This window comes from Pseudorca crassidens (assembly GCF_039906515.1).
Source record: "Pseudorca crassidens isolate mPseCra1 chromosome 1 unlocalized genomic scaffold, mPseCra1.hap1 SUPER_1_unloc_3, whole genome shotgun sequence".
Lineage (NCBI taxonomy): Eukaryota > Metazoa > Chordata > Mammalia > Artiodactyla > Delphinidae > Pseudorca > Pseudorca crassidens.
Window position 1 is genome coordinate 2,600,943 of NW_027135940.1, and position 144,179 is coordinate 2,745,121.

The following is a 144,179-nucleotide window of genomic DNA, read 5'->3' on the forward strand; positions in this document are numbered from 1 at the left end:
TGGGTTCCACATGCATGTTTTAGCTGAAGGAAGAATCCCTTAAACCTGGAGAGTTGAGAACCATGGAATGGGTACCATGCAATATGACTTCAAAGGGTCTGCATTTGCTCACCGAACCTCACCAATCCTATCACTGCTGCGTTTATGCCGCTGTACACACGCTGGATTCTCTTTCGGAGACATATAAATCCATAGGTTTTAAGATTCTTACTAGTCAGGTATATTCTTAGGCGTTTAATATGGGGTGTTGAGTCCTCTTCGTTGAGCAAGCAGTAGCTCTTGTCTATTACATATTTGGCTTATGGAAAGGTATCTGTGTTAATTTCAATCTCTGGTTTTATGCAGCACCCCAACTCACCTTTCCCCTTAAGCAAGCATAAGTTGGTTTTCTACATTTGAGACCCTATTCTGTTTTGTAATTCAGTTCCTGTGTAGCCAAGTTTACATTCCGTGTATTAGTGATACCTTATGATGTTTCTTTTTCTGTGTGACTTATTTTACTTAGAATCATCGTACCTGAATCCACTCATTATGCTGCTACTGGCCTGATGACATAGATTTCATTGCTGAGTGATATTTCATTGTACGTAAGTACCACAACTTCTTTATCCATTTTTCGCTTTCTGCGATATTGAACTTGTATCGTAAATGAGGTTCTTGTAAACAGAGCTGTCCCAAACTTTGGGGTGGCTGTGTCTTTTTGATTTTAATTTCCCTAATCTATAGGACCAAAAATGGAAGTGCCCTAGGCTCTGTTGCTTTGTTTTTTAGATGTTTCAGGAAACACCATACACTTCTCCAGAGTGGCTGTTGGCAATTTACATCCCGCCCATCAGCATAAGAAGGCTCCCAGTTCTCCATGGCCTGTCCTGCCTTTCTGGATTTTACACTTTTTTCAGATGGCCCTTTTGACCGGGGGGCAGTGAGACTTCATTGTAGTGCAGATTTCCTTTGCAAGCTTGCTTGGTTGGCCAAAAAGGGCGTATGCGTTTTTTCCTGAATATATTCAGGAAAAAAACGCATACGCCCTTTTTGGCCAAGTGCATCATTGTGGACATTCTGCCTCTTTTCCTATGCTTTTCATGCAATTCCAGTCTACCTCCTGAAATCGGTTTCCTGCAATTCTGCCCCGCTTTCAAGTCCTCTTGGCAGCCTTACTTCAATATATTTTTGGATGATAGCTGTCATTTATAACTCTGCAGGCTTGTGAATTACAGTGCCCCTGAGCTTCTTTCTTCAACTCGCTTTCTTGTGAGCTGGCCGCAACACCGCAGGATTGCTTCAGGCCCTAGTGTGGTTTCGGCATGGCTCGCTGAGCCTTTGGTTAATTCCTCTTCCTGGTGGGAAATGAGAGTTAAATTTGCCCGTCCAGACACCTCCAGCTAGTCTCTCATTGGTTCTCCCTATTCCTGTTCATTTTCCACAGAAATTGCAAACTGGGCCAAACAGGAGGTTAAAGGCACTGACTCTCCAAGTGGGGAGAGTGTTAGTAAAGCGTCTGGAATGTTGCACCCGAGTACCAGGGGACGAAAACTGAGACACATTTGAACACGTTTCCCGATCACACGGTGGATCATACTCTGGGTTCCACATGCATGTTTTAGCTGAAGGAAGAATCCCTTACCTGGAGAGTTGAGACAAATGGAATGGGTACCATGCAATATGACTTCAAAGGGTCTGCATTTGCTCACCGAACCTCACCAATCCTATCACTGCTGCGTTTATGCCGCTGTACACACGCTTGATTCTCTTTCGGAGACATATAAATCCATAGGCTTTAAGATTCTTACTAGTCAGGTATATTCTTAGGCGTTTAATATGTGGTGTTGAGTCCACTTCGTTGAGCAAGCAGTAGCTCTTGTCTATTACATATTTGACTTATGGAAATGTATCTGTGCTAATTTCAATCTCTGGTTTTATGCAGCACCCCAACTCACCTTTCCCCTTAAGCAAGCATAAGTTGGTTTTCTACATTTGAGACCCTATTCTGTTTTGTAATTCAGTTCCTGTGTAGCCAAGTTTACATTCTGTGTATTAGTGATACCTCATGATGTTTCTTTTTCTGTGTGACTTATTTTACTTAGAATCATCGTACCTGAATTCACTCATTATGCTGCTACTGGCCTGATGACATAGATTTCATTGCTGAGTGATATTGCATTGTACGTAAGTACCACAACTTCTTTATCCATTTTTCGCTTTCTGCGATATTGAACTTGTACCGTAAATGAGGTTCTTGTAAACAGAGCCGTCCCAAACTTTGGGGTGGCTGTGTCTTTTTGATTTTAATTTCCCTAATCTATAGGACCATAAGTGGAAGTGCCCTAGGCTCTGTTGCTTTGTTTCTTAGATGTTTCAGGAAACACCATACACTTCTCCAGAGTGGCTGTTGGCAATGTACATCCCTCCCATCAGCATAAAAAGGCTCCCAGTTCTCCATGGCCTGTCCTGCCTTACTGGATTTTACACTTTTTTCAGATGGCCCTTTTGACCGGGGGGCAGTGAGACTTCATTGTAGTGCAGATTTCCTTTGCAAGCTTGCTTGGTTGGCCAAAAAGGGCGTATGCGTTTTTTCCTGAATATATTCAGGAATATATTCAGGAAAAAATGCATACGCCCTTTTTGGCCAAGTGCATCATTGTGGAAGGTCTGCCTCTTTTCCTATGCTTTACATGCAATTCCAGTCTACCTCCTGAAATCGGTTTACTGCAATTCTGCCCTGCTTTCAAGTCCTCTTGGCAGCCTTACTTCAATATATTTTTGGACGATAGCTGTCATTTATAACTCTGAAGGTTTGTGAATTACAGTGCCCCTGAGCTCCTTTTTTCAACTGGCTTTCTTGTGAGCTGGCCGCAACACCGCAGGATTGCTTCAGGCCCTAGTGTGGTTCCGGCATGGCTCGCTGAGCCTTTGGTTAATTCCTCTTCCTGGTGGGAAATGAGAGTTAAATTTGCCCGTCCAGACACCTCCAGCTAGTCTCTCATTGGTTCTCCCTATTCCTGTTCATTTTCCACAGAAATTGCAAACTGGGCCAAACAGGAGGTTAAAGGCACTGACTCTCCAAGTGGGGAGAGTGTTAGTAAAGCATCTGGAATGTTGCACCCGAGTACCAGGGGACGAAAACTGAGACACATTTGAACACGTTTCCCGATCACATGGTGGATCATACTCTGGGTTCCACATGCATGTTTTAGCTGAAGGAAGAATCCCTTAAACCTGGAGAGTTGAGACCCATGGAATGGGTACCATGCAATATGACTTCAAAGGGTCTGCATTTGCTCACCGAACCTCACCAATCCTATCACTGCTGCGTTTATGCCGCTGTACACACGCTGGATTCTCTTTCGGAGACATATAAATCCATAGGTTTTAAGATTCTTACTAGTCAGGTATATTCTTAGGCGTTTAATATGTGGTGTTGAGTCCACTTCGTTGAGCAAGCAGTAGCTCTTGTCTATTACATATTTGGCTTATGGAAAGGTATCTGTGCTAATTTCAATCTCTGGTTTTATGCAGCACCCCAAGTCACCTTTCCCCTTAAGCAAGCATAAGTTGGTTTTCTACATTTGAGACCCTATTCTGTTTTGTAATTCAGTTCCTGTGTAGCCAAGTTTACATTCCGTGTATTAGTGATATCTTATGATGCTTCTTTTTATGTGTGACTTATTTCACTTAGAATCATCGTACCTGAATCCACTCATTATGCTGCTACTGGCCTGATGACATAGATTTCATTGCTGAGTGATATTGCATTGTACGTAAGTACCACAACTTCTTTATCCATTTTTCGCTTTCTGCAATATTGAACTTGTACTGTAAACGAGGTTCTTGTAAACACAGCCGTCCCAAATTTTGGGGTGGCTGTGTCTTTTTGATTTTAATTTCCCTAATCTATAGGACCATAAGTGGAAGTGCCCTAGGCTCTGTTGCTTTGTTTTTTAGATGTTTCAGGAAACACCATACACTTCTCCAGAGTGGCTGTTGGCAATTTACATCCCGCCCATCAGCATAAGAAGGCTCCCAGTTCTCCATGGCCTGTCCTGCCTTTCTGGATTTTACACTTTTTTCAGATGGCCCTTTTGACCGGGGGGCAGTGAGACTTCATTGTAGTGCAGATTTCCTTTGCAAGCTTGCTTGGTTGGCCAAAAAGGGCGTATGCGTTTTTTCCTGAATATATTCAGGAAAAAACGCATACGCCCTTTTTGGCCAAGTGCATCATTGTGGACGGTCTGCCTCTTTTCTTATGCTTTACATGCAATTCCAGTCTACCTCCTGAAAACGGTTTCCTGCAATTCTGCCCCGCTTTCAAGTCCTCTTGGCAGCCTTACTTCAATATATTTTTGGACGTTAGCTGTCATTTAGAACTCTGAAGTTTTGTGAATTACAGTGCCCCTGAGCTACTTTCTTCAACTCGCTTTCTTGTGAGCTGGCCGCAACACCGCAGGATTGATTCAGGCCCTAGTGTGGTTCCGGCACGGCTCGCTGAGCCTTTGGTTAATTCCTCTTCCTGGTGGGAAATGAGAGTAAAATTTGCCCGTACAGACACCTCCAGCTAGTCTCTCATTGGTTCTCCCTATTCCTGTTCATTTTCCGCAGAAATTGCAAACTGGGCCAAACAGGAGTTTAAAGGCACTGACTCTCCAAGTGGGGAGAGTGTTAGTAAAGCATCTGGAATGTTGCACCCGAGTACCAGGGGACGAAAACTGAGACACATTTGAACACGTTTCCCGATCACACGGTGGATCATACTCTGGGTTCCACATGCATGTTTTAGCTGAAGGAAGAATCCCTTAAACCTGGAGAGTTGAGACCCATGGAATGGGTACCATGCAATATGACTTCAAAGGGTCTGCATTTGCTCACCGAACCTCACCAATCCTATCACTGCTGCGTTTATGCCGCTGTACACACGCTGGATTCTCTTTCGGAGACATATAAATCCATAGGTTTTAAGATTCTTACTAGTCAGGTATATTCTTAGGCGTTTAATATGTGGTGTTGAGTCCACTTCGTTGAGCAAGCAGTAGCTCTTGTCTATTACATATTTGGCTTATGGAAAGGTATCTGTGCTAATTTCAATCTCTGGTTTTATGCAGCACCCCAAGTCACCTTTCCCCTTAAGCAAGCATAAGTTGGTTTTCTACATTTGAGACCCTATTCTGTTTTGTAATTCAGTTCCTGTGTAGGCAAGTTTACATTCCGTGTATTAGTGATATCTTATGATGTTTCTTTTTCTGTGTGACATATTTCACTTAGAATCATCGTACCTTAATCCACTCATTATGCTGCTACTGGCCTGATGACATAAATTTCATTGCTGAGTGGTATTGCATTGTACGTAAGTACCACAACTTCTTTATCCATTTTTCGCTTTCTGCAATATTGAACTTGTACCGTAAATGAGGTTCTTGTAAACAGAGCCGTCCCAAACTCTGGGGTGGCTGTGTCTTTTTGATTTTAATTTCCCTAATCTATAGGACCATAAGTGGAAGTGCCCTAGGCTCTGTTGCTTTGTTTTTTAGATGTTTCAGGAAACACCATACACTTCTCCAGAGTGGCTGTTGGCAATTTACATCCCGCCCATCAGCATAAGAAGGCTCCCAGTTCTCCATGGCCTGTCCTGCCTTTCTGGATTTTACACTTTTTTCAGATGGCCCTTTTGACCGGGGGGCAGTGAGACTTCATTGTAGTGCAGATTTCCTTTGCAAGCTTGCTTGGTTGGCCAAAAAGGGCGTATGCGTTTTTTCCTGAATATATTCAGGAAAAAACGCATACGTCCTTTTTGGCCAAGTGCATCATTGTGGACGTTCTGCCTCTTTTCCTATGCTTTTCATGCAATTCCAGTCTACCTCCTGAAATCGGTTTCCTGCAATTCTGCCCCGCTTTCAAGTCCTCTTGGCAGCCTTACTTCTATATATTTTTGGATGATAGCTGTCATTTATAACTCTGCAGGTTTGTGAATTACAGTGCCCCTGAGCTTCTTTCTTCAACTCGCTTTCTTGTGAGCTGGCCGCAACACCGCAGGATTGCTTCAGGCCCTAGTGTGGTTTCGGCATGGCTCGCTGAGCCTTTGGTTAATTCCTCTTCCTGGTGGGAAATGAGAGTTTAATTTGCCCGTCCAGACACCTCCAGCTAGTCTGTCATTGGTTCTCCCTATTCTTGTTAATTTTCCACAGAAATTGCAAACTTGGCCAAACAGGAGGTTAAAGGCACTGACTCTCCAAGTGGGGAGAGTGTTAGTAAAGCGTCTGGAGTGTTGCACCCGAGTACCAGGGGACGAAAACTGAGACACATATGAACACGTTTCCCGATCACACGGTGGATCATACTCTGGGTTCCACATGCATGTTTTAGCTGAAGGAAGAATCCCTTACCTGGAGAGTTGAGACGCATGGAATGGGTACCATGCAATATGACTTCAAAGGGTCTGCATTTGCTCACCGAACCTCACCAATCCTATCACTGCTGCGTTTATGCCGCTGTACACACGCTTGATTCTCTTTCGGAGACATATAAATCCATAGGTTTTAAGATTCTTACTAGTCAGGTATATTCTTAGGCGTTTAATATGGGGTGTTGAGTCCACTTCGTTGAGCAAGCAGTAGCTCTTGTCTATTACATATTTGACTTATGGAAATGTATCTGTGCTAATTTCAATCTCTGGTTTTATGCAGCACCCCAACTCACCTTTCCCCTTAAGCAAGCATAAGTTGGTTTTCTACATTTGAGAACCTATTCTGTTTTGTAATACAGTTCCTGTGTAGCCAAGTTTACATTCCGTGTATTAGTGATACCTCATGATGTTTCTTTTTCTGTGTGACTTATTTTACTTAGAATCATCGTACCTGAATTCACTCATTATGCTGCTACTGGCCTGATGACATAGATTTCATTGCTGAGTGGTATTGCATTGTACGTAAGTACCACAACTTCTTTATCCATTTTTCGCTTTCTGCAATATTGAACTTGTACCGTAAATGAGGTTCTTGTAAACAGAGCCGTCCCAAACTTTGGGGTGGCTGTGTCTTTTTGATTTTAATTTCCCTAATCTATAGGACCATAAGTGGAAGTGCCCTAGGCTCTGTTGCTTTGTTTTTTAGATGTTTCAGGAAACACCATACACTTCTCCAGAGTGGCTGTTGGCAATTTACATCCCGCCCATCAGCATAAGAAGGCTCCCAGTTCTCCATGGCCTGTCCTGCCTTTCTGGATTTTACACTTTTTTCAGATGGCCCTTTTGACCGGGGGGCAGTGAGACTTCATTGTAGTGCAGATTTCCTTTGCAAGCTTGCTTGGTTGGCCAAAAAGGGCGTATGCGTTTTTTCCTGAATATATTCAGGAAAAAAACGCATACGCCCTTTTTGGCCAAGTGCATCATTGTGGACATTCTGCCTCTTTTCCTATGCTTTTCATGCAATTCCAGTCTACCTCCTGAAATCGGTTTCCTGCAATTCTGCCCCGCTTTCAAGTCCTCTTGGCAGCCTTACTTCAATATATTTTTGGATGATAGCTGTCATTTATAACTCTGCAGGCTTGTGAATTACAGTGCCCCTGAGCTTCTTTCTTCAACTCGCTTTCTTGTGAGCTGGCCGCAACACCGCAGGATTGCTTCAGGCCCTAGTGTGGTTTCGGCATGGCTCGCTGAGCCTTTGGTTAATTCCTCTTCCTGGTGGGAAATGAGAGTTAAATTTGCCCGTCCAGACACCTCCAGCTAGTCTCTCATTGGTTCTCCCTATTCCTGTTCATTTTCCACAGAAATTGCAAACTGGGCCAAACAGGAGGTTAAAGGCACTGACTCTCCAAGTGGGGAGAGTGTTAGTAAAGCGTCTGGAATGTTGCACCCGAGTACCAGGGGACGAAAACTGAGACACATTTGAACACGTTTCCCGATCACACGGTGGATCATACTCTGGGTTCCACATGCATGTTTTAGCTGAAGGAAGAATCCCTTACCTGGAGAGTTGAGACACATGGAATGGGTACCATGCAATATGACTTCAAAGGGTCTGCATTTGCTCACCGAACCTCACCAATCCTATCACTGCTGCGTTTATGCCGCTGTACACACGCTTGATTCTCTTTCGGAGACATATAAATCCATAGGCTTTAAGATTCTTACTAGTCAGGTATATTCTTAGGCGTTTAATATGGGGTGTTGAGTCCACTTCGTTGAGCAAGCAGTAGCTCTTGTCTATTACATATTTGACTTATGGAAATGTATCTGTGCTAATTTCAATCTCTGGTTTTATGCAGCACCCCAACTCACCTTTCCCCTTAAGCAAGCATAAGTTGGTTTTCTACATTTGAGACCCTATTCTGTTTTGTAATTCAGTTCCTGTGTAGCCAAGTTTACATTCTGTGTATTAGTGATACCTCATGATGTTTCTTTTTCTGTGTGACTTATTTTACTTAGAATCATCGTACCTGAATTCACTCATTATGCTGCTACTGGCCTGATGACATAGATTTCATTGCTGAGTGATATTGCATTGTACGTAAGTACCACAACTTCTTTATCCATTTTTCGCTTTCTGCGATATTGAACTTGTACCGTAAATGAGGTTCTTGTAAACAGAGCCGTCCCAAACTTTGGGGTGGCTGTGTCTTTTTGATTTTAATTTCCCTAATCTATAGGACCATAAGTGGAAGTGCCCTAGGCTCTGTTGCTTTGTTTCTTAGATGTTTCAGGAAACACCATACACTTCTCCAGAGTGGCTGTTGGCAATGTACATCCCTCCCATCAGCATAAAAAGGCTCCCAGTTCTCCATGGCCTGTCCTGCCTTACTGGATTTTACACTTTTTTCAGATGGCCCTTTTGACCGGGGGGCAGTGAGACTTCATTGTAGTGCAGATTTCCTTTGCAAGCTTGCTTGGTTGGCCAAAAAGGGCGTATGCGTTTTTTCCTGAATATATTCAGGAATATATTCAGGAAAAAATGCATACGCCCTTTTTGGCCAAGTGCATCATTGTGGAAGGTCTGCCTCTTTTCCTATGCTTTACATGCAATTCCAGTCTACCTCCTGAAATCGGTTTACTGCAATTCTGCCCTGCTTTCAAGTCCTCTTGGCAGCCTTACTTCAATATATTTTTGGACGATAGCTGTCATTTATAACTCTGAAGGTTTGTGAATTACAGTGCCCCTGAGCTCCTTTTTTCAACTGGCTTTCTTGTGAGCTGGCCGCAACACCGCAGGATTGCTTCAGGCCCTAGTGTGGTTCCGGCATGGCTCGCTGAGCCTTTGGTTAATTCCTCTTCCTGGTGGGAAATGAGAGTTAAATTTGCCCGTCCAGACACCTCCAGCTAGTCTCTCATTGGTTCTCCCTATTCCTGTTCATTTTCCACAGAAATTGCAAACTGGGCCAAACAGGAGGTTAAAGGCACTGACTCTCCAAGTGGGGAGAGTGTTAGTAAAGCATCTGGAATGTTGCACCCGAGTACCAGGGGACGAAAACTGAGACACATTTGAACACGTTTCCCGATCACATGGTGGATCATACTCTGGGTTCCACATGCATGTTTTAGCTGAAGGAAGAATCCCTTAAACCTGGAGAGTTGAGACCCATGGAATGGGTACCATGCAATATGACTTCAAAGGGTCTGCATTTGCTCACCGAACCTCACCAATCCTATCACTGCTGCGTTTATGCCGCTGTACACACGCTGGATTCTCTTTCGGAGACATATAAATCCATAGGTTTTAAGATTCTTACTAGTCAGGTATATTCTTAGGCGTTTAATATGTGGTGTTGAGTCCACTTCGTTGAGCAAGCAGTAGCTCTTGTCTATTACATATTTGGCTTATGGAAAGGTATCTGTGCTAATTTCAATCTCTGGTTTTATGCAGCACCCCAAGTCACCTTTCCCCTTAAGCAAGCATAAGTTGGTTTTCTACATTTGAGACCCTATTCTGTTTTGTAATTCAGTTCCTGTGTAGCCAAGTTTACATTCCGTGTATTAGTGATATCTTATGATGCTTCTTTTTATGTGTGACTTATTTCACTTAGAATCATCGTACCTGAATCCACTCATTATGCTGCTACTGGCCTGATGACATAGATTTCATTGCTGAGTGATATTGCATTGTACGTAAGTACCACAACTTCTTTATCCATTTTTCGCTTTCTGCAATATTGAACTTGTACTGTAAACGAGGTTCTTGTAAACACAGCCGTCCCAAATTTTGGGGTGGCTGTGTCTTTTTGATTTTAATTTCCCTAATCTATAGGACCATAAGTGGAAGTGCCCTAGGCTCTGTTGCTTTGTTTTTTAGATGTTTCAGGAAACACCATACACTTCTCCAGAGTGGCTGTTGGCAATTTACATCCCGCCCATCAGCATAAGAAGGCTCCCAGTTCTCCATGGCCTGTCCTGCCTTTCTGGATTTTACACTTTTTTCAGATGGCCCTTTTGACCGGGGGGCAGTGAGACTTCATTGTAGTGCAGATTTCCTTTGCAAGCTTGCTTGGTTGGCCAAAAAGGGCGTATGCGTTTTTTCCTGAATATATTCAGGAAAAAATGCATACGCCCTTTTTGGCCAAGTGCATCATTGTGGACGTTCTGCCTCTTTTCCTATGCTTTACATGCAATTCCAGTCTACCTCCTGAAATCGGTTTCCTGCAATTCCGCCCCGCTTTCAAGTCCTCTTGGCAGCCTTACTTCAATATATTTTTGGACGATAGCTGTCATTTATAACTCTGAAGGTTTGTGAATTACAGTGCCCCTGAGCTCCTTTCTTCAACTCGCTTTCTTGTGAGCTGGCCACAAACCGCAGGATTGCTTCAGGCCCTAGTGTGGTTTCGGCATGGCTCGCTGAGCCTTTGGTTAATTCCTCTTCCTGGTGGGAAATGAGAGTTAAATTTGCCCGTCCAGACACCTCCAGCTAGTCTCTCATTGGTTCTCCCTATTCCTGTTCATTTTCCACAGAAATTGCAAACTGGGCCAAACAGGAGGTTAAAGGCACTGACTCTCCAAGTGGGGAGAGTGTTAGTAAAGCGTCTGGAATGTTGCATCCGAGTACCAGGGGACGAAAACTGAGACACATTTGAACACGTTTCCCGATCACACGGTGGATCATACTCTGGGTTCCACATGCATGTTTTAGCTGAAGGAAGAATCCCTTACCTGGAGAGTTGAGACACATGGAATGGGTACCATGCAATATGACTTCAAAGGGTCTGCATTTGCTCACCGAACCTCACCAATCCTATCACTGCTGCGTTTATGCCGCTGTACACATGCTTGATTCTCTTTCGGAGACATATAAATCCATAGGCTTTAAGATTCTTACTAGTCAGGTATATTCTTAGGCGTTTAATATGGGGTGTTGAGTCCACTTCGTTGAGCAAGCAGTAGCTCTTGTCTATTACATATTTGACTTATGGAAATGTATCTGTGCTAATTTCAATCTCTGGTTTTATGCAGCACCCCAACTCACCTTTCCCCTTAAGCAAGCATAAGTTGGTTTTCTACATTTGAGACCCTATTCTGTTTTGTAATTCAGTTCCTGTGTAGCCAAGTTTACATTCTGTGTATTAGTGATACCTCATGATGTTTCTTTTTCTCTGTGACTTATTTCACTTAGAATCATCGTACGTGACTCCACTCATTATGCTGCTACTGGCCTGATGACATAGATTTCATTGCTGAGTGATATTGCATTGTACGTAAGTACCACAACTTCTTTATCCATTTTTCGCTTTCTGCGATATTGAACTTGTACCGTAAATGAGGTTCTTGTAAACAGAGCCGTCCCAAACTTTGGGGTGGCTGTGTCTTTTTGATTTTAATTTCCCTAATCTATAGGACCATAAGTGGAAGTGCCCTAGGCTCTGTTGCTTTGTTTCTTAGATGTTTCAGGAAACACCATACACTTCTCCAGAGTGGCTGTTTGCAATTTACATCCCTCCCATCAGCATAAAAAGGCTCCCAGTTCTCCATGGCCTGTCCTGCCTTACTGGATTTTACACTTTTTTCAGATGGCCCTTTTGACCGGGGGGCAGTGAGACTTCATTGTAGTGCAGATTTCCTTTGCAAGCTTGCTTGGTTGGCCAAAAAGGGCGTATGCGTTTTTTCCTGAATATATTCAGGAATATATTCAGGAAAAAATGCATACGCCCTTTTTGGCCAAGTGCATCATTGTGGAAGGTCTGCCTCTTTTCCTATGCTTTACATGCAATTCCAGTCTACCTCCTGAAATCGGTTTACTGCAATTCTGCCCTGCTTTCAAGTCCTCTTGGCAGCCTTACTTCAATATATTTTTGGACGATAGCTGTCATTTATAACTCTGAAGGTTTGTGAATTACAGTGCCCCTGAGCTCCTTTTTTCAACTGGCTTTCTTGTGAGCTCGCCGCAACACCGCAGGATTGCTTCAGGCCCTAGTGTGGTTCCGGCATGGCTCGCTGAGCCTTTGGTTAATTCCTCTTCCTGGTGGGAAATGAGAGTTAAATTTGCCCGTCCAGACACCTCCAGCTAGTCTCTCATTGGTTCTCCCTATTCCTGTTCATTTTCCACAGAAATTGCAAACTGGGCCAAACAGGAGGTTAAAGGCACTGACTCTCCAAGTGGGGAGAGTGTTAGTAAAGCATCTGGAATGTTGCACCCGAGTACCAGGGGACGAAAACTGAGACACATTTGAACACGTTTCCCGATCACATGGTGGATCATACTCTGGGTTCCACATGCATGTTTTAGCTGAAGGAAGAATCCCTTAAACCTGGAGAGTTGAGACCCATGGAATGGGTACCATGCAATATGACTTCAAAGGGTCTGCATTTGCTCACCGAACCTCACCAATCCTATCACTGCTGCGTTTATGCCGCTGTACACATGCTGGATTCTCTTTCGGAGACATATAAATCCATAGGTTTTAAGATTCTTACTAGTCAGGTATATTCTTAGGCGTTTAATATGTGGTGTTGAGTCCACTTCGTTGAGCAAGCAGTAGCTCTTGTCTATTACATATTTGGCTTATGGAAAGGTATCTGTGCTAATTTCAATCTCTGGTTTTATGCAGCACCCCAAGTCACCTTTCCCCTTAAGCAAGCATAAGTTGGTTTTCTACATTTGAGACCCTATTCTGTTTTGTAATTCAGTTCCTGTGTAGCCAAGTTTACATTCCGTGTATTAGTGATATCTTATGATGCTTTTTTTTATGTGTGACTTATTTCACTTAGAATCATCGTACCTGAATCCACTCATTATGCTGCTACTGGCCTGATGACATAGATTTCATTGCTGAGTGATATTGCATTGTACGTAAGTACCACAACTTCTTTATCCATTTTTCGCTTTCTGCGATATTGAACTTGTACTGTAAACGAGGTTCTTGTAAACACAGCCGTCCCAAATTTTGGGGTGGCTGTGTCTTTTTGATTTTAATTTCCCTAATCTATAGGACCATAAGTGGAAGTGCCCTAGGCTCTGTTGCTTTGTTTTTTAGATGTTTCAGGAAACACCATACACTTCTCCAGAGTGGCTGTTGGCAATTTACATCCCGCCCATCAGCATAAGAAGGCTCCCAGTTCTCCATGGCCTGTCCTGCCTTTCTGGATTTTACACTTTTTTCAGATGGCCCTTTTGACCGGGGGGCAGTGAGACTTCATTGTAGTGCAGATTTCCTTTGCAAGCTTGCTTGGTTGGCCAAAAAGGGCGTATGCGTTTTTTCCTGAATATATTCAGGAAAAAATGCATACGCCCTTTTTGGCCAAGTGCATCATTGTGGACGTTCTGCCTCTTTTCCTATGCTTTACATGCAATTCCAGTCTACCTCCTGAAATCGGTTTCCTGCAATTCCGCCCCGCTTTCAAGTCCTCTTGGCAGCCTTACTTCAATATATTTTTGGACGATAGCTGTCATTTATAACTCTGAAGGTTTGTGAATTACAGTGCCCCTGAGCTCCTTTCTTCAACTCGCTTTCTTGTGAGCTGGCCACAAACCGCAGGATTGCTTCAGGCCCTAGTGTGGTTTCGGCATGGCTCGCTGAGCCTTTGGTTAATTCCTCTTCCTGGTGGGAAATGAGAGTTAAATTTGCCCGTCCAGACACCTCCAGCTAGTCTCTCATTGGTTCTCCCTATTCCTGTTCATTTTCCGCAGAAATTGCAAACTGGGCCAAACAGGAGGTTAAAGGCACTGACTCTCCAAGTGGGGAGAGTGTTAGTAAAGCGTCTGGAATGTTGCACCCGAGTACCAGGGGACGAAAACTGAGACACATTTGAACACGTTTCCCGATCACACGGTGGATCATACTCTGGGTTCCACATGCATGTTTTAGCTGAAGGAAGAATCCCTTACCTGGAGAGTTGAGACACATGGAATGGGTACCATGCAATATGACTTCAAAGGGTCTGCATTTGCTCACCGAACCTCACCAATCCTATCACTGCTGCGTTTATGCCGCTGTACACACGCTTGATTCTCTTTCGGAGACATATAAATCCATACGCTTTAAGATTCTTACTAGTCAGGTATATTCTTAGGCGTTTAATATGGGGTGTTGAGTCCACTTCGTTGAGCAAGCAGTAGCTCTTGTCTATTACATATTTGACTTATGGAAATGTATCTGTGCTAATTTCAATCTCTGGTTTTATGCAGCACCCCAACTCACCTTTCCCCTTAAGCAAGCATAAGTTGGTTTTCTACATTTGAGACCCTATTCTGTTTTGTAATTCAGTTCCTGTGTAGCCAAGTTTACATTCTGTGTATTAGTGATACCTCATGATGTTTCTTTTTCTGTGTGACTTATTTTACTTAGAATCATCGTACCTGAATTCACTCATTATGCTGCTACTGGCCTGATGACATAGATTTCATTGCTGAGTGATATTGCATTGTACGTAAGTACCACAACTTCTTTATCCATTTTTCGCTTTCTGCGATATTGAACTTGTACCGTAAATGAGGTTCTTGTAAACAGAGCCGTCCCAAACTTTGGGGTGGCTGTGTCTTTTTGATTTTAATTTCCCTAATCTATAGAACCATAAGTGGAAGTGCCCTAGGCTCTGTTGCTTTGTTTCTTAGATGTTTCAGGAAACACCATACACTTCTCCAGAGTGGCTGTTGGCAATTTACATCCCTCCCATCAGCATAAAAAGGCTCCCAGTTCTCCATGGCCTGTCCTGCCTTACTGGATTTTACACTTTTTTCAGATGGCCCTTTTGACCGGGGGGCAGTGAGACTTCATTGTAGTGCAGATTTCCTTCGCAAGCTTGCTTGGTTGGCCAAAAAGGGCGTATGCGTTTTTTCCTGAATATATTCAGGAATATATTCAGGAAAAAATGCATACGCCCTTTTTGGCCAAGTGCATCATTGTGGAAGGTCTGCCTCTTTTCCTATGCTTTACATGCAATTCCAGTCTACCTCCTGAAATCGGTTTACTGCAATTCTGCCCTGCTTTCAAGTCCTCTTGGCAGCCTTACTTCAATATATTTTTGGACGATAGCTGTCATTTATAACTCTGAAGGTTTGTGAATTACAGTGCCCCTGAGCTCCTTTTTTCAACTGGCTTTCTTGTGAGCTGGCCGCAACACCGCAGGATTGCTTCAGGCCCTAGTGTGGTTCCGGCATGGCTCGCTGAGCCTTTGGTTAATTCCTCTTCCTGGTGGGAAATGAGAGTTAAATTTGCCCGTCCAGACACCTCCAGCTAGTCTCTCATTGGTTCTCCCTATTCCTGTTCATTTTCCACAGAAATTGCAAACTGGGCCAAACAGGAGGTTAAAGGCACTGACTCTCCAAGTGGGGAGAGTGTTAGTAAAGCATCTGGAATGTTGCACCCGAGTACCAGGGGACGAAAACTGAGACACATTTGAACACGTTTCCCGATCACATGGTGGATCATACTCTGGGTTCCACATGCATGTTTTAGCTGAAGGAAGAATCCCTTAAACCTGGAGAGTTGAGACCCATGGAATGGGTACCATGCAATATGACTTCAAAGGGTCTGCATTTGCTCACCGAACCTCACCAATCCTATCACTGCTGCGTTTATGCCGCTGTACACACGCTGGATTCTCTTTCGGAGACATATAAATCCATAGGTTTTAAGATTCTTACTAGTCAGGTATATTCTTAGGCGTTTAATATGTGGTGTTGAGTCCACTTCGTTGAGCAAGCAGTAGCTCTTGTCTATTACATATTTGGCTTATGGAAAGGTATCTGTGCTAATTTCAATCTCTGGTTTTATGCAGCACCCCAAGTCACCTTTCCCCTTAAGCAAGCATAAGTTGGTTTTCTACATTTGAGACCCTATTCTGTTTTGTAATTCAGTTCCTGTGTAGCCAAGTTTACATTCCGTGTATTAGTGATATCTTATGATGCTTCTTTTTATGTGTGACTTATTTCACTTAGAATCATCGTACCTGAATCCACTCATTATGCTGCTACTGGCCTGATGACATAGATTTCATTGCTGAGTGATATTGCATTGTACGTAAGTACCACAACTTCTTTATCCATTTTTCGCTTTCTGCGATATTGAACTTGTACCGTAAACGAGGTTCTTGTAAACACAGCCGTCCAAAATTTTGGGGTGGCTGTGTCTTTTTGATTTTAATTTCCCTAATCTATAGGACCATAAGTGGAAGTGCCCTAGGCTCTGTTGCTTTGTTTTTTAGATGTTTCAGGAAACACCATACACTTCTCCAGAGTGGCTGTTGGCAATTTACATCCCGCCCATCAGCATAAGAAGGCTCCCAGTTCTCCATGGCCTGTCCTGCCTTTCTGGATTTTACACTTTTTTCAGATGGCCCTTTTGACTGGGGGGCAGTGAGACTTCATTGTAGTGCAGATTTCCTTTGCAAGCTTGCTTGGTTGGCCAAAAAGGGCGTATGCGTTTTTTCCTGAATATATTCAGGAAAAAATGCATACGCCCTTTTTGGCCAAGTGCATCATTGTGGACGTTCTGCCTCTTTTCCTATGCTTTACATGCAATTCCAGTCTACCTCCTGAAATCGGTTTCCTGCAATTCCGCCCCGCTTTCAAGTCCTCTTGGCAGCCTTACTTCAATATATTTTTGGACGATAGCTGTCATTTATAACTCTGAAGGTTTGTGAATTACAGTGCCCCTGAGCTCCTTTCTTCAACTCGCTTTCTTGTGAGCTGGCCACAAACCGCAGGATTGCTTCAGGCCCTAGTGTGGTTCCGGCATGGCTCGCTGAGCCTTTGGTTAATTCCTCTTCCTGGTGGGAAATGAGAGTTAAATTTGCCCGTCCAGACACCTCCAGCTAGTCTCTCATTGGTTCTCCCTATTCCTGTTCATTTTCCGCAGAAATTGCCAACTGGGCCAAACAGGAGGTTAAAGGCACTGACTCTCCAAGTGGGGAGAGTGTTAGTAAAGCATCTGGAATGTTGCACCCGAGTACCAGGGGACGAAAACTGAGACACATTTCAACACGTTTCCCGATCACACGGTGGATCATACTCTGGGTTCCACATGCATGTTTTAGCTGAAGGAAGAATCCCTTAAACCTGGAGAGTTGAGAACCATGGAATGGGTACCATGCAATATGACTTCAAAGGGTCTGCATTTGCTCACCGAACCTCACCAATCCTATCACTGCTGCGTTTATGCCGCTGTACACATGCTGGATTCTCTTTCGGAGACATATAAATCCATAGGTTTTAAGATTCTTACTAGTCAGGTATATTCTTAGGCGTTTAATATGGGGTGTTGAGTCCACTTCGTTGAGCAAGCAGTAGCTCTAGTCTATTACATATTTTGCTTATGGAAAGGTATCTGTGCTAATTTCAATCTCTGGTTTTATGCAGCACCCCAACTCACCTTTCCCCTTAAGCAAGCATAAGTTGGTTTTCTACATTTGAGACCCTATTCTGTTTTGTAAGTCAGTTCCTGTGTAGCCAAGTTTACATTCCGTGTATTAGTGATACCTTATGATGTTTCTTTTTCTGTGTGACTTATTTCACTTAGAATCATCGTACCTGAATCCACTCATTATGCTGCTACTGGCCTGATGACATAGATTTCATTGCTGAGTGATATTGCATTGTACGTAAGTACCACAACTTCTTTATCCATTTTTCGCTTTCTGCGATATTGAACTTGTACCGTAAACGAGGTTCTTGTAAACAGAGCCTTCCCAAACTTTGGGGTGGCTGTGTCTTTTTGATTTTAATTTCCCTAATCTATAGGACCAAAAATGGAAGTGCCCTAGGCTCTGTTGCTTTGTTTTTCAGATGTTTCAGGAAACACCATACACTTCTCCAGAGTGGCTGTTGGAAATTTACATCCCGCACATCAGTCTAACTAGGCTCCCAGTTCTCCATGGCCTGTCCTGCCTTTCTGGATTTTACACTTTTTTCAGATGGCCCTTTTGACCGGGGGGCAGTGAGACTTCATTGTAGTGCAGATTTCCTTTGCAAGCTTGCTTGTTGGCCAACAAGGGCATATGCGTTTTTTCCTGAATATATTCAGGAAAAAAAGCATACGTCCTTTTTGGCCAAGTGCATCATTGTGGACGTTCTGCCTCTTTTCCTATGCTTTACATGCAATTCCAGTCTACCTCCTGAAATCGGTTTCCTGCAATTCTTCCCCGCTTTCAAGTCCTCTTGGCAGCCTTACTTCAATATATTTTTGGACGATAGCTGTCATTTATAACTCTGAAGGTTTGTGAATTACAGTGCCCCTGAGCTCCTTTCTTCAACTCGCTTTCTTGTGAGCTGGCCACAACACCGCAGGATTGCTTCAGGCCCTAGTGTGGTTCCAGCATGTCTCGCTGAGCCTTTGGTTAATTCCTCTTCCTGGTGGGAAATGAGAGTTAAATTTGCCCGTCCAGACACCTCCAGCTAGTCTCTCATTGGTTCTCCCTATTCCTGTTCATTTTCCACAAAAATTGCAAACTGGGCCAAATAGGAGGTTAAAGGCACTGACTCTCCAAGTGGGGAGAGTGTTAGTAAAGCGTCTGGAATGTTGCATCCGAGTACCAGGGGACGAAAACTGAGACACATTTGAACACGTTTCCCGATCACACGGTGGATCATACTCTGGGTTCCACATGCATGTTTTAGCTGAAGGAAGAATCCCTTAAACCTGGAGAGTTGAGACCCATGGAATGGGTACCATGCAATATGACTTCAAAGGGTCTGCATTTGCTCACCGAACCTCACCAATCCTATCACTGCTGCGTTTATGCCGCTGTACACACGCTGGATTCTCCTTCGGAGACATATAAATCCATAGGTTTTAAGATTCTTACTACTCAGGTATATTCTTAGGCGTTTAATATGGGGTGTTGAGTCCACTTCGTTGAGCAAGCAGTAGCTCTTGTCTATTACATATTTGGCTTATGGAAAGGTATCTGTGCTAATTTCAATCTCTGGTTTTATGCAGCACCCCAACTCACCTTTCCCCTTAAGCAAGCATAAGTTGGTTTTCTACATTTGAGACCCTATTCTGTTTTGTAATTCAGTTCCTGTGTAGCCAAGTTTACTTTCCATGTATTAGTGATACCTTATGATGTTTCTTTTTCTGTGTGACTTATTTCACTTAGAATCATCGTACCTGAATCCACTCATTATGCTGCTACTGGCCTGATGACATAGATTTCATTGCTGAGTGATATTGCATTGTACGTAAGTACCACAACTTCTTTATCCATTTTTCGCTTTCTGCGATATTGAACTTGTACCATAAACGAGGTTCTTGTAAACAGAGCCGACCCAAACTTTGGGGTGGCTGTGTCTTTTTGATTTTAATTTCCCTAAGCTATAGGACCAAAAGTGGAAGTGCCCTAGGCTCTGTTGCTTTGTTTTTTAGATGTTTAAGGAAACACCATACACTTCTCCAGAGTGGCTGTTGGCAATTTACATCCCGCCCATCAGCATAAGAAGGCTTCCAGTTCTCCATGGCCTGTCCTGCCTTTCTGGATTTTACAGGTTTTTCAGATGGCCCTTTTGACCGGGGGGCAGTGAGACTTCATTGTAGTGCAGATTTCCTTTGCAAGCTTGCTTGGTTGGCCATAAAGGGCGTATGCGTTTTTTCCTGAATATATTCAGGAATATATTCAGGAAAAAACGCATACGCCCTTTTTGGCCAAGTGCATCATTGTGGACGTTCTGCCTCTTTTCCTATGCTTTACATGCAATTCCAGTCTACCTCCTGAAATCGTTTTACTGCAATTCTGCCCTGCTTTCAAGTCCTCTTGGCAGCCTTACTTCAATATATTTTTGGACGATAGCTGTCATTTATAACTCTGCAGGTTTGTGAATTACAGAGCCCCTGAGCTCCTTTCTTCAACTCGCTTTCTTGTGAGCTGGCCGCAACAGCGCAGGATTGCTTCAGGCCCTAGTGTGGTTCCAGCATGGCACGCTGAGCCTTTGGTTAATTCCTCTTCCTGGTGGGAAATGAGAGTTAAATTTGCCCGTCCAGACACCTCCAGCTAGTCTCTCATTGGTTCTCCCTATTCCTGTTCATTTTCCGCAGAAATTGCAAACTGGGCCAAACAGGAGGTTAAAGGCACTGACTCTCCAAGTGGGGAGAGTGTTAGTAAAGCGTCTGGAATGTTGCACCCGAGTACCAGGGAACGAAAACTGAAACACATTTGAACACGTTTCCCGATCACACGGTGGATCATACTCTGGGTTCCACATGCATGTTTTAGCTGAAGGAAGAATCCCTTAAACCTGGAGAGTTGAGAACCATGGAATGGGTACCATGCAATATGACTTCAAAGGGTCTGCATTTGCTCACCGAACCTCACCAATCCTATCACTGCTGCGTTTATGCCGCTGTACACATGCTTGATTCTCTTTCGGAGACATATAAATCCATAGGTTTTAAGATTCTTACTAGTCAGGTATATTCTTAGGCGTTTAATATGGGGTGTTGAGTCCACTTCGTTGAGCAAGCAGTAGCTCTTGTCTATTACATATTTGGCTTATGGAAAGGTATCTGTGCTAATTTCAATCTCTGGTTTTATGCAGCACCCCAACTCACCTTTCCCCTTAAGCAAGCATAAGTTGGTTTTCTACATTTGAGACCCTATTCTGTTTTGTAATTCAGTTCCTGTGTAGCCAAGTTTACATTCCGTGTATTAGTGATATCTTATGATGTTTCTTTTTCTGTGTGATTTATTTCACTTAGAATCATCGTACCTGAATCCACTGATTATGCTGCTACGGGCCTGATGACATAGATTTCATTGCTGAGTGATATTGCATTGTACGTAAGTACCGCAACTTCTTTATCCATTTTTCGCTTTCTGCGATATTGAACTTGTACCGTAAACGAGGTTCTTGTAAACAGAGCCGTCCCAAACTTTGGGGTGGCTGTGTCTTTTTGATTTTAATTTCCCTAATCTATAGGACCATAAGTGGAAGTGCCCTAGGCTCTGTTGCTTTGTTTTTTAGATGTTTCAGGAAACACCATACACTTCTCCAGAGTGGCTGTTGGCAATTTACATCCCGCCCATCAGCATAACAAGGCTCCCAGTTCTCCTTGGCCTGTCCTGCTTTTCTGGATTTTACACTTTTTTCAGATGGCCCTTTTGACCGGGGGGCAGTGAGACTTCATTGTAGTGCAGATTTCCTTTGCAAGCTTGCTTGGTTGGCCAAAAAGGGCGTATGCGTTTTTTCCTGAATATATTCAGGAAAAAACGCATACGCCCTTTTTGGCCAAGTGCATCATTGTGGACGTTCTGCCTCTTTTCCTATGCTTTACATGCAATTCCAGTCTACCTCCTGAAATCGGTTTCCTGCAATTCTGCCCCTCTTTCAAGTCCTCTTGCGAGCCTTACTTCAATATATTTTTGGATGATAGCTGTCATTTATAACTCTGCAGGTTTGTGAATGACAGTGCCCCTGAGCTCCTTTCTTCAACTCGCTTTCTTGTGAGCTGGCCGCAACAGCGCAGGATTGCTTCAGGCCCTAGTGTGGTTCCGGCATGGCTCGCTGAGCTTTTGGTTAATTCCTCTTCCTGGTGGGAAATGAGAGTTAAATTTGCCCGTCCAGACACCTCCAGCTAGTCTCTCATTGGTTCTCCCCATTCCTGTTCATTTTCCGCAGAAATTGCAAACTGGGCCAAACAGGAGGTTAAAGGCACTGACTCTCCAAGTGGGGAGAGTGTTAGTAAAGCGTCTGGAATGTTGCACCCGAGTACCAGGGGATGAAAACTGAGACACATTTGAACACGTTTCCCAATCACACGGTGGATCATACTCTGGGTTCCACATGCATGTTTTAGCTGAAGGAAGAATCCCTTAAACCTGGAGAGTTGAGAACCATGGAATGGGTACCATGCAATATGACTTCAAAGGGTCTGCATTTGCTCACCGAACCTCACCAATCCTATCACTGCTGCGTTTATGCCGCTGTACACACGCTGGATTCTCTTTTGGAGACATATAAATCCATAGGTTTTAAGATTCTTACTAGTCAGGTATATTCTTAGGCGTTTAATATGGGGTGTTGAGTCCACTTCGTTGAGGAAGCAGTAGCTCTTGTCTATTACATATTTGACTTATGGAAAGGTATCTGTGCTAATTTCAATCTCTGGTTTTATGCAGCACCCCAACTCACCTTTCCCCTTAAGCAAGCATAAGTTGGTTTTCTACATTTGAGACCCTATTCTGTTTTGTAATTCAGTTCCTGTGTAGGCAAGTTTACATTTCGTGTATTAGTGATACCTTATGATGTTCCCTTTTCTGTGTGACTTATTTCACTTAGAATCATCGTACCTGAATCCACTCATTATGCTGCTACTGGCCTGATGACATAGATTACATTGCTGAGTGATATTGCATTGTACGTAAGTACCACAGCTTCTTTATCCATTTTTCGCTTTCTGCAATTTTGAACTTCTACCATAAATGAGGTTCTTGTAAACAGAGCCGTCCCAAACTTTGGGGTGGCTGTGTCTTTTTGATTTTAATTTCCCTAATCTATAGGACCATAAGTGGAAGTGCCCTAGGCTCTGTTGCTTTGTTTATTAGATGTTTCAGGAAACACCATACACTTCTCCAGAGTGGCTGTTGGAAATTTACATCCCGCACATCAGTCTAACTAGGCTCCCAGTTCTCCATGGCCTGTCCTGCCTTTCTGGATTTTACACTTTTTTCAGATGGCCCTTTTGACCGGGGGGCAGTGAGACTTCATTGTAGTGCAGATTTCCTTTGCAAGCTTGCTTGTTGGCCAAAAAGGGCATATGCGTTTTTTCCTGAATATATTCAGGAAAAAAAGCATACGTCCTTTTTGGCCAAGTGCATCATTGTGGACGTTCTGCCTCTTTTCCTATGCTTTACATGCAATTCCACTCTACCTCCTGAAATCGGTTTCCTGCAATTCTTCCCCGCTTTCAAGTCCTCTTGGCAGCCTTACTTCAATATATTTTTGGACGATAGCTGTCATTTATAACTCTGAAGGTTTGTGAATTACAGTGCCCCTGAGCTCCTTTCTTCAACTCGCTTTCTTGTGAGCTGGCCACAACACCGCAGGATTGCTTCAGGCCCTAGTGTGGTTCCAGCATGTCTCGCTGAGCCTTTGGTTAATTCCTCTTCCTGGTGGGAAATGAGAGTTAAATTTGCCCGTCCAGACACCTCCAGCTAGTCTCTCATTGGTTCTCCCTATTCCTGTTCATTTTCCGCAGAAATTGCAAACTGGGCCAAACAGGAGGTTAAAGGCACTGACTCTCCAAGTGGGGAGAGTGTTAGTAAAGCGTCTGGAATGTTGCACCCGAGTACCAGGGGATGAAAACTGAGACACATTTGAACACGTTTCCCGATCACATGGTGGATCATACTCTGGGTTCCACATGCATGTTTTAGCTGAAGGAAGAATCCCTTAAACCTGGAGAGTTGAGAACCATGGAATGGGTACCATGCAATATGACTTCAAAGGGTCTGCATTTGCTCACCGAACCTCACCAATCCTATCACTGCTGCGTTTATGCCGCTGTACACACGCTGGATTCTCTTTCGGAGACATATAAATCCATAGGTTTTAAGATTCTTACTAGTCAGGTATATTCTTAGGCGTTTAATATGGGGTGTTGAGTCCACTTCGTTGAGGAAGCAGTAGCTCTTGTCTATTACATATTTGACTTATGGAAAGGTATCTGTGCTAATTTCAATCTCTGGTTTTATGCAGCACCCCAACTCACCTTTCCCCTTAAGCAAGCATAAGTTGGTTTTCTACATTTGAGACCCTATTCTGTTTTGTAATTCAGTTCCTGTGTAGCCAACTTTACATTCCGTGTATTAGTGATACCTTATGATGTTTCTTTTTCTGTGTGACTTATTTCACTTAGAATCATCGTACCTGAATCCACTCATTATGCTGCTACTGGCCTGATGACATAGATTTCATTGCTGAGTGATATTGCATTGTACGTAAGTACCACAACTTCTTTATCCATTTTTCGCTTTCTGCGATATTGAACTTGTACCGTAAACGAGGTTCTTGTAAACAGAGCCTTCCCAAACTTTGGGGAGGCTGTGTCTTTTTCATTTTAATTTCCCTAATCTATAGGACCAAAAATGGAAGTGCCCTAGGCTCTGTTGCTTTGTTTTTCAGATGTTTCAGGAAACACCATACACTTCTCCAGAGTGGCTGTTGGCAATTTACATCCCGCCCATCAGCCTAAGTAGGCTCCCATTTCTCCATGGTCTGTCCTGCGTTTCTGGATTTTACACTTTTTTCAGATGGCCCTTTTGACCGGGGGGCAGTGAGACTTCATTGTAGTGCAGATTTCCTTTGCAAGCTTGCTTGGTTGGCCAAAAAGGGCGTATGCGTTTTTTCCTGAATATATTCAGGAAAAAACGCATACGCCCTTTTTGGCCAAGTGCATCATTGTGGACGTTCTGCCTCTTTTCCTATGCTTTACATGCAATTCCAGTCTACCTCCTGAAAACGGTTTCCTGCAATTCTGCCCAGCTTTCAAGTCCTCTTGGCAGCCTTACTTCAATATATTTTTGGACGATAGCTGTCATTTTTAACTCTGCAGGTTTGTGAATTACAGTGCCCCTGAGCTCCTTTCTTCAACTCGCTTTCTTGTGAGCTGGCCGCAACACCGCAGGATTGCTTCAGGCCCTAGTGTGGTTTCGGCATGGCTCCCTGAGCCTTTGGTTAATTCCTCTTCCTGGTGGGAAATGAGAGTTAAATTTGCCCGTCCAGACACCTCCAGCTAGTCTCTCATTGGTTCTCCCTATTCCTCTTCATTTTCCACAGAAATTGCAAACTGGGCCAAACAGGAGGTTAAAGGCACTGACTCTCCAAGTGGGGAGAGTGTTAGTAAAGCGTCTGGAATGTTGCACCCGAATACCAGGGGACGAAAACTGATACACATTTGAACACGTTTCCCGATCACACGGTGGATCATACTCTGGGTTCCACATGCATGTTTTAGCTGAAGGAAGAATCCCTTAAACCTGGAGAGTTGAGAATCATGGAATGGGTACCATGCAATATGACTTCAAAGGGTCTGCATTTGCTCACCGAACCTCACCAATCCTATCACTGCTGCATTTATGCCGCTGTAAACACGCTTGATTCTCTTTCGGAGACATATAAATCCAGAGGTTTTAAGATTCTTACTAGTCAGGTATATTCTTAGGCGTTTAATATGTGGTGTTGAGTCCACTTTGTTGAGCAAGCAGTAGCTCTTGTCTATTACATATTTGGCTTATGGAAAGGTATCTGTGTTAATTTCAATCTCTGGTTTTATGCAGCACCCCAACTAACCTTTCCTCTTAAGCAAGCGTAAGTTGGTTTTCTTCATTTGAGACCCTATTCTGTTTTGTAATTCAGTTCCTGTGTAGGCAAGTTTACATTCCGTGTATTAGTGATACCTTATGATGTTTCTTTTTCTGTGTGACTTATTTTACTTAGAATCATTGTACCTGAATCCACTTATTATGCTGCTACTGGCCTGATGACATAGATTTCATTGCTGAGTGATATTTCATTGTACGTAAGTACCACAACTTCTTTATCCATTTTTCGCTTTCTGCGATATTGAACTTGTACCGTAAATGAGGTTCTTGTAAACAGAGCCGTCCCAAACTTTGGGGTGGCTGTGTCTTTTTGATTTTAATTTCCCTAATCTATAGGACCATAAGTGGAAGTGCCCTAGGCTCTGTTGCTTTGGTTTTTAGATGTTTCAGGAAACACCATACACTTCTCCAGAGTGGCTGTTTGCAATTTACATCCCACCCATCAGCATAAGAAGGCTCCCAGTTCTCCATGGCCTGTCCTGCCTTTCTGGATTTTACACTATTTCAGATGGCCCTTTTGACCGGGGGGCAGTGAGACTTCATTGTAGTGCAGATTTCCTTTGCAAGCTTGCTTCGTTGGCCAAAAAGGGACGTATGCGTTTTTTCCTGAATATATTCAGGAAAAAACGCATACGCCCTTTTTGGCCAAGTGCATCATTGTGGACGTTCTGCCTCTTTTCCTATGCTTTTCATGCAATTCCAGTCTACCTCCTGAAATCGGTTTCCTGCAATTCTGCCCCGCTTTCAAGTCCTCTTGGCAGCCTTACTTCAATATATTTTTGGATGATAGCTGTCATTTATAACTCTGCAGGTTTGTGAATTACAGTGCCCCTGAGCTTCTTTCTTCAACTCACTTTCTTGTGAGCTGGCCGCAACACCGCAGGATTGCTTCAGGCCCTAGTGTAGTTTCGGCATGGCTCGCTGAGCCTTTGGTTAATTCCTCTTCCTGGTGGGAAATGAGAGTTAAATTTGCCCGTCCAGACACCTCCAGCTAGTCTGTCATTGGTTCTCCCTATTCCTGTTCATTTTCCACAGAAATTGCAAACTGGGCCAAACAGGAGGTTAAAGGCACTGACTCTCCAAGTGGGGAGAGTGTTAGTAAAGCGTCTGGAATGTTGCACCCGAGTACCAGGGGACGAAAACTGAGACACATATGAACACGTTTCCCGATCACATGGTGGATCATACTCTGGGTTCCACATGCATGTTTTAGCTGAAGGAAGAATCCCTTACCTGGAGAGTTGAGAACCATGGAATGGGTACCATGCAATATGACTTCAAAGGGTCTGCATTTGCTCACCGAACCTCACCAATCCTATCACTGCTGCGTTTATACCGCTGTACACACGCTTGATTCTCTTTTGGAGACATATAAATTCATAGGCTTTAAGATTCTTACTAGTCAGGTATATTCTTAGGCGTTTAATATGGGGTGTTGAGTCCACTTCGTTGAGCAAGCAGTAGCTCTTGTCTATTACATATTTGACTTATGGAAAGGTATCTATGCCAATTTCAATCTCTGGTTTTATGCAGCACCCCAACTCACCTTTCCCCTTAAGCAAGCATAAGTTGGTTTTCTACATTTGAGACCCTATTCTGTTTTGTAATTCAGTTCCTGTGTAGCCAAGGTTACATTCCGTGTATTAGTGATACCTTATGATGTTTCTTTTTCTGTGTGACTTATTTTACTTAGAATCATTGTACCTGAATCCACTTATTATGCTGCTACTGGCCTGATGACATAGATTTCATTGCTGAGTGATATTTCATTGTACGTAAGTACCACAACTTCTTTATCCATTTTTCGCTTTCTGCGATATTGAACTTGTACCGTAAATGAGGTTCTTGTAAACAGAGCCGTCCCAAACTTTGGGGTGGCTGTGTCTTTTTGATTTTAATTTCCCTAATCTATAGGACCATAAGTGGAAGTGCCCTAGGCTCTGTTGCTTTGGTTTTTAGATGTTTCAGGAAACACCATACACTTCTCCAGAGTGGCTGTTTGCAATTTACATCCCACCCATCAGCATAAGAAGGCTCCCAGTTCTCCATGGCCTGTCCTGCCTTTCTGGATTTTACACTATTTCAGATGGCCCTTTTGACCGGGGGGCAGTGAGACTTCATTGTAGTGCAGATTTCCTTTGCAAGCTTGCTTCGTTGGCCAAAAAGGGACGTATGCGTTTTTTCCTGAATATATTCAGGAAAAAACGCATACGCCCTTTTTGGCCAAGTGCATCATTGTGGACGTTCTGCCTCTTTTCCTATGCTTTTCATGCAATTCCAGTCTACCTCCTGAAATCGGTTTCCTGCAATTCTGCCCCGCTTTCAAGTCCTCTTGGCAGCCTTACTTCAATATATTTTTGGATGATAGCTGTCATTTATAACTCTGCAGGTTTGTGAATTACAGTGCCCCTGAGCTTCTTTCTTCAACTCACTTTCTTGTGAGCTGGCCGCAACACCGCAGGATTGCTTCAGGCCCTAGTGTAGTTTCGGCATGGCTCGCTGAGCCTTTGGTTAATTCCTCTTCCTGGTGGGAAATGAGAGTTAAATTTGCCCGTCCAGACACCTCCAGCTAGTCTCTCATTGGTTCTCCCTATTCCTGTTCATTTTCCACAGAAATTGCAAACTGGGCCAAACAGGAGGTTAAAGGCACTGACTCTCCAAGTGGGGAGAGTGTTAGTAAAGCGTCTGGAATGTTGCACCCGAGTACCAGGGGACGAAAACTGAGACACATATGAACACGTTTCCCGATCACATGGTGGATCATACTCTGGGTTCCACATGCATGTTTTAGCTGAAGGAAGAATCCCTTACCTGGAGAGTTGAGAACCATGGAATGGGTACCATGCAATATGACTTCAAAGGGTCTGCATTTGCTCACCGAACCTCACCAATCCTATCACTGCTGCGTTTATACCGCTGTACACACGCTTGATTCTCTTTTGGAGACATATAAATTCATAGGCTTTAAGATTCTTACTAGTCAGGTATATTCTTAGGCGTTTAATATGGGGTGTTGAGTCCACTTCGTTGAGCAAGCAGTAGCTCTTGTCTATTACATATTTGACTTATGGAAAGGTATCTATGCCAATTTCAATCTCTGGTTTTATGCAGCACCCCAACTCACCTTTCCCCTTAAGCAAGCATAAGTTGGTTTTCTACATTTGAGACCCTATTCTGTTTTGTAATTCAGTTCCTGTGTAGCCAAGGTTACATTCCGTGTATTAGTGATACCTTATGATGTTTCTTTTTCTGTGTGACTTATTTTACTTAGAATCATTGTACCTGAATCCACTTATTATGCTGCTACTGGCCTGATGACATAGATTTCATTGCTGAGTGATATTTCATTGTACGTAAGTACCACAACTTCTTTATCCATTTTTCGCTTTCTGCGATATTGAACTTGTACCGTAAATGAGGTTCTTGTAAACAGAGCCGTCCCAAACTTTGGGGTGGCTGTGTCTTTTTGATTTTAATTTCCCTAATCTATAGGACCATAAGTGGAAGTGCCCTAGGCTCTGTTGCTTTGGTTTTTAGATGTTTCAGGAAACACCATACACTTCTCCAGAGTGGCTGTTTGCAATTTACATCCCACCCATCAGCATAAGAAGGCTCCCAGTTCTCCATGGCCTGTCCTGCCTTTCTGGATTTTACACTATTTCAGATGGCCCTTTTGACCGGGGGGCAGTGAGACTTCATTGTAGTGCAGATTTCCTTTGCAAGCTTGCTTCGTTGGCCAAAAAGGGACGTATGCGTTTTTTCCTGAATATATTCAGGAAAAAACGCATACGCCCTTTTTGGCCAAGTGCATCATTGTGGACGTTCTGCCTCTTTTCCTATGCTTTTCATGCAATTCCAGTCTACCTCCTGAAATCGGTTTCCTGCAATTCTGCCCCGCTTTCAAGTCCTCTTGGCAGCCTTACTTCAATATATTTTTGGATGATAGCTGTCATTTATAACTCTGCAGGTTTGTGAATTACAGTGCCCCTGAGCTTCTTTCTTCAACTCACTTTCTTGTGAGCTGGCCGCAACACCGCAGGATTGCTTCAGGCCCTAGTGTAGTTTCGGCATGGCTCGCTGAGCCTTTGGTTAATTCCTCTTCCTGGTGGGAAATGAGAGTTAAATTTGCCCGTCCAGACACCTCCAGCTAGTCTGTCATTGGTTCTCCCTATTCCTGTTCATTTTCCACAGAAATTGCAAACTGGGCCAAACAGGAGGTTAAAGGCACTGACTCTCCAAGTGGGGAGAGTGTTAGTAAAGCGTCTGGAATGTTGCACCCGAGTACCAGGGGACGAAAACTGAGACACATATGAACACGTTTCCCGATCACATGGTGGATCATACTCTGGGTTCCACATGCATGTTTTAGCTGAAGGAAGAATCCCTTACCTGGAGAGTTGAGAACCATGGAATGGGTACCATGCAATATGACTTCAAAGGGTCTGCATTTGCTCACCGAACCTCACCAATCCTATCACTGCTGCGTTTATACCGCTGTACACACGCTTGATTCTCTTTTGGAGACATATAAATTCATAGGCTTTAAGATTCTTACTAGTCAGGTATATTCTTAGGCGTTTAATATGGGGTGTTGAGTCCACTTCGTTGAGCAAGCAGTAGCTCTTGTCTATTACATATTTGACTTATGGAAAGGTATCTATGCCAATTTCAATCTCTGGTTTTATGCAGCACCCCAACTCACCTTTCCCCTTAAGCAAGCATAAGTTGGTTTTCTACATTTGAGACCCTATTCTGTTTTGTAATTCAGTTCCTGTGTAGCCAAGGTTACATTCCGTGTATTAGTGATACCTTATGATGTTTCTTTTTCTGTGTGACTTATTTTACTTAGAATCATTGTACCTGAATCCACTTATTATGCTGCTACTGGCCTGATGACATAGATTTCATTGCTGAGTGATATTTCATTGTACGTAAGTACCACAACTTCTTTATCCATTTTTCGCTTTCTGCGATATTGAACTTGTACCGTAAATGAGGTTCTTGTAAACAGAGCCGTCCCAAACTTTGGGGTGGCTGTGTCTTTTTGATTTTAATTTCCCTAATCTATAGGACCATAAGTGGAAGTGCCCTAGGCTCTGTTGCTTTGGTTTTTAGATGTTTCAGGAAACACCATACACTTCTCCAGAGTGGCTGTTTGCAATTTACATCCCACCCATCAGCATAAGAAGGCTCCCAGTTCTCCATGGCCTGTCCTGCCTTTCTGGATTTTACACTATTTCAGATGGCCCTTTTGACCGGGGGGCAGTGAGACTTCATTGTAGTGCAGATTTCCTTTGCAAGCTTGCTTCGTTGGCCAAAAAGGGACGTATGCGTTTTTTCCTGAATATATTCAGGAAAAAACGCATACGCCCTTTTTGGCCAAGTGCATCATTGTGGACGTTCTGCCTCTTTTCCTATGCTTTTCATGCAATTCCAGTCTACCTCCTGAAATCGGTTTCCTGCAATTCTGCCCCGCTTTCAAGTCCTCTTGGCAGCCTTACTTCAATATATTTTTGGATGATAGCTGTCATTTATAACTCTGCAGGTTTGTGAATTACAGTGCCCCTGAGCTTCTTTCTTCAACTCACTTTCTTGTGAGCTGGCCGCAACACCGCAGGATTGCTTCAGGCCCTAGTGTAGTTTCGGCATGGCTCGCTGAGCCTTTGGTTAATTCCTCTTCCTGGTGGGAAATGAGAGTTAAATTTGCCCGTCCAGACACCTCCAGCTAGTCTGTCATTGGTTCTCCCTATTCCTGTTCATTTTCCACAGAAATTGCAAACTGGGCCAAACAGGAGGTTAAAGGCACTGACTCTCCAAGTGGGGAGAGTGTTAGTAAAGCGTCTGGAATGTTGCACCCGAGTACCAGGGGACGAAAACTGAGACACATATGAACACGTTTCCCGATCACATGGTGGATCATACTCTGGGTTCCACATGCATGTTTTAGCTGAAGGAAGAATCCCTTACCTGGAGAGTTGAGAACCATGGAATGGGTACCATGCAATATGACTTCAAAGGGTCTGCATTTGCTCACCGAACCTCACCAATCCTATCACTGCTGCGTTTATACCGCTGTACACACGCTTGATTCTCTTTTGGAGACATATAAATTCATAGGCTTTAAGATTCTTACTAGTCAGGTATATTCTTAGGCGTTTAATATGGGGTGTTGAGTCCACTTCGTTGAGCAAGCAGTAGCTCTTGTCTATTACATATTTGACTTATGGAAATGTATCTGTGCTAATTTCAATCTCTGGTTTTATGCAGCACCCCAACTCACCTTTCCCCTTAAGCAAGCATAAGTTGGTTTTCTACATTTGAGACCCTATTCTGTTTTGTAATTCAGTTCCTGTGTAGCCAAGTTTACATTCCGTGTATTAGTGATACCTTATGATGTTTCTTTTTCTCTGTGACTTATTTTACTTAGAAACATCGTACCTGAATTCACTCATTATGCTGCTACTGGCCTGATGACATAGATTTCATTGCTGAGTGATATTGCATTGTACGTAAGTACCACAACTTCTTTATCCATTTTTCGCTTTCTGCGATATTGAACTTGTACCGTAAATGAGGTTCTTGTAAACATAGCCGTCCCAAACTTTGGGGTGGCTGTTTCTTTTTGATTTTAATTTCCCTAATCTATAGGACCATAAGTGGAAGTGTCCTAGGCTCTGTTGCTTTGTTTTTTAGATGTTTCAGGAAACACCATACACTTCTCCAGAGTGGCTGTTGGCAATTTACATCCCGCCCATCAGCATAACAAGGCTCCCAGTTCTCCATGGCCTGTCCTGCCTTTCTGGATTTTACACTTTTTTCAGATGGCCCTTTTGACCGGGGGGCAGTGAGACTTCATTGTAGTGCAGATTTCCTTTGCAAGCTTGCTTGGTTGGCCAAAAAGAGCGTATGCGTTTTTTCCTGAATATATTCAGGAAAAAACGCATACGCCCTTTTTGGCCAAGTGCATCATTGTGGACGTTCTGCCTCTTTTCCTATGCTTTTCATGCAATTCCAGTCTACCTCCTCAAATCGGTTTCCTGCAATTCTGCCCCGCTTTCAAGTCCTCTTGGCAGCCTTACTTCAATATATTTTTGGATGATAGCTGTCATTTATAACTCTGCAGGTTTGTGAATTACAGTGCCCCTGAGCTTCTTTCTTCAACTCGCCTTCTTGTGAGCTGGCCGCAACACCGCAGGATTGCTTCAAACCCTAGTGTAGTTTCGGCATGGCTCGCTGAGCCTTTGGTTAATTCCTCTTCCTGGTGGGAAATGAGAGTTAAATTTGCCCGTCCAGACACCTCCAGCTAGTCTGTCATTGGTTCTCCCTATTCCTGTTAATTTTCCACAGAAATTGCAAACTGGGCCAAACAGGAGGTTAAAGGCACTGACTCTCCAAGTGGGGAGAGTGTTAGTAAAGCGTCTGGAATGTTGCACCCGAGTACCAGGGGACGAAAACTGAGACACATATGAACACGTTTCCCGATCACACGGTGGATCATACTCTGGGTTCCACATGCATGTTTTAGCTGAAGGAAGAATCCCTTACCTGGAGAGTTGAGACGCATGGAATGGGTACCATGCAATATGACTTCAAAGGGTCTGCATTTGCTCACCGAACCTCACCAATCCTATCACTGCTGCGTTTATGCCGCTGTACACACGCTTGATTCTCTTTCGGAGACATATAAATCCATACGCTTTAAGATTCTTACTAGTCAGGTATATTCTTAGGCGTTTAATATGGGGTGTTGAGTCCACTTCGTTGAGCAAGCAGTAGCTCTTGTCTATTACATATTTGGCTTATGGAAAGGTATCTGTGCTAATTTCAATCTCTGGTTTTATGCAGCACCCCAACTCATCTTTCCCCTTAAGCAAGCATAAGTTGGTTTTCTACATTTGAGACCCTATTCTGTTTTGTAATTCAGTTCCTGTGTAGGCAAGTTTACATTCCGTGTATTAGTGATATCTTATGATGTTTCTTTTTCTGTGTGACTTATTTCACTTAGAATCATCGTACCTGAATCCACTCATTATGCTGCTACTGGCCTGATGACATAGATTTCATTGCTGAGTGGTATTGCATTGTACGTAAGTACCACAACTTCTTTATCCATTTTTCGCTTTCTGCAATATTGAACTTGTACCGTAAATGAGGTTCTTGTAAACAGAGCCGTCCCAAATTTTGGGGTGGCTGTGTCTTTTTGATTTTAATTTCCCTAATCTATAGGACCATAAGTGGAAGGGCCCTAGGCTCTGTTGCTTTGTTTTTTAGATGTTTCAGGAAACACCATACACTTCTGCAGAGTGGCTGTTGGCAATTTACATCCCACCCATCAGCATAAGAAGGCTCCCAGTTCTCCATGGCCTGTCCTGCCTTTCTGGATTTTACAATTTTTTCAGATGGCCCTTTTGACCGGGGGGCAGTGAGACTTCATTGTAGTGCAGATTTCCTTTGCAAGCTTGCTTCGTTGGCCAAAAAGGGCGTATGCGTTTTTTCCTGAATATATTCAGGAATATATTTAGGAAAAAACGCATACGCCCTTTTTGGCCAAGTGCATCATTGTGGACGTTCTGCCTCTTTTCCTATGCTTTACATGCAATTCCAGTCTACCTCCTGAAATCGGTTTCCTGCAATTCTGCCCCGCTTTCAAGTCCTTTTGGCAGCCTTACTTCAATATATTTTTGGACGATAGCTGTCATTTATAACTCTGAAGGTTTGTGAATTACAGTGCCCCTGAGCTCCTTTTTTCAACTGGCTTTCTTGTGAGCTGGCCGCAACACCGCAGGATTGCTTCAGGCCCTAGTGTGGTTCCGGCATGGCTCGCTGAGCCTTTGGTTAATTCCTCTTCCTGGTGGGAAATGAGAGTTAAATTTGCCCGTTCAGACACCTCCAGCTAGTCTCTCATTGGTTCTCCCTATTCCCGTTCATTTTCCGCAGAAATTGCACACTGGGCCAAACAGGAGGTTAAAGGCGCTGACTCTCCAAGTGGGGAGAGTGTTAGTAAAGCGTCTGGAATGTTGCACCTGAGTACCAGGGGACGAAAACTGAGACACATTTGAACACGTTTCCCGATCACATGGTGGATCATACTCTGGGTTCCACATGCATGTTTTAGCTGAAGGAAGAATCCCTTAAACCTGGAGAGTTGAGAACCATGGAATGGGTACCATGCAATATGACTTCAAAGGGTCTGCATTTGCTCACCGAACCTCACCAATCCTATCACTGCTGCATTTATGCCGCTGTACACACACTGGATTCTCTTTCGGAGACATATAAATCCATAGGTTTTAAGATTCTTACTAGTCAGGTATATTCTTAGGCGTTTAATATGGGGTGTTGAGTCCACTTCGTTGAGCAAGCAGTAGCTCTTGTCTATTACATATTTGACTTATGGAAAGGTATCTATGCTAATTTCAATCTCTGGTTTTATGCAGCACCCCAACTCACCTTTCCCCTTAAGCAAGCATAAGTTGGTTTTCTACATTTGAGACCCTATTCTGTTTTGTAATTCAGTTCCTGTGTAGCCAAGTTTACATTCTGTGTATTAGTGATACCTTATGATGTTTCTTTTTCTGTGTGACTTATTTTACTTAGAATCATCGTACCTGAATCCATTCATTATGCTGCTACTGGCCTGATGACATAGATTTCATTGCTGTGTGATATTGCATTGTACGTAAGTACCACAACTTCTTTATCCATTTTTCGCTTTCTGCGATATTGAACTTGTACCGTAAATGAGGTTCTTGTAAACATAGCCATCCCAAACTTTGGGGTGGCTGTGTCTTTTTGATTTTAATTTCCCTAATCTATAGGATCATAAGTGGAAGTGCCCTAGGCTCTGTTGCTTTGGTTTTTTAGATGTTTCGGGAAACACCATACACTTCTCCAGAGTGGCTGTTGGCAATTTACATGCCGCCCATCAGCATAACAAGGCTCCCAGTTCTCCATGGCCTGTCCTGCCTTTCTGGATTTTACACATTTTTCAGATGGCCCTTTTGACAGGGGGACAGTGAGACTTCATTGTAGTGCAAATTTCCTTTGCAAGCTTGCTTGGTTGGCCAAAAAGGGCGTATGCGTTTTTTCCTGAATATATTCAGGAAAAAACGCATACGCCCTTTTTGGCCAAGTGCATCATTGTGGACGTTCTGCCTCTTTTCCTATGCTTTACATGCAATTCCAGTCTACCTCCTGAAATCAGTTTCCTGCAATTCTGCCCCGCTTTCAAGTCCTCTTGGCAGCCTTACTTCAATATATTTTTGGACGATAGCTGTCATGTATAACTCTGCAGGTTTGTGAATTACAGGGCCCCTGAGCTCCTTTCTTCAACTCGATTTCTTGTGAGCTGGCCGCAACACCGCAGGATTGCTTCAGGCCCTAGTGTGGTTCCGGCATGGCTCGCTGAGCCTTTGGTTAATTCCTCTTCCTGGTGGGAAATGAGAGTTAAATTTGCCCTTCCAGACACCTCCAGCTAGTCTCTCATTGGTTCTCCCTATTCCTGTTCATTTTCCGCAGAAATTGCACACTGGGCCAAACAAGAGGATAAAGGCGCTGACTCTCCAAGTGGGGAGAGTGTTAGTAAAGCGTCTGGAATGTTGCACCCGAGTACCAGGGGACGAAAACTGAGACACATTTGAAAACGTTTCCCGATCACATGGTGGATCATACTCTGGGTTCCACATGCATGTTTTAGCTGAAGGAAGAATCCCATAAACCTGGGGAGTTGAGACGCATGGAATGGGTACCATGCAATATGACTTCAAAGGTTCTGCATTTGCTCACCGAACCTCACCAATCCTATCACTGCTGCGTTTATGCCGCTGTACACACGCTGGATTCTCTTTCAGAGACATATAAATCCATAGGTTTTAAGATTCTTACTAGTCAGGTATATTCTTAGGCGTTTAATATGGGGTGTTGAGTCCACTTCGTTGAGCAAGCAGTAGCTCTTGTCTATTACATATTTGACTTATGGAAAGGTATCTATGCCAATTTCAATCTCTGGTTTTATGCAGCACCCCAACTCACCTTTCCCCTTAAGCAAGCATAAGTTGGTTTTCTACATTTGAGACCCTATTCTGTTTTGTAATTCAGTTCCTGTGTAGCCAAGGTTACATTCCGTGTATTAGTGATACCTTATGATGTTTCTTTTTCTGTGTGACTTATTTTACTTAGAATCATTGTACCTGAATCCACTTATTATGCTGCTACTGGCCTGATGACATAGATTTCATTGCTGAGTGATATTTCATTGTACGTAAGTACGACAACTTCTTTATCCATTTTTCGCTTTCTGCGATATTGAACTTGTACCGTAAATGAGGTTCTTGTAAACAGAGCCGTCCCAAACTTTGGGGTGGCTGTGTCTTTTTGATTTTAATTTCCCTAATCTATAGGACCATAAGTGGAAGTGCCCTAGGCTCTGTTGCTTTGGTTTTTAGATGTTTCAGGAAACACCATACACTTCTCCAGAGTGGCTGTTTGCAATTTACATCCCACCCATCAGCATAAGAAGGCTCCCAGTTCTCCATGGCCTGTCCTGCCTTTCTGGATTTTACACTATTTCAGATGGCCCTTTTGACCGGGGGGCAGTGAGACTTCATTGTAGTGCAGATTTCCTTTGCAAGCTTGCTTCGTTGGCCAAAAAGGGCGTATGCGTTTTTTCCTGAATATATTCAGGAAAAAACGCATACGCCCTTTTTGGCCAAGTGCATCATTGTGGACGTTCTGCCTCTTTTCCTATGCTTTACATGCAATTCCAGTCTACCTCCTGAAATCGGTTTCCTGCAATTCTGCCCCGCTTTCAAGTCCTCTTGGCAGCCTTACTTCAATATATTTTTGGATGATAGCTGTCATTTATAACTCTGCAGGTTTGTGAATTACAGTGCCCCTGAGCTTCTTTCTTCAACTCACTTTCTTGTGAGCTGGCCGCAACACCGCAGGATTGCTTCAGGCCCTAGTGTAGTTTCGGCATGGCTCGCTGAGCCTTTGGTTAATTCCTCTTCCTGGTGGGAAATGAGAGTTAAATTTGCCCGTCCAGACACCTCCAGCTAGTCTGTCATTGGTTCTCCCTATTCCTGTTAATTTTCCACAGAAATTGCAAACTGGGCCAAACAGGAGGTTAAAGGCACTGACTCTCCAAGTGAGGAGAGTGTTAGTAAAGCGTCTGGAATGTTGCACCCGAGTACCAGGGGACGAAAACTGAGACACATATGAACACGTTTCCCGATCACATGGTGGATCATACTCTGGGTTCCACATGCATGTTTTAGCTGAAGGAAGAATCCCTTACCTGGAGAGTTGAGAACCATGGAATGGGTACCATGCAATATGACTTCAAAGGGTCTGCATTTGCTCACCGAACCTCACCAATCCTATCACTGCTGCGTTTATACCGCTGTACACACGCTTGATTCTCTTTTGGAGACATATAAATTCATAGGCTTTAAGATTCTTACTAGTCAGGTATATTCTTAGGCGTTTAATATGGGGTGTTGAGTCCACTTCGTTGAGCAAGCAGTAGCTCTTGTCTATTACATATTTGACTTCTGGAAATGTATCTGTGCTAATTTCAATCTCTGGTTTTATGCAGCACCCCAACTCACCTTTCCCCTTAAGCAAGCATAAGTTGGTTTTCTACATTTGAGACCCTATTCTGTTTTGTAATTCAGTTCCTGTGTAGCCAAGTTTACATTCCGTGTATTAGTGATACCTTATGATGTTTCTTTTTCTCTGTGACTTATTTTACTTAGAAACATCGTACCTGAATTCACTCATTATGCTGCTACTGGCCTGATGACATAGATTTCATTGCTGAGTGATATTGCATTGTACGTAACTACCACAACTTCTTTATCCATTTTTCGCTTTCTGCGATATTGAACTTGTACCGTAAATGAGGTTCTTGTAAACATACCGTCCGAAACTTTGGGGTGGCTGTTTCTTTTTGATTTTAATTTCCCTAATCTATAGGACCATAAGTGGAAGTGTCCTAGGCTCTGTTGCTTTGTTTTTTAGATGTTTCAGGAAACACCATACACTTCTCCAGAGTGGCTGTTGGCAATTTACATCCCGCCCATCAGCATAACAAGGCTCCCAGTTCTCCATGGCCTGTCCTGCCTTTCTGGATTTTACACTTTTTTCAGATGGCCCTTTTGACCGGGGGGCAGTGAGACTTCATTGTAGTGCAGATTTCCTTTGCAAGCTTGCTTGGTTGGCCAAAAAGGGCGTATGCGTTTTTTCCTGAATATATTCAGGAAAAAACGCATACGCCCTTTTTGGCCAAGTGCATCATTGTGGACGTTCTGCCTCTTTTCCTATGCTTTACATCCAATTCCAGTCTACCTCCTGAAATCGGTTTCCTGCAATTCTGCCCCGCTTTCAAGTCCTCTTGGCAGCCTTACTTCAATATATTTTTGGACGATAGCTGTCATTTATAACTCTGCAGGTTTGTGAATTACAGTGCCCCTGAGCTCCTTTCTTCAACTCGCTTTCTTGTGAGCTGGCCACAACACCGCAGGATTGCTTCAGGCCCTAGTGTGGTTCCGGCATGGCTCGCTGAGCCTTTGGTTAATTCCTCTTCCTGGTGGGAAATGAGAGTTAAATTTGCCCGTCCAGACACCTCCAGCTAGTCTCTCATTGGTTCTCCGTATTCCTGTTCATTTTCCGCAGAAATTGCAAACTGGGCCAAATAGGAGGTTAAAGGCACTGACTCTCCAAGTGGGGAGAGTGTTAGTAAAGCGTCTGGAATGTTGCACCCGAGTACCAGGGGACGAAAACTGAGACACATTTGAACACGTTTCCCGATCACACGGTGGATCATACTCTGGGTTCCACATGCATGTTTTAGCTGAAGGAAGAATCCCTTAAACCTGGAGAGTTGAGACCCATGGAATGGGTACCATGCAATATGACTTCAAAGGGTCTGCATTTGCTCACCGAACCTCACCAATCCTATCACTGCTGCGTTTATGCCGCTGTACACATGCTGGATTCTCTTTCGGAGACATATAAATCCATAGGTTTTAAGATTCTTACTAGTCAGGTATATTCTTAGGCGTTTAATATGGGGTGTTGAGTCCACTTCATTGAGCAAGCAGTAGCTCTTGTCTATTACATATTTGACTTATGGAAAGGTATCTATGCTAATTTCAATCTCTGGTTTTATGCAGCACCCCAACTCACCTTTCCCCTTAAGCAAGCATAAGTTGGTTTTCTACATTTGAGACCCTATTCTGTTTTGTAATTCAGTTCCTGTGTAGCCAAGTTTACATTCCGTGTATTAGTGATACCTTATGATGTTTCTTTTTCTGTGTGACTTATTTTACTTAGAATCATCGTACCTGAATCCATTCATTATGCTGCTACTGGCCTGATGACATAGATTTCATTGCTGAGTGATATTGAATTGTACGTAAGTACCACAACTTCTTTATCCATTTTTCCCTTTCTGCGATATTGAACTTGTACCGTAAATGAGGTTCTTGTAAACAGAGCCGTCCCAAACTTTGAGGTGGCTGTGTCTTTTTGATTTTAATTTCCCTAATCTATAGGACCATAAGTGGAAGTGCCCTAGGCTCTGTTGTTTTGTTTTTTAGATGTTTCAGGAAACACCATACACTTCTCCAGAGTGGCTGTTGGCAATTTACATCCCGCCCATCAGCATAACAAGGCTCCCAGTTCTCCATGGCCTGTCCTGCTTTTCTGGATTTTACACTTTTTTCAGATGGCCCTTTTGACCGGGGGGCAGTGAGACTTCATTGTAGTGCAGATTTCCTTTGCAAGCTTGCTTGGTTGGCCAAAAAGGGCGTATGCGATTTTTCCTGAATATATTCAGGAAAAAACGCATACGCCCTTTTTGGCCAAGTGCATCATTGTGGACGTTCTGCCTCTTTTCCTATGCTTTACATGCAATTCCAGTCTACCTCCTGAAATCGGTTTCCTGCAATTCTGCCCCGCTTTCAAGTCCTCTTGGCAGCCTTACTTCAATATATTTTTGGACGATAGCTGTCATTTATAACTCTGCAGGTTTGTGAATTACAGTGCCCCTGAGCTCCTTTCTTCAACTCGCTTTCTTGTGAGCTGGCCACAACACCGCAGGATTGCTTCAGGCCTAGTGTGGTTCCGGCATGGCTCGCTGAGCCTTTGGTTAATTCCTCTTCCTGGTGGGAAATGAGAGTTAAATTTGCCCGTCCAGACACCTCCAGCTAGTCTCTCATTGGTTCTCCCTATTCCTGTTCATTTTCCGCAGAAATTGCAAACTGGGCCAAATAGGAGGTTAAAGGCACTGACTCTCCAAGTGGGGAGAGTGTTACTAAAGCGTCTGGAATGTTGCACCCGAGTACCAGGGGACGAAAACTGAGACACATTTGAACACGTTTCCCGATCACACGGTGGATCATACTCTGGGTTCCACATGCATGTTTTAGCTGAAGGAAGAATCCCTTAAACCTGGAGAGTTGAGACCCATGGAATGGGTACCATGCAATATGACTTCAAAGGGTCTGCATTTGCTCACCGAACCTCACCAATCCTATCACTGCTGCGTTTATGCCGCTGTACACACGCTGGATTCTCTTTCGGAGACATATAAATCCATAGGTTTTAAGATTCTTACTAGTCAGGTATATTCTTAGGCGTTTAATATGGGGTGTTGAGTCCACTTCGTTGAGCAAGCAGTAGCTCTTGTCTATTACATATTTGGCTTATGGAAAGGTATCTGTGTTAATTTCAATCTCTGGTTTTATGCAGCACCCAACTCACCTTTCCCCTTAAGCAAGCATAAGTTGGTTTTCTACATTTGAGACCCTATTCTGTTTTGTAATTCAGTTCCTGTGTAGCCAAGTTTACATTCCGTGTATTAGTGATACCTTATGATGTTTCTTTTTCTGTGTGACTTATTTCACTTAGAATCATCGTACCTGAATCCACTCATTATGCTGCTACTGGCCTGATGACATAGATTTCATTGCTGAGTGGTATTGCATTGTACGTAAGTACCACAACTTCTTTATCCATTTTTCGCTTTCTGCAATATTGAACTTGTACCGTAAATGAGGTTCTTGTAAACATAGCCATCCCAAACTTTGGGGTGGCTGTGCTTTTAGATTTTAATTTCCCTAATCTATAGGACCATAAGTGGAAGTGCCCTAGGCTCTGTTGCTTTGTTTTTTAGATGTTTCAGGAAACACCATACACTTCTCCAGAGTGGCTGTTGGCAATTTACATCCCGCCCATCAGCATAACAAGGCTCCCAGTTCTCCATGGCCTGTCCTGCCTTTCTGGATTTTACACTTTTTTCAGATGGCCCTTTTGACCGGGGGGCAGTGAGACTTCATTGTAGTGCAGATTTCCTTTGCAAGCTTGCTTGGTTGGCCAAAAAGGGCGTATGCGTTTTTTCCTGAATATATTCAGGAAAAAACGCATACGTCCTTTTTGGCCAAGTGCATCATTGTGGACGTTCTGCCTCTTTTCCTATGCTTTTCATGCAATTCCAGTCTACCTCCTGAAATCGGTTTCCTGCAATTCTGCCCCGCTTTCAAGTCCTCTTGGCAGCCTTACTTCAATATATTTTTGGATGATAGCTGTCATTTATAACTCTGCAGGTTTGTGAATTACAGTGCCCCTGAGCTTCTTTCTTCAACTCGCTTTCTTGTGAGCTGGCCGCAACACCGCAGGATTGCTTCAAGCCCTAGTGTAGTTTCGGCATGGCTCGCTGAGCCTTTGGTTAATTCCTCTTCCTGGTGGGAAATGAGAGTTAAATTTGCCCGTCCAGACACCTCCAGCTAGTCTGTCATTGGTTCTCCCTATTCCTGTTAATTTTCCACAGAAATTGCAAACTGGGCCAAACAGGAGGTTAAAGGCACTGACTCTCCAAGTGGGGAGAGTGTTAGTAAAGCGTCTGGAATGTTGCACCCGAGTACCAGGGGACGAAAACTGAGACACATATGAACACGTTTCCCGATCACACGGTAGGTCATACTCTGGGTTCCACATGCATGTTTTAGATGAAGGAAGAATCCCTTACCTGGAGAGTTGAGACGCATGGAATGGGTACCATGCAATATGACTTCAAAGGGTCTGCATTTGCTCACCGAACCTTACCAATCCTATCACTGCTGCGTTTATGCCGCTGTACACACGCTTGATTCTCTTTCGGAGACATATAAATCCATACACTTTAAGATTCTTACTAGTCAGGTATATTCTTAGGCGTTTAATATGGGGTGTTGAGTCCACTTCGTTGAGCAAGCAGTAGCTCTTGTCTATTACATATTTGGCTTATGGAAAGGTATCTGTGCTAATTTCAATCTCTGGTTTTATGCAGCACCCCAACTCACCTTTCCCCTTAAGCAAGCATAAGTTGGTTTTCTACATTTGAGACCCTATTCTGTTTTGTAATTCAGTTCCTGTGTAGGCAAGTTTACATTCCGTGTATTAGTGATATCTTATGATGTTTCTTTTTCTGTGTGACTTATTTCACTTAGAATCATCGTACCTGAATCCACTCATTATGCTGCTACTGGCCTGATGACATAGATTTCATTGCTGAGTGGTATTGCATTGTACGTAAGTACCACAACTTCTTTATCCATTTTTCGCTTTCTGCAATATTGAACTTGTACCGTAAATGAGGTTCTTGTAAACAGAGCGGTCCCAAATTTTGGGGTGGCTGTGTCTTTTTGATTTTAATTTCCCTAATCTATAGGACCATAAGTGGAAGGGCCCTAGGCTCTGTTGCTTTGTTTTTTAGATGTTTCAGGAAACACCATACACTTCTGCAGAGTGGCTGTTGGCAATTTACATCCCACCCATCAGCATAAGAAGGCTCCCAGTTCTCCATGGCCTGTCCTGCCTTTCTGGATTTTACAATTTTTTCAGATGGCCCTTTTGACCGGGGGGCAGTGAGACTTCATTGTAGTGCAGATTTCCTTTGCAAGCTTGCTTCGTTGGCCAAAAAGGGCGTATGCGTTTTTTCCTGAATATATTCAGGAATATATTTAGGAAAAAACGCATACGCCCTTTTTGGCCAAGTGCATCATTGTGGACGTTCTGCCTCTTTTCCTATGCTTTACATGCAATTCCAGTCTACCTCCTGAAATCGGTTTCCTGCAATTCTGCCCCGCTTTCAAGTCCTCTTGGCAGCCTTACTTCAATATATTTTTGGACGATAGCTGTCATTTATAACTCTGAAGGTTTGTGAATTACAGTGCCCCTGAGCTCCTTTTTTCAACTGGCTTTCTTGTGAGCTGGCCGCAACACCGCAGGATTGCTTCAGGCCCTAGTGTGGTTCCGGCATGGCTCGCTGAGCCTTTGGTTAATTCCTCTTCCTGGTGGGAAATGAGAGTTAAATTTGCCCGTTCAGACACCTCCAGCTAGTCTCTCATTGGTTCTCCCTATTCCCGTTCATTTTCCGCAGAAATTGCACACTGGGCCAAACAGGAGGTTAAAGGCGCTGACTCTCCAAGTGGGGAGAGTGTTAGTAAAGCGTCTGGAATGTTGCACCCGAGTACCAGGGGACGAAAACTGAGACACATTTGAACACGTTTCCCGATCACATGGTGGATCATACTCTGGGTTCCACATGCATGTTTTAGCTGAAGGAAGAATCCCTTAAACCTGGAGAGTTGAGAACCATGGAATGGGTACCATGCAATATGACTTCAAAGGGTCTGCATTTGCTCACCGAACCTCACCAATCCTATCACTGCTGCATTTATGCCGCTGTACACACACTGGATTCTCTTTCGGAGACATATAAATCCATAGGGTTTAAGATTCTTACTAGTCAGGTATATTCTTAGGCGTTTAATATGGGGTGTTGAGTCCACTTCGTTGAGCAAGCAGTAGCTCTTGTCTATTACATATTTGACTTATGGAAAGGTATCTATGCTAATTTCAATCTCTGGTTTTATGCAGCACCCCAACTCACCTTTCCCCTTAAGCAAGCATAAGTTGGTTTTCTACATTTGAGACCCTATTCTGTTTTGTAATTCAGTTCCTGTGTAGCCAAGTTTACATTCCGTGTATTAGTGATACCTTATGATGTTTCTTTTTCTGTGTGACTTATTTTACTTAGAATCATCGTACCTGAATCCATTCATTATGCTGCTACTGGCCTGATGACATAGATTTCATTGCTGAGTGATATTGCATTGTACGTAAGTACCACAACTTCTTTATCCATTTTTCGCTTTCTGCCATATTGAACTTGTACCGTAAATGAGGTTCTTGTAAACATAGCCATCCCAAACTTTGGGGTGGCTGTGTCTTTTTGATTTTAATTTTCCTAATCTATAGGATCATAAGTGGAAGTGCCCTAGGCTCTGTTGCTTTGGTTTTTTAGATGTTTCAGGAAACACCATACACTTCTCCAGAGTGGCTGTTTGCAATTTACATGCCGCCCATCAGCATAACAAGGCTCCCAGTTCTCCATGGCCTGTCCTGCCTTTCTGGATTTTACACTTTTTTCAGATTGCCCTTTTGACAGGGGGACAGTGAGACTTCATTGTAGTGCAAATTTCCTTTGCAAGCTTGCTTGGTTGGCCAAAAAGGGCGTATGCGTTTTTTCCTGAATATATTCAGGAAAAAACGCATACGCCCTTTTTGGCCAAGTGCATCATTGTGGACGTTCTGCCTCTTTTCCTATGCTTTACATGCAATTCCAGTCTACCTCCTGAAATCGGTTTCCTGCAATTCTGCCCCGCTTTCAAGTCCTCTTGGCAGCCTTACTTCAATATATTTTTGGACGATAGCTGTCATGTATAACTCTGCAGGTTTGTGAATTACAGGGTCCCTGAGCTCCTTTCTTCAACTCGATTTCTTGTGAGCTGGCCGCAACACCGCAGGATTGCTTCAGGCCCTAGTGTGGTTCCGGCATGGCTCGCTGAGCCTTTGGTTAATTCCTCTTCCTGGTGGGAAATGAGAGTTAAATTTGCCCGTCCAGACACCTCCAGCTAGTCTCTCATTGGTTCTCCCTATTCCTGTTCATTTTCCGCAGAAATTGCACACTGGGCCAAACAAGAGGATAAAGGCGCTGACTCTCCAAGTGGGGAGAGTGTTAGTAAAGCGTCTGGAATGTTGCACCCGAGTACCAGGGGACGAAAACTGAGACACATTTGAAAACGTTTCCCGATCACATGGTGGATCATACTCTGGGTTCCACATGCATGTTTTAGCTGAAGGAAGAATCCCATAAACCTGGAGAGTTGAGACGCATGGAATGGGTACCATGCAATATGACTTCAAAGGGTCTGCATTTGCTCACCGAACCTCACCAATCCTATCACTGCTGCGTTTATGCCGCTGTACACACGCTGGATTCTCTTTCAGAGACATATAAATCCATAGGTTTTAAGATTCTTACTAGTCAGGTATATTCTTAGGCGTTTAATATGGGGTGTTGAGTCCACTTCGTTGAGCAAGCAGTAGCTCTTGTCTATTACATATTTGACTTATGGAAAGGTATCTATGCTAATTTCAATCTCTGGTTTTATGCAGCACCCCAACTCACCTTTCCCCTTAAGCAAGCATAAGTTGGTTTTCTACATTTGAGACCCTATTCTGTTTTGTAATTCAGTTCCTGTGTAGCCAAGGTTACATTCCGTGTATTAGTGATACCTTATGATGTTTCTTTTTCTGTGTGACTTATTTTACTTAGAATCATCGTACCTGAATCCACTTATTATGCTGCTACTGGCCTGATGACATAGATTTCATTGCTGAGTGATATTGCATTGTACGTAAGTACCACAACTTCTTTATCCATTTTTCGCTTTCTGCGATATTGAACTTGTACCGTAAATGAGGTTCTTGTAAACAGAGCCGTCCCAAACTTTGGGGTGGCTGTGTCTTTTTGATTTTAATTTCCCTAATCTATAGGACCATAAGTGGAAGTGCCCTAGGCTCTGTTGCTTTGTTTTTTAGATGTTTCAGGAAACACCATACACTTCTCCAGAGTGGCTGTTGGCAATTTACATCCCGCCCATCAGCATAACAAGGCTCCCAGTTCTCCATGGCCTGTCCTGGTTTTCTGGATTTTACACTTTTTTCAGATGGCCCTTTTGACCGGAGGGCAGTGAGACTTCATTGTAGTGCAGATTTCCTTTACAAGCTTGCTTGGTTGGCCAAAAAGGGCGTATGCGTTTTTTCCTGAATATATTCAGGAAAAAACGCATACGCCCTTTTTGGCCAAGTGCATCATTGTGGACGTTCTGCCTCTTTTCCTATGCTTTACATCCAATTCCAGTCTACCTCCTGAAATCGGTTTCCTGCAATTCTGCCCCGCTTTCAAGTCCTCTTGGCAGCCTTACTTCAATATATTTTTGGACGATAGCTGTCATTTTTAACTCTGCAGGTTTGTGAATTACAGTGCCCCTGAGTTCCTTTCTTCAACTCGCTTTCTTGTGAGCTGGCCACAACACCGCAGGATTGCTTCAGGCCCTAGTGTGGTTCCGGCATGGCTCGCTGAGCCTTTGGTTAATTCCTCTTCCTGGTGGGAAATGAGAGTTAAATTTGCCCGTCCAGACACCTCCAGCTAGTCTGTCATTGGTTCTCCCTATTCCTGTTCATTTTCCACAGAAATTGCAAACTGGGCCAAACAGGAGTTTAAAGGCACTGGCTCTCCAAGTGGGGAGAGTGTTAGTAAAGCATCTGGAATGTTGCACCCGAGTACCAGGGGACGAAAACTGAGACACATTTGAACACGTTTCCCGATCACACGGTGGATCATACTCTGGGTTCCACATGCATGTTTTAGCTGAAGGAAGAATCCCTTAAACCTGGAGAGTTGAGAACTATGGAATGGGTACCATGCAATATGACTTCAAAGGGTCTGCATTTGCTCACCGAACCTCACCAATCCTATCACTGCTGCGTTTATGCCGCTGTACACACGCTTGATTCTCTTTCGTAGACATATCAATCCATAGGTTTTAAGATTCTTACTAGTCAGGTATATTCTTAGGCGTTTAATATGGGGTGTTGAGTCCACTTCGTTGAGCAAGCAGTAGCTCTTGTCTATTACATATTTGGCTTATGGAAAGGTATCTGTGCTAATTTCAATCTCTGGTTTTATGCAGCACCCCAACTCACCTTTCCCCTTAAGCAAGCATAAGTTGGTTTTCTACATTTGAGACCCTATTCTGTTTTGTAATTCAGTTCCTGTGTAGGCAAGTTTACATTCCGTGTATTAGTGATATCTTATGATGTTTCTTTTTCTGTGTGACTTATTTCACTTAGAATCATCGTACCTGAATCCACTCATTATGCTGCTACTGGCCTGATGACATAGATTTCATTGCTGAGTGGTATTGCATTGTACGTAAGTACCACAACTTCTTTATCCATTTTTCGCTTTCTGCAATATTGAACTTGTACCGTAAATGAGGTTCTTGTAAACAGAGCCGTCCCAAACTTTGGGGTGGCTGTGTCTTTTTGATTTTAATTTCCCTAATCTATAGGACCATAAGTGGAAGTGCCCTAGGCTCTGTTGCTTTGTTTTTTAGATGTTTCAGGAAACACCATACACTTCTCCAGAGTGGCTGTTGGCAATTTACATCCCGCCCATCAGCATAAGAAGGCTCCCAGTTCTCCATGGCCTGTCCTGCCTTTCTGGATTTTACACTTTTTTCAGATGGCCCTTTTGACCGGGGGGCAGTGAGACTTCATTGTAGTGCAGATTTCCTTTGCAAGCTTGCTTGGTTGGCCAAAAAGGGCGTATGCGTTTTTTCCTGAATATATTCAGGAAAAAACGCATACGCCCTTTTTGGCCAAGTGCATCATTGTGGACGTTCTGCCTCTTTTCCTATGCTTTACATGCAATTCCAGTCTACCTCCTGAAATCGGTTTCCTGCAATTCTGCCCCGCTTTCAAGTCCTCTTGGCAGCCTTACTTCAATATATTTTTGGACGATAGCTGTCATTTAGAACTCTGCAGGTTTGTGAATTACAGTGCCCCTGAGCTCCTGTCTTCAACTCGCTTTCTTGTGAGCTGGCAGCAACACCGCAGGAGTGCTTCAGGCCCTAGTGTGGTTCCGGCATGGCTCGCTGAGCCTTTGGTTAATTCCTCTTCTTGTTGGGAAATGAGAGTTAAATTTGCCCGTCCAGACACCTCCAGCTAGTCTCTCATTGGTTCTCCCTATTCCTGTTCATTTTCCGCAGAAATTGCCAACTGGGCCAAACAGGAGGTTAAAGGCACTGACTCTCCAAGTGGGGAGAGTGTTAGTAAAGCGTCTGGAATGTTGCACCCGAGTACCAGGGGACGAAATCTGAGACACATTTGAACACGTTTCCCGATCACACGGTGGATCATACTCTGGGTTCCACATGCATGTTTTAGCTGAAGGAAGAATCCCTTAAACCTGGAGAGTTGAGAACCATGGAATGGGTACCATGCAATATGACTTCAAAGGGTCTGCATTTGCTCACCGAACCTCACCAATCCTATCACTGCTGCATTTATCCCGCTGTACACACGCTTGATTCTCTTTCGGAGACATATAAATCCATGGGTTTTAAGATTCTTACTAGTCAGGTATATTCTTAGGCGTTTAATATGGGGTGTTGAGTCCACTTCGTTGAGCAAGCAGTAGCTCTTGTCTATTACATATTTGGCTTATGGAAAGGTATCTGTGCTAATTTCAATCTCTGGTTTTATGCAGCACCCCAACTCACCTTTCCCCTTAAGCAAGCATAAGTTGGTTTTCTACATTTGAGACCCTATTCTGTTTTGTAATTCAGTTCCTGTGTAGGCAAGTTTACATTCCGTGTATTAGTGATATCTTATGATGTTTCTTTTTCTGTGTGACTTATTTCACTTAGAATCATCGTACCTGAATCCACTCATTATGCTGCTACTGGCCTGATGACATAGATTTCATTGCTGAGTGGTATTGCATTGTACGTAAGTACCACAACTTCTTTATCCATTTTTCGCTTTCTGCAATATTGAACTTGTACCGTAAATGAGGTTCTTGTAAACAGAGCCGTCCCAAACTTTGGGGTGGCTGTGTCTTTTTGATTTTAATTTCCCTAATCTATAGGACCATAAGTGGAAGTGCCCTAGGCTCTGTTGCTTTGTTTTTTAGATGTTTCAGGAAACACCATACACTTCTCCAGAGTGGCTGTTGGCAATTTACATCCCGCCCATCAGCATAAGAAGGCTCCCAGTTCTCCATGGCCTGTCCTGCCTTTCTGGATTTTACACTTTTTTCAGATGGCCCTTTTGACCGGGGGGCAGTGAGACTTCATTGTAGTGCAGATTTCCTTTGCAAGCTTGCTTGGTTGGCCAAAAAGGGCGTATGCGTTTTTTCCTGAATATATTCAGGAAAAAACGCATACGCCCTTTTTGGCCAAGTGCATCATTGTGGACGTTCTGCCTCTTTTCCTATGCTTTACATGCAATTCCAGTCTACCTCCTGAAATCGGTTTCCTGCAATTCTGCCCCGCTTTCAAGTCCTCTTGGCAGCCTTACTTCAATATATTTTTGGACGATAGCTGTCATTTAGAACTCTGCAGGTTTGTGAATTACAGTGCCCCTGAGCTCCTGTCTTCAACTCGCTTTCTTGTGATCTGGCAGCAACACCGCAGGAGTGCTTCAGGCCCTAGTGTGGTTCCGGCATGGCTCGCTGAGCCTTTGGTTAATTCCTCTTCTTGTTGGGAAATGAGAGTTAAATTTGCCCGTCCAGACACCTCCAGCTAGTCTCTCATTGGTTCTCCCTATTCCTGTTCATTTTCCGCAGAAATTGCCAACTGGGCCAAACAGGAGGTTAAAGGCACTGACTCTCCAAGTGGGGAGAGTGTTAGTAAAGCGTCTGGAATGTTGCACCCGAGTACCAGGGGACGAAATCTGAGACACATTTGAACACGTTTCCCGATCACACGGTGGATCATACTCTGGGTTCCACATGCATGTTTTAGCTGAAGGAAGAATCCCTTAAACCTGGAGAGTTGAGAACCATGGAATGGGTACCATGCAATATGACTTCAAAGGGTCTGCATTTGCTCACCGAACCTCACCAATCCTATCACTGCTGCATTTATCCCGCTGTACACACGCTTGATTCTCTTTCGGAGACATATAAATCCATGGGTTTTAAGATTCTTACTAGTCAGGTATATTCTTAGGCGTTTAATATGGGGTGTTGAGTCCACTTCGTTGAGCAAGCAGTAGCTCTTGTCTATTACATATTTGGCTTATGGAAAGGTATCTGTGCTAATTTCAATCTCTGGTTTTATGCAGCACCCCAACTCACCTTTCCCCTTAAGCAAGCATAAGTTGGTTTTCTACATTTGAGACCCTATTCTGTTTTGTAATTCAGTTCCTGTGTAGGCAAGTTTACATTCCGTGTATTAGTGATATCTTATGATGTTTCTATTTCTGTGTGACTTATTTCACATAGAATCATCGTACCTGAATCCACTCATTATGCTGCTACTGGCCTGATGACATAGATTTCATTGCTGAGTGGTATTGCATTGTACGTTAGTACCACAACTTCTTTATCCATTTTTCGCTTTCTGCAATATTGAACTTGTACCGTAAATGAGGTTCTTGTAAACAGAGCCGTCCCAAACTTTGGGGTGGCTGTGTCTTTTTGATTTTAATTTCCCTAATCTATAGGACCATAAGTGGAAGTGCCCTAGGCTCTGTTGCTTTGTTTTTTAGATGTTTTAGGAAACACCATACACTTCTCCAGAGTGGCTGTTGGCAATTTACATCCCGCCCATCAGCATAAGAAGGCTCCCAGTTCTCCATGGCCTGTCCTGCCTTTCTGGATTTTACACTTTTTTCAGATGGCCCTTTTGACCGGGGGGCAGTGAGACTTCATTGTAGTGCAGATTTCCTTTGCAAGCTTGCTTGGTTGGCCAAAAAGGGCGTATGCGTTTTTTCCTGAATATATTCAGGAAAAAACGCATACGCCCTTTTTGGCCAAGTGCATCATTGTGGACGTTCTGCCTCTTTTCCTATGCTTTTCATGCAATTCCAGTCTACCTCCTCAAATCGGTTTCCTGCAATTCTGCCCCACTTTCAAGTCCTCTTGGCAGCCTTACTTCAATATATTTTTGGATGATAGCTGTCATTTATAACTCTGCAGGTTTGTGAATTACAGTGCCCCTGAGCTTCTTTCTTCAACTCGCTTTCTTGTGAGCTGGCCGCAACACCGCAGGATTGCTTCAAGCCCTAGTGCAGTTTCGGCATGGCTCGCTTAGCCTTTGGTTAATTCCTCTTCCTGGTGGGAAATGAGAGTTAAATTTGCCCGTCCAGACACCTCCAGCTAGTCTGTCATTGGTTCTCCCTATTCCTGTTAATTTTCAACAGAAATTGCAAACTGCGCCAAACAGGAGGTTAAAGGCACTGACTCTCCAAGTGGGGAGAGTGTTAGTAAAGCGTCTGGAATGTTGCACCCGAGTACCAGGGGACGAAAACTGAGACACATATGAACACGTTTCCCGATCACACGGTGGATCATACTCTGGGTTCCACATGCATGTTTTAGCTGAAGGAAGAATCCCTTACCTGGAGAGTTGAGACGCATGGAATGGGTACCATGCAATATGACTTCAAAGGGTCTGCATTTGCTCACCGAACCTCACCAATCCTATCACTGCTGCGTTTATGCCGCTGTACACACGCTTGATTCTCTTTCGGAGACATATAAATCCATAGGCTTTAAGATTCTTACTAGTCAGGTATATTCTTAGGCGTTTAATATGGGGTGTTGAGTCCACTTCGTTGAGCAAGCAGTAGCTCTTGTCTATTACATATTTGACTTATGGAAATGTATCTGTGCTAATTTCAATCTCTGGTTTTATGCAGCACCCCAACTCACCTTTCCCCTTAAGCAAGCATAAGTTGGTTTTCTACATTTGAGACCCTATTCTGTTTTGTAATTCAGTTCCTGTGTAGCCAAGTTTACATTCCGTGTATTAGTGATACCTTATGATGTTTCTTTTTCTGTGTGACTTATTTCACTTAGAATCATCGTACCTGAATCCACTCATTATGCTGCTACTGGCCTGATGACATAGATTTCATTGCTGAGTGATATTGCATTGTACGTAAGTACCACAACTTCTTTATCCATTTTTCGCTTTCTGCGATATTGAACTTGTACCGTAAACGAGGTTCTTGTAAACAGAGCCGTCCCAAACTTTGTGGTGGCTGTGTCTTTTTGATTTTAATTTCCCTAATCTATAGGACCAAAAATGAAGTGCCCTAGGCTCTGTTGCTTTGTTTTTCAGATGTTTCAGGAAACACCATACACTTCTCCAGAGTGGCTGTTGGCAATTTACATCCCGCCCATCAGCCTAAGTAGGCTCCCAGTTCTCCATGGCCTGTCCTGCCTTTCTGGATTTTACACTTTTTTCAGATGGTCCTTTTGACCGGGGGGCAGTCAGACTTCATTGTAGTGCAGATTTCCTTTGCAAGCTTGCTTTGTTGGCCAAAAAGGGCGTATGCGTTTTTTCCTGAATATATTCAGGAAAAAACGCATACGCCCTTTTTGGCCAAGTGCATCATTGTGGACGTTCTGCCTCTTTTCCTATGCTTTACATGCAATTCCAGTCTACCTCCTGAAAACGGTTTCCTGCAATTCTGCCCCGCTTTCAAGTCCTCTTGGCAGCCTTACTTCAATATATTTTTGGACGATAGCTGTCATTTAGAACTCTGAAGGTTTGTGAATTACAGTGCCCCTGAGCTACTTTCTTCAACTCGCTTTCTTGTGAGCTGTCCGCAACACCGCAGGATTGCTTCAGGCCCTAGTGTGGTTCCGGCACGGCTCACTGAGCCTTTGGTTAATTCCTCTTCCTGGTGGGAAATGAGAGTTAAATTTGCCCGTCCAGACACCTCCAGCTAGTCTCTCATTGGTTCTCCCTATTCCTGTTCATTTTCTGCAGAAATTGCAAACTGGGCCAAATAGGAGGTTAAAGGCACTGACTCTCCAAGTGGGGAGAGTGTTAGTAAAGCGTCTGGAATGTTGCACCCGAGTACCAGGGGATGAAAACTGAGACACATTTGAACACGTTTCCCAATCACAAGGTGGATCATACTCTGGGTTCCACATGCATGTTTTAACTGAAGGAAGAATCCCTTAAACCTGGAGAGTTGAGAACCATGGAATGGGTACCATGCAATATGACTTCAAAGGGTCTGCATTTGCTCACCGAACCTCACCAATTCTATCACTGCTGCGTTTATGCTGCTGTACACACGCTTGATTCTCTTTCGGAGACATATAAATCCATAGGTTTTAAGATTCTTACTAGTCAGGTATATTCTTAGGCTTTTAATATGGGGTGTTGAGTCCACTTCGTTGAGCAAGCAGTAGCTCTTGTCTATTACATATTTGGCTTATGGAAAGGTATCTGTGCTAATTTCAATCTCTGGTTTTATGCAACACCCAACTCACCTTTCCCCTTAAGCAAGCATAATTTGGTTTTCCACATTTGAGACCCTATTCTGTTTTGTAATTCAGTTCCTGTGTAGCCAAGTTTACACTCCGTGTATTAGTGATACCTTATGATGTTTCTTTTTCTCTGTGACTTATTTCACTTAGAATCATCGTACGTGAATCCACTCATTATGCTGCTACTGGCCTGATGACATAGATTTCATTGCTGAGTGATATTGCATTGTATGTAAGTACCACAACTACTTTATCCATTTTTCGCTTTCTGCGATATTGAACTTGTACCGTAAACGAGGTTCTTGTAAACAGAGCCGTCCCAAACTTTGGGGTGGCTGTGTCTTTTTGATTTTAATTTCCCTAATCTCTAGGACCATAAGTGGAAGTGCCCTAGGCTCTGTTGCTTTGTTTTTTAGATGTTTCAGGAAACACCATACACTTCTCCAGAGTGGCTGTTGGCAATTTACATCCCGCCCATCAGCATAAGAAGGCTCCCAGTTCTCCATGGCCTGTCCTGCCTTTCTGGATTTTACACTTTTTACAGATGGCCCTTTTAACCGGGGGGCAGTGAGACTTCATTGTAGTGCAGATTTCCTTTGCAAGCTTGCTTGGTTGGCCAAAAAGCGCGTACGCGTTTTTTCCTAAATATATTCAGGATAAAACGCATACGCCCTTTTGGCCAAGTGCATCATTGTGGACGTTCTGCCTCTTTTCCTATGCTTTACATGCAATTCCAGTCTACCTCCTGAAATCGGTTTCCTGCAATTCTGCCCCGCTTTCAAGTCCTCTTGGCAGCCTTACTTCAATATATTTGTGGACGATAGCTGTCATTTATAACTCTGCAGGTTTGTGAATTACAGTGCCCCTGAGCTCCTTTCTTCAACTCGCTTTCTTGTGAGCTGGCCACAACACCGCAGGATTGCTTCAGGCCTATTGTGGTTCCGGCATGGCTCGCTGAGCCTTTGGTTAATTCCTCTTCCTGGTGGGAAATGAGAGTTAAATTTGCCCGTCCAGACACCTCCAGCTAGTCTCTCATTGGTTCTCCCTATTCCTGTTCATTTTCCGCAGAAATTGCAAACTGGGCCAAATAGGAGGTTAAAGGCACTGACTCTCCAAGTGGGGAGAGTGTTACTAAAGCGTCTGGAATGTTGCACCCGAGTACCAGGGGACGAAAACTGAGACACATTTGAACACGTTTCCCGATCACACGGTGGATCATACTCTGGGTTCCACATGCATGTTTTAGCTGAAGGAAGAATCCCTTAAACCTGGAGAGTTGAGACCCATGGAATGGGTACCATGCAATATGACTTCAAAGGGTCTGCATTTGCTCACCGAACCTCACCAATCCTATCACTGCTGCGTTTATGCCGCTGTACACACGCTGGATTCTCTTTCGGAGACATATAAATCCATAGGTTTTAAGATTCTTACTAGTCAGGTATATTCTTAGGCGTTTAATATGGGGTGTTGAGTCCACTTCGTTGAGCAAGCAGTAGCTCTTGTCTATTACATATTTGGCTTATGGAAAGGTATCTGTGTTAATTTCAATCTCTGGTTTTATGCAGCACCCAACTCACCTTTCCCCTTAAGCAAGCATAAGTTGGTTTTCTACATTTGAGACCCTATTCTGTTTTGTAATTCAGTTCCTGTGTAGCCAAGGTTACATTCCGTGTATTAGTGATACCTTATGATGTTTCTTTTTCTGTGTGACTTATTTCACTTAGAATCATCGTACCTGAATCCACTCATTATGCTGCTACTGGCCTGATGACATAGATTTCATTGCTGAGTGGTATTGCATTGTACGTAAGTACCACAACTTCTTTATCCATTTTTCGCTTTCTGCAATATTGAACTTGTACCGTAAATGAGGTTCTTGTAAACAGAGCCGTCCCAAACTTTGGGGTGGCTGTGTCTTTTAGATTTTAATTTCCCTAATCTATAGGACCATAAGTGGAAGTGCCCTAGGCTCTGTTGCTTTGTTTCTTAGATGTTTCAGGAAACACCATACACTTCTCCAGAGTGGCTGTTGGCAATTTACATCCTGCCCATCAGCATAACAAGGCTCCCAGTTCTCCATGGCCTGTCCTGCCTTTCTGGATTTTACACTTTTTTCAGATGGCCCTTTTGACCGGGGGGCAGTGAGACTTCATTGTAGTGCAGATTTCCTTTGCAAGCTTGCTTGGTTGGCCAAAAAGGGCGTATGCGTTTTTTCCTGAATATATTCAGGAAAAAACGCATACGCCCTTTTTGGCCAAGTGCATCATTGTGGACGTTCTGCCTCTTTTCCTATGCTTTTCATGCAGTTCCAGTCTACCTCCTGAAATCAGTTTCCTGCAATTCTGCCCCGCTTTCAAGTCCTCTTGGCAGCCTTACTTCAATATATTTTTGGATGATAGCTGTCATTTATAACTCTGCAGGTTTGTGAATTACAGTGCCCCTGAGCTTCTTTCTTCAACTCGCTTTCTTGTGAGCTGGCCGCAACACCGCAGGATTGCTTCAAGCCCTAGTGTAGTTTCGGCATGGCTCGCTGAGCCTTTGGTTAATTCCTCTTCCTGGTGGGAAATGAGAGTTAAATTTGCCCGTCCAGACACCTCCAGCTAGTCTGTCATTGGTTCTCCCTATTCCTGTTAATTTTCCACAGAAATTGCAAACTGGGCCAAACAGGAGGTTAAAGGCACTGACTCTCCAAGTGGGGAGAGTGTTAGTAAAGCGTCTGGAATGTTGCACCCGAGTACCAGGGGACGAAAACTGAGACACATATGAACACGTTTCCCGATCACACGGTAGATCATACTCTGGGTTCCACATGCATGTTTTAGCTGAAGGAAGAATCCCTTACCTGGAGAGTTGAGACGCATGGAATGGGTACCATGCAATATGACTTCAAAGGGTCTGCATTTGCTCACCGAACCTCACCAATCCTATCACTGCTGCGTTTATGCCGCTGTACACACGATTGATTCTCTTTCGGAGACATATAAATCCATACGCTTTAAGATTCTTACTAGTCAGGTATATTCTTAGGCGTTTAATATGGGGTGTTGAGTCCACTTCGTTGAGCAAGCAGTAGCTCTTGTCTATTACATATTTGGCTTATGGAAAGGTATCTGTGCTAATTTCAATCTCTGGTTTTATGCAGCACCCCAACTCACCTTTCCCCTTAAGCAAGCATAAGTTGGTTTTCTACATTTGAGACCCTATTCTGTTTTGTAATTCAGTTCCTGTGTAGGCAAGTTTACATTCCGTGTATTAGTGATATCTTATGATGTTTCTTTTTCTGTGTGACTTATTTCACTTAGAATCATCGTACCTGAATCCACTCATTATGCTGCTACTGGCCTGATGACATAGATTTCATTGCTGAGTGGTATTGCATTGTACGTAAGTACCACAACTTCTTTATCCATTTTTCGCTTTCTGCAATATTGAACTTGTACCGTAAATGAGGTTCTTGTAAACAGAGCCGTCCCAAATTTTGGGGTGGCTGTGTCTTTTTGATTTTAATTTCCCTAATCTATAGGACCATAAGTGGAAGGGCCCTAGGCTCTGTTGCTTTGTTTTTTAGATGTTTCAGGAAACACCATACACTTCTGCAGAGTGGCTGTTGGCAATTTACATCCCACCCATCAGCATAAGAAGGCTCCCAGTTCTCCATGGCCTGTCCTGCCTTTCTGGATTTTACAATTTTTTCAGATGGCCCTTTTGACCGGGGGGCAGTGAGACTTCATTGTAGTGCAGATTTCCTTTGCAAGCTTGCTTCGTTGGCCAAAAAGGGCGTATGCGTTTTTTCCTGAATATATTCAGGAATATATTTAGGAAAAAACGCATACGCCCTTTTTGGCCAAGTGCATCATTGTGGACGTTCTGCCTCTTTTCCTATGCTTTACATGCAATTCCAGTCTACCTCCTGAAATAGGTTTCCTGCAATTCTGCCCCGCTTTCAAGTCCTCTTGGCAGCCTTACTTCAATATATTTTTGGACGATAGCTGTCATGTATAACTCTGCAGGTTTGTGAATTACAGGGTCCCTGAGCTCCTTTCTTCAACTCGCTTTCTTGTGAGCTGGCCGCAACACCGCAGGATTGCTTCAGGCCCTAGTGTGGTTCCGGCATGGCTCGCTGAGCCTTTGGTTAATTCCTCTTCCTGGTGGGAAATGAGAGTTAAATTTGCCCGTCCAGACACCTCCAGCTAGTCTCTCATTGGTTCTCCCTATTCCTGTTCATTTTCCGCAGAAATTGCACACTGGGCCAAACAAGAGGATAAAGGCGCTGACTCTCCAAGTGGGGAGAGTGTTAGTAAAGCGTCTGGAATGTTGCACCCGAGTACCAGGGGACGAAAACTGAGACACATTTGAAAACGTTTCCCGATCACATGGTGGATCATACTCTGGGTTCCACATGCATGTTTTAGCTGAAGGAAGAATCCCATAAACCTGGAGAGTTGAGACGCATGGAATGGGTACCATGCAATATGACTTCAAAGGGTCTGCATTTGCTCACCGAACCTCACCAATCCTATCACTGCTGCGTTTATGCCGCTGTACACACGCTGGATTCTCTTTCAGAGACATATAAATCCATAGGTTTTAAGATTCTTACTAGTCAGGTATATTCTTAGGCGTTTAATATGGGGTTTTGAGTCCACTTCGTTGAGCAAGCAGTAGCTCTTGTCTATTACATATTTGACTTATGGAAAGGTATCTATGCTAATTTCAATCTCTGGTTTTATGCAGCACCCCAACTCACCTTTCCCCTTAAGCAAGCATAAGTTGGTTTTCTACATTTGAGACCCTATTCTGTTTTGTAATTCAGTTTCTGTGTAGCCAAGGTTACATTCCGTGTATTAGTGATACCTTATGATGTTTCTTTTTCTGTGTGACTTATTTTACTTAGAATCATTGTACTTGAATCCACTTATTATGCTGCTACTGGCCTGATGACATAGATTTCATTGCTGAGTGATATTGCATTGTACGTAAGTACCACAACTTCTTTATCCATTTTTCGCTTTCTGCGATATTGAACTTGTACCGTAAATGAGGTTCTTGTAAACAGAGCCGTCTCAAACTTTGGGGTGGCTGTGTCTTTTTGATTTTAATTTCCCTAATCTATAGGACCATAAGTGGATGTGCCCTAGGCTCTGTTGCTTTGTTTTTTAGATGTTTCAGGAAACACCATACACTTCTCCAGAGTGGCTGTTGGCAATTTACATCCCGCCCATCAGCATAAGAAGGCTCCCAGTTCTCCATGGCCTGTCCTGCCTTTCTGGATTTTACACTTTTTTCAGATGGCCCTTTTGACCGGGGGGCAGTGAGACTTCATTGTAGTGCAGATTTCCTTTGCAAGCTTGCTTGGTTGGCCAAAAAGGGCGTATGCGTTTTTTCCTGAATATATTCAGGAAAAAACGCATACGCCCTTTTTGGCCAAGTGCATCATTGTGGACGTTCTGCCTCTTTTCCTATGCTTTACATGCAATTCCAGTCTACCTCCTGAAATCGGTTTCCTGCAATTCTTCCCCGCTTTCAAGTCCTCTTGGCAGCCTTGCTTCAATATATTTTTGGACGATAGCTGTAATTTATAACTCTGCAGGTTTGTGAATTACAGTGCCCCTGAGCTCCTTTTTTCAACTGGCTTTCTTGTGAGCTGGCCGCAACACCGCAGGATTGCTTCAGGCCCTAGTGTGGTTCCGGCATGGCTCGCTGAGCCTTTGGTTAATTCCTCTTCCTGGTGGGAAATGAGAGTTAAATTTGCCCGTCCAGACACCTCCAGCTAGTCTCTCATTGGTTCTCCCTATTCCTGTTCATTTTCCGCAGAAATTGCACACTGGGCCAAACAGGAGGTTAAAGGCGCTGACTCTCCAAGTGGGGAGAGTGTTAGTAAAGCGTCTGGAATGTTGCACCCGAGTACCAGGGGACGAAAACTGAGACACATTTGAACACGTTTCCCGATCACATGGTGGATCATACTCTGGGTTCCACATGCATGTTTTAGCTGAAGGAAGAATCCCTTAAACCTGGAGAGTTGAGAACCATGGAATGGGTACCATGCAATATGACTTCAAAGGGTCTGCATTTGCTCACCGAACCTCACCAATCCTATCACTGCTGCGTTTATGCCGCTGTACACACGCTGGATTCTCTTTCGGAGACATATAAATCCATAGGTTTTAAGATTCTTACTAGTCAGGTATATTCTTAGGCGTTTAATATGGGGTGTTGAGTCCTCTTCGTTGAGCAAGCAGTAGCTCTTGTCTATTACATATTTGGCTTATGGAAAGGTATCTGTGTTAATTTCAATCTCTGGTTTTATGCAGCACCCCAACTCACCTTTCCCCTTAAGCAAGCATAAGTTGGTTTTCTACATTTGAGACCCTATTCTGTTTTGTAATTCAGTTCCTGTGTAGCCAAGTTTACATTCCGTGTATTAGTGATACCTTATGATGTTTCTTTTTCTGTGTGACTTATTTTACTTAGAATCATCGTACCTGAATCCACTCATTATGCTGCTACTGGCCTGATGACATAGATTTCATTGCTGAGTGATATTTCATTGTACGTAAGTACCACAACTTCTTTATCCATTTTTTGCTTTCTGCGATATTGAACTTGTATCGTAAATGAGGTTCTTGTAAACAGAGCCTTCCCAAACTTTGGGGTGGCTGTGTCTTTTTGATTTTAATTTCCCTAATCTATAGGACCAAAAATGGAAGTGCCCTAGGCTCTGTTGCTTTGTTTTTCAGATGTTTCAGGAAACACCATACACTTCTCCAGAGTGGCTGTTGGCAATTTACATCCCGCCCATCAGCCTAAGTAGGCTCCCAGTTCTCCATGGTCTGTCCTGCCTTTCTGGATTTTACACTTTTTTCAGATGGCCCTTTTGACCGGGGGGCAGTGAGACTTCATTGTAGTGCAGATTTCCTTTGCAAGCTTGCTTGGTTGGCCAAAAAGGGCGTATGCGTTTTTTCCTGAATATATTCAGGAAAAAACGCATACGCCCTTTTTGGCCAAGTGCATCATTGTGGACGGTCTGCCTCTTTTCTTATGCTTTACATGCAATTCCAGTCTACCTCCTGAAAACGGTTTCCTGCAATTCTGCCCCGCTTTCAAGTCCTCTTGGCAGCCTTACTTCAATATATTTTTGGACGTTAGCTGTCATTTAGAACTCTGAAGTTTTGTGAATTACAGTGCCCCTGAGCTACTTTCTTCAACTCGCTTTCTTGTGAGCTGGCCGCAACACCGCAGGATTGATTCAGGCCCTAGTGTGGTTCCGGCATGGCTCGCTGAGCCTTTGGTTAATTCCTCTTCCTGGTGGGAAATGAGAGTAAAATTTGCCCGTCCAGACACCTCCAGCTAGTCTCTCATTGGTTCTCCCTATTCCTGTTCATTTTCCGCAGAAATTGCAAACTGGGCCAAACAGGAGTTTAAAGGCACTGACTCTCCAAGTGGGGAGAGTGTTAGTAAAGCATCTGGAATGTTGCACCCGAGTACCAGGGGACGAAAACTGAGACACATTTGAACACGTTTCCCGATCACACGGTGGATCATACTCTGGGTTCCACATGCATGTTTTAGCTGAAGGAAGAATCCCTTAAACCTGGAGAGTTGAGACCCATGGAATGGGTACCATGCAATATGACTTCAAAGGGTCTGCATTTGCTCACCGAACCTCACCAATCCTATCACTGCTGCGTTTATGCCGCTGTACACACGCTGGATTCTCTTTCGGAGACATATAAATCCATAGGTTTTAAGATTCTTACTAGTCAGGTATATTCTTAGGCGTTTAATATGGGGTGTTGAGTCCACTTCGTTGAGCAAGCAGTAGCTCTTGTCTATTACATATTTGGCTTATGGAAAGGTATCTGTGCTAATTTCAATCTCTGGTTTTATGCAGCACCCCAACTCACCTTTCCCCTTAAGCAAGCATAAGTTGGTTTTCTACATTTGAGACCCTATTCTGTTTTGTAATTCAGTTCCTGTGTAGGCAAGTTTACATTCCGTGTATTAGTGATATCTTATGATGTTTCTTTTTCTGTGTGACATATTTCACTTAGAATCATCGTACCTGAATCCACTCATTATGCTGCTACTGGCCTGATGACATAAATTTCATTGCTGAGTGGTATTGCATTGTACGTAAGTACCACAACTTCTTTATCCATTTTTCGCTTTCTGCAATATTGAACTTGTACCGTAAATGAGGTTCTTGTAAACAGAGCCGTCCCAAACTCTGGGGTGGCTGTGTCTTTTTGATTTTAATTTCCCTAATCTATAGGACCATAAGTGGAAGTGCCCTAGGCTCTGTTGCTTTGTTTTTTAGATGTTTCAGGAAACACCATACACTTCTCCAGAGTGGCTGTTGGCAATTTACATCCCGCCCATCAGCATAAGAAGGCTCCCAGTTCTCCATGGCCTGTCCTGCCTTTCTGGATTTTACACTTTTTTCAGATGGCCCTTTTGACCGGGGGGCAGTGAGACTTCATTGTAGTGCAGATTTCCTTTGCAAGCTTGCTTGGTTGGCCAAAAAGGGCGTATGCGTTTTTTCCTGAATATATTCAGGAAAAAACGCATACGTCCTTTTTGGCCAAGTGCATCATTGTGGACGTTCTGCCTCTTTTCCTATGCTTTTCATGCAATTCCAGTCTACCTCCTGAAATCGGTTTCCTGCAATTCTGCCCCGCTTTCAAGTCCTCTTGGCAGCCTTACTTCTATATATTTTTGGATGATAGCTGTCATTTATAACTCTGCAGGTTTGTGAATTACAGTGCCCCTGAGCTTCTTTCTTCAACTCGCTTTCTTGTGAGCTGGCCGCAACACCGCAGGATTTCTTCAGGCCCTAGTGTGGTTTCGGCATGGCTCGCTGAGCCTTTGGTTAATTCCTCTTCCTGGTGGGAAATGAGAGTTTAATTTGCCCGTCCAGACACCTCCAGCTAGTCTGTCATTGGTTCTCCCTATTCTTGTTAATTTTCCACAGAAATTGCAAACTGGGCCAAACAGGAGGTTAAAGGCACTGACTCTCCAAGTGGGGAGAGTGTTAGTAAAGCGTCTGGAGTGTTGCACCCGAGTACCAGGGGACGAAAACTGAGACACATATGAACACGTTTCCCGATCACACGGTGGATCATACTCTGGGTTCCACATGCATGTTTTAGCTCAAGGAAGAATCCCTTACCTGGAGAGTTGAGACGCATGGAATGGGTACCATGCAATATGACTTCAAAGGGTCTGCATTTGCTCACCGAACCTCACCAATCCTATCACTGCTGCGTTTATGCCGCTGTACACACGCTTGATTCTCTTTCGGAGACATATAAATCCATAGGCTTTAAGATTCTTACTAGTCAGGTATATTCTTAGGCGTTTAATATGGGGTGTTGAGTCCACTTCATTGAGCAAGCAGTAGCTCTTGTCTATTACATATTTGACTTATGGAAATGTATCTGTGCTAATTTCAATCTCTGGTTTTATGCAGCACCCCAACTCACCTTTCCCCTTAAGCAAGCATAAGTTGGTTTTCTACATTTGAGAACCTATTCTGTTTTGTAATACAGTTCCTGTGTAGCCAAGTTTACATTCCGTGTATTAGTGATACCTCATGATGTTTCTTTTTCTGTGTGACTTATTTTACTTAGAATCATCGTACCTGAATTCACTCATTATGCTGCTACTGGCCTGATGACATAGATTTCATTGCTGAGTGGTATTGCATTGTACGTAAGTACCACAACTTCTTTATCCATTTTTCGCTTTCTGCAATATTGAACTTGTACCGTAAATGAGGTTCTTGTAAACAGAGCCGTCCCAAACTTTGGGGTGGCTGTGTCTTTTTGATTTTAATTTCCCTAATCTATAGGACCATAAGTGGAAGTGCCCTAGCCTCTGTTGCTTTGTTTTTTAGATGTTTCAGGAAACACCATACACTTCTCCAGAGTGGCTGTTGGCAATTTACATCCCGCCCATCAGCATAAGAAGGCTCCCAGTTCTCCATGGCCTGTCCTGCCTTTCTGGATTTTACACTTTTTTCAGATGGCCCTTTTGACCGGGGGGCAGTGAGACTTCATTGTAGTGCAGATTTCCTTTGCAAGCTTGCTTGGTTGGCCAAAAAGGGCGTATGCGTTTTTTCCTGAATATATTCAGGAAAAAACGCATACGCCCTTTTTGGCCAAGTGCATCATTGTGGACATTCTGCCTCTTTTCCTATGCTTTTCATGCAATTCCAGTCTACCTCCTGAAATCGGTTTCCTGCAATTCTGCCCCGCTTTCAAGTCCTCTTGGCAGCCTTACTTCAATATATTTTTGGATGATAGCTGTCATTTATAACTCTGCAGGCTTGTGAATTACAGTGCCCCTGAGCTTCTTTCTTCAACTCGCTTTCTTGTGAGCTGGCCGCAACACCGCAGGATTGCTTCAGGCCCTAGTGTGGTTTCGGCATGGCTCGCTGAGCCTTTGGTTAATTCCTCTTCCTGGTGGGAAATGAGAGTTAAATTTGCCCGTCCAGACACCTCCAGCTAGTCTCTCATTGGTTCTCCCTATTCCTGTTAATTTTCCACAGAAATTGCAAACTGGGCCAAACAGGAGGTTAAAGGCACTGACTCTCCAAGTGGGGAGAGTGTTAGTAAAGCGTCTGGAATGTTGCACCCGAGTACCAGGGGACGAAAACTGAGACACATTTGAACACGTTTCCCGATCACACGGTGGATCATACTCTGGGTTCCACATGCATGTTTTAGCTGAAGGAAGAATCCCTTACCTGGAGAGTTGAGACACATGGAATGGGTACCATGCAATATGACTTCAAAGGGTCTGCATTTGCTCACCGAACCTCACCAATCCTATCACTGCTGCGTTTATGCCGCTGTACACACGCTTGATTCTCTTTCGGAGACATATAAATCCATAGGCTTTAAGATTCTTACTAGTCAGGTATATTCTTAGGCGTTTAATATGGGGTGTTGAGTCCACTTCGTTGAGCAAGCAGTAGCTCTTGTCTATTACATATCTGACTTATGGAAATGTATCTGTGCTAATTTCCATCTCTGGTTTTATGCAGCACCCCAACTCACCTTTCCCCTTAAGCAAGCATAAGTTGGTTTTCTACATTTGAGACCCTATTCTGTTTTGTAATTCAGTTCCTGTGTAGCCAAGTTTACATTCTGTGTATTAGTGATACCTCATGATGTTTCTTTTTCTGTGTGACTTATTTTACTTAGAATCATCGTACCTGAATTCACTCATTATGCTGCTACTGGCCTGATGACATAGATTTCATTGCTGAGTGATATTGCATTGTACGTAAGTACCACAACTTCTTTATCCATTTTTCGCTTTCTGCGATATTGAACTTGTACCGTAAATGAGGTTCTTGTAAACAGAGCCGTCCCAAACTTTGGGGTGGCTGTGTCTTTTTGATTTTAATTTCCCTAATCTATAGGACCATAAGTGGAAGTGCCCTAGGCTCTGTTGCTTTGTTTCTTAGATGTTTCAGGAAACACCATACACTTCTCCAGAGTGGCTGTTGGCAATTTACATCCCTCCCATCAGCATAAAAAGGCTCCCAGTTCTCCATGGCCTGTCCTGACTTACTGGATTTTACACTTTTTTCAGATGGCCCTTTTGACCGGGGGGCAGTGAGACTTCATTGTAGTGCAGATTTCCTTTGCAAGCTTGCTTGGTTGGCCAAAAAGGGCGTATGCGTTTTTTCCTGAATATATTCAGGAATATATTCAGGAAAAAATGCATACGCCCTTTTTGGCCAAGTGCATCATTGTGGAAGGTCTGCCTCTTTTCCTATGCTTTACATGCAATTCCAGTCTACCTCCTGAAATCGGTTTACTGCAATTCTGCCCTGCTTTCAAGTCCTCTTGGCAGCCTTACTTCAATATATTTTTGGACGATAGCTGTCATTTATAACTCTGAAGGTTTGTGAATTACAGTGCCCCTGAGCTCCTTTTTTCAACTGGCTTTCTTGTGAGCTGGCCGCAACACCGCAGGATTGCTTCAGGCCCTAGTGTGGTTCCGGCATGGCTCGCTGAGCCTTTGGTTAATTCCTCTTCCTGGTGGGAAATGAGAGTTAAATTTGCCCGTCCAGACACCTCCAGCTAGTCTCTCATTGGTTCTCCCTATTCCTGTTCATTTTCCACAGAAATTGCAAACTGGGCCAAACAGGAGGTTAAAGGCACTGACTCTCCAAGTGGGGAGAGTGTTAGTAAAGCATCTGGAATGTTGCACCCGAGTACCAGGGGACGAAAACAGAGACACATTTGAACACGTTTCCCGATCACATGGTGGATCATACTCTGGGTTCCACATGCATGTTTTAGCTGAAGGAAGAATCCCTTAAACCTGGAGAGTTGAGACCCATGGAATGGGTACCATGCAATATGACTTCAAAGGGTCTGCATTTGCTCACCGAACCTCACCAATCCTATCACTGCTGCGTTTATGCCGCTGTACACACGCTGGATTCTCTTTCGGAGACATATAAATCCATAGGTTTTAAGATTCTTACTAGTCAGGTATATTCTTAGGCGTTTAATATGGGGTGTTGAGTCCACTTCGTTGAGCAAGCAGTAGCTCTTGTCTATTACATATTTGGCTTATGGAAAGGTATCTGTGCTAATTTCAATCTCTGGTTTTATGCAGCACCCCAAGTCACCTTTCCCCTTAAGCAAGCATAAGTTGGTTTTCTACATTTGAGACCCTATTCTGTTTTGTAATTCAGTTCCTGTGTAGCCAAGTTTACATTCCGTGTATTAGTGATATCTTATGATGCTTCTTTTTATGTGTGACTTATTTCACTTAGAATCATCGTACCTGAATCCACTCATTATGCTGCTACTGGCCTGATGACATAGATTTCATTGCTGAGTGATATTGCATTGTACGTAAGTACCACAACTTCTTTATCCATTTTTCGCTTTCTGCGATATTGAACTTGTACCGTAAACGAGGTTCTTGTAAACACAGCCATCCCAAATTTTGGGGTGGCTGTGTCTTTTTGATTTTAATTTCCCTAATCTATAGGACCATAAGTGGAAGTGCCCTAGGCTCTGTTGCTTTGTTTTTTAGATGTTTCAGGAAACACCATACACTTCTCCAGAGTGGCTGTTGGCAATTTACATCCCGCCCATCAGCATAAGAAGGCTCCCAGTTCTCCATGGCCTGTCCTGCCTTTCTGGATTTTACACTTTTTTCAGATGGCCCTTTTGACCGGGGGGCAGTGAGACTTCATTGTAGTGCAGATTTCCTTTGCAAGCTTGCTTGGTTGGCCAAAAAGGGCGTATGCGTTTTTTCCTGAATATATTCAGGAAAAAATGCATACGCCCTTTTTGGCCAAGTGCATCATTGTGGACGTTCTGCCTCTTTTCCTATGCTTTACATGCAATTCCAGTCTACCTCCTGAAATCGGTTTCCTGCAATTCCGCCCCGCTTTCAAGTCCTCTTGGCAGCCTTACTTCAATATATTTTTGGACGATAGCTGTCATTTATAACTCTGAAGGTTTGTGAATTACAGTGCCCCTGAGCTCCTTTCTTCAACTCGCTTTCTTGTGAGCTGGCCACAAACCGCAGGATTGCTTGAGGCCCTAGTGTGGTTCCGGCATGGCTCGCTGAGCCTTTGGTTAATTCCTCTTCCTGGTGGGAAATGAGAGTTAAATTTGCCCGTCCAGACACCTCCAGCTAGTCTCTCATTTGTTCTCCCTATTCCTGTTCATTTTCCGCAGAAATTGCCAACTGGGCCAAACAGGAGGTTAAAGGCACTGACTCTCCAAGTGGGGAGAGTGTTAGTAAAGCGTCTGGAATGTTGCACCCGAGTACCAGGGGACGAAAACTGAGACACATTTGAACACGTTTCCCGATCACACGGTGGATCATACTCTGGGTTCCACATGCATGTTTTAGCTGAAGGAAGAATCCCTTAAACCTGGAGAGTTGAGAACCATGGAATGGGTACCATGCAATATGACTTCAAAGGGTCTGCATTTGCTCACCGAACCTCACCAATCCTATCACTGCTGCGTTTATGCCGCTGTACACATGCTTGATTCTCTTTCGGAGACATATAAATCCATAGGTTTTAAGATTCTTACTAGTCAGGTATATTCTTAGGCGTTTAATATGGGGTGTTGAGTCCACTTCGTTGAGCAAGCAGTAGCTCTAGTCTATTACATATTTTGCTTATGGAAAGGTATCTGTGCTAATTTCAATCTCTGGTTTTATGCAGCACCCCAACTCACCTTTCCCCTTAAGCAAGCATAAGTTGGTTTTCTACATTTGAGACCCTATTCTGTTTTGTAAGTCAGTTCCTGTGTAGCCAAGTTTACATTCCGTGTATTAGTGATACCTTATGATGTTTCTTTTTCTGTGTGACTTATTTCACTTAGAATCATCGTACCTGAATCCACTCATTATGCTGCTACTGGCCTGATGACATAGATTTCATTGCTGAGTGATATTGCATTGTACGTAAGTACCACAACTTCTTTATCCATTTTTCGCTTTCTGCGATATTGAACTTGTACCGTAAACGAGGTTCTTGTAAACAGAGCCTTCCCAAACTTTGGGGTGGCTGTGTCTTTTTGATTTTAATTTCCCTAATCTATAGGACCAAAAATAGAAGTGCCCTAGGCTCTGTTGCTTTGTTTTTCAGATGTTTCAGGAAACACCATACACTTCTCCAGAGTGGCTGTTGGAAATTTACATCCCGCACATCAGTCTAACTAGGCTCCCAGTTCTCCATGGCCTGTCCTGCCTTTCTGGATTTTACACTTTTTTCAGATGGCCCTTTTGACCGGGGGGCAGTGAGACTTCATTGTAGTGCAGATTTCCTTTGCAAGCTTGCTTGTTGGCCAACAAGGGCATATGCGTTTTTTCCTGAATATATTCAGGAAAAAAAGCATACGTCCTTTTTGGCCAAGTGCATCATTGTGGACGTTCTGCCTCTTTTCCTATGCTTTACATGCAATTCCAGTCTACCTCCTGAAATCGGTTTCCTGCAATTCTTCCCCGCTTTCAAGTCCTCTTGGCAGCCTTACTTCAATATATTTTTGGACGATAGCTGTCATTTATAACTCTGAAGGTTTGTGAATTACAGTGCCCCTGAGCTCCTTTCTTCAACTCGCTTTCTTGTGAGCTGGCCACAACACCGCAGGATTGCTTCAGGCCCTAGTGTGATTCCACCATGGCTCGCTGAGCCTTTGGTTAATTCCTCTTCCTGGTGGGAAATGAGAGTTAAATTTGCCCGTCCAGACACCTCCAGCTAGTCTCTCATTGGTTCTCCCTATTCCTGTTCATTTTCCACAAAAATTGCAAACTGGGCCAAATAGGAGGTTAAAGGCACTGACTCTCCAAGTGGGGAGAGTGTTAGTAAAGCGTCTGGAATGTTGCATCCGAGTACCAGGGGACAAAAACTGAGACACATTTGAACACGTTTCCCGATCACACGGTGGATCATACTCTGGGTTCCACATGCATGTTTTAGCTGAAGGAAGAATCCCTTAAACCTGGAGAGTTGAGACCCATGGAATGGGTACCATGCAATATGACTTCAAAGGGTCTGCATTTGCTCACCGAACCTCACCAATCCTATCACTGCTGCGTTTATGCCGCTGTACACACGCTGGATTCTCCTTCGGAGACATATAAATCCATAGGTTTTAAGATTCTTACTACTCAGGTATATTCTTAGGCGTTTAATATGGGGTGTTGAGTCCACTTCGTTGAGGAAGCAGTAGCTCTTCTCTATTACATATTTGGCTTATGGAAAGGTATCTGTGCTAATTTCAATCTCTGGTTTTATGCAGCACCCCAACTCACCTTTCCCCTTAAGGAAGCATAAGTTGGTTTTCTACATTTGAGACCCTATTCTGTTTTGTAATTCAGTTCCTGTGTAGCCAAGTTTACATTCCGTGTATTAGTGATACCTTATGATGTTTCCTTTTCTCTGTGACTTATTTCACTTAGAATCATCGTACCTGAATCCACTCATTATGCTGCTACTGGCCTGATGACATAGATTTCATTGCTGAGTGATATTGCATTGTACGTAAGTACCGCAACTTCTTTATACATTTTTCGCTTTCTGCGATATTGAACTTGTACCAGAAACAAGGTTCTTGTAAACAGAGCCGTCCCAAACTTTGGGGTGGCTGTGTCTTTTTGATTTTAATTTCCCTAATCTATAGGACCATAAGTTGAAGTGCCCTAGGCTCTGTTGCTTTGGTTTTTTAGATGTTTCAGGAAACACCATACACTTCTCCAGAGTGGCTGTTGGCAATTTACATCCCGCCCATCAGCATAATAAGGCTCCCAGTTCTCCATGGCCTGTCCTGCCTTTCTGGATTTTACACTTTTTTCAGATGGCCCTTTTGACCGGGGGGCAGTGAGACTTCATTGTAGTGCAGATTTCCTTTGCAAGCTTGCTTGGTTGGCCAAAAAGGGCGTATGCGTTTTTTCCTGAATATATTCAGGAAAAAACGCATACGCCCTTTTTGGCCAAGTGCATCATTGTGGACGTTCTGCCTCTTTTCCTATGCTTTACATGCAATTCCAGTCTACCTCCTGAAATCGGTTTCCTGCAATTCTGCCCCGCTTTCAAGTCCTCTTGGCAGCCTTACTTCAATATATTTTTGGAAGATAGCTGTCATTTATAACTCTGAAGATTTGTGAATTACAGTGCCCCTGAGCTCCTTTTTACAACTGGCTTTTTTGTGAGCTGGCCGCAACACCGCAGGATTGCTTCAGGCCCTAGTGTGGTTCCGGCATGGCTCGCTGAGCCTTTGGTTAATTCCTCTTCCTGGTGGGAAATGAGAGTTAAATTTGCCCGTCCAGACACCTCCAGCTAGTCTCTCATTGGTTCTCCCTATTCCTGTTCATTTTCCGCAGAAATTGCAAACTGGGCCAAACAGGAGGTTAAAGGCACTGACTCTCCAAGTGGGGAGAGTGTTAGTAAAGCGTCTGGAATGTTGCATCCGAGTACCAGGGGACGAAAACTGAGACACATTTGAACACGTTTCCCGATCACACGGTGGATCATACTCTGGGTTCCACATGCATGTTTTAGCTGAAGGAAGAATCCCTTAAACCTGGAGAGTTGAGAACCATGGAATGGGTACCATGCAATATGACTTCAAAGGGTCTGCATTTGCTCACCGAACCTCACCAATCCTATCACTGCTGCGTTTATGCCGCTGTACACACGCTGGATTCTCTTTTGGAGACATATAAATCCATAGGTTTTAAGATTCTTACTAGTCAGGTATATTCTTAGGCGTTTAATATGGGGTGTTGAGTCCACTTCGTTGAGGAAGCAGTAGCTCTTGTCTATTACATATTTGACTTATGGAAAGGTATCTGTGCTAATTTCAATCTCTGGTTTTATGCAGCACCCCAACTCACCTTTCCCCTTAAGCAAGCATAAGTTGGTTTGCTACATTTGAGACCCTATTCTGTTTTGTAATTCAGTTCCTGTGTAGCCAAGTTTACATTTCGTGTATTAGTGATACCTTATGATGTTTTCTTTTCTGTGTGACTTATTTCACTTAGAATCATCGTACCTGAATCCACTCATTATGCTGCTACTGGCCTGATGACATAGATTACATTGCTGAGTGATATTGCATTGTACGTAAGTACCACAACTTATTTATCCATTTTTCGCTTTCTGCGATATTGAACTTCTACCGTAAATGAGGTTCTTGTAAAAGAGCCGTCCCAAACTTTGGGGTGGCTGTGTCTTTTTGATTTTAATTTCCCTAATCTATAGGACCATAAGTGGAAGTGCCCTAGGCTCTGTTGCTTTGTTTTTTAGATGTTTCAGGAAACACCATACACTTCTCCAGAGTGGCTGTTGGAAATTTACATCCCGCACATCAGTCTAACTAGGCTCCCAGTTCTCCATGGCCTGTCCTGCCTTTCTGGATTTTACACTTTTTTCAGATGGCCCTTTTGACCGGGGGGCAGTGAGACTTCATTGTAGTGCAGATTTCCTTTGCAAGCTTGCTTGTTGGCCAAAAAGGGCATATGCGTTTTTTCCTGAATATATTCAGGAAAAAAAGCATACGTCCTTTTTGGCCAAGTGCATCATTGTGGACGTTCTGCCTCTTTTCCTATGCTTTACATGCAATTCCAGTCTACCTCCTGAAATCGGTTTCCTGCAATTCTTCCCCGCTTTCAAGTCCTCTTGGCAGCCTTACTTCAATATATTTTTGGTCGATAGCTGTCATTTATAACTCTGAAGGTTTGTGAATTACAGTGCCCCTGAGCTCCTTTCTTCAACTCGCTTTCTTGTGAGCTGGCCACAACACCGCAGGATTGCTTCAGGCCCTAGTGTGGTTCCAGCATGGCTCGCTGAGCCTTTGGTTAATTCCTCTTCCTGGTGGGAAATGAGAGTTAAATTTGCCCGTCCAGACACCTCCAGCTAGTCTCTCATTGGTTCTCCCTATTCCTGTTCATTTTCCACAAAAATTGCAAACTGGGCCAAATAGGAGGTTAAAGGCACTGACTCTCCAAGTGGGGAGAGTGTTAGTAAAGCGTCTGGAATGTTGCATCCGAGTACCAGGGGACGAAAACTGAGACACATTTGAACACGTTTCCCGATCACACGGTGGATCATACTCTGGGTTCCACATGCATGTTTTAGCTGAAGGAAGAATCCCTTAAACCTGGAGAGTTGAGACCCATGGAATGGGTACCATGCAATATGACTTCAAAGGGTCTGCATTTGCTCACCGAACCTCACCAATCCTATCACTGCTGCGTTTATGCCGCTGTACACACGCTGGATTCTCTTTCGGAGACATATAAATCCATAGGTTTTAAGATTCTTACTAGTCAGGTATATTCTTAGGCGTTTAATATGGGGTGTTGAGTCCACTTCGTTGAGCAAGCAGTAGCTCTTGTCTATTACATATTTGGCTTATGGAAAGGTATCTGTGCTAATTTCAATCTCTGGTTTTATGCAGCACCCCAACTCACCTTTCCCCTTAAGCAAGCATAAGTTGGTTTTCTACATTTGAGACCCTATTCTGTTTTGTAATTCAGTTCCTGTGTAGCCAAGTTTACATTCCGTGTATTAGTGATACCTTATGATGTTTCTTTTTCTGTGTGACTTATTTCACATAGAATCATCGTACCTGAATCCACTCATTATGCTGCTACTGGCCTGATGACATAGATTTCATTGCTGAGTGATATTGCATTGTACGTAAGTACCACAACTTCTTTATCCATTTTTCGCTTTCTGCGATATTGAACTTGTACCATAAACGAGGTTCTTGTAAACAGAGCCGACCCCAACTTTGGGGTGGCTGTGTCTTTTTGATTTTAATTTCCCTAAGCTATAGGACCAAAAGTGGAAGTGCCCTAGGCTCTGTTGCTTTGTTTTTTAGATGTTTCAGGAAACACCATACACTTCTCCAGAGTGGCTGTTGGCAATTTACATCCCACCCATCAGCATAAGAAGGCTCCCAGTTCTCCATGGCCTGTCCTGCCTTTCTGGATTTTACACTTTTTTCAGATGGCCCTTTTGACCGGGGGGCAGTGAGACTTCATTGTAGTGCAGATTTCCTTTGCAAGCTTGCTTGGTTGGCCAAAAAGGGCGTATGCGTTTTTTCCTGAATATATTCAGGAAAAAACGCATACGCCCTTTTTGGCCAAGTGCATCATTGTGGACGTTCTGCCTCTTTTCCTATGCTTTACATGCAATTCCAGTCTACCTCCTGAAATCGTTTTACTGCAATTCTGCCCTGCTTTCAAGTCCTCTTGGCAGCCTTACTTCAATATATTTTTGGACGATAGCTGTCATTTATAACTCTGCAGGTTTGTGAATTACAGAGACCCTGAGCTCCTTTCTTCAACAGGCTTTCTTGTGAGCTGGCCACAACACCGCAGGATTGCTTCAGGCCCTAGTGTGGTTCCAGCATGGCTCGCTGAGCCTTTGGTTAATTCCTCTTCCTGGTGGGAAATGAGAGTTAAATTTGCCCGTCCAGACACCTCCAGCTAGTCTCTCATTGGTTCTCCCTATTCCTGTTCATTTTCCGCAGAAATTGCACACTGGGCCAAACAGGAGGTTAAAGGCACTGACTCTCCAAGTGGGGAGAGTGTTAGTAAAGCGTCTGGAATGTTGCACCCGAGTACCAGGGGACGAAAACTGAGACACATTTGAACACGTTTCCCGATCACACGGTGGATCATACTCTGGGTTCCACATGCATGTTTTAGCTGAAGGAAGAATCCCTTAAACCTGGAGAGTTGAGACCCATGGAATGGGTACCATGCAATATGACTTCAAAGGGTCTGCATTTGCTCACCGAACCTCACCAATCCTATCACTGCTGCGTTTATGCCGCTGTACACACGCTGGATTCTCTTTCGGAGACATATAAATCCATAGGTTTTAAGATTCTTACTAGTCAGGTATATTCTTAGGCGTTTAATATGGGGTGTTGAGTCCACTTCGTTGAGCAAGCAGTAGCTCTTGTCTATTACATATTTGGCTTATGGAAAGGTATCTGTGTTAATTTCAATCTCTGGTTTTATGCAGCACCCAACTCACCTTTCCCCTTAAGCAAGCATAAGTTGGTTTTCTACATTTGAGACCCTATTCTGTTTTGTAATTCAGTTCCTGTGTAGCCAAGTTTACATTCCGTGTATTAGTGATATCTTATGATGCTTCTTTTTATGTGTGACTTATTTCACTTAGAATCATCGTACCTGAATCCACTCATTATGCTGCTACTGGCCTGATGACATAGATTTAATTGCTGAGTGATATTGCATTGTACGTAAGTACCACAACTTCTTTATCCATTTTTCGCTTTCTGCGATATTGAACTTGTACCGTAAACGAGGTTCTTGTAAACACAGCCGTCCCAAATTTTGGGGTGGCTGTGTCTTTTTGATTTTAATTTCCCTAATCTATAGGACCATAAGTGGAAGTGCCCTAGGCTCTGTTGCTTTGTTTTTTAGATGTTTCAGGAAACACCATACACTTCTCCAGAGTGGCTGTTTGCAATTTACATCCTGCCCATCAGCATAAGAAGGCTCCCAGTTCTCCATGGCCTGTCCTGCCTTTCTGGATTTTACACTTTTTTCAGATGGCCCTTTTGACCGGGGGGCAGTGAGACTTCATTGTAGTGCAGATTTCCTTTGCAAGCTTGCTTGGTTGGCCAAAAAGGGCGTATGCGTTTTTTCCTGAATATATTCAGGAAAAAACGCATACGCCCTTTTTGGCCAAGTGCATCATTGTGGACGTTCTGCCTCTTTTCCTATGCTTTACATGCAATTCCAGTCTACCTCCTGAAATCGGTTTCCTGCAATTCCGCCCCGCTTTCAAGTCCTCTTGGCAGCCTTACTTCAATATATTTTTGGACGATAGCTGTCATTTATAACTCTGAAGGTTTGTGAATTACAGTGCCCCTGAGCTCCTTTCTTCAACTCGCTTTCTTGTGAGCTGGCCACAACACCGCAGGATTGCTTCAGGCCCTAGTGTGGTTCCAGCATGGCTCGCTGAGCCTTTGGTTAATTCCTCTTCCTGGTGGGAAATGAGAGTTAAATTTGCCCGTCCAGACACCTCCAGCTAGTCTGTCATTGGTTCTCCCTATTCCTGTTAATTTTCCACAGAAATTGCAAACTGGGCCAAACAGGAGGTTAAAGGCACTGACTCTCCAAGTGGGGAGAGTGTTAGTAAAGCGTCTGGAATGTTGCACCCGAGTACCAGGGGACGAAAACTGAGACACATATGAACACGTTTCCCGATCACACGGTAGGTCATACTCTGGGTTCCACATGCATGTTTTAGATGAAGGAAGAATCCCTTACCTGGAGAGTTGAGACGCATGGAATGGGTACCATGCAATATGACTTCAAAGGGTCTGCATTTGCTCACCGAACCTTACCAATCCTATCACTGCTGCGTTTATGCCGCTGTACACACGCTTGATTCTCTTTCGGAGACATATAAATCCATACGCTTTAAGATTCTTACTAGTCAGGTATATTCTTAGGCGTTTAATGTGGGGTGTTGAGTCCACTTCGTTGAGCAAGCAGTAGCTCTTGTCTATTACATATTTGGCTTATGGAAAGGTATCTGTGCTAATTTCAATCTCTGGTTTTATGCAGCACCCCAACTCACCTTTCCCCTTAAGCAAGCATAAGTTGGTTTTCTACATTTGAGACCCTATTCTGTTTTGTAATTCAGTTCCTGTGTAGGCAAGTTTACATTCCGTGTATTAGTGATATCTTATGATGTTTCTTTTTCTGTGTGACTTATTTCACTTAGAATCATCGTACCTGAATCCACTCATTATGCTGCTACTGGCCTGATGACATAGATTTCATTGCTGAGTGGTATTGCATTGTACGTAAGTACCACAACTTCTTTATCCATTTTTCGCTTTCTGCAATATTGAACTTGTACCGTAAATGAGGTTCTTGTAAACAGAGCCGTCCCAAATTTTGGGGTGGCTGTGTCTTTTTGATTTTAATTTCCCTAATCTATAGGACCATAAGTGGAAGGGCCCTAGGCTCTGTTGCTTTGTTTTTTAGATGTTTCAGGAAACACCATACACTTCTGCAGAGTGGCTGTTGGCAATTTACATCCCACCCATCAGCATAAGAAGGCTCCCAGTTCTCCATGGCCTGTCCTGCCTTTCTGGATTTTACAATTTTTTCAGATGGCCCTTTTGACCGGGGGGCAGTGAGACTTCATTGTAGTGCAGATTTCCTTTGCAAGCTTGCTTCGTTGGCCAAAAAGGGCGTATGCGTTTTTTCCTGAATATATTCAGGAATATATTTAGGAAAAAACGCATACGCCCTTTTTGGCCAAGTGCATCATTGTGGACGTTCTGCCTCTTTTCCTATGCTTTACATGCAATTCCAGTCTACCTCCTGAAATCGGTTTCCTGCAATTCTGCCCCGCTTTCAAGTCCTTTTGGCAGCCTTACTTCAATATATTTTTGGACGATAGCTGTCATTTATAACTCTGAAGGTTTGTGAATTACAGTGCCCCTGAGCTCCTTTTTTCAACTGGCTTTCTTGTGAGCTGGCCGCAACACCGCAGGATTGCTTCAGGCCCTAGTGTGGTTCCGGCATGGCTCGCTGAGCCTTTGGTTAATTCCTCTTCCTGGTGGGAAATGAGAGTTAAATTTGCCCGTTCAGACACCTCCAGCTAGTCTCTCATTGGTTCTCCCTATTCCCGTTCATTTTCCGCAGAAATTGCACACTGGGCCAAACAGGAGGTTAAAGGCGCTGACTCTCCAAGTGGGGAGAGTGTTAGTAAAGCGTCTGGAATGTTGCACCCGAGTACCAGGGGACGAAAACTGAGACACATTTGAACACGTTTCCCGATCACATGGTGGATCATACTCTGGGGTCCACATGCATGTTTTAGCTGAAGGAAGAATCCCTTAAACCTGGAGAGTTGAGAACCATGGAATGGGTACCATGCAATATGACTTCAAAGGGTCTGCATTTGCTCACCGAACCTCACCAATCCTATCACTGCTGCATTTATGCCGCTGTACACACACTGGATTCTCTTTCGGAGACATATAAATCCATAGGGTTTAAGATTCTTACTAGTCAGGTATATTCTTAGGCGTTTAATATGGGGTGTTGAGTCCACTTCGTTGAGCAAGCAGTAGCTCTTGTCTATTACATATTTGACTTATGGAAAGGTATCTATGCTAATTTCAATCTCTGGTTTTATGCAGCACCCCAACTCACCTTTCCCCTTAAGCAAGCATAAGTTGGTTTTCTACATTTGAGACCCTATTCTGTTTTGTAATTCAGTTCCTGTGTAGCCAAGTTTACATTCCGTGTATTAGTGATACCTTATGATGTTTCTTTTTCTGTGTGACTTATTTTACTTAGAATCATCGTACCTGAATCCATTCATTATGCTGCTACTGGCCTGATGACATAGATTTCATTGCTGAGTGATATTGCATTGTACGTAAGTACCACAACTTCTTTATCCATTTTTCGCTTTCTGCCATATTGAACTTGTACCGTAAATGAGGTTCTTGTAAACATAGCCATCCCAAACTTTGGGGTGGCTGTGTCTTTTTGATTTTAATTTCCCTAATCTATAGGATCATAAGTGGAAGTGCCCTAGGCTCTGTTGCTTTGGTTTTTTAGATGTTTCAGGAAACACCATACACTTCTCCAGAGTGGCTGTTTGCAATTTACATGCCGCCCATCAGCATAACAAGGCTCCCAGTTCTCCATGGCCTGTCCTGCCTTTCTGGATTTTACACTTTTTTCAGATTGCCCTTTTGACAGGGGGACAGTGAGACTTCATTGTAGTGCAAATTTCCTTTGCAAGCTTGCTTGGTTGGCCAAAAAGGGCGTATGCGTTTTTTCCTGAATATATTCAGGAAAAAACGCATACGCCCTTTTTGGCCAAGTGCATCATTGTGGACGTTCTGCCTCTTTTCCTATGCTTTACATGCAATTCCAGTCTACCTCCTGAAATCGGTTTCCTGCAATTCTGCCCCGCTTTCAAGTCCTCTTGGCAGCCTTACTTCAATATATTTTTGGACGATAGCTGTCATGTATAACTCTGCAGGTTTGTGAATTACAGGGTCCCTGAGCTCCTTTCTTCAACTCGATTTCTTGTGAGCTGGCCGCAACACCGCAGGATTGCTTCAGGCCCTAGTGTGGTTCCGGCATGGCTCGCTGAGCCTTTGGTTAATTCCTCTTCCTGGTGGGAAATGAGAGTTAAATTTGCCCGTCCAGACACCTCCAGCTAGTCTCTCATTGGTTCTCCCTATTCCTGTTCATTTTCCGCAGAAATTGCACACTGGGCCAAACAAGAGAATAAAGGCGCTGACTCTCCAAGTGGGGAGAGTGTTAGTAAAGCGTCTGGAATGTTGCACCCGAGTACCAGGGGACGAAAACTGAGACACATTTGAAAACGTTTCCCGATCACATGGTGGATCATACTCTGGGTTCCACATGCATGTTTTAGCTGAAGGAAGAATCCCATAAACCTGGAGAGTTGAGACGCATGGAATGGGTACCATGCAATATGACTTCAAAGGGTCTGCATTTGCTCACCGAACCTCACCAATCCTATCACTGCTGCGTTTATGCCGCTGTACACACGCTGGATTCTCTTTCAGAGACATATAAATCCATAGGTTTTAAGATTCTTACTAGTCAGGTATATTCTTAGGCGTTTAATATGGGGTGTTGAGTCCACTTCGTTGAGCAAGCAGTAGCTCTTGTCTATTACATATTTGACTTATGGAAAGGTATCTATGCTAATTTCAATCTCTGGTTTTATGCAGCACCCCAACTCACCTTTCCCCTTAAGCAAGCATAAGTTGGTTTTCTACATTTGAGACCCTATTCTGTTTTGTAATTCAGTTCCTGTGTAGCCAAGGTTACATTCCGTGTATTAGTGATACCTTATGATGTTTCTTTTTCTGTGTGACTTATTTTACTTAGAATCATCGTACCTGAATCCACTTATTATGCTGCTACTGGCCTGATGACATAGATTTCATTGCTGAGTGATATTGCATTGTACGTAAGTACCACAACTTCTTTATCCATTTTTCGCTTTCTGCGATATTGAACTTGTACCGTAAATGAGGTTCTTGTAAACAGAGCCATCCCAAACTTTGGGGTGGCTGTGTCTTTTTGATTTTAATTTCCCTAATCTATAGGACCATAAGTGGAAGTGCCCTAGGCTCTGTTGCTTTGTTTTTTAGATGTTTCAGGAAACACCATACACTTCTCCAGAGTGGCTGTTGGCAATTTACATCCCGCCCATCAGCATAACAAGGCTCCCAGTTCTCCATGGCCTGTCCTGGTTTTCTGGATTTTACACTTTTTTCAGATGGCCCTTTTGACCGGAGGGCAGTGAGACTTCATTGTAGTGCAGATTTCCTTTACAAGCTTGCTTGGTTGGCCAAAAAGGGCGTATGCGTTTTTTCCTGAATATATTCAGGAAAAAACGCATACGCCCTTTTTGGCCAAGTGCATCATTGTGGACGTTCTGCCTCTTTTCCTATGCTTTACATCCAATTCCAGTCTACCTCCTGAAATCGGTTTCCTGCAATTCTGCCCCGCTTTCAAGTCCTCTTGGCAGCCTTACTTCAATATATTTTTGGACGATAGCTGTCATTTTTAACTCTGCAGGTTTGTGAATTACAGTGCCCCTGAGTTCCTTTCTTCAACTCGCTTTCTTGTGAGCTGGCCACAACACCGCAGGATTGCTTCAGGCCCTAGTGTGGTTCCGGCATGGCTCGCTGAGCCTTTGGTTAATTCCTCTTCCTGGTGGGAAATGAGAGTTAAATTTGCCCGTCCAGACACCTCCAGCTAGTCTCTCATTGGTTCTCCCTATTCCTGTTAATTTTCCACAGAAATTGCAAACTGGGCCAAACAGGAGGTTAAAGGCACTGACTCTCCAAGTGGGGAGAGTGTTAGTAAAGCGTCTGGAATGTTGCACCCGAGTACCAGGGGACGAAAACTGAGACACATTTGAACACGTTTCCCGATCACACGGTGGATCATACTCTGGGTTCCACATGCATGTTTTAGCTGAAGGAAGAATCCCTTAAACCTGGAGAGTTGAGACCCATGGAATGGGTACCATGCAATATGACTTCAAAGGGTCTGCATTTGCTCACCGAACCTCAACAATCCTATCACTGCTGCGTTTATGCCACTGTACACATGCTGGATTCTCTTTCGGAGACATATAAATCCATAGGTTTTAAGATTCTTACTAGTCAGGTATATTCTTAGGCGTTTAATATGGGGTGTTGAGTCCACTTCGTTGAGCAAGCAGTAGCTCTTGTCTATTACATATTTGGCTTATGGAAATGTATATGTGCTAATTTCAATCTCTGGTTTTATGCAGCACCCCAACTCACCTTTCCCCTTAAGCAAGCATAAGTTGGTTTTCTACATTTGAGACCCTATTCTGTTTTGTAATTCAGTTCCTGTGTAGCCAAGTTTACATTCCGTGTATTAGTGATACCTTATGATGTTTCTTTTTCTGTGTGACTTATTTCACTTAGAATCATCGTACCTGAATCCACTCATTATGCTGCTACTGGCCTGATGACATAGATTTCATTGCTGAGTGATATTGCATTGTACGTAAGTACCACAACTTCTTTATCCATTTTTCGCTTTCTGCGATATTGAACTTGTACCGTAAATGAGGTTCTTGTAAACAGAGCCGTCCCAAACTTTGGGGTGGCTGTGTCTTTTTGATTTTAATTTCCCTAATCTATAGGACCATAAGTGGAAGTGCCCTAGGCTCTGTTGCTTTGGTTTTTTAGATGTTTCAGGAAACACCATACACTTCTCCAGCGTGGCTGTTGGCAATTTACATCCCGCCCATCAGCATAACAAGGCTCCCAGTTCTCCATGGCCTGTCCTGCCTTTCTGGATTTTACACTTTTTTCAGATGGCCCTTTTGACCGGGGGGCAGTGAGACTTCATTGTAGTGCAGATTTCCTTTGCAAGCTTGCTTGGTTGGCCAAAAAGGGCGAATGCGTTTTTTCCTGAATATATTCAGGAAAAAACGCATACGCACTTTTTGGCCAAGTGCATCATTGTGGACGTTCTGCCTCTTTTCCTATGCTTTACATGCAATTCCAGTCTACCTCCTGAAATCGGTTTCCTGCAATTCTGCCCCGCTTTCAAGTCCTCTTGGCAGCCTTACTTCAATATATTTTTGGATGATAGCTGTCATTTATAACTCTGAAGCTATGTGAAAATCAGTGCCCCTGAGCTCCTTTTTTCAACTGGCTTTCTTGTGAGCTGGCCGCAACACCGCAGGATTGCTTCAGGCCCTAGCGTGTTTCCGGCATGGCTCGCTGAGCCTTTGGTTAATTCCTCTTTCTGGTGGGAAATGAGAGTTAAATTTGCCCGTCCAGACACCTCCAGCTAGTCTGTCATTGGTTCTCCCTATTCCTGTTCATTTTCCGCAGAAATTGCAAACTGGGCCAAACAGGAGTTTAAAGGCACTGGCTCTCCAAGTGGGGAGAGTGTTAGTAAAGCATCTGGAATGTTGCACCCGAGTACCAGGGGACGAAAACTGAGACACATTTGAACACGTTTCCCGATCACACGGTGGATCATACTCTGGGTTCCACATGCATGTTTTAGCTGAAGGAAGAATCCCTTAAACCTGGAGAGTTGAGAACTATGGAATGGGTACCATGCAATATGACTTCAAAGGGTCTGCATTTGCTCACCGAACCTCACCAATCCTATCACTGCTGCGTTTATGCCGCTGTACACACGCTTGATTCTCTTTCGTAGACATATCAATCCATAGGTTTTAAGATTCTTACTAGTCAGGTATATTCTTAGGCGTTTAATATGGGGTGTTGAGTCCACTTCGTTGAGCAAGCAGTAGCTCTTGTCTATTACATATTTGGCTTATGGAAAGGTATCTGTGCTAATTTCAATCTCTGGTTTTATGCAGCACCCCAACTCACCTTTCCCCTTAAGCAAGCATAAGTTGGTTTTCTACATTTGAGACCCTATTCTGTTTTGTAATTCAGTTCCTGTGTAGGCAAGTTTACATTCCGTGTATTAGTGATATCTTATGATGTTTCTTTTTCTGTGTGACTTATTTCACTTAGAATCATCGTACCTGAATCCACTCATTATGCTGCTACTGGCCTGATGACATAGATTTCATTGCTGAGTGGTATTGCATTGTACGTAAGTACCACAACTTCTTTATCCATTTTTCGCTTTCTGCAATATTGAACTTGTACCGTAAATGAGGTTCTTGTAAACAGAGCCGTCCCAAACTTTGGGGTGGCTGTGTCTTTTTGATTTTAATTTCCCTAATCTATAGGACCATAAGTGGAAGTGCCCTAGGCTCTGTTGCTTTGTTTTTTAGATGTTTCAGGAAACACCATACACTTCTCCAGAGTGGCTGTTGGCAATTTACATCCCGCCCATCAGCATAAGAAGGCTCCCAGTTCTCCATGGCCTGTCCTGCCTTTCTGGATTTTACACTTTTTTCAGATGGCCCTTTTGACCGGGGGGCAGTGAGACTTCATTGTAGTGCAGATTTCCTTTGCAAGCTTGCTTGGTTGGCCAAAAAGGGCGTATGCGTTTTTTCCTGAATATATTCAGGAAAAAACGCATACGCCCTTTTTGGCCAAGTGCATCATTGTGGACGTTCTGCCTCTTTTCCTATGCTTTACATGCAATTCCAGTCTACCTCCTGAAATCGGTTTCCTGCAATTCTGCCCCGCTTTCAAGTCCTCTTGGCAGCCTTACTTCAATATATTTTTGGACGATAGCTGTCATTTAGAACTCTGCAGGTTTGTGAATTACAGTGCCCCTGAGCTCCTGTCTTCAACTCGCTTTCTTGTGAGCTGGCAGCAACACCGCAGGAGTGCTTCAGGCCCTAGTGTGGTTCCGGCATGGCTCGCTGAGCCTTTGGTTAATTCCTCTTCTTGTTGGGAAATGAGAGTTAAATTTGCCCGTCCAGACACCTCCAGCTAGTCTCTCATTGGTTCTCCCTATTCCTGTTCATTTTCCGCAGAAATTGCCAACTGGGCCAAACAGGAGGTTAAAGGCACTGACTCTCCAAGTGGGGAGAGTGTTAGTAAAGCGTCTGGAATGTTGCACCCGAGTACCAGGGGACGAAATCTGAGACACATTTGAACACGTTTCCCGATCACACGGTGGATCATACTCTGGGTTCCACATGCATGTTTTAGCTGAAGGAAGAATCCCTTAAACCTGGAGAGTTGAGAACCATGGAATGGGTACCATGCAATATGACTTCAAAGGGTCTGCATTTGCTCACCGAACCTCACCAATCCTATCACTGCTGCATTTATCCCGCTGTACACACGCTTGATTCTCTTTCGGAGACATATAAATCCATGGGTTTTAAGATTCTTACTAGTCAGGTATATTCTTAGGCGTTTAATATGGGGTGTTGAGTCCACTTCGTTGAGCAAGCAGTAGCTCTTGTCTATTACATATTTGGCTTATGGAAAGGTATCTGTGCTAATTTCAATCTCTGGTTTTATGCAGCACCCCAACTCACCTTTCCCCTTAAGCAAGCATAAGTTGGTTTTCTACATTTGAGACCCTATTCTGTTTTGTAATTCAGTTCCTGTGTAGGCAAGTTTACATTCCGTGTATTAGTGATATCTTATGATGTTTCTATTTCTGTGTGACTTATTTCACATAGAATCATCGTACCTGAATCCACTCATTATGCTGCTACTGGCCTGATGACATAGATTTCATTGCTGAGTGGTATTGCATTGTACGTTAGTACCACAACTTCTTTATCCATTTTTCCCTTTCTGCAATATTGAACTTGTACCGTAAATGAGGTTCTTGTAAACAGAGCCGTCCCAAACTTTGGGGTGGCTGTGTCTTTTTGATTTTAATTTCCCTAATCTATAGGACCATAAGTGGAAGTGCCCTAGGCTCTGTTGCTTTGTTTTTTAGATGTTTTAGGAAACACCATACACTTCTCCAGAGTGGCTGTTGGCAATTTACATCCCGCCCATCAGCATAAGAAGGCTCCCAGTTCTCCATGGCCTGTCCTGCCTTTCTGGATTTTACACTTTTTTCAGATGGCCCTTTTGACCGGGGGGCAGTGAGACTTCATTGTAGTGCAGATTTCCTTTGCAAGCTTGCTTGGTTGGCCAAAAAGGGCGTATGCGTTTTTTCCTGAATATATTCAGGAAAAAACGCATACGCCCTTTTTGGCCAAGTGCATCATTGTGGACGTTCTGCCTCTTTTCCTATGCTTTTCATGCAATTCCAGTCTACCTCCTCAAATCGGTTTCCTGCAATTCTGCCCCACTTTCAAGTCCTCTTGGCAGCCTTACTTCAATATATTTTTGGATGATAGCTGTCATTTATAACTCTGCAGGTTTGTGAATTACAGTGCCCCTGAGCTTCTTTCTTCAACTCGCTTTCTTGTGAGCTGGCCGCAACACCGCAGGATTGCTTCAAGCCCTAGTGCAGTTTCGGCATGGCTCGCTTAGCCTTTGGTTAATTCCTCTTCCTGGTGGGAAATGAGAGTTAAATTTGCCCGTCCAGACACCTCCAGCTAGTCTGTCATTGGTTCTCCCTATTCCTGTTAATTTTCCACAGAAATTGCAAACTGCGCCAAACAGGAGGTTAAAGGCACTGACTCTCCAAGTGGGGAGAGTGTTAGTAAAGCGTCTGGAATGTTGCACCCGAGTACCAGGGGACGAAAACTGAGACACATATGAACACGTTTCCCGATCACACGGTGGATCATACTCTGGGTTCCACATGCATGTTTTAGCTGAAGGAAGAATCCCTTACCTGGAGAGTTGAGACGCATGGAATGGGTACCATGCAATATGACTTCAAAGGGTCTGCATTTGCTCACCGAACCTCACCAATCCTATCACTGCTGCGTTTATGCCGCTGTACACACGCTTGATTCTCTTTCGGAGACATATAAATCCATAGGCTTTAAGATTCTTACTAGTCAGGTATATTCTTAGGCGTTTAATATGGGGTGTTGAGTCCACTTCGTTGAGCAAGCAGTAGCTCTTGTCTATTACATATTTGACTTATGGAAATGTATCTGTGCTAATTTCAATCTCTGGTTTTATGCAGCACCCCAACTCACCTTTCCCCTTAAGCAAGCATAAGTTGGTTTTCTACATTTGAGACCCTATTGTGTTTTGTAATTCAGTTCCTGTGTAGCCAAGTTTACATTCCGTGTATTAGTGATACCTTATGATGTTTCTTTTTCTGTGTGACTTATTTCACTTAGAATCATCGTACCTGAATCCACTCATTATGCTGCTACTGGCCTGATGACATAGATTTCATTGCTGAGTGATATTGCTTTGTACGTAAGTACCACAACTTCTTTATCCATTTTTCGCTTTCTGCGATATTGAACTTGTACCGTAAACGAGGTTCTTGTAAACAGAGCCGTCCCAAACTTTGTGGTGGCTGTGTCTTTTTGATTTTAATTTCCCTAATCTATAGGACCAAAAATGAAGTGCCCTAGGCTCTGTTGCTTTGTTTTTCAGATGTTTCAGGAAACACCATACACTTCTCCAGAGTGGCTGTTGGCAATTTACATCCCGCCCATCAGCCTAAGTAGGCTCCCAGTTCTCCATGGCCTGTCCTGCCTTTCTGGATTTTACACTTTTTTCAGATGGTCCTTTTGACCGGGGGGCAGTGAGACTTCATTGTAGTGCAGATTTCCTTTGCAAGCTTGCTTTGTTGGCCAAAAAGGGCGTATGCGTTTTTTCCTGAATATATTCAGGAAAAAACGCATACGCCCTTTTTGGCCAAGTGCATCATTGTGGACGTTCTGCCTCTTTTCCTATGCTTTACATGCAATTCCAGTCTACCTCCTGAAAACGGTTTCCTGCAATTCTGCCCCGCTTTCAAGTCCTCTTGGCAGCCTTACTTCAATATATTTTTGGACGATAGCTGTCATTTAGAACTCTGAAGGTTTGTGAATTACAGTGCCCCTGAGCTACTTTCTTCAACTCGCTTTCTTGTGAGCTGTCCGCAACACCGCAGGATTGCTTCAGGCCCTAGTGTGGTTCCGGCACGGCTCACTGAGCCTTTGGTTAATTCCTCTTCCTGGTGGGAAATGAGAGTTAAATTTGCCCGTCCAGACACCTCCAGCTAGTCTCTCATTGGTTCTCCCTATTCCTGTTCATTTTCTGCAGAAATTGCAAACTGGGCCAAATAGGAGGTTAAAGGCACTGACTCTCCAAGTGGGGAGAGTGTTAGTAAAGCGTCTGGAATGTTGCACCCGAGTACCAGGGGATGAAAACTGAGACACATTTGAACACGTTTCCCAATCACACGGTGGATCATACTCTGGGTTCCACATGCATGTTTTAACTGAAGGAAGAATCCCTTAAACCTGGAGAGTTGAGAACCATGGAATGGGTACCATGCAATATGACTTCAAAGGGTCTGCATTTGCTCACCGAACCTCACCAATTCTATCACTGCTGCGTTTATGCTGCTGTACACACGCTTGATTCTCTTTCGGAGACATATAAATCCATAGGTTTTAAGATTCTTACTAGTCAGGTATATTCTTAGGCTTTTAATATGGGGTGTTGAGTCCACTTCGTTGAGCAAGCAGTAGCTCTTGTCTATTACATATTTGGCTTATGGAAAGGTATCTGTGCTAATTTCAATCTCTGGTTTTATGCAACACCCAACTCACCTTTCCCCTTAAGCAAGCATAAGTTGGTTTTCCACATTTGAGACCCTATTCTGTTTTGTAATTCAGTTCCTGTGTAGCCAAGTTTACACTCCGTGTATTAGTGATACCTTATGATGTTTCTTTTTCTCTGTGACTTATATCACTTAGAATCATCGTACGTGAATCCACTCATTATGCTGCTACTGGCCTGATGACATAGATTTCATTGCTGAGTGATATTGCATTGTATGTAAGTACCACAACTACTTTATCCATTTTTCGCTTTCTGCGATATTGAACTTGTACCGTAAACGAGGTTCTTGTAAACAGAGCCGTCCCAAACTTTGGGGTGGCTGTGTCTTTTTGATTTTAATTTCCCTAATCTCTAGGACCATAAGTGGAAGTGCCCTAGGCTCTGTTGCTTTGTTTTTTAGATGTTTCAGGAAACACCATACACTTCTCCAGAGTGGCTGTTGGCAATTTATATCCCGCCCATCAGCATAAGAAGGCTCCCAGTTCTCCATGGCCTGTCCTGCCTTTCTGGATTTTACACTTTTTACAGATGGCCCTTTTAACCGGGGGGCAGTGAGACTTCATTGTAGTGCAGATTTCCTTTGCAAGCTTGCTTGGTTGGCCAAAAAGCGCGTACGCGTTTTTTCCTAAATATATTCAGGATAAAACGCATACGCCCTTTTGGCCAAGTGCATCATTGTGGACGTTCTGCCTCTTTTCCTATGCTTTACATGCAATTCCAGTCTACCTCCTGAAATCGGTTTCCTGCAATTCTGCCCCGCTTTCAAGTCCTCTTGGCAGCCTTACTTCAATATATTTGTGGACGATAGCTGTCATTTATAACTCTGCAGGTTTGTGAATTACAGTGCCCCTGAGCTCCTTTCTTCAACTCGCTTTCTTGTGAGCTGGCCACAACACCGCAGGATTGCTTCAGGCCTATTGTGGTTCCGGCATGGCTCGCTGAGCCTTTGGTTAATTCCTCTTCCTGGTGGGAAATGAGAGTTAAATTTGCCCGTCCAGACACCTCCAGCTAGTCTCTCATTGGTTCTCCCTATTCCTGTTCATTTTCTGCAGAAATTGCAAACTGGGCCAAATAGGAGGTTAAAGGCACTGACTCTCCAAGTGGGGAGAGTGTTAGTAAAGCGTCTGGAATGTTGCACCCGAGTACCAGGGAATGAAAACTGAGACACATTTGAACACGTTTCCCGATCACACGGTGGATCATACTCTGGGTTCCACATGCATGTTTTAACTGAAGGAAGAATCCCTTAAACCTGGAGAGTTGAGAACCATGGAATGGGTACCATGCAATATGACTTCAAAGGGTCTGCATTTGCTCACTGAACCTCACCAATTCTATCACTGCTGCGTTTATGCTGCTGTACACACGCTTGATTCTCTTTCGGAGACATATAAATCCATAGGTTTTAAGATTCTTACTAGTCAGGTATATTCTTAGGCTTTTAATATGGGGTGTTGAGTCCACTTCGTTGAGCAAGCAGTAGCTCTTGTCTATTACATATTTGGCTTATGGAAAGGTATCTGTGCTAATTTCAATCTCTGGTTTTATGCAACACCCAACTCACCTTTCCCCTTAAGCAAGCATAAGTTGGTTTTCCACATTTGAGACCCTATTCTGTTTTGTAATTCAGTTCCTGTGTAGCCAAGTTTACACTCCGTGTATTAGTGATACCTTATGATGTTTCTTTTTCTCTGTGACTTATTTCACTTAGAATCATCGTACGTGAATCCACTCATTATGCTGCTACTGGCCTGATGACATAGATTTCATTGCTGAGTGATATTGCATTGTATGTAAGTACCACAACTACTTTATCCATTTTTCGCTTTCTGCGATATTGAACTTGTACCGTAAACGAGGTTCTTGTAAACAGAGCCGTCCCAAACTTTGGGGTGGCTGTGTCTTTTTGATTTTAATTTCCCTAATCTCTAGGACCATAAGTGGAAGTGCCCTAGGCTCTGTTGCTTTGTTTTTTAGATGTTTCAGGAAACACCATACACTTCTCCAGAGTGGCTGTTGGCAATTTACATCCCGCCCATCAGCATAAGAAGGCTCCCAGTTCTCCATGGCCTTTCCTGCCTTTCTGGATTTTACACTTTTTACAGATGGCCCTTTTAACCGGGGGGCAGTGAGACTTCATTGTAGTGCAGATTTCCTTTGCAAGCTTGCTTGGTTGGCCAAAAAGCGCGTACGCGTTTTTTCCTAAATATATTCAGGATAAAACGCATACGCCCTTTTGGCCAAGTGCATCATTGTGGACGTTCTGCCTCTTTTCCTATGCTTTACATGCAATTCCAGTCTACCTCCTGAAATCGGTTTCCTGCAATTCTGCCCCGCTTTCAAGTCCTCTTGGCAGCCTTACTTCAATATATTTGTGGACGATAGCTGTCATTTATAACTCTGCAGGTTTGTGAATTACAGTGCCCCTGAGCTCCTTTCTTCAACTCGCTTTCTTGTGAGCTGGCCACAACACCGCAGGATTGCTTCAGGCCTATTGTGGTTCCGGCATGGCTCGCTGAGCCTTTGGTTAATTCCTCTTCCTGGTGGGAAATGAGAGTTAAATTTGCCCGTCCAGACACCTCCAGCTAGTCTCTCATTGGTTCTCCCTATTCCTGTTCATTTTCCGCAGAAATTGCAAACTGGGCCAAATAGGAGGTTAAAGGCACTGACTCTCCAAGTGGGGAGAGTGTTACTAAAGCGTCTGGAATGTTGCACCCGAGTACCAGGGGACGAAAACTGAGACACATTTGAACACGTTTCCCGATCACACGGTGGATCATACTCTGGGTTCCACATGCATGTTTTAGCTGAAGGAAGAATCCCTTAAACCTGGAGAGTTGAGACCCATGGAATGGGTACCATGCAATATGACTTCAAAGGGTCTGCATTTGCTCACCGAACCTCACCAATCCTATCACTGCTGCGTTTATGCCGCTGTACACACGCTGGATTCTCTTTCGGAGACATATAAATCCATAGGTTTTAAGATTCTTACTAGTCAGGTATATTCTTAGGCGTTTAATATGGGGTGTTGAGTCCACTTCGTTGAGCAAGCAGTAGCTCTTGTCTATTACATATTTGGCTTATGGAAAGGTATCTGTGTTAATTTCAATCTCTGGTTTTATGCAGCACCCAACTCACCTTTCCCCTTAAGCAAGCATAAGTTGGTTTTCTACATTTGAGACCCTATTCTGTTTTGTAATTCAGTTCCTGTGTAGCCAAGGTTACATTCCGTGTATTAGTGATACCTTATGATGTTTCTTTTTCTGTGTGACTTATTTCACTTAGAATCATCGTACCTGAATCCACTCATTATGCTGCTACTGGCCTGATGACATAGATTTCATTGCTGAGTGGTATTGCATTGTACGTAAGTACCACAACTTCTTTATCCATTTTTCGCTTTCTGCAATATTGAACTTGTACCGTAAATGAGGTTCTTGTAAACAGAGCCGTCCCAAACTTTGGGGTGGCTGTGTCTCTTAGATTTTAATTTCCCTTATCTATAGGACCATAAGTGGAAGTGCCCTAGGCTCTGTTGCTTTGTTTCTTAGATGTTTCAGGAAACACCATACACTTCTCCAGAGTGGCTGTTGGCAATTTACATCCTGCCCATCAGCATAACAAGGCTCCCAGTTCTCCATGGCCTGTCCTGCCTTTCTGGATTTTACACTTTTTTCAGATGGCCCTTTTGACCGGGGGGCAGTGAGACTTCATTGTAGTGCAGATTTCCTTTGCAAGCTTGCTTGGTTGGCCAAAAAGGGCGTATGCGTTTTTTCCTGAATATATTCAGGAAAAAACGCATACGCCCTTTTTGGCCAAGTGCATCATTGTGGAAGGTCTGCCTCTTTTCCTATGCTTTTCATGCAGTTCCAGTCTACCTCCTGAAATCAGTTTCCTGCAATTCTGCCCCGCTTTCAAGTCCTCTTGGCAGCCTTACTTCAATATATTTTTGGATGATAGCTGTCATTTATAACTCTGCAGGTTTGTGAATTACAGTGCCCCTGAGCTTCTTTCTTCAACTCGCTTTCTTGTGAGCTGGCCGCAACACCGCAGGATTGCTTCAAGCCCTAGTGTAGTTTCGGCATGGCTCGCTGAGCCTTTGGTTAATTCCTCTTCCTGGTGGGAAATGAGAGTTAAATTTGCCCGTCCAGACACCTCCAGCTAGTCTGTCATTGGTTCTCCCTATTCCTGTTAATTTTCCACAGAAATTGCAAACTGGGCCAAACAGGAGGTTAAAGGCACTGACTCTCCAAGTGGGGAGAGTCTTAGTAAAGCGTCTGGAATGTTGCACCCGAGTACCAGGGGACGAAAACTGAGACACATATGAACACGTTTCCCGATCACACGGTAGATCATACTCTGGGTTCCACATGCATGTTTTAGCTGAAGGAAGAATCCCTTACCTGGAGAGTTGAGACGCATGGAATGGGTACCATGCAATATGACTTCAAAGGGTCTGCATTTGCTCACCGAACCTCACCAATCCTATCACTGCTGCGTTTATGCCGCTGTACACACGCTTGATTCTCTTTCGGAGACATATAAATCCATACGCTTTAAGATTCTTACTAGTCAGGTATATTCTTAGGCGTTTAATATGGGGTGTTGAGTCCACTTCGTTGAGCAAGCAGTAGCTCTTGTCTATTACATATTTGGCTTATGGAAAGGTATCTGTGCTAATTTCAATCTCTGGTTTTATGCAGCACCCCAACTCACCTTTCCCCTTAAGCAAGCATAAGTTGGTTTTCTACATTTGAGACCCTATTCTGTTTTGTAATTCAGTTCCTGTGTAGGCAAGTTTACATTCCGTGTATTAGTGATATCTTATGATGTTTCTTTTTCTGTGTGACTTATTTCACTTAGAATCATCGTACCTGAATCCACTCATTATGCTGCTACTGGCCTGATGACATAGATTTCATTGCTGAGTGGTATTGCATTGTACGTAAGTACCACAACTTCTTTATCCATTTTTCGCTTTCTGCAATATTGAACTTGTACCGTAAATGAGGTTCTTGTAAACAGAGCCGTCCCAAATTTTGGGGTGGCTGTGTCTTTTTGATTTTAATTTCCCTAATCTATAGGACCATAAGTGGAAGGGCCCTAGGCTCTGTTGCTTTGTTTTTTAGATGTTTCAGGAAACACCATACACTTCTGCAGAGTGGCTGTTGGCAATTTACATCCCACCCATCAGCATAAGAAGGCTCCCAGTTCTCCATGGCCTGTCCTGCCTTTCTGGATTTTACAATTTTTTCAGATGGCCCTTTTGACCGGGGGGCAGTGAGACTTCATTGTAGTGCAGATTTCCTTTGCAAGCTTGCTTCGTTGGCCAAAAAGGGCGTATGCGTTTTTTCCTGAATATATTCAGGAATATATTTAGGAAAAAACGCATACGCCCTTTTTGGCCAAGTGCATCATTGTGGACGTTCTGCCTCTTTTCCTATGCTTTACATGCAATTCCAGTCTACCTCCTGAAATCGGTTTCCTGCAATTCTGCCCCGCTTTCAAGTCCTCTTGGCAGCCTTACTTCAATATATTTTTGGACGATAGCTGTCATGTATAACTCTGCAGGTTTGTGAATTACAGGGTCCCTGAGCTCCTTTCTTCAACTCGCTTTCTTGTGAGCTGGCCGCAACACCGCAGGATTGCTTCAGGCCCTAGTGTGGTTCCGGCATGGCTCGCTGAGCCTTTGGTTAATTCCTCTTCCTGGTGGGAAATGAGAGTTAAATTTGCCCGTCCAGACACCTCCAGCTAGTCTCTCATTGGTTCTCCCTATTCCTGTTCATTTTCCGCAGAAATTTCACACTGGGCCAAACAAGAGGATAAAGGCGCTGACTCTCCAAGTGGGGAGAGTGTTAGTAAAGCGTCTGGAATGTTGCACCCGAGTACCAGGGGACGAAAACTGAGACACATTTGAAAACGTTTCCCGATCACATGGTGGATCATACTCTGGGTTCCACATGCATGTTTTAGCTGAAGGAAGAATCCCATAAACCTGGAGAGTTGAGACGCATGGAATGGGTACCATGCAATATGACTTCAAAGGGTCTGCATTTGCTCACCGAACCTCACCAATCCTATCACTGCTGCGTTTATGCCGCTGTACACACGCTGGGTTCTCTTTCAGAGACATATAAATCCATAGGTTTTAAGATTCTTACTAGTCAGGTATATTCTTAGGCGTTTAATATGGGGTGTTGAGTCCACTTCGTTGAGCAAGCAGTAGCTCTTGTCTATTACATATTTGACTTATGGAAAGGTATCTATGCTAATTTCAATCTCTGGTTTTATGCAGCACCCCAACTCACCTTTCCCCTTAAGCAAGCATAAGTTGGTTTTCTACATTTGAGACCCTATTCTGTTTTGTAATTCAGTTTCTGTGTAGCCAAGGTTACATTCCGTGTATTAGTGATACCTTATGATGTTTCTTTTTCTGTGTGACTTATTTTACTTAGAATCATTGTACTTGAATCCACTTATTATGCTGCTACTGGCCTGATGACATAGATTTCATTGCTGAGTGATATTGCATTGTACGTAAGTACCACAACTTCTTTATCCATTTTTCGCTTTCTGCGATATTGAACTTGTACCGTAAATGAGGTTCTTGTAAACAGAGCCGTCTCAAACTTTGGGGTGGCTGTGTCTTTTTGATTTTAATTTCCCTAATCTATAGGACCATAAGTGGATGTGCCCTAGGCTCTGTTGCTTTGTTTTTTAGATGTTTCAGGAAACACCATACACTTCTCCAGAGTGGCTGTTGGCAATTTACATCCCGCCCATCAGCATAAGAAGGCTCCCAGTTCTCCATGGCCTGTCCTGCCTTTCTGGATTTTACACTTTTTTCAGATGGCCCTTTTGACCGGGGGGCAGTGAGACTTCATTGTAGTGCAGATTTCCTTTGCAAGCTTGCTTGGTTGGCCAAAAAGGGCGTATGCGTTTTTTCCTGAATATATTCAGGAAAAAACGCATACGCCCTTTTTGGCCAAGTGCATCATTGTGGACGTTCTGCCTCTTTTCCTATGCTTTACATGCAATTCCAGTCTACCTCCTGAAATCGGTTTCCTGCAATTCTGCCCCGCTTTCAAGTCCTCTTGGCAGCCTTGCTTCAATATATTTTTGGACGATAGCTGTAATTTATAACTCTGCAGGTTTGTGAATTACAGTGCCCCTGAGCTCCTTTTTTCAACTGGCTTTCTTGTGAGCTGGCCGCAACACCGCAGGATTGCTTCAGGCCCTAGTGTGGTTCCGGCATGGCTCGCTGAGCCTTTGGTTAATTCCTCTTCCTGGTGGGAAATGAGAGTTAAATTTGCCCGTCCAGACACCTCCAGCTAGTCTCTCATTGGTTCTCCCTATTCCTGTTCATTTTCCGCAGAAATTGCACACTGGGCCAAACAGGAGGTTAAAGGCGCTGACTCTCCAAGTGGGGAGAGTGTTAGTAAAGCGTCTGGAATGTTGCACCCGAGTACCAGGGGACGAAAACTGAGACACATTTGAACACGTTTCCCGATCACATGGTGGATCATACTCTGGGTTCCACATGCATGTTTTAGCTGAAGGAAGAATCCCTTAAACCTGGAGAGTTGAGAACCATGGAATGGGTACCATGCAATATGACTTCAAAGGGTCTGCATTTGCTCACCGAACCTCACCAATCCTATCACTGCTGCGTTTATGCCGCTGTACACACGCTGGATTCTCTTTCGGAGACATATAAATCCATAGGTTTTAAGATTCTTACTAGTCAGGTATATTCTTAGGCGTTTAATATGGGGTGTTGAGTCCACTTCGTTGAGCAAGCAGTAGCTCTTGTCTATTACATATTTGGCTTATGGAAAGGTATCTGTGCTAATTTCAATCTCTGGTTTTATGCAGCACCCCAACTCACCTTTCCCCTTAAGCAAGCATAAGTTGGTTTTCTACATTTGAGACCCTATTCTGTTTTGTAATTCAGTTCCTGTGTAGGCAAGTTTACATTCCGTGTATTAGTGATATCTTATGATGTTTCTTTTTCTGTGTGACATATTTCACTTAGAATCATCGTACCTGAATCCACTCATTATGCTGCTACTGGCCTGATGACATAAATTTCATTGCTGAGTGGTATTGCATTGTACGTAAGTACCACAACTTCTTTATCCATTTTTCGCTTTCTGCAATATTGAACTTGTACCGTAAATGAGGTTCTTGTAAACAGAGCCGTCCCAAACTCTGGGGTGGCTGTGTCTTTTTGATTTTAATTTCCCTAATCTATAGGACCATAAGTGGAAGTGCCCTAGGCTCTGTTGCTTTGTTTTTTAGATGTTTCAGGAAACACCATACACTTCTCCAGAGTGGCTGTTGGCAATTTACATCCCGCCCATCAGCATAAGAAGGCTCCCAGTTCTCCATGGCCTGTCCTGCCTTTCTGGATTTTACACTTTTTTCAGATGGCCCTTTTGACCGGGGGGCAGTGAGACTTCATTGTAGTGCAGATTTCCTTTGCAAGCTTGCTTGGTTGGCCAAAAAGGGCGTATGCGTTTTTTCCTGAATATATTCAGGAAAAAACGCATACGTCCTTTTTGGCCAAGTGCATCATTGTGGACGTTCTGCCTCTTTTCCTATGCTTTTCATGCAATTCCAGTCTACCTCCTGAAATCGGTTTCCTGCAATTCTGCCCCGCTTTCAAGTCCTCTTGGCAGCCTTACTTCTATATATTTTTGGATGATAGCTGTCATTTATAACTCTGCAGGTTTGTGAATTACAGTGCCCCTGAGCTTCTTTCTTCAACTCGCTTTCTTGTGAGCTGGCCGCAACACCGCAGGATTTCTTCAGGCCCTAGTGTGGTTTCGGCATGGCTCGCTGAGCCTTTGGTTAATTCCTCTTCCTGGTGGGAAATGAGAGTTTAATTTGCCCGTCCAGACACCTCCAGCTAGTCTGTCATTGGTTCTCCCTATTCTTGTTAATTTTCCACAGAAATTGCAAACTTGGCCAAACAGGAGGTTAAAGGCACTGACTCTCCAAGTGGGGAGAGTGTTAGTAAAGCGTCTGGAGTGTTGCACCCGAGTACCAGGGGACGAAAACTGAGACACATATGAACACGTTTCCCGATCACACGGTGGATCATACTCTGGGTTCCACATGCATGTTTTAGCTGAAGGAAGAATCCCTTACCTGGAGAGTTGAGACGCATGGAATGGGTACCATGCAATATGACTTCAAAGGGTCTGCATTTGCTCACCGAACCTCACCAATCCTATCACTGCTGCGTTTATGCCGCTGTACACACGCTTGATTCTCTTTCGGAGACATATAAATCCATAGGCTTTAAGATTCTTACTAGTCAGGTATATTCTTAGGCGTTTAATATGGGGTGTTGAGTCCACTTCATTGAGCAAGCAGTAGCTCTTGTCTATTACATATTTGACTTATGGAAATGTATCTGTGCTAATTTCAATCTCTGGTTTTATGCAGCACCCCAACTCACCTTTCCCCTTAAGCAAGCATAAGTTGGTTTTCTACATTTGAGAACCTATTCTGTTTTGTAATACAGTTCCTATGTAGCCAAGTTTACATTCCGTGTATTAGTGATACCTCATGATGTTTCTTTTTCTGTGTGACTTATTTTACTTAGAATCATCGTACCTGAATTCACTCATTATGCTGCTACTGGCCTGATGACATAGATTTCATTGCTGAGTGGTATTGCATTGTACGTAAGTACCACAACTTCTTTATCCATTTTTCGCTTTCTGCAATATTGAACTTGTACCGTAAATGAGGTTCTTGTAAACAGAGCCGTCCCAAACTTTGGGGTGGCTGTGTCTTTTTGATTTTAATTTCCCTAATCTATAGGACCATAAGTGGAAGTGCCCTAGGCTCTGTTGCTTTGTTTTTTAGATGTTTCAGGAAACACCATACACTTCTCCAGAGTGGCTGTTGGCAATTTACATCCCGCCCATCAGCATAAGAAGGCTCCCAGTTCTCCATGGCCTGTCCTGCCTTTCTGGATTTTACACTTTTTTCAGATGGCCCTTTTGACCGGGGGGCAGTGAGACTTCATTGTAGTGCAGATTTCCTTTGCAAGCTTGCTTGGTTGGCCAAAAAGGGCGTATGCGTTTTTTCCTGAATATATTCAGGAAAAAACGCATACGCCCTTTTTGGCCAAGTGCATCATTGTGGACATTCTGCCTCTTTTCCTATGCTTTTCATGCAATTCCAGTCTACCTCCTGAAATCGGTTTCCTGCAATTCTGCCCCGCTTTCAAGTCCTCTTGGCAGCCTTACTTCAATATATTTTTGGATGATAGCTGTCATTTATAACTCTGCAGGCTTGTGAATTACAGTGCCCCTGAGCTTCTTTCTTCAACTCGCTTTCTTGTGAGCTGGCCGCAACACCGCAGGATTGCTTCAGGCCCTAGTGTGGTTTCGGCATGGCTCGCTGAGCCTTTGGTTAATTCCTCTTCCTGGTGGGAAATGAGAGTTAAATTTGCCCGTCCAGACACCTCCAGCTAGTCTCTCATTGGTTCTCCCTATTCCTGTTAATTTTCCACAGAAATTGCAAACTGGGCCAAACAGGAGGTTAAAGGCACTGACTCTCCAAGTGGGGAGAGTGTTAGTAAAGCGTCTGGAATGTTGCACCCGAGTACCAGGGGACGAAAACTGAGACACATTTGAACACGTTTCCCGATCACACGGTGGATCATACTCTGGGTTCCACATGCATGTTTTAGCTGAAGGAAGAATCCCTTACCTGGAGAGTTGAGACACATGGAATGGGTACCATGCAATATGACTTCAAAGGGTCTGCATTTGCTCACCGAACCTCACCAATCCTATCACTGCTGCGTTTATGCCGCTGTACACACGCTTGATTCTCTTTCGGAGACATATAAATCCATAGGCTTTAAGATTCTTACTAGTCAGGTATATTCTTAGGCGTTTAATATGGGGTGTTGAGTCCACTTCGTTGAGCAAGCAGTAGCTCTTGTCTCTTACATATCTGACTTATGGAAATGTATCTGTGCTAATTTCAATCTCTGGTTTTATGCAGCACCCCAACTCACCTTTCCCCTTAAGCAAGCATAAGTTGGTTTTCTACATTTGAGACCCTATTCTGTTTTGTAATTCAGTTCCTGTGTAGCCAAGTTTACATTCTGTGTATTAGTGATACCTCATGATGTTTCTTTTTCTGTGTGACTTATTTTACTTAGAATCATCGTACCTGAATTCACTCATTATGCTGCTACTGGCCTGATGACATAGATTTCATTGCTGAGTGATATTGCATTGTACGTAAGTACCACAACTTCTTTATCCATTTTTCGCTTTCTGCGATATTGAACTTGTACCGTAAATGAGGTTCTTGTAAACAGAGCCGTCCCAAACTTTGGGGTGGCTGTGTCTTTTTGATTTTAATTTCCCTAATCTATAGGACCATAAGTGGAAGTGCCCTAGGCTCTGTTGCTTTGTTTCTTAGATGTTTCAGGAAACACCATACACTTCTCCAGAGTGGCTGTTGGCAATTTACATCCCTCCCATCAGCATAAAAAGGCTCCCAGTTCTCCATGGCCTGTCCTGACTTACTGGATTTTACACTTTTTTCAGATGGCCCTTTTGACCGGGGGGCAGTGAGACTTCATTGTAGTGCAGATTTCCTTTGCAAGCTTGCTTGGTTGGCCAAAAAGGGCGTATGCGTTTTTTCCTGAATATATTCAGGAATATATTCAGGAAAAAATGCATACGCCCTTTTTGGCCAAGTGCATCATTGTGGAAGGTCTGCCTCTTTTCCTATGCTTTACATGCAATTCCAGTCTACCTCCTGAAATCGGTTTACTGCAATTCTGCCCTGCTTTCAAGTCCTCTTGGCAGCCTTACTTCAATATATTTTTGGACGATAGCTGTCATTTATAACTCTGAAGGTTTGTGAATTACAGTGCCCCTGAGCTCCTTTTTTCAACTGGCTTTCTTGTGAGCTGGCCGCAACACCGCAGGATTGCTTCAGGCCCTAGTGTGGTTCCGGCATGGCTCGCTGAGCCTTTGGTTAATTCCTCTTCCTGGTGGGAAATGAGAGTTAAATTTGCCCGTCCAGACACCTCCAGCTAGTCTCTCATTGGTTCTCCCTATTCCTGTTCATTTTCCACAGAAATTGCAAACTGGGCCAAACAGGAGGTTAAAGGCACTGACTCTCCAAGTGGGGAGAGTGTTAGTAAAGCATCTGGAATGTTGCACCCGAGTACCAGGGGACGAAAACAGAGACACATTTGAACACGTTTCCCGATCACATGGTGGATCATACTCTGGGTTCCACATGCATGTTTTAGCTGAAGGAAGAATCCCTTAAACCTGGAGAGTTGAGACCCATGGAATGGGTACCATGCAATATGACTTCAAAGGGTCTGCATTTGCTCACCGAACCTCACCAATCCTATCACTGCTGCGTTTATGCCGCTGTACACACGCTGGATTCTCTTTCGGAGACATATAAATCCATAGGTTTTAAGATTCTTACTAGTCAGGTATATTCTTAGGCGTTTAATATGGGGTGTTGAGTCCACTTCGTTGAGCAAGCAGTAGCTCTTGTCTATTACATATTTGGCTTATGGAAAGGTATCTGTGCTAATTTCAATCTCTGGTTTTATGCAGCACCCCAAGTCACCTTTCCCCTTAAGCAAGCATAAGTTGGTTTTCTACATTTGAGACCCTATTCTGTTTTGTAATTCAGTTCCTGTGTAGCCAAGTTTACATTCCGTGTATTAGTGATATCTTATGATGCTTCTTTTTATGTGTGACTTATTTCACTTAGAATCATCGTACCTGAATCCACTCATTATGCTGCTACTGGCCTGATGACATAGATTTCATTGCTGAGTGATATTGCATTGTACGTAAGTACCACAACTTCTTTATCCATTTTTCGCTTTCTGCGATATTGAACTTGTACCGTAAACGAGGTTCTTGTAAACACAGCCATCCCAAATTTTGGGGTGGCTGTGTCTTTTTGATTTTAATTTCCCTAATCTATAGGACCATAAGTGGAAGTGCCCTAGGCTCTGTTGCTTTGTTTTTTAGATGTTTCAGGAAACACCATACACTTCTCCAGAGTGGCTGTTGGCAATTTACATCCCGCCCATCAGCATAAGAAGGCTCCCAGTTCTCCATGGCCTGTCCTGCCTTTCTGGATTTTACACTTTTTTCAGATGGCCCTTTTGACCGGGGGGCAGTGAGACTTCATTGTAGTGCAGATTTCCTTTGCAAGCTTGCTTGGTTGGCCAAAAAGGGTGTATGCGTTTTTTCCTGAATATATTCAGGAAAAAACGCATACGCCCTTTTTGGCCAAGTGCATCATTGTGGACGTTCTGCCTCTTTTCCTATGCTTTACATGCAATTCCAGTCTACCTCCTGAAATCGGTTTCCTGCAATTCCGCCCCGCTTTCAAGTCCTCTTGGCAGCCTTACTTCAATATATTTTTGGACGATAGCTGTCATTTATAACTCTGAAGGTTTGTGAATTACAGTGCCCCTGAGCTCCTTTCTTCAACTCGCTTTCTTGTGAGCTGGCCACAAACCGCAGGATTGCTTGAGGCCCTAGTGTGGTTCCGGCATGGCTCGCTGAGCCTTTGGTTAATTCCTCTTCCTGGTGGGAAATGAGAGTTAAATTTGCCCGTCCAGACACCTCCAGCTAGTCTCTCATTTGTTCTCCCTATTCCTGTTCATTTTCCGCAGAAATTGCCAACTGGGCCAAACAGGAGGTTAAAGGCACTGACTCTCCAAGTGGGGAGAGTGTTAGTAAAGCGTCTGGAATGTTGCACCCGAGTACCAGGGGACGAAAACTGAGACACATTTGAACACGTTTCCCGATCACACGGTGGATCATACTCTGGGTTCCACATGCATGTTTTAGCTGAAGGAAGAATCCCTTAAACCTGGAGAGTTGAGAACCATGGAATGGGTACCATGCAATATGACTTCAAAGGGTCTGCATTTGCTCACCGAACCTCACCAATCCTATCACTGCTGCGTTTATGCCGCTGTACACATGCTTGATTCTCTTTCGGAGACATATAAATCCATAGGTTTTAAGATTCTTACTAGTCAGGTATATTCTTAGGCGTTTAATATGGGGTGTTGAGTCCACTTCGTTGAGCAAGCAGTAGCTCTAGTCTATTACATATTTTGCTTATGGAAAGGTATCTGTGCTAATTTCAATCTCTGGTTTTATGCAGCACCCCAACTCACCTTTCCCCTTAAGCAAGCATAAGTTGGTTTTCTACATTTGAGACCCTATTCTGTTTTGTAAGTCAGTTCCTGTGTAGCCAAGTTTACATTCCGTGTATTAGTGATACCTTATGATGTTTCTTTTTCTGTGTGACTTATTTCACTTAGAATCATCGTACCTGAATCCACTCATTATGCTGCTACTGGCCTGATGACATAGATTTCATTGCTGAGTGATATTGCATTGTACGTAAGTACCACAACTTCTTTATCCATTTTTCGCTTTCTGCGATATTGAACTTGTACCGTAAACGAGGTTCTTGTAAACAGAGCCTTCCCAAACTTTGGGGTGGCTGTGTCTTTTTGATTTTAATTTCCCTAATCTATAGGACCAAAAATAGAAGTGCCCTAGGCTCTGTTGCTTTGTTTTTCAGATGTTTCAGGAAACACCATACACTTCTCCAGAGTGGCTGTTGGAAATTTACATCCCGCACATCAGTCTAACTAGGCTCCCAGTTCTCCATGGCCTGTCCTGCCTTTCTGGATTTTACACTTTTTTCAGATGGCCCTTTTGACCGGGGGGCAGTGAGACTTCATTGTAGTGCAGATTTCCTTTGCAAGCTTGCTTGTTGGCCAACAAGGGCATATGCGTTTTTTCCTGAATATATTCAGGAAAAAAAGCATACGTCCTTTTTGGCCAAGTGCATCATTGTGGACGTTCTGCCTCTTTTCCTATGCTTTACATGCAATTCCAGTCTACCTCCTGAAATCGGTTTCCTGCAATTCTTCCCCGCTTTCAAGTCCTCTTGGCAGCCTTACTTCAATATATTTTTGGACGATAGCTGTCATTTATAACTCTGAAGGTTTGTGAATTACAGTGCCCCTGAGCTCCTTTCTTCAACTCGCTTTCTTGTGAGCTGGCCACAACACCGCAGGATTGCTTCAGGCCCTAGTGTGGTTCCACCATGGCTCGCTGAGCCTTTGGTTAATTCCTCTTCCTGGTGGGAAATGAGAGTTAAATTTGCCCGTCCAGACACCTCCAGCTAGTCTCTCATTGGTTCTCCCTATTCCTGTTCATTTTCCACAAAAATTGCAAACTGGGCCAAATAGGAGGTTAAAGGCACTGACTCTCCAAGTGGGGAGAGTGTTAGTAAAGCGTCTGGAATGTTGCATCCGAGTACCAGGGGACAAAAACTGAGACACATTTGAACACGTTTCCCGATCACACGGTGGATCATACTCTGGGTTCCACATGCATGTTTTAGCTGAAGGAAGAATCCCTTAAACCTGGAGAGTTGAGACCCATGGAATGGGTACCATGCAATATGACTTCAAAGGGTCTGCATTTGCTCACCGAACCTCACCAATCCTATCACTGCTGCGTTTATGCCGCTGTACACACGCTGGATTCTCCTTCGGAGACATATAAATCCATAGGTTTTAAGATTCTTACTACTCAGGTATATTCTTAGGCGTTTAATATGGGGTGTTGAGTCCACTTCGTTGAGGAAGCAGTAGCTCTTCTCTATTACATATTTGGCTTATGGAAAGGTATCTGTGCTAATTTCAATCTCTGGTTTTATGCAGCACCCCAACTCACCTTTCCCCTTAAGGAAGCATAAGTTGGTTTTCTACATTTGAGACCCTATTCTGTTTTGTAATTCAGTTCCTGTGTAGCCAAGTTTACATTCCGTGTATTAGTGATACCTTATGATGTTTCCTTTTCTCTGTGACTTATTTCACTTAGAATCATCGTACCTGAATCCACTCATTATGCTGCTACTGGCCTGATGACATAGATTTCATTGCTGAGTGATATTGCATTGTACGTAAGTACCGCAACTTCTTTATACATTTTTCGCTTTCTGCGATATTGAACTTGTACCAGAAACAAGGTTCTTGTAAACAGAGCCGTCCCAAACTTTGGGGTGGCTGTGTCTTTTTGATTTTAATTTCCCTAATCTATAGGACCATAAGTTGAAGTGCCCTAGGCTCTGTTGCTTTGGTTTTTTAGATGTTTCAGGAAACACCATACACTTCTCCAGAGTGGCTGTTGGCAATTTACATCCCGCCCATCAGCATAATAAGGCTCCCAGTTCTCCATGGCCTGTCCTGCCTTTCTGGATTTTACACTTTTTTCAGATGGCCCTTTTGACCGGGGGGCAGTGAGACTTCATTGTAGTGCAGATTTCCTTTGCAAGCTTGCTTGGTTGGCCAAAAAGGGCGTATGCGTTTTTTCCTGAATATATTCAGGAAAAAACGCATACGCCCTTTTTGGCCAAGTGCATCATTGTGGACGTTCTGCCTCTTTTCCTATGCTTTACATGCAATTCCAGTCTACCTCCTGAAATCGGTTTCCTGCAATTCTGCCCCGCTTTCAAGTCCTCTTGGCAGCCTTACTTCAATATATTTTTGGAAGATAGCTGTCATTTATAACTCTGAAGATTTGTGAATTACAGTGCCCCTGAGCTCCTTTTTACAACTGGCTTTTTTGTGAGCTGGCCGCAACACCGCAGGATTGCTTCAGGCCCTAGTGTGGTTCCGGCATGGCTCGCTGAGCCTTTGGTTAATTCCTCTTCCTGGTGGGAAATGAGAGTTAAATTTGCCCGTCCAGACACCTCCAGCTAGTCTCTCATTGGTTCTCCCTATTCCTGTTCATTTTCCGCAGAAATTGCAAACTGGGCCAAACAGGAGGTTAAAGGCACTGACTCTCCAAGTGGGGAGAGTGTTAGTAAAGCGTCTGGAATGTTGCATCCGAGTACCAGGGGACGAAAACTGAGACACATTTGAACACGTTTCCCGATCACACGGTGGATCATACTCTGGGTTCCACATGCATGTTTTAGCTGAAGGAAGAATCCCTTAAACCTGGAGAGTTGAGAACCATGGAATGGGTACCATGCAATATGACTTCAAAGGGTCTGCATTTGCTCACCGAACCTCACCAATCCTATCACTGCTGCGTTTATGCCGCTGTACACACGCTGGATTCTCTTTTGGAGACATATAAATCCATAGGTTTTAAGATTCTTACTAGTCAGGTATATTCTTAGGCGTTTAATATGGGGTGTTGAGTCCACTTCGTTGAGGAAGCAGTAGCTCTTGTCTATTACATATTTGACTTATGGAAAGGTATCTGTGCTAATTTCAATCTCTGGTTTTATGCAGCACCCCAACTCACCTTTCCCCTTAAGCAAGCATAAGTTGGTTTGCTACATTTGAGACCCTATTCTGTTTTGTAATTCAGTTCCTGTGTAGCCAAGTTTACATTTCGTGTATTAGTGATACCTTATGATGTTTTCTTTTCTGTGTGACTTATTTCACTTAGAATCATCGTACCTGAATCCACTCATTATGCTGCTACTGGCCTGATGACATAGATTACATTGCTGAGTGATATTGCATTGTACGTAAGTACCACAACTTCTTTATCCATTTTTCGCTTTCTGCGATATTGAACTTCTACCGTAAATGAGGTTCTTGTAAAAGAGCCGTCCCAAACTTTGGGGTGGCTGTGTCTTTTTGATTTTAATTTCCCTAATCTATAGGACCATAAGTGGAAGTGCCCTAGGCTCTGTTGCTTTGTTTTTTAGATGTTTCAGGAAACACCATACACTTCTCCAGAGTGGCTGTTGGAAATTTACATCCCGCACATCAGTCTAACTAGGCTCCCAGTTCTCCATGGCCTGTCCTGCCTTTCTGGATTTTACACTTTTTTCAGATGGCCCTTTTGACCGGGGGGCAGTGAGACTTCATTGTAGTGCAGATTTCCTTTGCAAGCTTGCTTGTTGGCCAAAAAGGGCATATGCGTTTTTTCCTGAATATATTCAGGAAAAAAAGCATACGTCCTTTTTGGCCAAGTGCATCATTGTGGACGTTCTGCCTCTTTTCCTATGCTTTACATGCAATTCCAGTCTACCTCCTGAAATCGGTTTCCTGCAATTCTTCCCCGCTTTCAAGTCCTCTTGGCAGCCTTACTTCAATATATTTTTGGTCGATAGCTGTCATTTATAACTCTGAAGGTTTGTGAATTACAGTGCCCCTGAGCTCCTTTCTTCAACTCGCTTTCTTGTGAGCTGGCCACAACACCGCAGGATTGCTTCAGGCCCTAGTGTGGTTCCAGCATGGCTCGCTGAGCCTTTGGTTAATTCCTCTTCCTGGTGGGAAATGAGAGTTAAATTTGCCCGTCCAGACACCTCCAGCTAGTCTCTCATTGGTTCTCCCTATTCCTGTTCATTTTCCACAAAAATTGCAAACTGGGCCAAATAGGAGGTTAAAGGCACTGACTCTCCAAGTGGGGAGAGTGTTAGTAAAGCGTCTGGAATGTTGCATCCGAGTACCAGGGGACGAAAACTGAGACACATTTGAACACGTTTCCCGATCACACGGTGGATCATACTCTGGGTTCCACATGCATGTTTTAGCTGAAGGAAGAATCCCTTAAACCTGGAGAGTTGAGACCCATGGAATGGGTACCATGCAATATGACTTCAAAGGGTCTGCATTTGCTCACCGAACCTCACCAATCCTATCACTGCTGCGTTTATGCCGCTGTACACACGCTGGATTCTCTTTCGGAGACATATAAATCCATAGGTTTTAAGATTCTTACTAGTCAGGTATATTCTTAGGCGTTTAATATGGGGTGTTGAGTCCACTTCGTTGAGCAAGCAGTAGCTCTTGTCTATTACATATTTGGCTTATGGAAAGGTATCTGTGCTAATTTCAATCTCTGGTTTTATGCAGCACCCCAACTCACCTTTCCCCTTAAGCAAGCATAAGTTGGTTTTCTACATTTGAGACCCTATTCTGTTTTGTAATTCAGTTCCTGTGTAGCCAAGTTTACATTCCGTGTATTAGTGATACCTTATGATGTTTCTTTTTCTGTGTGACTTATTTCACATAGAATCATCGTACCTGAATCCACTCATTATGCTGCTACTGGCCTGATGACATAGATTTCATTGCTGAGTGATATTGCATTGTACGTAAGTACCACAACTTCTTTATCCATTTTTCGCTTTCTGCGATATTGAACTTGTACCATAAACGAGGTTCTTGTAAACAGAGCCGACCCCAACTTTGGGGTGGCTGTGTCTTTTTGATTTTAATTTCCCTAAGCTATAGGACCAAAAGTGGAAGTGCCCTAGGCTCTGTTGCTTTGTTTTTTAGATGTTTAAGGAAACACCATACACTTCTCCAGAGTGGCTGTTGGCAATTTACATCCCATCCATCAGCATAAGAAGGCTCCCAGTTCTCCATGGCCTGTCCTGCCTTTCTGGATTTTACACTTTTTTCAGATGGCCCTTTTGACCGGGGGGCAGTGAGACTTCATTGTAGTGCAGATTTCCTTTGCAAGCTTGCTTGGTTGGCCAAAAAGGGCGTATGCGTTTTTTCCTGAATATATTCAGGAAAAAACGCATACGCCCTTTTTGGCCAAGTGCATCATTGTGGACGTTCTGCCTCTTTTCCTATGCTTTACATGCAATTCCAGTCTACCTCCTGAAATCGTTTTACTGCAATTCTGCCCTGCTTTCAAGTCCTCTTGGCAGCCTTACTTCAATATATTTTTGGACGATAGCTGTCATTTATAACTCTGCAGGTTTGTGAATTACAGAGACCCTGAGCTCCTTTCTTCAACAGGCTTTCTTGTGAGCTGGCCACAACACCGCAGGATTGCTTCAGGCCCTAGTGTGGTTCCAGCATGGCTCGCTGAGCCTTTGGTTAATTCCTCTTCCTGGTGGGAAATGAGAGTTAAATTTGCCCGTCCAGACACCTCCAGCTAGTCTCTCATTGGTTCTCCCTATTCCTGTTCATTTTCCGCAGAAATTGCACACTGGGCCAAACAGGAGGTTAAAGGCACTGACTCTCCAAGTGGGGAGAGTGTTAGTAAAGCGTCTGGAATGTTGCACCCGAGTACCAGGGGACGAAAACTGAGACACATTTGAACACGTTTCCCGATCACACGGTGGATCATACTCTGGGTTCCACATGCATGTTTTAGCTGAAGGAAGAATCCCTTAAACCTGGAGAGTTGAGACCCATGGAATGGGTACCATGCAATATGACTTCAAAGGGTCTGCATTTGCTCACCGAACCTCACCAATCCTATCACTGCTGCGTTTATGCCGCTGTACACACGCTGGATTCTCTTTCGGAGACATATAAATCCATAGGTTTTAAGATTCTTACTAGTCAGGTATATTCTTAGGCGTTTAATATGGGGTGTTGAGTCCACTTCGTTGAGCAAGCAGTAGCTCTTGTCTATTACATATTTGGCTTATGGAAAGGTATCTGTGTTAATTTCAATCTCTGGTTTTATGCAGCACCCAACTCACCTTTCCCCTTAAGCAAGCATAAGTTGGTTTTCTACATTTGAGACCCTATTCTGTTTTGTAATTCAGTTCCTGTGTAGCCAAGTTTACATTCCGTGTATTAGTGATATCTTATGATGCTTCTTTTTATGTGTGACTTATTTCACTTAGAATCATCGTACCTGAATCCACTCATTATGCTGCTACTGGCCTGATGACATAGATTTAATTGCTGAGTGATATTGCATTGTACGTAAGTACCACAACTTCTTTATCCATTTTTCGCTTTCTGCGATATTGAACTTGTACCGTAAACGAGGTTCTTGTAAACACAGCCGTCCCAAATTTTGGGGTGGCTGTGTCTTTTTGATTTTAATTTCCCTAATCTATAGGACCATAAGTGGAAGTGCCCTAGGCTCTGTTGCTTTGTTTTTTAGATGTTTCAGGAAACACCATACACTTCTCCAGAGTGGCTGTTTGCAATTTACATCCTGCCCATCAGCATAAGAAGGCTCCCAGTTCTCCATGGCCTGTCCTGCCTTTCTGGATTTTACACTTTTTTCAGATGGCCCTTTTGACCGGGGGGCAGTGAGACTTCATTGTAGTGCAGATTTCCTTTGCAAGCTTGCTTGGTTGGCCAAAAAGGGCGTATGCGTTTTTTCCTGAATATATTCAGGAAAAAACGCATACGCCCTTTTTGGCCAAGTGCATCATTGTGGACGTTCTGCCTCTTTTCCTATGCTTTACATGCAATTCCAGTCTACCTCCTGAAATCGGTTTCCTGCAATTCCGCCCCGCTTTCAAGTCCTCTTGGCAGCCTTACTTCAATATATTTTTGGACGATAGCTGTCATTTATAACTCTGAAGGTTTGTGAATTACAGTGCCCCTGAGCTCCTTTCTTCAACTCGCTTTCTTGTGAGCTGGCCACAACACCGCAGGATTGCTTCAGGCCCTAGTGTGGTTCCAGCATGGCTCGCTGAGCCTTTGGTTAATTCCTCTTCCTGGTGGGAAATGAGAGTTAAATTTGCCCGTCCAGACACTTCCAGCTAGTCTGTCATTGGTTCTCCCTATTCCTGTTCATTTTCCGCAGAAATTGCAAACTGGGCCAAACAGGAGGTTAAAGGCACTGACTCTCCAAGTGGGGAGAGTGTTAGTAAAGCGTCTGGAATGTTGCACCCGAGTACCAGGGGACGAAAACTGAGACACATTTGAACACGTTTCCCGATCACACGGTGGATCATACTCTGGGTTCCACATGCATGTTTTAGCTGAAGGAAGAATCCCTTAAACCTGGAGAGTTGAGAACCATGGAATGGGTACCATGCAATATGACTTCAAAGGGTCTGCATTTGCTCACCGAACCTCACCAATCCTATCACTGCTGCGTTTATGCCGCTGTACACATGCTGGATTCTCTTTCGGAGACATATAAATCCATAGGTTTTAAGATTCTTACTAGTCAGGTATATTCTTAGGCGTTTAATATGGGGTGTTGAGTCCACTTCGTTGAGCAAGCAGTAGCTCTTGTCTATTACATATTTGGCTTATGGAAAGGTATCTGTGCTAATTTCAATCTCTGGTTTTATGCAGCACCCCAACTCTCCTTTCCCCTTAAGCAAGCATAAGTTGGTTTTCTACATTTGAGACCCTATTCTGTTTTGTAATTCAGTTCCTGTGTAGCCAACTTTACATTCCGTGTATTAGTGATACCTTATGATGTTTCTTTTTCTGTGTGACTTATTTCACTTAGAATCATCGTACCTGAATCCACTCATTATGCTGCTACTGGCCTGATGACATAGATTTCATTGCTGAGTGATATTGCATTGTACGTAAGTACCACAACTTCTTTATCCATTTTTCGCTTTCTGCGATATTGAACTTGTACCGTAAACGAGGTTCTTGTAAACAGAGCCTTCCCAAACTTTGGGGAGGCTGTGTCTTTTTGATTTTAATTTCCCTAATCTATAGGACCAAAAATGGAAGTGCCCTAGGCTCTGTTGCTTTGTTTTTTAGATGTTTCAGAAAACACCATACACTTCTCCAGAGTGGCTGTTTGCAATTTACATCCTGCCCATCAGCATAAGAAGGCTCCCAGTTCTCCATGGCCTGTCCTGCCTTTCTGGATTTTACACTTTTTTCAGATGGCCCTTTTGACCGGGGGGCAGTGAGACTTCATTGTAGTGCAGATTTCCTTTGCAAGCTTGCTTGGTTGGCCAAAAAGAGCGTATGCGTTTTTTCCTGAATATATTCAGGAAAAAACGCATACGCCCTTTTTGGCCAAGTGCATCATTGTGGACGTTCTGCCTCTTTTCCTATGCTTTACATGCAATTCCAGTCTACCTCCTGAAATCGGTTTCCTGCAATTCCGCCCCGCTTTCAAGTCCTCTTGGCAGCCTTACTTCAATATATTTTTGGACGATAGCTGTCATTTATAACTCTGAAGGTTTGTGAATTACAGTGCCCCTGAGCTCCTTTCTTCAACTCGCTTTCTTGTGAGCTGGCCACAACACCGCAGGATTGCTTCAGGCCCTAGTGTGGTTCCAGCATGGCTCGCTGAGCCTTTGGTTAATTCCTCTTCCTGGTGGGAAATGAGAGTTAAATTTGCCCGTCCAGACACCTCCAGCTAGTCTGTCATTGGTTCTCCCTATTCCTGTTCATTTTCCGCAGAAATTGCCAACTGGGCCAAACAGGAGGTTAAAGGCACTGACTCTCCAAGTGGGGAGAGTGTTAGTAAAGCGTCTGGAATGTTGCACCCGAGTACCAGGGGACAAAAACTGAGACACATTTGAACACGTTTCCCGATCACACGGTGGATCATACTCTGGGTTCCACATGCATGTTTTAGCTGAAGGAAGAATCCCTTAAACCTGGAGAGTTGAGAACCATGGAATGGGTACCATGCAATATGACTTCAAAGGGTCTGCATTTGCTCACCGAACCTCACCAATCCTATCACTGCTGCGTTTATGCCGCTGTACACATGCTGGATTCTCTTTCGGAGACATATAAATCCATAGGTTTTAAGATTCTTACTAGTCAGGTATATTCTTAGGCGTTTAATATGGGGTGTTGAGTCCACTTCGTTGAGCAAGCAGTAGCTCTTGTCTATTACATATTTGGCTTATGGAAAGGTATCTGTGCTAATTTCAATCTCTGGTTTTATGCAGCACCCCAACTCACCTTTCCCCTTAAGCAAGCATAAGTTGGTTTTCTACATTTGAGACCCTATTCTGTTTTGTAATTCAGTTCCTGTGTAGCCAACTTTACATTCCGTGTATTAGTGATAACTTATGATGTTTCTTTTTCTGTGTGACTTATTTCACTTAGAATCATCGTACCTGAATCCACTCATTATGCTGCTACTGGCCTGATGACATAGATTTCATTGCTGAGTGATATTGCATTGTACGTAAGTACCACAACTTCTTTATCCATTTTTCGCTTTCTGCGATATTGAACTTGTACCGGAAACGAGGTTCTTGTAAACAGAGCCTTCCCAAACTTTGGGGAGGCTGTGTCTTTTTGATTTTAATTTCCCTAATCTATAGGACCAAAAATGGAAGTGCCCTAGGCTCTGTTGCTTTGTTTTTCAGATGTTTCAGGAAACACCATACACTTCTCCAGAGTGGCTGTTGGCAATTTACATCCCGCCCATCAGCCTAAGTAGGCTCCCATTTCTCCATGGTCTGTCCTGCCTTTCTGGATTTTACACTTTTTTAAGATGGCCCTTTTGACCGGGGGGCAGTGAGACTTCATTGTAGTGCAGATTTCCTTTGCAAGCTTGCTTGGTTGGCCATAAAGGGCGTATGCGTTTTTTCCTGAATATATTCAGGAAAAAACGCATACGCCCTTTTTGGCCAAGTGCATCATTGTGGACGTTCTGCCTCTTTTCCTATGCTTTACATGCAATTCCAGTCTACCTCCTGAAAACGGTTTCCTGCAATTCTGCCCGGCTTTCAAGTCCTCTTGGCAGCCTTACTTCAATATATTTTTGGACGATAGCTGTCATTTATAACTCTGAAGGTTTGTGAATTACAGTGCCCCTGAGGTACTTTCTTCAACTCGCTTTCTTGTGAGCTGGCCGTAACACCGCAGGATTGCTTCAGGCCCTAGTGTGGTTCCAGCATGGCTCGCTGAGCCTTTGGTTAATTGCTCTTCCTGGTGGGAAATGAGAGTTAAATTTGCCCGTCCAGACACCTCCAGCTAGTCTCTCATTGGTTCTCCCTATTCCTCTTCATTTTCCGCAGAAATTGCAAACTGGGCCAAACAGGAGGTTAAAGGCACTGACTCTCCAAGTGCGAGAGTGTTAGTAAAGCGTCTGGAATGTTGCACCCGAGTACCAGGGGACGAAAACTGAGACACATTTGAACACGTTTCCCGATCACACGGTGGATCATACTCTGGGTTCCACATGCATGTTTTAGCTGAAGGAAGAATCCCTTAAACCTGGAGAGTTGAGAACCATGGAATGGGTACCATGCAATATGACTTCAAAGGGTCTGCATTTGCTCACCGAACCTCACCAATCCTATCACTGCTGCGTTTATGCCGCTGTACACATGCTGGATTCTCTTTCGGAGACATATAAATCCATAGGTTTTAAGATTCTTACTAGTCAGGTATATTCTTAGGCGTTTAATATGGGGTGTTGAGTCCACTTCGTTGAGCAAGCAGTAGCTCTTGTCTATTACATATTTGGCTTATGGAAAGGTATCTGTGCTAATTTCAATCTCTGGTTTTATGCAGCACCCCAACTCACCTTTCCCCTTAAGCAAGCATAAGTTGGTTTTCTACATTTGAGACCCTATTCTGTTTTGTAATTCAGTTCCTGTGTAGCCAACTTTACATTCCGTGTATTAGTGATACCTTATGATGTTTCTTTTTCTGTGTGACTTATTTCACTTAGAATCATCGTACCTGAATCCACTCATTATGCTGCTACTGGCCTGATGACATAGATTTCATTGCTGAGTGATATTGCATTGTACGTAAGTACCACAACTTCTTTATCCATTTTTCGCTTTCTGCGATATTGAACTTGTACCGTAAACGAGGTTCTTGTAAACAGAGCCTTCCCAAACTTTGGGGAGGCTGTGTCTTTTTGATTTTAATTTCCCTAATCTATAGGACCAAAAATGGAAGTGCCCTAGGCTCTGTTGCTTTGTTTTTCAGATGTTTCAGGAAACACCATACACTTCTCCAGAGTGGCTGTTGGCAATTTACATCCCGGCCATCAGCCTAAGTAGGCTCCCATTTCTCCATGGTCTGTCCTGCCTTTCTGGATTTTACACTTTTTTCAGATGGCCCTTTTGACCGGGGGGCAGTGAGACTTCATTGTAGTGCAGATTTCCTTTGCAAGCTTGCTTGGTTGGCCAAAAAGGGCGTATGCGTTTTTTCCTGAATATATTCAGGAAAAAACGCATACGCCCTTTTTGGCCAAGTGCATCATTGTGGACGTTCTGCCTCTTTTCCTATGCTTTACATGCAATTCCAGTCTACCTCCTGAAAACGGTTTCCTGCAATTCTGCCCGGCTTTCAAGTCCTCTTGGCAGCCTTACTTCAATATATTTTTGGACGATAGCTGTCATTTAGAACTCTGAAGGTTTGTGAATTACAGTGCCCCTGAGCTACTTTCTTCAACTCGCTTTCTTGTGAGCTGGCCGTAACACCGCAGGATTGCTTCAGGCCCTAGTGTGGTTCCGGCACGGCTCGCTGAGCCTTTGGTTAATTCCTCTTCCTGGTGGGAAATGAGAGTAAAATTTGCCCATCCAGACACCTCCAGCTAGTCTCTCATTGGTTCTCCCTATTCCTGTTCATTTTCCGCAGAAATTGCACACTGGGCCAAACAAGAGGATAAAGGCACTGACTCTCCAAGTGGGGAGAGTGTTAGTAAAGCGTCTGGAATGTTGCACCCGAGTACCAGGGGACGAAAACTGAGACACATTTGAACACGTTTCCCGATCACACGGTGGATCATAATCTGGGTTCCACATGCATGTTTTAGCTGAAGGAAGAATCCCTTAAACCTGGAGAGTTGAGAACCATGGAATGGGTACCATGCAATATGACTTCAAAGGGTCTGCATTTGCTCACCGAACCTCACCAATCTTATCACTGCTGCGTTTATGCCGCTGTACACACGCTTGATTCTCTTTTGTAGACATATCAATCCATAGGTTTTAAGATTCTTACTAGTCAGGTATATTCTTAGGTGTTTAATATGGGGTGTTGAGTCCACTTCGTTGAGCAAGCAGTAGCTCTTGTCTATTACATATTTGGCTTATGGACAGGTATCTGTGCTAATTTCAATCTCTGGTTTTATGCAGCACCCCAACTCACCTTTCCCCTTAATCAAGCATAAGTTGGTTTTCTACATTTGAGACCCTATTCTGTTTTGTAATTCAGTTCCTGTGTAGGCAAGTTTACATTCCGTGTATTAGTGATATCTTATGATGTTTCTTTTTCTGTGTGACTTATGTCACTTAGAATCATCGTACCTGAATCCACTCATTATGCTGCTACTGGCCTGATGACATAGATTTCATTGCTGAGTGGTATTGCATTGTACGTAAGTACCACAACTTCTTTATCCATTTTTCGCTTTCTGCAATATTGAACTTGTACCGTAAATGAGGTTCTTGTAAACAGAGCCGTCCCAAACTTTGGGGTGGCTGTGTCTTTTTGATTTTAATTTCCCTAATCTATAGGACCATAAGTGGAAGTGCCCTAGGCTCTGTTGCTTTGTTTTTTAGATGTTTCAGGAAACACCATACACTTCTCCAGAGTGGCTGTTGGAAATTTACATCCCGCACATCAGTCTAACTAGGCTCCCAGTTCTCCATGGCCTGTCCTGCCTTTCTGGATTTTACACTTTTTTCAGATGGCCCTTTTGACCGGGGGGCAGTGAGACTTCATTGTAGTGCAGATTTCCTTTGCAAGCTTGCTTGTTGGCCAAAAAGGGCATATGCGTTTTTTCCTGAATATATTCAGGAAAAAAAGCATACGTCCTTTTTGGCCAAGTGCATCATTGTGGACGTTCTGCCTCTTTTCCTATGCTTTACATGCAATTCCAGTCTACCTCCTGAAATCGGTTTCCTGCAATTCTGCACCACTTTCAAGTCCTCTTGGCAGCCTTACTTCAATATATTTTTGGACGATACCTGTCATTTTTAACTCTGCAGGTTTGTGAATTACAGTGCCCCTGAGCTCCTTTCTTCAACTCGCTTTCTTGTGAGCTGGCCGCAACACCGCAGGATTGCTTCAGGCCCTAGTGTGGTTTCGGCATGGCTCCCTGAGCCTTTGGTTAATTCCTCTTCCTGGTGGGAAATGAGAGTTAAATTTGCCCGTCCAGACACCTCCAGCTAGTCTCTCATTGGTTCTCCCTATTCCTCTTCATTTTCCGCAGAAATTGCAAACTGGGCCAAACAGGAGGTTAAAGGCACTGACTCTCCAAGTGCGAGAGTGTTAGTAAAGCGTCTGGAATGTTGCACCCGAGTACCAGGGGACGAAAACTGAGACACATTTGAACACGTTTCCCGATCACACGGTGGATCATACTCTGGGTTCCACATGCATGTTTTAGCTGAAGGAAGAATCCCTTAAACCTGGAGAGTTGAGAACCATGGAATGGGTACCATGCAATATGACTTCAAAGGGTCTGCATTTGCTCACCGAACCTCACCAATCCTATCACTGCTGCGTTTATGCCGCTGTACACATGCTGGATTCTCTTTCGGAGACATATAAATCCATAGGTTTTAAGATTCTTACTAGTCAGGTATATTCTTAGGCGTTTAATATGGGGTGTTGAGTCCACTTCGTTGAGCAAGCAGTAGCTCTTGTCTATTACATATTTGGCTTATGGAAAGGTATCTGTGCTAATTTCAATCTCTGGTTTTATGCAGCACCCCAACTCACCTTTCCCCTTAAGCAAGCATAAGTTGGTTTTCTACATTTGAGACCCTATTCTGTTTTGTAATTCAGTTCCTGTGTAGCCAAGTTTACATTCCGTGTATTAGTGATACCTTATGATGTTTCTTTTTCTGTGTGACTTATTTCACTTAGAATCATCGTACCTGAATCCACTCATTATGCTGCTACTGGCCTGATGACATAGATTTCATTGCTGAGTGATATTGCATTGTACGTAAGTACCACAACTTCTTTATCCATTTTTCGCTTTCTGCGATATTGAACTTGTACCGTAAACGAGGTTCTTGTAAACAGAGCCTTCCCAAACTTTGGGGAGGCTGTGTCTTTTTGATTTTAATTTCCCTAATCTATAGGACCAAAAATGGAAGTGCCCTAGGCTCTGTTGCTTTGTTTTTCAGATGTTTCAGGAAACACCATACACTTCTCCAGAGTGGCTGTTGGCAATTTACATCCCACCCATCAGCCTAAGTTGGCTCCCATTTCTCCATGGTCTGACCTGCCTTTCTGGATTTTACACTTTTTTCAGATGGCCCTTTTGACCGGGGGGCAGTGAGACTTCATTGTAGTGCAGATTTCCTTTGCAAGCTTGCTTGGTTGGCCAAAAAGTGCGTATGCGTTTTTTCCTGAATATATTCAGGAAAAAACGCATACGCCCTTTTTGGCCAAGTGCATCATTGTGGACGTTCTGCCTCTTTTCCTATGCTTTACATGCAATTCCAGTCTACCTCCTGAAAACGGTTTCCTGCAATTCTGCCCGGCTTTCAAGTCCTCTTGGCAGCCTTACTTCAATATATTTTTGGACGATAGCTGTCATTTACAACTCTGAAGGTTTGTGAATTACAGTGCCCCTGAGCTACTTTCTTCAACTCGCTTTCTTGTGAGCTGGCCGTAACACCGCAGGATTGCTTCAGGCCCTAGTGTGGTTCCGGCACGGCTCGCTGAGCCTTTGGTTAATTCCTCTTCCTGGTGGGAAATGAGAGTAAAATTTGCCCATCCAGACACCTCCAGCTAGTCTCTCATTGGTTCTCCCTATTCCTGTTCATTTTCCGCAGAAATTGCAAACTGGGCCAAACAGGAGTTTAAAGGCACTGACTCTCCAAGTGGGGAGAGTGTTAGTAAAGCGTCTGGAATGTTGCACCCGAGTACCAGGGGACGAAAACTGAGACACATTTGAACACGTTTCCCGATCACACGGTGGATCATAATCTGGGTTCCACATGCATGTTTTAGCTGAAGGAAGAATCCCTTAAACCTGGAGAGTTGAGAACCATGGAATGGGTACCATGCAATATGACTTCAAAGGGTCTGCATTTGCTCACCGAACCTCACCAATCCTATCACTGCTGCGTTTATGCCGCTGTAAACACGCTTGATTCTCTTTCGGAGACATATAAATCCAGAGGTTTTAAGATTCTTACTAGTCAGGTATATTCTTAGGCGTTTAATATGTGGTGTTGAGTCCACTTTGTTGAGCAAGCAGTAGCTCTTGTCTATTACATATTTGGCTTATGGAAAGGTATCTGTGTTAATTTCAATCTCTGGTTTTATGCAGCACCCCAACTAACCTTTCCTCTTAAGCAAGCGTAAGTTGGTTTTCTTCATTTGAGACCCTATTCTGTTTTGTAATTCAGTTCCTATGTAGGCAAGTTTACATTCCGTGTATTAGTGATATCTTATGATGTTTCTTTTTCTGTGTGACTTATTTCACTTAGAATCATCGTACCTGAATCCACTCATTATGCTGCTACTGGCCTGATGACATAGATTTCATTGCTGAGTGGTATTGCATTGTACGTAAGTACCACAACTTCTTTATCCATTTTTCGCTTTCTGCAATATTGAACTTGTACCGTAAATGAGGTTCTTGTAAACAGAGCCGTCCCAATTTTTGGGGGGGCTGTGTGTTTTTGATTTTAATTTCCCTAATCTATAGGACCATAAGTGGAAGGGCCCTAGGCTCTGTTGCTTTGTTTTTTAGATGTTTCAGGAAACACCATACACTTCTGCAGAGTGGCTGTTGGCAATTTACATCCCACCCATCAGCATAAGAAGGCTCCCAGTTCTCCATGGCCTGTCCTGCCTTTCTGGATTTTACAATTTTTTCAGATGGCCCTTTTGACCGGGGGGCAGTGAGACTTCATTGTAGTGCAGATTTCCTTTGCAAGCTTGCTTCGTTGGCCAAAAAGGGCGTATGCGTTTTTTCCTGAATATATTCAGGAATATATTTAGGAAAAAACGCATACGCCCTTTTTGGCCAAGTGCATCATTGTGGACGTTCTGCCTCTTTTCCTATGCTTTACATGCAATTCCAGTCTACCTCCTGAAATCGGTTTCCTGCAATTCTGCCCCGCTTTCAAGTCCTCTTGGCAGCCTTACTTCAATATATTTTTGGACGATAGCTGTCATTTATAACTCTGAAGGTTTGTGAATTACAGTGCCCCTGAGCTCCTTTTTTCAACTGGCTTTCTTGTGAGCTGGCCGCAACACCGCAGGATTGCTTCAGGCCCTAGTGTGGTTCCGGCATGGCTCGCTGAGCCTTTGGTTAATTCCTCTTCCTGGTGGGAAATGAGAGTTAAATTTGCCCGTTCAGACACCTCCAGCTAGTCTCTCATTGGTTCTCCCTATTCCCGTTCATTTTCCGCAGAAATTGCACACTGGGCCAAACAGGAGGTTAAAGGCGCTGACTCTCCAAGTGGGGAGAGTGTTAGTAAATCGTCTGGAATGTTGCACCCGAGTACCAGGGGACGAAAACTGAGACACATTTGAACACGTTTCCCGATCACATGGTGGATCATACTCTGGGTTCCACATGCATGTTTTAGCTGAAGGAAGAATCCCTTAAACCTGGAGAGTTGAGAACCATGGAATGGGTACCATGCAATATGACTTCAAAGGGTCTGCATTTGCTCACCGAACCTCACCAATCCCATCACTGCTGCGTTTATGCCGCTGTACACACACTGGATTCTCTTTCGGAGACATATAAATCCATAGGTTTTAAGATTCTTACTAGTCAGGTATATTCTTAGGCTTTTAATATGGGGTGTTGAGTCCACTTCGTTGAGCAAGCAGTAGCTCTTGTCTATTACATATTTGACTTATGGAAAGGTATCTATGCTAATTTCAATCTCTGGTTTTATGCAGCACCCCAACTCACCTTTCCCCTTAAGCAAGCATAAGTTGATTTTCTACATTTGAGACCTTATTCTGTTTTGTAATTCAGTTCCTGTGTAGCCAAGTTTACATTCCGTGTATTAGTGATACCTTATGATGTTTCTTTTTCTGTGTGACTTATTTTACTTAGAATCATCGTACCTGAATCCATTCATTATGCTGCTACTGGCCTGATGACATAGATTTCATTGCTGAGTGGTATTGCATTGTACGTAAGTACCACAACTTCTTTATCCATTTTTCGCTTTCTGCGATATTGAACTTGTACCGTAAATGAGGTTCTTGTAAACAGAGCCGTCCCAAACTTTGAGGTGGCTGTGTCTTTTTGATTTTAATTTCCCTAATCTATATGACCATAAGTGGAAGTGCCCTAGGCTCTGTTGTTTTGTTTTTTAGATGTTTCAGGAAACACCATACACTTCTCCAGAGTGGCTGTTGGCAATTTACATCCCGCCCATCAGCATAACAAGGCTCCCAGTTCTCCATGGCCTGTCCTGCCTTTCTGGATTTTACACTATTTCAGATGGCCCTTTTGACCGGGGGGCAGTGAGACTTCATTGTAGTGCAGATTTCCTTTGCAAGCTTGCTTCGTAGGCCAAAAAGGGACGTATGCGTTTTTTCCTGAATATATTCAGGAAAAAACACATACGCCCTTTTTGGCCAAGTGCATCATTGTGGACGTTCTGCCTCTTTTCCTATGCTTTTCATGCAATTCCAGTCTACCTCCTGAAATCGGTTTCCTGCAATTCTGCCCCGCTTTCAAGTCCTCTTGGCAGCCTTACTTCAATATATTTTTGGACGATAGCTGTCATTTATAACTCTGCAGGTTTGTGAATTACAGTGCCCCTGAGCTTCTTTCTTCAACTCACTTTCTTGTGAGCTGGCCGCAACACCGCAGGATTGCTTCAAGCCCTAGTGTAGTTTCGGCAAGGCTCGCTGAGCCTTTGGTTAATTCCTCTTCCTGGTGGGAAATGAGAGTTAAATTTGCCCGTCCAGACACCTCCAGCTAGTCTCTCATTGGTTCTCCCTATTCCTGTTAATTTTCCACAGAATTTGCAAACTGGGCCAAACAGGAGGTTAAAGGCACTGACTCTCCAAGTGGGGAGAGTGTTAGTAAAGCGTCTGGAATGTTGCACCCGAGTACCAGGGGACGAAAACTGAGACACATTTGAACACGTTTCCCGATCACACGGTGGATCATACTCTGGGTTCCACATGCATGTTTTAGCTGAAGGAAGAATCCCTTAAACCTGGAGAGTTGAGACCCATGGAATGGGTACCATGCAATATGACTTCAAAGGGTCTGCATTTGCTCACCGAACCTCACTAATCCTATCACTGCTGCGTTTATGCCGCTGTACACACGCTGGATTCTCTTTCGGAGACATATAAATACATAGGTTTTAAGATTCTTACTAGTCAGGTATATTCTTAGGCGTTTAATATGGGGTGTTGAGTCCACTTCGTTGAGCAAGCAGTAGCTCTTGTCTATTACATATTTGGCTTATGGAAAGGTATCTGTTTTAATTTCAATCTCTGCTTTTATGCAGCACCCAACTCACCTTTCCCCTTAAGCAAGCATAAGTTGGTTTTCTACATTTGAGACCCTATTCTGTTTTGTAATTCAGTTCCTGTGTAGGCAAGTTTACATTCCGTGTATTAGTGATATCTTATGATGTTTCTTTTTCTGTGTGACTTATTTCACTTAGAATCATCGTACCTGAATCCACTCATTATGCTGCTACTGGCCTGATGACATAGATTTCATTGCTGAGTGGTATTGCATTGTACGTAAGTACCACAACTTCTTTATCCATTTTTCGCTTTCTGCAATATTGAACTTGTACCATAAATGAGGTTCTTGTAAACAGAGCCGTCCCAATTTTTGGGGTGGCTGTGTCTTTTTGATTTTAATTTCCCTAATCTATAGGACCATAAGTGGAAGGGCCCTAGGCTCTGTTGCTTTGTTTTTTAGATGTTTCAGGAAACACCATACACTTCTGCAGAGTGGCTGTTGGCAATTTACATCCCACCCATCAGCATAAGAAGGCTCCCAGTTCTCCATGGCCTGTCCTGCCTTTCTGGATTTTACAATTTTTTCAGATGGCCCTTTTGACCGGGGGGCAGTGAGACTTCATTGTAGTGCAGATTTCCTTTGCAAGCTTGCTTCGTTGGCCAAAAAGGGCGTATGCGTTTTTTCCTGAATATATTCAGGAATATATTTAGGAAAAAACGCATACGCCCTTTTTGGCCAAGTGCATCATTGTGGACGTTCTGCCTCTTTTCCTATGCTTTACATGCAATTCCAGTCTACCTCCTGAAATCGGTTTCCTGCAATTCTGCCCCGCTTTCAAGTCCTCTTGGCAGCCTTACTTCAATATATTTTTGGATGATAGCTGTCATTTATAACTCTGAAGCTATGTGAATTACAGTGCCCCTGAGCTCCTTTTTTCAACTGGCTTTCTTGTGAGCTGGCCGCAACACCGCAGGATTGCTTCAGGCCCTAGCGTGTTTCCGGCACGGCTCGCTGAGCCTTTGGTTAATTCCTCTCTCTGGTGGGAAATGAGAGTTAAATTTGCCCGTCCAGACACCTCCAGCTAGTCTGTCATTGGTTCTCCCTATTCCTGTTCATTTTCCGCAGAAATTGCAAACTGGGCCAAACAGGAGGTTAAAGGCACTGACTCTCCAAGTGGGGAGAGTGTTAGTAAAGCGTCTGGAATGTTGCACCCGAGTACCAGGGGACGAAAACTGAGACACATTTGAACACGTTTCCCGATCACACAGTGGATCATACTCTGGGTTCCACATGCATGTTTTAGCTGAAGGAAGAATCCCTTAAACCTGGAGAGTTGAGAACCATGGAATGGGTACCATGCAATATGACTTCAAAGGGTCTGCATTTGCTCACCGAACCTCACCAATCCTATCACTGCTGCGTTTATGCCGCTGTACACACGCTTGATTCTCTTTCGTAGACATATCAATCCATAGGTTTTAAGATTCTTACTAGTCAGGTATATTCTTAGGCGTTTAATATGGGGTGTTGAGTCCACTTCGTTGAGCAAGCAGTATCTCTTGTCTATTACATATTTGGCTTATGGAAAGGTATCTGTGCTAATTTCAATCTCTGGTTTTATGCAGCACCCCAACTCACCTTTCCCCTTAAGCAAGCATAAGTTGGTTTTCTACATTTGAGACCCTATTCTGTTTTGTAATTCAGTTCCTGTGTAGGCAAGTTTACATTCCGTGTATTAGTGATATCTTATGATGTTTCTTTTTCTGTGTGACTTATTTCACTTAGAATCATCGTACCTGAATCCACTCATTATGCTGCTACTGGCCTGATGACATAGATTTCATTGCTGAGTGGTATTGCATTGTACCTAAGTACCACAACTTCTTTATCCATTTTTCGCTTTCTGCAATATTGAACTTGTACCGTAAATGAGGTTCTTGTAAACAGAGCCGTCCCAAACTTTGGGGTGGCTGTGTCTTTTTGATTTTAATTTCCCTAATCTATAGGACCATAAGTGGAAGTGCCCTAGGCTCTGTTGCTTTGTTTTTTAGATGTTTCAGGAAACACCATACACTTCTCCAGAGTGGCTGTTGGCAATTTACATCCCGCCCATCAGCATAAGAAGGCTCCCAGTTCTCCATGGCCTGTCCTGCCTTTCTGGATTTTACACTTTTTTCAGATGGCCCTTTTGACCGGGGGGCAGTGAGACTTCATTGTAGTGCAGATTTCATTTGCAAGCTTGCTTCGTTGGCCAAAAAGGGCGTATGCGTTTTTTCCTGAATATATTCAGGAATATATTCAGGAAAAAACGCATATGTCCTTTTTGGCCAAGTGCATCATTGTGGACGTTCTGCCTCTTTTCCTATGCTTTACATGCAATTCCAGTCTACCTCCTGAAATCGGTTTCCTGCAATTCTGCCCCGCTTTCAAGTCCTCTTGGCAGCCTTACTTCAATATATTTTTGGACGATCGCTGTCATTTAGAACACTGCAGGTTTGTGAATTACAGGGCCCCTGAGCTCCTTTCTTCAACTGGCTTTCTTGTGAGCTGGCCGCAACACCGCAGGATTGCTTCAGGCCCTAGTGTGGTTCTGGCATGGCTCGCTGAGCCTTTGGTTAATTCCTCTTCCTGGCGGGAAATGAGAGTTCAATTTACCCGTCCAGACACCTCCAGCTAGTCTCTCATTGGTTCTCCCTATTCCTGTTCATTTTCCGCAGAAATTGCAAACTGGGCCAAACAGGAGGTTAAAGGCACTGACTCTCCAAGTGGGGAGAGTGTTAGTAAAGCTTCTGGAATGTTGCACCCGAGTACCAGGGGACGAAAACTGAGACACATTTGAACACGTTTCCCAATCACACGGTGGATCATACTCTGGGTTCCACATGCATGTTTTAGCTGAAGGAAGAATCCCTTAAACCTGGAGAGTTGAGAACCATGGAATGGGTACCATGCAATATGACTTCAAAGGGTCTGCATTTGCTCACCGAACCTCACCAATCCTATCACTGCTGCGTTTATGCCGCTGTACACACTCTTGATTCTCTTTCGGAGACATATAAATCCATTGGTTTTAAGATTCTTACTAGTCAGGTATATTCTTAGGCGTTTAATATGGGGTGTTGAGTCCACTTCGTTGAGCAAGCAGTAGCTCTTGTCTATTACATATTTGGCTTATGGAAAGGTATCTGTGCTAATTTCAATCTCTGGTTTTATGCAGCACCCCAACTCACCTTTCCCCTTAAGCAAGCATATGTTGGTGTTCTACATTTGAGACCCTATTCTGTTTTGTAATTCAGTTCCTGTGTAGCCAAGTTTACATTCCGTGTATTAGTGATATCTTATGATGTTTCTTTTTCTGTTTGACTTATTTCACTTAGAATCATCGTACCTGAATCCACTCATTATGCTGCTACTGGCCTGATGACATAGATTTCATTGCTGAGTGGTATTGCATTGTACGTAAGTACCACAACTTCTTTATCCATTTTTCACTTTCTGCGATATTGAACTTGTACCGTAAACGAGGTTCTTGTAAACAGAGCCATCCCAAACTTTGGGGTGGCTGTGTCTTTTTGATTTTAATTTCCCTAAGCTATAGGACCATAAGTGGAAGTGCCCTAGGCTCTGTTGCTTTGTTTTTTAGATGTTTCAGGAAACACCATACACTTCTCCAGAGTGGTTGTTGGCAATTAACATCCCGCCCATCAGCATAAGAAGGCTCCCAGTTCTCCATGGCCTGTCCTGCCTTTCTGGATTTTACACTTTTTTCAGATGGCCCTTTTGACCGGGGGGCAGTGAGACTTCATTGTAGTGCAGATTTCCTTTGCAAGCTTGCTTGGTTGGCCAAAAAGGGCGTATGCGTTTTTTCCTGAATATATTCAGGAAAAAACGCATACGCCCTTTTTGGCCAAGTGCATCATTGTGGACGTTCTGCCTCTTTTCCTATGCTTTACATGCAATTCCAGTCTACCTCCTGAAATCGGTTTCCTGCAATTCTGCCCCGCTTTCAAGTCCTCTTGGCAGCCTTACTTCAATATATTTTTGGACGATAGCTGTCATTTAGAACTCTGCAGGTTTGTGAATTACAGTGCCCCTGAGCTCCTGTCTTCAACTCGCTTTCTTGTGAGCTGGCAGCAACACCGCAGGAGTGCTTCAGGCCCTAGTGTGGTTCCGGCATGGCTCGCTGAGCCTTTGGTTAATTCCTCTTCTTGTTGGGAAATGAGAGTTAAATTTGCCCGTCCAGACACCTCCAGCTAGTCTCTCATTGGTTCTCCCTATTCCTGTTCATTTTCCGCAGAAATTGCCAACTGGGCCAAACAGGAGGTTAAAGGCACTGACTCTCCAAGTGGGGAGAGTGTTAGTAAAGCGTCTGGAATGTTGCACCCGAGTACCAGGGGACGAAAACTGAGACACATTTGAACACGTTTCCCGATCACACGGTGGATCATACTCTGGGTTCCACATGCATGTTTTAGCTGAAGGAAGAATCCCTTAAACCTGGAGAGTTGAGAACCATGGAATGGGTACCATGCAATATGACTTCAAAGGGTCTGCATTTGCTCACCGAACCTCACCAATCCTATCACTGCTGCATTTATCCCGCTGTACACACGCTTGATTCTCTTTCGGAGACATATAAATCCATAGGTTTTAAGATTCTTACTAGTCAGGTATATTCTTAGGCGTTTAATATGGGGTGTTGAGTCCACTTCGTTGAGCAAGCAGTAGCTCTTGTCTATTACATATTTGGCTTATGGAAAGGTATCTGTGCTAATTTCAATCTCTGGTTTTATGCAGCACCCCAACTCACCTTTCCCCTTAAGCAAGCATAAGTTGGTTTTCTACATTTGAGACCCTATTCTGTTTTGTAATTCAGTTCCTGTGTAGCCAAGTTTACATTCCGTGTATTAGTGATATCTTATGATGTTTCTTTTTCTGTGTGACATATTTCACTTAGAATCATCGTACCTGAATCCACTCATTATGCTGCTATGGGCCTGATGACAGAGATTTCATTGCTGAGTGATATTGCATTGTACGTTAGTACCACAACTTCTTTATCCATTTTTCGCTTTCTGCGATATTGAACTTGTACCGTAAACGAGATTCTTGTAAACAGAGCCGTCCCAAACTTTGGGGTGGCTGTGTCTTTTTGATTTTAATTTCCCTAATCTATAGGACCATAAGTGGAAGTGCCCTAGGCTCTGTTGCTTTGTTTTTTAGATGTTTCAGGAAACACCATACACTTCTCCAGAGTGGCTGTTGGAAATTTACATCCCGCCCATCAGTCTAAGTAGGCTCCCAGTTCTCCATGGCCTGTCCTGCCTTTCTGGATTTTACACTTTTTTCAGATGGCCCTTTTGACCAGGGGGCAGTGAGACTTCATTGTAGTGCAGATTTCCTTTGCAAGCTTGCTTGGTTGGCCAAAAAGGGCGTATGCGTTTTTTCCTGAATATATTCAGGAAAAAACGCATACGTCCTTTTTGGCCAAGTGCATCATTGTGGACGTTCTGCCTCTTTTCCTATGCTTTACATGCAATTCCAGTCTACCTCCTGAAAACGGTTTCCTGCAATTCTGCCCGCTTTCAAGTCCTCTTGGCAGCCTTACTTCAATATATTTTTGGACGATAGCTGTCATTTACAACTCTGCAGGTGTGTGAATTACAGGGACCCTGAGCTCCTTTCTTCAACTCGCTTTCTTGTGAGCTGGCCGCAACACCGCAGGATTGCTTCAGGCCCTAGTGTGGTTCCGGCATGGCTCGCTGAGCCTTTGGTTAATTCCTCTTCCTGGTGGGAAATGAGAGTTAAATTTGCCCGTCCAGACTCCTCCAGCTAGTCTCTCATTGGTTCTCCCTATTCCTGTTCATTTTCCGCAGAATTTGCAAACTGGGCCAAACAGGAGGTTAAAGGCACTGACTCTCCAAGTGGGGAGAGTGTTAGTAAAGCGTCTGGAATGTTGCACCCGAGTACCAGGGGACGAAAACTGAGACACATTTGAACACGTTTCCCGATCACACGGTGGATCATACTCTGGGTTCCACATGCATGTTTTAGCTGAAGGAAGAATCCCTTAAACCTGGAGAGTTGAGAACCATGGAATGGGTACCATGCAATATGACTTCAAAGGGTCTGCATTTGCTCACCGAACCTCACCAATCCTATCACTGCTGCATTTATCCCGCTGTACACACGCTTGATTCTCTTTCGGAGACATATAAATCCATAGGTTTTAAGATTCTTACTAGTCAGGTATATTCTTAGGCGTTTAATATGGGGTGTTGAGTCCACTTCGTTGAGCAAGCAGTAGCTCTTGTCTATTACATATTTGGCTTATGGAAAGGTATCTGTGCTAATTTCAATCTCTGGTTTTATGCAGCACCCCAACTCACCTTTCCCCTTAAGCAAGCATAAGTTGGTTTTCTACATTTGAGACCCTATTCTGTTTTGTAATTCAGTTCCTGTGTAGCCAAGTTTACATTCCGTGTATTAGTGATATCTTATGATGTTTCTTTTTCTGTGTGACATATTTCACTTAGAATCATCGTACCTGAATCCACTCATTATGCTGCTATGGGCCTGATGACAGAGATTTCATTGCTGAGTGATATTGCATTGTACGTTAGTACCACAACTTCTTTATCCATTTTTCGCTTTCTGCGATATTGAACTTGTACCGTAAACGAGATTCTTGTAAACAGAGCCGTCCCAAACTTTGGGGTGGCTGTGTCTTTTTGATTTTAATTTCCCTAATCTATAGGACCATAAGTGGAAGTGCCCTAGGCTCTGTTGCTTTGTTTTTTAGATGTTTCAGGAAACACCATACACTTCTCCAGAGTGGCTGTTGGAAATTTACATCCCGCCCATCAGTCTAAGTAGGCTCCCAGTTCTCCATGGCCTGTCCTGCCTTTCTGGATTTTACACTTTTTTCAGATGGCCCTTTTGACCAGGGGGCAGTGAGACTTCATTGTAGTGCAGATTTCCTTTGCAAGCTTGCTTGGTTGGCCAAAAAGGGCGTATGCGTTTTTTCCTGAATATATTCAGGAAAAAACGCATACGTCCTTTTTGGCCAAGTGCATCATTGTGGACGTTCTGCCTCTTTTCCTATGCTTTACATGCAATTCCAGTCTACCTCCTGAAAACGGTTTCCTGCAATTCTGCCCGCTTTCAAGTCCTCTTGGCAGCCTTACTTCAATATATTTTTGGACGATAGCTGTCATTTACAACTCTGCAGGTGTGTGAATTACAGGGACCCTGAGCTCCTTTCTTCAACTCGCTTTCTTGTGAGCTGGCCGCAACACCGCAGGATTGCTTCAGGCCCTAGTGTGGTTCCGGCATGGCTCGCTGAGCCTTTGGTTAATTCCTCTTCCTGGTGGGAAATGAGAGTTAAATTTGCCCGTCCAGACTCCTCCAGCTAGCCTCTCATTGGTTCTCCCTATTCCTGTTCATTTTCCGCAGAATTTGCAAACTGGGCCAAACAGGAGGTTAAAGGCACTGACTCTCCAAGTGGGGAGAGTGTTAGTAAAGCGTCTGGAATGTTGCACCCGAGTACCAGGGGACGAAAACTGAGACACATTTGAACACGTTTCCCGATCACACGGTGGATCATACTCTGGGTTCCACATGCATGTTTTAGCTGAAGGAAGAATCCCTTAAACCTGGAGAGTTGAGAACCATGGAATGGGTACCATGCAATATGACTTCAAAGGGTCTGCATTTGCTCACCGAACCTCACCAATCCTATCACTGCTGCATTTATCCCGCTGTACACACGCTTGATTCTCTTTCGGAGACATATAAATCCATAGGTTTTAAGATTCTTACTAGTCAGGTATATTCTTAGGCGTTTAATATGGGGTGTTGAGTCCACTTCGTTGAGCAAGCAGTAGCTCTTGTCTATTACATATTTGGCTTATGGAAAGGTATCTGTGCTAATTTCAATCTCTGGTTTTATGCAGCACCCCAACTCACCTTTCCCCTTAAGCAAGCATAAGTTGGTTTTCTACATTTGAGACCCTATTCTGTTTTGTAATTCAGTTCCTGTGTAGCCAAGTTTACATTCCGTGTATTAGTGATATCTTATGATGTTTCTTTTTCTGTGTGACATATTTCACTTAGAATCATCGTACCTGAATCCACTCATTATGCTGCTATGGGCCTGATGACAGAGATTTCATTGCTGAGTGATATTGCATTGTACGTTAGTACCACAACTTCTTTATCCATTTTTCGCTTTCTGCGATATTGAACTTGTACCGTAAACGAGATTCTTGTAAACAGAGCCGTCCCAAACTTTGGGGTGCCTGTGTCTTTTTGATTTTAATTTCCCTAATCTATAGGACCATAAGTGGAAGTGCCCTAGGCTCTGTTGCTTTGTTTTTTAGATGTTTCAGGAAACACCATACACTTCTCCAGAGTGGCTGTTGGAAATTTACATCCCGCCCATCAGTCTAAGTAGGCTCCCAGTTCTCCATGGCCTGTCCTGCCTTTCTGGATTTTACACTTTTTTCAGATGGCCCTTTTGACCAGGGGGCAGTGAGACTTCATTGTAGTGCAGATTTCCTTTGCAAGCTTGCTTGGTTGGCCAAAAAGGGCGTATGCGTTTTTTCCTGAATATATTCAGGAAAAAACGCATACGTCCTTTTTGGCCAAGTGCATCATTGTGGACGTTCTGCCTCTTTTCCTATGCTTTACATGCAATTCCAGTCTACCTCCTGAAAACGGTTTCCTGCAATTCTGCCCGCTTTCAAGTCCTCTTGGCAGCCTTACTTCAATATATTTTTGGACGATAGCTGTCATTTAGAACTCTGAAGGTTTGTGAATTACAGTGCCCCTGAGCTACTTTCTTCAACTCACTTTCTTGTGAGCTGGCCGCAACACCGTAGGATTGCTTCAGGCCCTAGCGTGGTTCCGGCACGGCTCGCTGAGCCTTTGGTTAATTCCTCTTTCTGTTGGGAAATGAGAGTTAAATTTGCCCGTCCAGACACCTCCAGCTAGTCTGTCATTGGTTCTCCCTATTCCTGTTCATTTTCCGCAGAAATTGCAAACTGGGCCAAACAGGAGTTTAAAGGCACTGACTCTCCAAGTGGGGAGAGTGTTAGTAAAGCATCTGGAATGTTGCACCCGAGTACCAGGGGACGAAAACTGAGACACATTTGAACACATTTCCCGATCACACGGTGGATCATACTCTGGGTTCCACATGAATGTTTTAGCTGAAGGAAGAATCCCTTAAACCTGGAGAGTTGAGAACCATGGAATGGGTACCATGCAATATGACTTCAAAGGGTCTGCATTTGCTCACCGAACCTCACCAATCCTATCACTGCTGCGTTTATGCCGCTGTACACACGCTTGATTCTCTTTCGTAGACATATCAATCCATGGGTTTTAAGATTCTTACTAGTCAGGTATATTCTTAGGCGTTTAATATGGGGTGTTGAGTCCACTTCGTTGAGCAAGCAGTAGCTCTTGTCTATTACATATTTGGCTTATGGAAAGGTATCTGTGCTAATTTCAATCTCTGGTTTTATGCAGCACCCCAACTCACCTTTCCCCTTAAGCAAGCATAAGTTGGTTTTCTACATTTGAGACCCTATTCTGTTTTGTAATTCAGTTCCTGTGTAGGCAAGTTTACATTCCGTGTATTAGTGATATCTTATGATGTTTCTATTTCTGTGTGACTTATTTCACATAGAATCATCGTACCTGAATCCACTCATTATGCTGCTACTGGCCTGATGACATAGATTTCATTGCTGAGTGGTATTGCATTGTACGTTAGTACCACAACTTCTTTATCCATTTTTCCCTTTCTGCAATATTGAGCTTGTACCGTAAATGAGGTTCTTGTAAACAGAGCCGTCCCAAACTTTGGGGTGGCTGTGTCTTTTTGATTTTAATTTCCCTAATCTATAGGACCATAAGTGGAAGTGCCCTAGGCTCTGTTGCTTTGTTTTTTAGATGTTTTAGGAAACACCATACACTTCTCCAGAGTGGCTGTTGGCAATTTACATCCCGCCCATCAGCATAAGAAGGCTCCCAGTTCTCCATGGCCTGTCCTGCCTTTCTGGATTTTACACTTTTTTCAAATGGCCCTTTTGACCGGGGGGCAGTGAGACTTCATTGTAGTGCAGATTTCCTTTGCAAGCTTGCTTGGTTGGCCAAAAAGGGCGTATGCGTTTTTTCCTGAATATATTCAGGAAAAAACGCATACGCCCTTTTTGGCCAAGTGCATCATTGTGGACGTTCTGCCTCTTTTCCTATGCTTTTCATGCAATTCCAGTCTACCTCCTCAAATCGGTTTCCTGCAATTCTGCCCCGCTTTCAAGTCCTCTTGGCAGCCTTACTTCAATATATTTTTGGATGATAGCTGTCATTTATAACTCTGCAGGTTTGTGAATTACAGTGCCCCTGAGCTTCTTTCTTCAACTCGCTTTCTTGTGAGCTGGCCGCAACACCGCAGGATTGCTTCAAGCCCTAGTGCAGTTTCGGCATGGCTCGCTTAGCCTTTGGTTAATTCCTCTTCCTGGTGGGAAATGAGAGTTAAATTTGCCCGTCCAGACACCTCCAGCTAGTCTGTCATTGGTTCTCCCTATTCCTGTTAATTTTCCACAGAAATTGCAAACTGCGCCAAACAGGAGGTTAAAGGCACTGACTCTCCAAGTGGGGAGAGTGTTAGTAAAGCGTCTGGAATGTTGCACCCGAGTACCAGGGGACGAAAACTGAGACACATATGAACACGTTTCCCGATCACACGGTGGATCATACTCTGGGTTCCACATGCATGTTTTAGCTGAAGGAAGAATCCCTTACCTGGAGAGTTGAGACGCATGGAATGGGTACCATGCAATATGACTTCAAAGGGTCTGCATTTGCTCACCGAACCTCACCAATCCTATCACTGCTGCGTTTATGCCGCTGTACACACGCTTGATTCTCTTTCGGAGACATATAAATCCATAGGCTTTAAGATTCTTACTAGTCAGGTATATTCTTAGGCGTTTAATATGGGGTGTTGAGTCCACTTCGTTGAGCAAGCAGTAGCTCTTGTCTATTACATATTTGACTTATGGAAATGTATCTGTGCTAATTTCAATCTCTGGTTTTATGCAGCACCCCAACTCACCTTTCCCCTTAAGCAAGCATAAGTTGGTTTTCTACATTTGAGACCCTATTCTGTTTTGTAATTCAGTTCCTGTGTAGCCAAGTTTACATTCCGTGTATTAGTGATACCTTATGATGTTTCTTTTTCTGTGTGACTTATTTTACTTACAATCATCGTACCTGAATCCACTCATTATGCTGCTACTGGCCTGATGACATAGATTTCATTGCTGAGTGATATTGCATTGTACGTAAGTACCACAACTTCTTTATCCATTTTTTGCTTTCTGCGATATAGAACTTGTACCGTAAATGAGGTTCTTGTAAACAGAGCCGTCCCAAACTTTGGGGTGGCTGTGTCTTTTTGATTTTAATTTCCCTAATCTATAGGACCATAAGTGGAAGTGCCCTAGGCTCTGTTGCTTTGTTTTTTAGATGTTTCAGGAAACACCATACACTTCTCCAGAGTGGCTGTTGGCAATTTACATCCCGCCCATCAGCATAACAAGGCTCCCAGTTCTCCATGGCCTGTCCTGCCTTTCTGGATTTTACACTTTTTTCAGATGGCCCTTTTGACCGGGGGGCAGTGAGACTTCATTGTAGTGCTGATTTCCTTTGCAAGCTTGCTTGGTTGGCCAAAAAGGGCGTATGCGTTTTTTCCTGAATATATTCAGGAAAAAACGCATACGCCCTTTTTGGCCAAGTGCATCGTTGTGTACGTTCTGCCTCTTTTCCTATTCTTTACATCCAATTCCAGTCTACCTCCTGAAATCGGTTTCCTGCAATTCTGCCCCGCTTTCAAGTCCTCTTGGCAGCCTTACTTCAATATATTTTTGGACGATAGCTGTCATTTATAACTCTGAAGCTTCGTGAATTACAGTGCCCCTGAGCTCCTTTTTTCAACTGGCTTTCTTGTGAGCTGGCCGCAACTCCGCAGGATTGCTTCAGGCCCTAGTGTGGTTCCGGCATGGCTCGCTGAGCCTTTGGTTAATTCCTCTTCCTGGTGGGAAATGAGAGTTAAATTTGCCCGTCCAGACTCCTCCAGCTAGTCTCTCATTGGTTCTCCCTATTCCTGTTCATTTTCCGCAGAAATTGCACACTGGGCCAAACAGGATGATAAAGGCGCTGACTCTCCAAGTGGGGAGAGTGTTAGTAAAGCGTCTGGAATGTTGCACCCGAGTACCAGGGGACGAAAACTGAGACACATTTCAACACGTTTCCCGATCACACGGTGGATCATACTCTGGGCTCCACATGCATGTTTTAGCTGAAGGAAGAATCCCTTAAACCTGGAGAGTTGAGAACCATGGAATGGGTACCATGCAATATGACTTCAAAGGGTCTGCATTTGCTCACCAAACCTCACCAATCCTATCACTGCTGCGTTTATGCCGCTGTACACACGCTGGATTCTCTTTCGGAGACATATAAATCCATAGGTTTTAAGATTCTTACTAGTCAGGTATATTCTTAGACGTTTAATATGGGGTGTTGAGTCCACTTCATTGAGCAAGCAGTAGCTCTTGTCTATTACATTTTTGGCTTATGGAAAGGTATCTGTGCTAATTTCAATCTCTGGTTTTATGCAGCACCCCAACTCACCTTTCCCCTTAAGCAAGCATAAGTTGGTTTTCTACATTTGAGACCCTATTCTGTTTTGTAATTCAGTTCCTGTGTAGCCAAGTTTACATTCCGTGTATTAGTGATATCTTATGATGCTTCTTTTTATGTGTGACTTATTTCACTTAGAATCATCGTACCTGAATCCACTCATTATGCTGCTATGGGCCTGATGACAGAGATTTCATTGCTGAGTGATATTGCATTGTACGTTAGTACCACAACTTCTTTATCCATTTTTCGCTTTCTGCGATATTGAACTTGTACCGTAAACGAGGTTCTTGTAAACAGAGCCGTCCCAAACTTTGTGGTGGCTGTGTCTTTTTGATTTTAATTTCCCTAATCTATAGGACCAAAAATGAAGTGCCCTAGGCTCTGTTGCTTTGTTTTTCAGATGTTTCAGGAAACACCATACACTTCTCCAGAGTGGCTGTTGGCAATTTACATCCCGCCCATCAGCCTAAGTAGGCTCCCAGTTCTCCATGGCCTGTCCTGCCTTTCTGGATTTTACACTTTTTTCAGATGGTCCTTTTGACCGGGGGGCAGTGAGACTTCATTGTAGTGCAGATTTCCTTTGCAAGATTGCTTGGTTGGCCAAAAAGGGCGTATGCGTTTTTTCCTGAATATATTCAGGAAAAAACGCATACGCCCTTTTTGGCCAAGTGCATCATTGTGGACGTTCTGCCTCTTTTCCTATGCTTTACATGCAATTCCAGTCTACCTCCTGAAATCGGTTTCCTGCAATTCTGCCCCGCTTTCAAGTCCTCTTGGCAGCCTTACTTCAATATATTTTTGGACGATAGCTGTCATGTATAACTCTGCAGGTTTGTGAATTACACGGTCCCTGAGCTCCTTTCTTCAACTCGCTTTCTTGTGAGCTGGCCGCAACACCGCAGGATTGCTTCAGGCCCTAGTGTGGTTCCGGCATGGCTCGCTGAGCCTTTGGTTAATTCCTCTTCCTGGTGGGAAATGAGAGTTAAATTTGCCCGTCCAGACACCTCCAGCTAGTCTCTCGTTGGTTCTCCCTATTCCTGTTCATTTTCCGCAGAAATTGCACACTGGGCCAAACAAGAGGATAAAGGCGCTGACTCTCCAAGTGGGGAGAGTGTTAGTAAAGCGTCTGGAATGTTGCACCCGAGTACCAGGGGATGAAAACTGAGACACATTTGAAAACGTTTCCCGATCACATGGTGGATCATACTCTGGGTTCCACATGCATGTTTTAGCTGAAGGAAGAATCCCATAAACCTGGAGAGTTGAGACGCATGGAATGGGTACCATGCAATATGACTTCATAGGGTCTGCATTTGCTCACCGAACCTCACCAATCCTATCACTGCTGCGTTTATGCCGCTGTACACACGCTGGATTCTCTTTCAGAGACATATAAATCCATAGGTTTTAAGATTCTTACTAGTCAGGTATATTCTTAGGCGTTTAATATGGGGTGTTGAGTCCACTTCGTTGAGCAAGCAGTAGCTCTTCTCTATTACATATTTGACTTATGGAAAGGTATCTATGCTAATTTCAATCTCTGGTTTTATGCAGCACCCCAACTCACCTTTCCCCTTAAGCAAGCATAAGTTGGTTTTCTACATTTGAGACCCTATTCTGTTTTGTAATTCAGTTCCTGTGTAGCCAAGGTTACATTCCGTGTATTAGTGATACCTTATGATGTTTCTTTTTCTGTGTGACTTATTTTACTTAGAATCATTGTACCTGAATCCACTTATTATGCTGCTACTGGCCTGATGACATAGATTTCATTGCTGAGTGATATTGCATTGTACGTAAGTACCACAACTTCTTTATCCATTTTTCGCTTTCTGCGATATTGAACTTGTACCGTAAATGAGGTTCTTGTAAACAGAGCCGTCTCAAACTTTGGGGTGGCTGTGTCTTTTTGATTTTAATTTCCCTAATCTATAGGACCATAAGTGGAAGTGCCCTAGGCTCTGTTGCTTTGTTTTTTAGATGTTTCAGGAAACACCATACACTTCTCCAGAGTGGCTGTTGGCAATTTACATCCCGCCCATCAGCATAACAAGGCTCCCAGTTCTCCATGGCCTGTCCTGGTTTTCTGGATTTTACACTTTTTTCAGATGGCCCTTTTGACCGGGGGGCAGTGAGACTTCATTGTAGTGCAGATTTCCTTTGCAAGCTTGCTTGGTTGGCCAAAAAGGGCGTATGCGTTTTTTCCTGAATATATTCAGGAAAAAACGCATACGCCCTTTTTGGCCAAGTGCATCATTGTGGACGTTCTGCCTCTTTTCCTATGCTTTACATGCAATTCCAGTCTACCTCCTGAAATCGGTTTCCTGCAATTCTGCCCCGCTTTCAAGTCCTCTTGGCAGCCTTACTTCAATATATTTTTGGACGATAGCTGTCATTTAGAACTCTGCAGGTTTGTGAATTACAGTGCCCCTGAGCTCCTGTCTTCAACTCGCTTTCTTGTGAGCTGGCAGCAACACCGCAGGAGTGCTTCAGGCCCTAGTGTGGTTCCGGCATGGCTCGCTGAGCCTTTGGTTAATTCCTCTTCTTGTTGGGAAATGAGAGTTAAATTTGCCCGTCCAGACACCTCCAGCTAGTCTCTCATTGGTTCTCCCTATTCCTGTTCATTTTCCGCAGAAATTGCCAACTGGGCCAAACAGGAGGTTAAAGGCACTGACTCTCCAAGTGGGGAGAGTGTTAGTAAAGCGTCTGGAATGTTGCACCCGAGTACCAGGGGACGAAAACTGAGACACATTTGAACACGTTTCCCGATCACACGGTGGATCATACTCTGGGTTCCACATGCATGTTTTAGCTGAAGGAAGAATCCCTTAAACCTGGAGAGTTGAGAACCATGGAATGGGTACCATGCAATATGACTTCAAAGGGTCTGCATTTGCTCACCGAACCTCACCAATCCTATCACTGCTGCATTTATCCCACTGTACACACGCTTGATTCTCTTTCGGAGACATATAAATCCATAGGTTTTAAGATTCTTACTAGTCAGGTATATTCTTAGGCGTTTAATATGGGGTGTTGAGTCCACTTCGTTGAGCAAGCAGTAGCTCTTGTCTATTACATATTTGGCTTATGGAAAGGTATCTGTGCTAATTTCAATCTCTGGTTTTATGCAGCACCCCAACTCACCTTTCCCCTTAAGCAAGCATAAGTTGGTTTTCTACATTTGAGACCCTATTCTGTTTTGTAATTCAGTTCCTGTGTAGCCAAGTTTACATTCCGTGTATTAGTGATATCTTATGATGTTTCTTTTTCTGTGTGACATATTTCACTTAGAATCATCGTACCTGAATCCACTCATTATGCTGCTATGGGCCTGATGACAGAGATTTCATTGCTGAGTGATATTGCATTCTACGTTAGTACCACAACTTCTTTATCCATTTTTCGCTTTCTGCGATATTGAACTTGTACCGTAAACGAGATTCTTGTAAACAGAGCCGTCCCAAACTTTGGGGTGGCTGTGTCTTTTTGATTTTAATTTCCCTAATCTATAGGACCATAAGTGGAAGTGCCCTAGGCTCTGTTGCTTTGTTTTTTAGATGTTTCAGGAAAACACCATACACTTCTCCAGAGTGGCTGTTGGAAATTTACATCCCGCCCATCAGTCTAAGTAGGCTCCCAGTTCTCCATGGCCTGTCCTGCCTTTCTGGATTTTACACTTTTTTCAGATGGCCCTTTTGACCGGGGGGCAGTGAGACTTCATTGTAGTGCAGATTTCCTTTGCAAGCTTGCTTGGTTTGCCAAAAAGGGCGTATGCGTTTTTTCCTGAATATATTCAGGAAAAAACGCATACGTCCTATTTGGCCAAGTGCATCATTGTGGACGTTCTGCCTCTTTTCCTATGCTTTACATGCAATTCCAGTCTACCTCCTGAAAACGGTTTCCTGCAATTCTGCCCGCTTTCAAGTCCTCTTGGCAGCCTTACTTCAATATATTTTTGGACGATAGCTGTCATTTAGAACTCTGAAGGTTTGTGAATTACAGTGCCCCTGAGCTACTTTCTTCAACTCGCTTTCTTGTGAGCTGGCCGCAACACCGTAGGATTGCTTCAGGCCCTAGCGTGGTTCCGGCACGGCTCGCTGAGCCTTTGGTTAATTCCTCTTTCTGTTGGGAAATGAGAGTTAAATTTGCCCGTCCAGACACCTCCAGCTAGTCTCTCATTGGTTCTCCCTATTCCTGTTCATTTTCCGCAGAAATTGCAAACTGGGCCAAACAGGAGTTTAAAGGCACTGACTCTCCAAGTGGGGAGAGTGTTAGTAAAGCATCTGGAATGTTGCACCCGAGTACCAGGGGACGAAAACTGAGACACATTTGAACACGTTTCCCGATCACACGGTGGATCATACTCTGGGTTCCACATGAATGTTTTAGCTGAAGGAAGAATCCCTTAAACCTGGAGAGTTGAGAACCATGGAATGGGTACCATGCAATATGACTTCAAAGGGTCTGCATTTGCTCACCGAACCTCACCAATCCTATCACTGCTGCGTTTATGCCGCTGTACACACGCTTGATTCTCTTTCGTAGACATATCAATCCATGGGTTTTAAGATTCTTACTAGTCAGGTATATTCTTAGGCGTTTAATATGGGGTGTTGAGTCCACTTCGTTGAGCAAGCAGTAGCTCTTGTCTATTACATATTTGGCTTATGGAAAGGTATCTGTGCTAATTTCAATCTCTGGTTTTATGCAGCACCCCAACTCACCTTTCCCCTTAAGCAAGCATAAGTTGGTTTTCTACATTTGAGACCCTATTCTGTTTTGTAATTCAGTTCCTGTGTAGGCAAGTTTACATTCCGTGTATTAGTGATATCTTATGATGTTTCTATTTCTGTGTGACTTATTTCACATAGAATCATCGTACCTGAATCCACTCATTATGCTGCTACTGGCCTGATGACATAGATTTCATTGCTGAGTGGTATTGCATTGTACGTTAGTACCACAACTTCTTTATCCATTTTTCCCTTTCTGCAATATTGAACTTGTACCGTAAACGAGGTTCTTGTAAACAGAGCCGTTCCAAACTTTGGGGTTGCTGTGTCTTTTTGATTTTAATTTCACTAAGCTATAGGACCATAAGTGGAAGTGCCCTAGGCTCTGTTGCTTTGTTTTTTAGATGTTTCAGGAAACACCATACACTTCTCCAGAGTGGCTGTTGGCAATTTACATCCCGCCCATCAGCATAAGAAGGCTCCCAGTTCTCCATGGCCTGTCCTGCCTTTCTGGATTTTACACTTTTTTCAGATGGCCCTTTTAACCGGGGGGCAGTGAGACTTCATTGTAGTGCAGATTTCCTTTGCAAGCTTGCTTGGTTGGCCAAAAAGCGCGTACGCGTTTTTTCCTAAATATATTCAGGATAAAAGGCATACGCCCTTTTGGCCAAGTGCATCATTGTGGACGTTCTGCCTCTTTTCCTATGCTTTACATGCAATTCCAGTCTACCTCCTGAAATCGGTTTCCTGCAATTCTGCCCCGCTTTCAAATCCTCTTGGCAGCCTTACTTCAATATATTTTTGGAAGATAACTGTCAGTTATAACTCTGCAGGTTTGTGAAATACAGTGCCCCTGAGCTCCTTTCTTCAACTGGATTTCTTGTGAGCTCGCCGCAACACCACAGGATTGCTTCAGGCCCTAGTGTCGTTCCGGCATGGCAGGCTGAGCCTTTGGTTAATTCCTCTTCCTGGTGGGAAATGAGAGTTAAATTTGCCCTTCCAGACACCTCCAGCTAGTCTCTCATTGGTTCTCCCTATTCCTGTTCATTTTCGGCAGAATTTGCAAATTGGGCCAAATAGGAGGTTAAAGGCACTGACTCTCCAAGTGGGGAGAGTGTTAGTAAAGTGTCTGGAATGTTGCACCCGAGTACCAGGGGACGAAATCTGAGACACATTTGAACACGTTTCCCGATCACACGGTGGATCATACTCTGGGTTCCACATGCATGTTTTAGCTGAAGGAAGAATCCCTTAAACCTGGAGAGTTGAGACCCATGGAATGGGTACCATGCAATATGACTTCAAAGGGTCTGCATTTGCTCACCGAACCTCACCAATCCTATCACTGCTGCGTTTATGCCGCTATACACACGCTTGATTCTCTTTCGGAGACATATCAATCCATAGGTTTTAAGATTCTTACTAGTCAGGTATATTTTTAGGCGTTTAATATGGGGTGTTGAGTCCACTTCGTTGAGCAAGCAGTAGCTCTTGTCTATTACATATTTGGCTTATGGAAAGGTATCTGTGCTAATTTCAATATCTGGTTTTATGCAGCACCCCAACTCACCTTTCCCCTTAAGCAAGCATAAGTTGGTTTTCTACATTTGAGACCCTATTCTGTTTTGTAATTCAGTTCCTGTGTAGGCAAGTTTACATGCCGTGTATTAGTGATATCTTATGATGTTTCTTTTTCTGTGTGACTTATTTCACTTAGAATCATCGTACCTGAATCCACTCATTATGCTGCTACTGGCCTGATGACATAGATTTCATTGCTGAGTGATATTGCATTGTACGTAAGTACCACAACTTCTTTATCCATTTTTCGCTTTCTGCGATATTGAACTTGTACCGTAAACGAGGTTCTTGTAAACAGAGCCGTTCCAAACATTGGGGTGGCTGTGTCTTTTTGATTTAATTTCCCTAATCTATAGGACCATAAGTGGAAGTGCCCTAGGCTCTGTTGCTTTGTTTTTTAGATGTTTCAGGAAACACCATACACTTCTCCAGAGTGGCTGTTGCCAATTTACATCCCGCCCATCAGTCTAACTAGGCTCCCAGTTCTCCATGGCCTGTCCTGCCTTTCTGGATTTTACACTTTTTTCACATGGCCCTTTTGACCGGGGGGCAGTGAGACTTCATTGTAGTGCAGATTTCCTTTGCAATCGTGCTTGGTTGGCCAAAAAGGGCGTATGCGTTTTTTCCTGCATATATTTAGGAAAAAACGCATACGTACTTTTTGGCCAAGTGCATCATTGTGGACGTTCTGCCTCTTTTCCTATGCTTTACATGCAATTCCAGTCTACCTCCTGAAATCGGTTTCCTGCAATTCTGCCCCGCTTTCAAGTCCTCTTGGCAGACTTACTTCAATATATTTTTGGACGATAGCTGTCATTTATAACTCTGCAGGTTTGTGAATGACAGTGCCCCTGAGCTCCTTTCTTCAACTCGCTTTCTTGTGAGCTGGCCGCAACACCGCAGGATTGCTTCAGGCCCTAGTGTGGTTCCGGCATGGCTCGCTGAGCCTTTGGTTAATTCCTCTTCCTGGTGGGAAATGAGAGTTAAATTTGCCCGTCCAGACACCTCCAGCTAGTCTCTCATTGGTTCTCCCTATTCCTGTTCATTTTCCACAGAAATTGCAAACTGGGCCAAACAGGAGGTTAAAGGCACTGACTCTCCAAGTGGGGAGAGTCTTAGTAAAGCGTCTGGAATGTTGCACCCGAGTACCAGGGGACGAAAACTGAGACACATTTGAACACGTTTCCCGATCACACGGTGGATCATACTCTGGGTTCCACATGCATGTTTTAGCTGAAGGAAGAATCCCTTAAACCTGGAGAGTTGAGACCCATGGAATGGGTACCATGCAATATGACTTCAAAGGGTCTGCATTTGGTCACCGAACTTCACCAATCCTATCACTGCTGCGTTTATGCCGCTATACACACGCTTGATTCTCTTTCGGAGACATATCAATCCATAGGTTTTAAGATTCTTACTAGTCAGGTATATTCTTAGGCGTTTAATATGGGGTGTTGAGTCCACTTCGTTGAGCAAGCAGTAGCTCTTGTCTACTACATATTTGGCTTATGGAAAGGTATCTGTGCTAATTTCAATCTCTGGTTTTATGCAGCACCCCAACTCACCTTTCCCCTTAAATAAGCATAAGTTGGTTTTCTACATTTGAGACCCTATTCTGTTTTGTAATTCAGTTCCTGTGTAGGCAAGTTTACATTCCGTGTATTAGTGATATCTTATGATGTTTCTTTTTCTGTGTGACTTATTTCACTTAGAATCATCGTACCTGAATCCACTCATTATGCTGCTACTGGCCTGATGACATAGATTTCATTGCTGAGTGATATTGCATTGTACGTAAGTACCACAACTTCTTTATCCATTTTTCGCTTTCTGCCATATTGAACTTGTACCGTAAACGAGGTTCTTGTAAAATAGCCGTCCCAAACTTTGGGGTGGCTGTGTCTTTTTGATTTTAATTTCCCTAAGCTATAGGACCATAAGTGGAAGTGCCCTAGGCTCTGTTGCTTTGTTTTTTAGATGTTTCAGGAAACACCATACACTTCTCCAGAGTGGCTGTTGGCAATTTACATCCCGCCCATCAGCATAACAAGGCTCCCAGTTCTCCATGGCCTGTCCTGCCTTTCTGGATTTTACACTTTTTTCAGATGGCCCTTTTGACCGGGGGGCAGTGAGACTTCATTGTAGTGCAGATTTCCTTTGCAAGCTTGCTTGGTTGGCCAAATAGGGCGTATGCGTTTTTTCCTGAATATATTCAGGAAAAAACGCATACGCCCTTTTTGGCCAAGTGCATCATTGTGGACGTTCTGCCTCTTTTCCTATGCTTTACATGCAATTCCAGTCTACCTCCTGAAATCGGTTTCCTGCAATTCTGCCCCGCTTTCAAGTCCTCTTGGCAGCCTTACTTCAATATATTTTTGGACGATAGCTGTCATTTATAACTCTGCAGGTTTGTGAATTACAGTGCCCCTGAGCTCCTTTCTTCAACTCGCTTTCTTGTGAGCTGGCCGCAACACTGCAGGATTGCTTCAGGCCGTAGTGTCGTTCCGGCACGGCAGGCTGAGCCTTTGGTTAATTCCTCTTCCTGGTGGGAAATGAGAGTTAAATTTGCCCGTCCAGACACCTCCAGCTAGTCTCTCATTGGTTCTCCCTATTCCTGTTCATCTTCAGCAGAATTTGCAAATTGGGCCAAATAGGAGGTTAAAGGCACTGACTCTCCAAGTGGGGAGAGTGTTAGTAAAGTGTCTGGAATGTTGCACCCGAGTACCAGGGGACGAAAACTGAGACACATTTGAACACGTTTCCCGATCACACGGTGGATCATACTCTGGGTTCCTCATGCATGTTTTAGCTGAAGGAAGAATCCCTTAAACCTGGAGAGTTGAGACCCATGGAATGGGTACCATGCAATATGACTTCAAAGGGTCTGCATTTGCTCACCGAACTTCACCAATCCTATCACTGCTGCGTTTATGCCGCTGTACACACGCTTGATTCTCTTTCGTAGACATATCAATCCATAGGTTTTAAGATTCTTACTAGTCAGGTATATTCTTAGGCGTTTAATATGGGGTGTTGAGTCCACTTCGTTGAGCAAGCAGTAGCTCTTGTCTATTACATATTTGGCTTATGGAAAGGTATCTGTGCTAATTTCAATCTCTGGTTTTATGCAGCACCCCAACTCACCTTTCCCCTTAAGTAAGCATAAGTTGGTTTTCTACATTTGAGACCCTATTCTGTTTTGTAATTCAGTTCCTGTGTAGCAAAGTTTACATTCCATGTATTAGTGATATCTTATGATGCTTCTTTTTCTGTGTGACTTATTTCACTTAGAATCATCGTACCTGAATCCACTCATTATGCTGCTACTGGCCTGATGACATAGATTTCATTGCTGAGTGATATTGCATTGTACGTAAGTACCACAACTTCTTTATCCATTTTTCGCTTTCTGCGATATTGAACTTGTACCGTAAACGAGGTTCTTGTAACCAGAGCCGTCCCAAACTTTGGGGTGGCTGTGTCTTTTTGATTTTAATTTCCCTAAGCTATAGGACCATAAGTGGAAGTGCCCTAGGCTCTGTTGCTTTGTTTTTTAGATGTTTCAGGAAACACCATACACTTCTCCAGAGTGGCTGTTGGCAATTTACATCACGCCCATCAGCATAACAAGGCTCCCAGTTCTCCATGGCCTGTCCTGCCTTTCTGGATTTTACACTTTTTTCAGATGGCCCTTTTGACCGGGGGGCAGTGAGACTTCATTGTAGTGCAGATTTCCTTTGCAAGCTTGCTTGGTTGGCCAAAAAGGGCGTATGCGTTTTTTCCTGAATATATTCAGGAAAAAACGCATACGAACTTTTTGGCCAAGTGCATCATTGTGGACGTTCTGCCTCTTTTCCTATGCTTTACATGCAATTCCAGTCTACCTCCTGAAATCGGTTTCCTGCAATTCTGCCCCGCTTTCAAGTCCTCTTGGCAGCCTTACTTCAATATATTTTTGGACGATAGCTGTCATTTATATCTCTGCAGTTTTGTGAATTACAGTGCCCCTGAGCTCCTTTCTTCAACTCGCTTTCTTGTGAGCTGGCCGCAACACCGCAGGATTGCTTCAGGCCCTAGTGTCGTTCCGGCATGGCAGGCTGAGCCTTTGGTTAATTCCTCTTCCTGGTGGGAAATGAGAGTTAAATTTGCCCTTCCAGACACCTCCAGCTAGTCTCTCATTGGTCCTCCCTATTCCTGTTCATTTTCGGCAGAATTTGCAAGTTGCGCCAAATAGGAGGTTAAAGGCACTGACTCTCCAAGTGGGGAGAGTGTTAGTAAAGTGTCTGGAATGTTGCACCCGAGTACCAGGGGACGAAATGTGAGACACATTTGAACACGTTTCCCGATCACACGGTGGATCATACTCTGGGTTCCACATGCATGTTTTAGCTGAAGGAAGAATCCCTTAAACCTGGAGAGTTGAGACCCATGGAATGGGTACCATGCAATATGACTTCCAAGGGTCTGCATTTGCTCACCGAACCTCACCAATCCTATCACTGCTGCGTTTATGCCGCTGTACACACGCTAGATTCTCTTTCGGAGACATATCAATCCATAGGTTTTAAGATTCTTACTAGTCAGGTATATTCTTAGGCGTTTAATATGGGGTGTTGAGTCCACTTCATTGAGCAAGCAGTAGCTCTTGTCTATTACATATTTGGC